General features: G+C 43.6%; 2 protein-coding genes across 5 annotated transcripts; both read left to right on the top strand.

Annotated features, from left to right (window-relative positions):
• The first annotated feature begins 51,809 nt into the window (after positions 1 to 51,809).
• On the top strand, positions 51,810 to 91,681 carry arhgef38 (Rho guanine nucleotide exchange factor (GEF) 38). 2 transcript variants are annotated; one of them, XM_042332219.1, is made up of 14 exons: positions 51,810 to 52,278; positions 69,733 to 69,917; positions 71,241 to 71,364; positions 72,394 to 72,541; positions 77,378 to 77,395; positions 80,222 to 80,421; positions 82,379 to 82,512; positions 83,817 to 83,921; positions 84,942 to 85,064; positions 86,593 to 86,931; positions 87,353 to 87,511; positions 88,444 to 88,642; positions 90,316 to 90,599; positions 91,468 to 91,681. In XM_042332219.1, exons 1-14 carry the CDS (start codon positions 52,062 to 52,064, stop codon positions 91,651 to 91,653), a joined length of 2,421 nt encoding a protein of 806 aa, XP_042188153.1. In that variant the 5' UTR covers positions 51,810 to 52,061; the 3' UTR covers positions 91,654 to 91,681. The 2 variants fall into 2 exon arrangements, with proteins under 2 accessions (XP_042188153.1, XP_042188159.1); XM_042332225.1 differs by lacking the exons at positions 77,378 to 77,395; positions 80,222 to 80,421; positions 82,379 to 82,512; ... (5 more) ...; positions 90,316 to 90,599; positions 91,468 to 91,681 and having other exon boundaries at positions 72,394 to 72,545.
• A 6,723-nt stretch (positions 91,682 to 98,404) lies between these two features.
• Positions 98,405 to 127,937, top strand: LOC103177674 (broad substrate specificity ATP-binding cassette transporter ABCG2). 3 transcript variants are annotated; one of them, XM_007891952.2, is made up of 16 exons: positions 98,405 to 98,569; positions 99,788 to 99,998; positions 101,564 to 101,623; positions 102,281 to 102,395; positions 103,555 to 103,707; positions 105,671 to 105,828; positions 107,157 to 107,308; positions 109,792 to 109,896; positions 111,488 to 111,738; positions 113,575 to 113,657; positions 118,289 to 118,378; positions 120,000 to 120,124; positions 121,912 to 122,066; positions 124,267 to 124,356; positions 125,917 to 126,017; positions 127,519 to 127,937. In XM_007891952.2, the coding sequence occupies exons 2-16, from the start codon at positions 99,808 to 99,810 to the stop codon at positions 127,664 to 127,666; spliced, it is 1,977 nt and encodes a 658-aa protein (XP_007890143.1). In that variant the 5' UTR covers positions 98,405 to 98,569; positions 99,788 to 99,807; the 3' UTR covers positions 127,667 to 127,937. The 3 variants fall into 3 exon arrangements, with proteins under 3 accessions (XP_007890143.1, XP_007890145.1, XP_007890144.1); XM_007891954.2 differs by lacking the exon at positions 103,555 to 103,707; XM_007891953.2 differs by lacking the exon at positions 109,792 to 109,896.
• Positions 127,938 to 141,948: the final 14,011 nt, after the last annotated feature.

The following is a 141,948-nucleotide window of genomic DNA, read 5'->3' as shown; positions in this document are numbered from 1 at the left end:
CACCACATTTGTGAATCAAGGTGAGGGTGGTCAGTGCAAAGGAACGCAGGAACAAGCATGCCCTGCTCAGATTACACCTCACACAGCTTCGGCCGACATTCCTATTCAATCCTGGGGTTGTGCTCGTTTTGAGCATTGCATTGCTGAAGGTGCCATCCTTCGGAAGAGACACTAAACCAAAATCTTGAAAAAATCTTTACTTGTACACGGTTTTTCAATTCCCCATCCTCAGGCCCCTTTCTATCCTCCCACTCCAACCTCAACTCCGATCCCAAAGGCAGCCAATTCCGCAAAGTGTCCCACAAAAGTCATGGATTGAGTGACCAACTTTTTTTAAGGAATTATTACCCCCGGAAAAGCCAATCGACTGACAACCGGGTTCCTACTTATTGCTAGATAAGCAGAGGCATGTGGAGTAAGGAAAATTTTCCACAATTCTGAACGATGTAAAATTTTAAGACAAAAAAAGACAACCACTTTCATGGTAACTGTCCAGGTCTTTGGTGAAAGTGGAACCATATTTGCGGTGACTGCCCATCACACTGCTGGCCAGGGCAGCCTCTGGAAGATCAATTGACCAGCATTTTGTAGTTTTTTTTGTTACTTCACTGCCAGGCCATTGATCAACAAGAGTATGCGGGATTTGGGGCTATTTTTGTTTGATGATTTGATGAACCCAGAAACCTGTTACGAAATACTACAAGTCAGCCTCCACTGTGACCTTCCTGTCTGTTCTCCAGAATGAGTCACTACTTTAAGGAAGGCAGAGAAGATCATTGTTCAATTGAATCATTGTTCACTCATCTTATCAACCAATCAATTTTATACCACAAACAGTACTGTGCATGTAAAGCTGCTTAAGAAGGAAAGTTTGTGCCAGATATGTCTCTTTTTTCATTTTTCATGTGACACTGATATTGATAGTAGCCTGGAGAGTGTTTTTCCCTCTGTTGACTGTGCAGGCTCCAAGTTGAAAATTAATCTATTGTGCTTTCAATCTGGGCACAAAACTACCATTAGTTTTGACATTTGCTTGGCCCAAAGTTAGCAGTGATGCTGTGGAAGATCAAACAAGGATAGGAGTGTGGGAAACAGAAGGAAAGGAACCATTAGCACTCACTATTTCCATGAGATACATCTCATAATTTGTTCACAGAGAGATTTTTTTGTTCAGCCGGGTGTCTGACACACGCGGATATGTATCATCATGCTTAAGAGTGTCCAAAATGGACAGAGTTCCACATATGTATTCTACCTAACATTGAAATTTTCCTATTTTCAAAATGGTACCTGAACAGGGAGGCGGGACCTCGGTTTAACAACTCATCTGAAGGAAAGCATCTCTGACAATGCAGCTCTACCCCCTAATGCTGTATTGGGACGCCAGCATAGACTGCATGAGTTCCAAGTCTCCATGTGAGGCTAGAACCCACAATCTTCTGATACAAAGGCGAGAGTACTACCAACTGAGCCAGTTATTGTCTGTCACTATGGCACTGCTCAGACCCTGCCCAAAATCCATGACAGCTCCAACCAGATGACATGTTTAATCCTTGTTTTATCTTCAGCAAAAAATATTTAACAAATTGTTAATATTAATGATAAAACTGCGATGATAGAATTGATATCTTCAGTCTTTTCAAGGTTAATTTCCTACCATTGGGTTCCTGATTGATGGAATGGACTGCCACCTAGTGGAGAGATTGGTGACTGCCCCAAAATCTTCTTGGTTCCAGGACAGAGAGGGAGAGAAGTGGCAAGTACAGGTTTTGTGTGAGGATCTGAATAGGAAGTTTAAGTGAGTGAGTGAGCTGAATAGCCTATTATCATTCCTAGTTTGTCATGTTCTTATATTATTATGCGGGGATTGTAATGGGAGCAGAGATCCCTTTCAGAGTCTCCTCTCACTGCGGGTACACTGTGCCTCTCAGTGCTCTGACCCTCTGTTGTGCTTGTCCTAGCTGGTAGCACAAAGTGCCATTTCGTGCCAGCAAATTAAAATTCATTCCCTTCATTTGCACCAACTTATGACGACCTATTATTTATCATGCAGCAGTTTGCTGGCGAATGAATAGTCTCACATGATGTACTATGAATGTTGGGAGAAAGGAATTAAAAAAAACAATGAAGAGAGCTCTGAGCCTGACAGTGCAGCCAGCATTGCTTAATGTGATCCGAGGTGTATTTACTAGTGCAGACTCCAGCTCTCCTGTGTAGACAGTCACGTTGCTCTTCCTTCTTCCCTCCAATCCCCTAATCGGTATCTGACCCAACAACAACAAATAACATTTATGATGTCTCATGTCAAGAGGACATCCCAAGGTGCTGGACAATCAAGGGTTTGTACCGAGTTGCTGGAGTCAAGAGTGGTCGAGGGCAAGGGGTGGTGGTGGGGAGGTGATTGTTGAGAAAGGTCAATTTGAGAATAATGTTATCCTCGAATATACTAAAGTATTAAACTGATTATATATACCTTCGTTAGGGACTAGAAACTGTTAGGAGATAATAGAAATTACTCGTTTGTGAATGTCAAGAACGTGATGCAAAAACTGTTTTTACTTTTGAGGCAAAGATAAGTCGGTGGTGATACTTCAGATCAGATAAAGAAGCTTTCAGGGGAAGGAACAAGACATCACGGGGTGGTACAGGACAGGCTCAGCACACTCCTCGAGACATGATAAGATAGAAACATACAATCCTGTCAACAAACTTAACTATTCTTAAGCGCTATTAACCTCGCTTGAGTAAAACCTCATCATATAGATGAAGGGTCTGTATCAGTATGAGATAGGCACCGGCCTCGAGACCTTGAGAGAGAGAAAAACAAGTCGTCATCCAACAGAGAATGATGAGCCGGCTGGTTTAACTCAAGAGGCCTGGGATGTCGGTCAAAGGTAGATAAGAAACTAACACAAAGAAAGTATACAAAGACTTAACCCTGATTGGGCAGACTCAGGGTGGATGGGGCAAAAATGTATAAGTACCCTAATTTTAGAGCAGTTGGGCAGCAGACTCAGGGATAGAGAGACACTTCGAAAAGTCATCTGAAGCCATCACCATCGACTGCTCTGGAACCTGGTAGTATACGTTTTAATATATCTGTATATTATTAGTGCTTCGTTAAAGTTACTTCGATTAATAAAACTACTGTTGCACCAGTATTGGATTGTCAAGCCATATTTCGAACCATGGGATTAGAAATCCCAACAGTGACCAAAAACGCAGTTGAAGAGGAAGTTCTTGAGATGTGCCTTGAAGGAGGCAAGGGAGGGGACAAGCTGGAGGGTCTCCGGGATGGATTATAGAGAGTGCAGAAAGGCTAAAGGCCTGACCTCGATGGTGGAGCGGACAGGGCGGAGGACATGGAGCAGTGTATTGCCCACCAAGACCCCATCACTGTGGAATGCTCTAAGACATTATGCTACATGAGGGGCACTATATAAATGCAAGTTGTTGTGGTTACAGGAGTAACACTTTGTATAGATTTCATTCTACTTCAAAAATACATTTGAGGTAAAATTTCAGCATTATATGCCTTCCCTTGGACAATGCTGATCTTTGGTGAGATTTCCCATTTTTGTCACACATCACCAAAGATGCTGCATGGAGCACTGAATGGATTTTTTAATCTATTCTTTCTCCCTCAGTATTAGAGGTTCGCCATTCTCAATCTCAGGTCTCTGTCTCCTGCCTCCAACTTAGTTTCTTATCCATGTCACAATTCCTAGTGTAGAAATTCCATCTGGGTCTATGTTTACTCATTTAATGTAACATTACAGAATGTACCAATTTGGAAAATTATTGAGTTCAGTCTTAACTTTGAACCTGCATTCTCTTGTTCTTAAAATAACTTACATAAAAACAGCTTTAAAGATTGTATTTAGGAATTTGAGAAACTCTGGGAGTAAATTTAGACCCAGGTGGAATTTTATCCTACATTTACCTTACTTTTTCGCAAACAATCTCTTATGTGACACTCCATTATCTGAAAATCCATACAAACTACTGTACATTCATTGGTCCGCCTTTACTTGACAACACTACCTCGGTAATGTTGTCAAAAAATTGTATTATATTAGCCAGACATGACCTTTCTTTCACACAATCTTTCCTTTCCTTTGGATGAATAAGGTCCCAACAGTACATCTAATCGCATCCCTCTAGAATACGTAGTATTCTCTGCACAGCGCTCCATGTGCGGCCTGACCAGAGCACTGTAGAAGCTTGACTTCACTGGGGATCTAAGCTCAACTGATCTGGCAATATAGCCCAGCATCATGTTTACCTTGTTCATTGCTGACCTTTCTCTTCAACTGCGCTTATGGTTACCTCCTCCCTCCCCCCGACTTAGCGTCAGGCTGCATCACTGTAAAGCACTCTGAGATCCTGCACTGCGTGAAGGGTGCTATACAAATGGAAGTTGTTGTTGTTGCTGACTGTTTTGATATGTTGCGCATGAGTTAACTAAAATCCCAATGTCTCTTTCAGCTACTACCATGGCACCGTGCACGTGCCTTCTATTTTACTTCCTATATATGGTACTTATATTTATTTTTATTGAACTACACCTGTTGGTGATTAGGAAATGCCGACACTCTGTCAAGCTCTCTTTGTAAGACCTTTGCTGCCTTCTCTGATTTCACAGTTCCACCAACTTGGTGTCAACTGCAAATTTAACCAGCTTCCACTGAGTCCGCCTCCACAACATTGCACGGCTCTGCCAATGCCTTTCCCCTCAGGCCGCCAAAACCCTAATCCAAGCATTTATTACATCTAGGTTCGACTACGCCAATTCAATGCCTGTCGACCTTCCCAACTCTTTCCTCCACAATCTGCAGATCTTCCAGAACTCTGCAGCTCGTGTCCTCTCCCGATAAGGCCCCATGATCCTATCAGCCCCATCCTCGCCTGGCTCCATTGGCTCCCCATCCCCAGAAGATAGAGTTCAAAATCCTCGTCCTCACCTTCAAAGCCCTCCACAGCCTTGGTCCTTCCTATCTCTCTGACCTGCTAATGCCATATCACTCTGTATGATCCTGCCCCACGTCCCACCATCGGCAGTCGGGCCTTCAGCCTCTCTGCCCCCACCTTTTGGAACTCCATCCCACAGACCCTTTGCCTTGATATCTCCCTTGGCTCCTTGAAGGCATGTCTCAAGATCCTCCTCTTTGACCGCACCTTTGGCCACTCTCCTGCTCCTACCCTCCCTGCCCTCCACCCCTCCTGATCCCAACCTCCTGCTCAGGTCCAAATCCCTGACTGTCCAGTGCTTGGGATGTCCTTCTGAAGTGAAAGGCACTATATAAACATAATTTGTTGCTGTTGTAAATATATGTCAGTAATATGTACAAGGAGCAGGAAGATTCCAGCGTGGACCCCTGAAGAATCTCATTCAATTTCTCCTCCACTTCAACCTATCTCCTCTATCCTCTGCTTCCTACCTTACTTCTGACCAGTTATTAATCCATGTCCATGTCTTACCCAGTGACATCAGTTTGTAAAGGAATCTTTCATGTGGTATTTTGGCAGATTCCTTTTGGAAGTCTAGATACACAACATCATAAGACTTCCCACAGTCAAATCAGGCTGTCATTTGTTCAAAATAAAATGTATGAAATTGGTCAGACAAAACTGACCCCTTCTGAAGTCATACTCTCTGCCATTTATTAGGTTTGTCCCTTATAGTAAAGCATTCATCCCTGACTTAGCTCATCTGCACAGTTCAGCAGTTAAACCTCAAGGGTTCAGTTGTGAGGCTGGAGGTAAAGAACAACAACAATGTGCATTTACATAGCGCCCTCACACAGGGTAGCATCCCAGAGAGCTTGACAGTGGCGGAGCATGGTGCCGAGCAAGGAGGGAGGGGGAGCTGACCGTAAACACGGTCAAAGAGGAAGGTCTTCAGGCACAACCTAAAGATAGGGAAGGAGGGGGCAAGGCAGAGAAATAGAGGAAGTGTGTTGTAGAGTTTCGGGAGGTAGTTGCTGAAAGCGCGGCCATCGATTGTGGAACGGAGGGCACGAGGGATATGAGAGAGGGTAGAACCAGTCAAGCGGAGGCAGTGGCTAGCGGGTTGGGAAGTAAGCAGGTTGGAGAGGTAGGGCAATGTCAGGGCATGAAGGGATTGATTATTATTATAATAATCTCCCATAAATGGTTAAATGATAGATCAACTGCACCATTAAATATTAATGTGATAGAATTTGGAGAAACATTATAAAAAGAACAACCTAACTGTAAAGCCTCCACAGATATTACTGATGGCTATTGGACTCACTCAAGACATTGCACCATAAAGATGCATGACTTTATATGATTATGGTATCTTAATGCTATCACTTGTGCACAATTTCTTATCTTAACTTGATTCCAGTTCATTCCTTTTGGATACCATCAGTGACCTTTAATGCTCTCTTGACAATAAAACTACATTTAGAAAGCTAACCTCCTCCACTCTCTACTTACACAGGCATTCCAACAACAACAACTTGCACAGTTCTGTCGGATCAAAAATTTATACTTGTCAGGTGAAACTTGTTCTTTTATTCAAATAAGTGATGTCTCCTTTGAGCTGAACTGGCTTCCAAGGTGAAATACCTGGCAACAGAATGTCGGAATCGAGCCAGGCCTGTCATGGCCTCAGCAGTCTGGTTCCTGAGCCAGGCAAGTCTGCAGAATTCCAGGGCACTGCTGATGACAGCACAGCCAGCCTGGCTCATCGGCAGGACCTGGAAGGGCAGACCAGTCATTGGGGGCAGGGAGTCATCCCACTCAGATCCTCTTAACACTACAAATCAAAGCTCTAACGGGTAGGGTGGTCCTAGTTGGATAAGCAGCGAGAAAGCTTGCCAGACAGCAATATCAATGGCAAACTATGGTTTTAGCTGGTTCAAATCCAGCAGTACCCCAATGCATACTCTGATGTCCCAAAGCCTTGGCTCTTGCCAATGTGCACCGAATACTCTCTGGAATTAGGTAAGCAAGGGGTGTCTGTCCAGGGAGAGAGTGCACATTCCATCTATCTCTGTGACTTCCACGTGTAGGTGGGATGCACAGAATTCTCATCTTGGTTTGGATTTTCTTAAACTTGATGGGTTTCCGCAGGTAACAGATACCCGGCTGACCAAAAAATACATATACTTTATTCAAAATAAGATTTTCTTTAAATATGAGAGTTTGGCAAATGACCCACTGAAGATAATTTACAATTTGTACATTCTATTCTTGGGACTTTCATCAGCTCAATTTGCACATGGATCCAGGTTCATCATTTTGGTTAGGCAATATGAACTTGAGAAATTAAATATTGGTCTCTCCTGCAAATTTACTTTGCTGCCATTATTCGAATCAGAGTATGCAAATCCAGGTCATTGAAGTATATAAGGAGCAAGATTTAAAAGATGCTATACAAAAATTACAAAGGATCATTATTATTATTATCTAACAGGTAAATTATCCAGACTTCACCTGAATTGAGAACAAATGGTTCATGTTTAGTGCTGCACAGTACCACATCCCAACCAACCTGTGGAGTCCTGTAGCTCAGTGGTTAGAGCACTCGCTTTGCAAGCGAGAGACCTGAGTTCAATTCCAGGCAGGGCGAAACCTTGGGCAAGTTTCCTTACTCCACACGCCTAATAATAATCCTTCCAAAAACCAAAAACAATAATAAATTGGTCATTTTCAATCTACGACTGTTTGTGGGACATTGCTGTGCGCAATTGGCTGCCGCGTTCGCCCACAAATATACAGTCAATTCACTTTACAGTGTGTTCTGTGAAGCGCTTTGGGACGTCCTCCCAACGTGAAAAGCGCTATATCAAATGCAAGGATTATTATTATTATTATTATTATAACTTTCAAACTTCAGCTCACACCTTGGATTTTCATAAATGTTACACTTCAACATGAGCTGGAACTAGTATTGTGGCAGGTGAGCTGATAGTGGGGGCTAAAAGGACAAGCAGGTGTTTTTCTGTGCTAACTTCTTCTGGGAAATATGTGGTAAACAGCTTGTTAGAGATTTAAGTCTGAGATCAGCTTCAATCTGTGTGATACTCAGACATCCTCAAGGACTGATGCAGGGCAATCAAATATCTTTCCAGCACTGGATCCAAACCAACTAGCTCTGTTCTTGAGAAGGTCACAGTTTTACATTAGACAACTGAGAAGGCCGATTCATTGGATATCATCACATTTGCCATAACCAAGACCTTCGTGGTGGGGTAAGAAATCTACTATGCGATGTAATAATTATCATCAGTGTCCAAATAGACCACTATCTGATGAAGGAGCATGAAAATCCATGTACTCTGCAGGCAGTTTAAAGATTTTCCCGAATACAGTAATCTTGAAATGGGACACAACCCCCTTCCTCCTTTCCCCTTCCATTCTACCCCATTCAACTGCTGAAATAATAATAGTAATCCTTGTATTTGATATAGTGCCATCATGTCTTTGAGACGTCTCAAAGCATTTCACAGGATATACTGTAAAATGAATTGACAGTTTATTTTGTGGCGCTATAACAAAGCATTATTAGTAGTAGTATTATTGTTATTGGACTGCAGTATTCCTGTGTCCCCATCACTCCTGGTTCTCTCTACTTAAATATTATACCCGGAGATGCTGCAACTAATTATATGAATCCAATTGATAAATTCATTAATTTAATTTTTCAAACCATGCAATGCAATAAAAAGCAATAGCAAAAGGTGCAAAGATGTGTCTATATATGTTTTGGTGTGAAGCTGATTCCTAAAAGTGACTCTTTCTTCTCACCCATACATCTCTTTCCGTCACTAAGACAACAATAACAATAAAATGACACTTATAGAGCACCTTTCACATTGGGAAGACGTCCCAAAGTGCTGAATAGTCAGGTGTCGGGGCCCGAGCATGGTGGGGGGGGTAGGGGTGAGGGACAGCAGAGAGGTGGGTGGGAGACCAAAGGCACAGTTGAAGAGAAAGGTGGACCAGCATTGAAGAAGGCAAGAGAGGAAGCGATGCGAAGGGACCATGAGATGGAGTTCCAGAGCGTGGGGGCAGAGAGGTTGAAAGCTCGGCCACCGATGGTTGGGCGGGAGACATGGAGCAGGCTGGAGCCCATGAACGGAGGGAGCAGGCAGGTTGGTAGGGAGTCAGCAGGTCAAAAGGTAGGAGGGGGCAAGGCCATGGAAGGCCTTAAAGGTGAGGATGAAGATCGTTAACTCGATCCTCTGGGGGATGGGGAGCCAGTGGAGTCAGACGAGGGTGGGCGTGATGGGGTCACGGAGCCTGGTGCATGAGAGTACACGACCTACAGAGTTTTGGATGATCTGCAGTTTGTGAAGGGAAAAGTTGGGAAGGCCGTTGAGGAGGGAGTTCCCTTAACCAAGCCTTGATGTGACGAATGCGTGGGTGAGGGTTTCGGCAGCCTGAGGGGTGAGGCAGTGGTGGAGTCTGGCAATATTGCGGAGGTGGTGGTAGGCAGTGCCGTTCATGGCGGGGATGTGGGGGAGAAAGGACAGTTCGGGGTCAAACAAGACACCCAGGTTCCTGACTGGATTAGTGAGGTTGAGCTGACATTGAGTTGGAGAAAGTTGTCCCCCGACCAGGACTTGATGTCGGACAGGCAGTCGGTCAGGACCCCAGTAGTCCTGGAGTTCAGGATAGAGGCAGAGAGATAGAGTTGTTGTCATCTGCATACATGTGGAAATTTACCCCATGTCTGCAGATGATGTCACCAAGGGGGAGTATGTAGCAGAAGGGAACCGAGGATGGTGTCCTGAGGAACACCGCACGAGACAGTGCGGGGGCTGGAGGAAAAGCCGTTTGCCGCAATGAAGTGGAGGCAGTGAGAAGGATAGGACTTGAACCAGTCAAGGACAGAACCTTGAAGGTTGAGGTGGGAGGAGAGGCGGTGGAGGAGGATTGAGTCATCCACGGTGTCAAAGGCGGCGGAGAGGTCAGAGAGGATGTGGAGGCAGAGGGAGCCCTGGTCGCACATGGTCAGGATGTTGTTTGTGACCTTGACAAGAGCAGTTTCCGTGCTGTGGGCAGCATGGAGGGGCTCATGGAGGGAGTGGAGGAGAGGAAAGATACGAAGCTTGGAGGCAACGACTCTCTCAAGGACTTTGGATAGGAAGGGGAGATTTGAGATGGGCCGGTAGCTGGACAGCTGTGATGGGTCGAGGGAAGGTTTCTTCAAGATGGGGATGATAGTAGCTGTTTTGAGGGGGGTAGGAACAGTGCCAGATGACAGGGAGAGGTTAATGATGTCAGCGAGTAGTGGGGCAACGAGGTGGAGCTGGGATTTAAGGAGAGGGTGTAGGTATAGGGTCGAGGGAGCAGTTGATGGGCTTCATGTTGAAGACAGAGGAGGGGGTGACAGGTTCAAAGGTGTGGAAGGAGAGATGGGTAATTGTCGGATGGGTAATTGTGTGGGGTGGGAGTAGGTAGGGGTTGGAAGTTGGGAGAGCAGTGGCAGCTGAGCGGATTCCCTCGATTTTGGACTTGAGGAAGTCCAGCATTTTCTCGCAGTGGGAGTCAGAGGAAAGTACCTGTGAGGCGTATTGCGGAGGGTGGAGGAGCCAGTTGGTGGTGGAGAACAGGAGCCAGGGGTTGCCCTTCACCTCCAGGATTAACCTGGAATAGAAGGATGATTTGGCTGAGGTGAGAGCAGAGCGGTAGTTCTTGATGAGGTCCAACCAGATGTTGCGGTGGACTGTTAGGCCGGATTTGAGGCGAGTGCGTTCGGCAGCCCGCACCCGGCCCTTAGCGAGTGGAGGTGGCTGGTGAATCAGGGTGTGGATCAGGAATAGGAGGCAGTTCGGGAGGTGAGGAGGGCAAGGACGTCGAGTGTGGTGGAGAGGGTGCTCTGGAGAAGAATGTTGCATCTTCACTGTAAATGTTTCTCCCCACTCATGATACCAATGAAGAGTGGGGTCCACATGAAGCATTTAAATGAGTACCTAGAGACACCAATATTGATATGTATAGGGGAAAAATTATTTTGTGTGATGTGAATATTGTCAGCGTTGATAATTAGCTGATAAGCGCAGGGGTAATCCATCCATCCTGGTACTAGGCTTGCTCTAATCACGTAGCATTTCAGAGGGTCCAGAATTTGGCAAACAGTTAAATTCGGTCTTTACTTTGTAGTGATTTTTCAGAAGTTCTTAAAAGAACCTTACAAAAAATCATCTTCAAAAATTAAGTATATGCCAAATTCTGGATGTTCCGCAATTCTAAATAAAACAAGTAAATCTGGACCCAAGTGGAATTTCTCCCCCATCTTATCCCTTTATGTGACAAACAGTTCAGGACAATTCCCTTTTAACTGATCCAGAAGCCACTACAAAATTATCAAAAAATACTGTCCAGTCCAATACAGTTAATTCACTCTACAGTATATTCTGTGAAGTGCTTTGAGACGTCTTGAAGATGTAATAAGGCGCTATATCAAATGCAAGGATTATTATTATTACTGTGTGGGTCTCCCTGGGGTCAAAATTACTTGCAACAATTGAGGAACTTAATGCCTTTTAGGAAGACTGAAAGTTTTGATCCCACAAAGAATAGGTGAAGAGTTAAGGCAACGTACAAAAAGAAAAAGAAGTACCATTCTGCAAATGAAACTTTAAATTGAAGCCTTATAATAATGATAATCCTTGTATTTGCATTGCCTCCCTCTCTTTCAGGTGGATATTAAAGATGATACCATTGGAAAGAAGAGTGAGTTCCTCCCGGTGTCCTGTCCAACAACTCCCCTCCACCCCATCCCCCCATTCCCCAGATGATCTGGTCAATCCCATCAAAGCTGTTTTGTGGGATGCTGCAATGTGCAATTTGGCTGCCATGTTTTCCTACACAAACAGTTACTACACTTGCCAATAATTACTGTAAAGCACTGTGAGACAATTCTCCAATCCAAAAATAGGAGTACTTTCTTTGTAAATTCCACCAAATCTGCCGTGAACTTCAGCTTAAAGAAATGATCAAAAAGCCAACAATGTGCACTTTGCCGTAATTACTCCCTGCCTCTGACGTGATTTATGAAAAGCTCAAATATTGGATGAAATAAATAATCGCACGGTTGATTTGCTTATAGGATAAGTATTCTGAAGAATTTGCTGACCATCATCATTACATTTTTAATGGCAAATGCCATTATATTCTGTTGAGACAAATTACGTTTTCACATTAAGACGAAGCAGCAGGGTAGCAGTTTGGAGACCTCCCGCTGTGTGATTTGTGTGGTGACCTTTTCATTCCTTTTGCAAACTTGCTGAAACCTGATAATTTATGGAACCACAAGATTGCATTAAACCTTTAAAATCCATTCAGAAGAAAAATAGTATTTTTTTAAAAAATAAAGGTTTGATCCCTCCCTTTGATAATAAAGAGAGCTGTAGTAAAAGTTTGCCAAAAGGCTCCGTTTAGCTCTGTGAAATCCCTTTCATTGGCAGGGATTTGTGAGAAAGTATGTCTCTGACATAGAGAGTGCAATGCAGCTGAATGCAGGGCCAACTATCTCAGGAGTTTGGTCATATCATGTTATCATGTAGTTCACAAGTCAACACCCAATTCAAGATCAGCCAACTAATCACTTGACCCTTTGTGAAATTGCACTCTCTCTCTTGTTGTCTCTTCCTGTGTGCATCTCTCTCTCTCTTACATTCACACATTTTCCTTTTCTCTCACACTTACCTTTTTCTCGCTCCAGAGTATTTTTAAGGAATTTTCACTGGTGGGGACTGAACTCAAAGGGGGCACTTTTATTCCACATCCATAAATATTAAAAACAGATTTCCACAGAGGAATCATCCTTGCATTTGATATAGCATCTTATCACATCTTTGAGATGTCTCAAAGCACGTCACAGAATATACTGTGAAGTGAAGTGACTGTATATTTTGTGGACGGAACGCGGCAGCCAATTGCACGCAGCAGCATCCCATAAACAGTCGTGGATTGAGTGACCAATTTTTTTTTAAGGAATTATGAACCCCAGAAAAGCGATCTGCCAATCGACTAACAATCGTGTTCCTATTCACTGCTATGTAAACAGAAGCATATGGAGTAAGGAAACTTGCCCAAGTTTCACCCTGTCGGGAATCGAACGCGGGTCTCTCGCTTGTGAGGCAAGTGCTCTAACCACTAAGGTACAGGACTCATAACTCGATTATATAGAAGCACCTACCCTGGTACAGGATTTAAATACCTGTACACTTGTAATAATAAGCTTTGTATCTGATACAGCTCCTATGACATTGAAACATCTCAAAGAGCTTCAATGTAAAAGTGTAAGCAAATGCAACAGCCAATTTGCACACAACCATGTCCTACAAAAAGCCATGAACAATTTATCTGGCATTTGGCCAGGACAACAGAATAAACTCTCTTCTCTCTTAGAACTCTGCAGTTTGTGTCCTTCTCCATATTATGCTCTGCGAGCCTATCACCCCCAACCTTTTCGCCCACAAAACACAGTCACTCCACTTTACGGTGTATCCTGTGAAGCCCTTTGAGACATCTCGACAACGTAATAAGGCACTATATCAAATGCAAGGATTATTATTATCATTATCCTCACCCGGCCACATTGGCTCTCCAATCCCCAATGGATCAAACTCAAGGTCATTAATTTCACCTTCAAATCTCTCCATGGTCTTGTCCCATTCGACCTCCACAACCTCCTCAAACCGTACCAATTCTACAGGCACCTGTCTTCACCATTGGCAGTCAGGCTTTCAGCCCCACTTTCATCCATCCATCCCTGAATTCCTTGACTCGCTCCCTCCCTCATTTCTTTCAAATTCCGTCTCAAGACCTACCTCTTTAACTCTGCTTTGGTTATCTTTCCTTTCCCCAACCCTGGCTCTCAACCCCAGCTCAACTCCCACCCCAGGATTGTTACATGCATTGGAATGTCCGATAAATATAAATTGATATTTTTTTTGACAGCCTGGTCTGTGACATGTGCGGAAACCCATTTAGAGTATCCAAACCAAGCTGAGATTTCCATGCATCCCACCTTCATATGGAAATCCCAGAGATAGATTGTTGGAATGGAATGTGCACTCTCTCCCTGGAGGGATGGTTCCTGCTTAACTAATTCCAGAAAGAATTAGCTGCCGGTTGGCAAGACCCAGGCTTGGGAACCCCAGAGCATGTGTTGGGGTACTGCTGAAGTCTAATCAGCTAAACTGCATAGCTTGCCATTGATACTTATATTGATTGGGATCTTTAATATGTATCTTGATTGACCTTTGCATTGGAATGACAGCACCACTATTGTATAAGAGCATCAGCCTAGAGCAATGGCCAACCAAAGCGGTTCTCCCTACTTTCGAAGATGCTAAAAAAGTGATCACTGTAAGTTAGATCACTTGTGAAATAAGATATTTAAATTTAGATTCTTGTACAGTCTAAACAATTAAGTAGGGTTATTGTGATCTGAATTGTGATATTCACAAAACGTGGGCAGATAAATTTGAGCCTCTAACCCATCTGACACCATGAACAATTTAAATTTTCAGCAACGAAGATGGGCATTTGGCCCATCGTGTCTGTGCTGACTCCGAACTGGCAATCAATAATTTCCCTGCTTGCTTTGTAACTCTCCTTAGTCAAATTTACACTGTGGCGACATTTATAAAAGATCCCATGACACTATCTGAAAAGAGAAGGGAGTTTCTTCCGTTGTCCTGGCTATCAATCTCCCAGATAAAAATTAATCATTTACATCATAGTTGTTTATGAAACTTTGCTGTCCGCAAATGCGGCTGCTCCATTTTCCTGTAAATTCACACTTGCTACACTTAACAGCAATACCTCTGAAGTTATTTGAGACATTTTGATGTTTTATGTGCTAAATGAGATGCAAAGGTTGTTTATCATTTATTGAAAATATCATTAAATAGAATACTTTTATCATTTGAAACTTTTATTAAAAATGTATGCTGGACATTGCACATAGGACTGTCACACTTCAACAAGAACAGTTTGTATTTTAGAGCTCCCCTTGTGCAGGATAACATCTCGGAGAGCTTCAGCAAGTGTTGTAAATATTACCCGCAATAATAATAAACTACTTTAGTAAATAACAAAATAACAAATTGTAAAAATAACAAAAAGTAAAAGTTCATAACACAAACATATTTCAATTCAGACATGCAAAATATATTCTGAAAAGCTGTGAATACACTGATTCACTTTGTCATTTTAAATTCTGACTCTAATTCTGCTGAAATGTGATTACCAAATTAAGTCGAAGATTCCATGAATCATAGACAGGATTTTCAGTGTGTGGGAAAGATAGATCAACTGTGTTCCCAAAGAAAAGATTAATGGTGATGTGATTGTTTAAAACACGTAAATCTAAAAGGACATGTGAAATATAGTACAGTGTCACCCAAACACTTTTAATGGTGTTAAATGTATAATCCCTTTTCTTAACTCTTTAGTTATTCTGTTCTCTTTCAACTATGTGAATAAGGTCAGGGGAGAAATTCTGTCTTTGTCTGTAGACTTATGTTACTTTCTGAGCATTTCAGAGTATACAAAATGTACCAATTGTCAAATACCGTCTGAACTTTGAAGTTAGCTTTCTGCACATTCTAAACTTTAAAAATTAAGGCCAAATTTAAGAATTTTCCAAATGGAATATTTCCCTACTATAGCTGTTTAACAAATTTAAAAAAAACAAAATATAAAGCTGCCACAATACCTGAGTTAGATTGTACAGTAATAAGCTGAGCTATGCAGGTCCTAGGTTAAACACTTGGTATATGTGGAGTTAACTCATCTTACCCAAGGCAGAACTAGGAGGAAATCCAACTGTGTTTCAGCTCCTGATTGTTATCCAGGGACCTCAGCTGAAGGTCCCTCATGTATAGATATTGGCTGAAGACAAAATCTTGGCTGTGATGTTCCCTACAGTTGTATATCCTGCCAAAGCTTACTGTCAAGGGCCACACATAAACAATGACTTTGTATTGACGACCATGGAGCTGAACCTAGTGGAGGGAAAGGAACGTTAAACTCCTAAAGGAGAGGGAGGAATGGAGAAAAAACAGTGGAGAAAAGTTAGCGTGAGAGGGAAGAAAGAACTAAATAAGTTTAATAATAGGTTTTACACATTCTCCATCACTACTTTACTGTAAAGCATAAAAGCCCTTTCAAAGTAAATTTCCTAGTAAGACAGGTCAATGGAGGAGTCCTGTAGCTCAGTGGCTAGAGCACTCGCCTCACAACCTGGGTTTGATTCCCGGCAGGGCAAAATCTGACTCCTTACTCCGCCCGCCATTGTTTTGCATTATTAACACCTCTATTCCCCTGTTTTGTTGCAATCCCCCCTTTAACACCTCTTTAGCCCATCATGCCCTGTCCTTTACCCCATTTTCTCCTTTGTCTTCCTTGCCCTGCCTCCCCCCTCGCTCTTAGTCCTTAAAAGCTTCTCCCTCCCAACATGCCCCAGTTCTGACGAAGGGTCGTGGACCCAAAATGTTGATTTACTTTCCTTTCTCCATAGATGCTGCCTGACCTGCTGAGTGTTCCCAGCGACTTCTGTTTTTTGTTTTAGATCCAGGACAACCTGATCAAATTAAGTAGTTGCCTTGGGACTTCAGTTGACTTCAGCAGCTTGGGATGTCCTCCCGACGTGAAAGGTGCTATACAAATGTAATTTTGTTGTTGTTGTTGTAGTGCTCTAATTATCACTACTTGTCATGATCAGTGTCAGAGAGAAACGATGGCACTGTGAACGATCTTATTGCTTTATAGATATTTAGAAAAGAAGAAGAATGACAATGTTTTGTTTTGCAGAAGCTTCTTGTGCGTCATCTGTCAAAATAAACCAGACACCATTAAATAATGGAACTGAAAGTGTGGATGGATGTTGTGCAGTTTTCCTGGATTATCTTTGGGAATCGGGAAGAAATTTTGCAGAACTTTCCCTTAGATCACTAAGTACTTTGAACTCACAATCTAGGATGACACTCCAATGTACTACTAGGGGAGCACTGCATTGTTAAAGATGCCGTCCTTCAGAAGACATGTTAAACAGAGATGTCTGCCTGTTAAGGTAGACATTAAAGATCCCATGGGACTATTCTAAAAAAGAAGAGAGTTTCTCCCGCTGTTTTGACCAACAATCACCCAGATAAAATTGGTCACTCACTTTGAGGCAGTTTGTGGGACATTGATGTGCGAAAATTGTATGATTGTCTACAAATACGCAGTCACTACACTTTATGGTAAAATCCTGTGGAGCACTTTCAGATGTTTTGTTGATGTTTCATGACATCAAACGTTATATCAAATGCAAGACGTATTATAGTTTTAATGGGAGTGGAAGATAAGGCAGATAATGGATGGCCTGTGGAATGGGAAGGCTTCATGCACTAAATGGCTTTGCTCATTGCACGCATTTAGTTTAAATGATCTCTCATTTAGGAAGTGGAGAACCAGAGAAAAGAAAAGATGGCAAAAAGCCATTTGGCTTGATCTGCCTGTTCTCACCATAAACCATGTACAATTTTCTTTGTCATGGATCCAACCTGACCACTCAATTTCCTAATGACCAGTCAACAGCAAATATATCACTAGACATTGCATCACAGCAATTGTGTTCCAACTCCAGAAGCCACTCTCTCTCATTTTCCAGCACCTTGGGACATCCTTCCAACGTGAAAGGCACTGTACAAATGTAATTTGTTGTTGTTTCTTCTCCTTGATCTTTCTCCTGGTGTAGTCTCTCTCTCTCTCTCCCTCTCTCTCATATTCCCCAAGTCCTAGATTTCTCCCCTAGTGGAGCCGCTCTCCTGTCTCTCTCACACACGTACTGTCCATCTTCCTGATCTAAGAATAATAATAATAGTCCTTGCATATGATACAGTACCTTATCTTTTGTCGCAAAATTAATGGGATTTTATTGTACAGCATAGTGACTATATATTTTGCAGACAAACATGGCAGCCAATTTGTACACGATGTTCTACAAAGTCATAAAGTGAGTGACCAATTTTATCTGAAGGATTATTGGCCAGGGATCTGAGAGAAACTCCATTCTCTTTTCCAATCATGCCATGGGATCTCTAACATTCACCTGAATAAGCAGATAAGGTCTCAGTTTAATGTCTCATCTAAAGGACGGCACATCCGTTATATTTTTTGTTCAGACGTGATTTTCAAGGAAGGATCACTGAAATATTTTAGTAAAGATCAAATACTTGTAACTGTCAAAAGTCTCAGATGGTTTGTTCACTAAAACGGTCACAATATGGTCACCTCACATGCTTTGTGTTTGTTGTGTTTCTGGGAGAAATGTAATTCAAAATAATCAAATTGCATTTTTTCCTCCTAACTTCAGTGAATGGAGGCTACGGGAAAGATTTATTTTGGTGGGGGAGTGACACCTTAAATTGGCTTGTGACATGTAGGATTTGCATGTACTTGTTACATTAAAATGTGTTCTGATTTTGAGAAGCAGAACAAATAATATGTTTCAGAAACAAGTTAGTGCAAATAAACCATCCATGTTCAGTCCACACACACATACACACACATGGTATAATAAAATACTTGGCTATCATCACTTCACTGGGATTTGGTGTTTTTAGCATATTAAGTACTTGGAGTCAATGTTAATGAGGATAGAATCTCTACAAAGATCTAAGGAAGCCAAGAATTAAATGGGTTCCCATCAGGGGTGTGTAATTCTTAGCTAAGGTTATACTAGCGGGAAAGCAGGAATACTGTTTGCTGCAGTGGAGCATGACCACAGTTGAATTTAATTCCATTACACTGTCTAAATATTCAGAAATGTCAGCCAAAAAAAACTCTATTTGTGAAACAATAAAATCACACCCTGGCAACCAAAAATGTGCAAAGTTGTATTCCATACACAGGTTCATCTCAAAGCTGTCTGTCTCTTACAGCTCTCTCTCTCTCACACACACACAATACATGTGAGTTTCACCTTTTCTGTGTCTTTATTTGAAGACACAATTTGAGATGTGAGAAAAGGGTACAAATGCTGGGAATGTCCACCTTGAAGAAAATCTTCAATATCATACAGTGCATAATGTGAACCAGAATAATATGCTTAGAATAAACTCTACAGCAAAAGAGGCACAGTGTGCAGTGCTGTGGGTGTGCTGCATTGTTGGATGTGTTTTCAGGTAAGAGGTTAAACTGAGGTCCTGTCTCCCTGTTCAGCTGGATGTTAAAGATCTCATGGTGACACTGTTCGAAAAGAGAAGGGAGTTTCTCCCCATATCCTGGCCAACAATTCCAGCCCCCCAACCCCTCAATAAAATAAGTCATACACTTCATGGCTGTTTGTGGGGTATTGCTATGCGTAAATTGCCTGCTGCCTTTGTCCATAAAAAAACAGTCACTGCATTTTTCAGTAAATCTTGTGAAGTGCTTTAGGACGCCCTCCTACAGAGCAAAGGAAATCACATCACTGTGTCTGTGGGAGGGGAGTCCTGCTGTCTCGTTCACCTGTGTCATCGTGAACCTCCTCTTTCACAACACGTCACAATCTATAATAATGCATGAGCTGATATATATACCTTGTGTATATGGTTATTGGAATTCAATTGTTTTACTGCCCATCCAATGTCTCTACTTTCCTGGTCTGATTCTGCTGTCTTCTTTAGTCGGTCAAAAATGCTGTTCCTTTGAAGAGATCAGCCTGGCTCAGTTGAGATCACTCTCACCTCTAGCTCAGAAATCTGGCTGTTTGTGGGAAATGGGGTACAAAAACGCCGGCCATTTTCACCGACACAAACATTGTAACTTCATTTGAAGTTGCTGTGAAGCATTTTCATTGTTAAAGGCATTATACAATACGAAATGCAAATACATTGAACTACATTATAAAAATAGGGCTTGATTCCTTCCTTGTCCATCCTCAGTTGGACTTACACAGCGAATCTGCTGGTGATGGCACTTCACTGCCACCGCCAGCTGGCCAGAAATGAAAAGGAGGTGGTTTGCTTTGCGGCACAAGTGGCTGAATCCTCTGAGACGCTACCCTGGGTGAGGGGCGCTGTATAAATGCGAATTGTTGTTGAACTAGTTCTGGAACTAGGTGTCGCTACTGCAGATGCCACCGCTGAATGGCCAGACCTGGTGCCCTTTGTTCCTCCACACGCACAGTAACAACGATGCTATTGCGCTCTGAGACACTACCCTGCGTGGAGGGCACTATGTAAGTGTAAGTTGTTGTTATTGCCTTTCTTACCATCCAAAAAGGCAACAAAACCTAGACATTTGCTTATCCACCCGCTGCCTAAATGGATGTCAATGCTGGGGCTGGGACAATACTCACAGTACATCAAGAGGCACAATAGAAATACATCATTACCAGAATTGACTTTAATGTCTCTAGTGGATGAGTTTTAATGGGGCAAAACATCAGCATGTTTAAAATCTTCTTTATCATTGCCATAACAACAGTAGAGTTATAAAATGTTTACAGCAGAGAAGGCAGGAATTCAGACCATCACTCTTGTGCTAGTGTAATCTGTTTTCCCTACCCTTTGAGCTCCCTACTCTAATTCCATTCCCCTCATGTATCCCTTTACCCTTCAGTATTATTTTTCCACCACGTGTTTATCCAATTCTATTTCAAATGTTAAATAATAATTCTTGCAATTGATATAGCACCTTACATGTCAAAAAAATGTCCCAAAGTGCTTCACTGCATTTACTGTAAAGTTTAGTGACTGCGTATTTGTAGAATGCCTACAATGTTATTATGGCCTCAACTTCAGCAACTATTTGAGAAACAACAATCCACATTCTTACAGCCCACTGTGTTACAGTTTTTCGGCCCAAGAGCCAAAGCAGCAAGGGCAGAAGTCTCACAATATTGAATTTGCTGGGTACTTAGAAACACAGAAATTGTAGCGGTAATTGTTCTGTTTAGATAGTATAAAGTATCATTGTCCCATACGGGATAAATTTGGAGATACAGTGAGATAGATGGTGGAGCAAAGTCTAAGGATTATTAACTTGCCTTACTTGCCAGGAAGGTTTAAGGTTTGGTGCTATCAGTTCAGGCCTGAAAGAGTCTTACAAGTTTTATAACTTCTCTCAGTGTGGGAGGTCATGTTGTTTAAACCTGAGTTAAAAGAAGGGAGGTGAATCCTGCAGGAGGAAGTGGAGAGGACACAATCAAAGATAAACCCCTAATATGGCTCTACAATGGAATTGATATTAATCCTTATTAAGTGATTGTGCAGCTTGTGGAGTCCTGTAGCTCAGTGGTTAGAGCACTTACCTTGCAAGTGGGTTTGATTCCCGGCAGGGTGAAACCTTGGGCAAGTGTTCTTACTCCACACGCCTGATAATAATCCCTCAAGAAAAGAAACAATAAATTGGTCACTTCAATCCACGATTGTTTGTGCGACATTGCTGTCCCCAATTGGCTCCGCATTTCACCCACAAATATACAGTCAATTCACTTTACAGTAAGCACTTTGAAGCGCTTTGAGACGTCTAGAAGCACTATATCAAGTGTAAGGATTATTATTATTATTATACAAGATGTAACATCTAATGGAAAGCTGTCTGAGCGGTAGCAGGGTACAGCATGGTAAGCAAGTATTAGGAATAAAGAGGCTGCTGTAGATCAGTAAGCTAAGCAGTGACCAGTTTTCTGGCTCTCTGAAAAAGTTATGCACTACTTTCAGATGATTTTATTTTCAATATCAGTCTGGGTTGCCATTGATTCAAGCTTTCAGAACTGGGTGTATGCTGGATCAAAGTAACCTTATGGTAAGAAGTAACGGAGATGAAGAGTATAATAATAATTCTTGCTTTTGACACACAGCACATTATCATGTCCTCGAGACATCTCAAAGCACTTCACAGGATTATATTGTAAAGTGTAATAACTGTGCATTTGCAGGCAAACAACAGCCAATTTACACACACCAATGTCCCACAAACAGCTATGAAGTGAATGACAAATGTTATTTGTGGAATTGTTGGCCAGGACACTGGGAGAAACCCTACTTCTCTTTTTGAATAGGGCCATAGGATCTTTAACATCCACCTGAGCTTGCTGACGGAAACTCGGTTTAATATTTCATCCAAAGTATAGTATCATCTGACAGTGCAACATGGTACACCCCAGTTCTGCTTCGGAGTATCAACATGGACTGTGAATCTGAAGGACCAATGCAATCATTCACGCAATCTATCTCACCAGTTGGGTAATTTGTTTTCTCAGAAAGTTTACTTGGTGAATGTCAAGCAAGTCTTTCTTCTGTTTGGCCTTATACAGCTAATAATTCAGATACATTATTGAGAAGACTTCTAAGAAACTTGCAATTAAGGTAACTAATTGGAACAATGTGACACTTCGCAACAGCATGATTTCACTTGAGAAAAGTCATTCTTAGCGCTCAGCTCCCTGATGGCTCAGCAAGATTCTTTGGTGAGTCAGTAAGCACAGCCCATAGCCAAGTCCTCTGTTTGACCCCTGGTTTATGCTGAGTTGCCTGATCCCAGCCACGGTGCTACTGGAGGAATTACGACTGGTGTCTGAACCTTGCGATTGTGTGTGTGTGTGTGCATGTGTTTGCAGCTTCTGATCACTGTTCACTGATTCCCTCCCCACCCCCCCTTTCCAGGAAGGTGCATGTGTTTGGACATAATAACAGACTCAATCTCTGGGAAGATAATAATAATAATGCTTGCATTTAATATAGCGCCTTAGCACGTTTTCAAGACGTCTCAAAGCGCTTCACTGTTGAATAACCTTACAAAACTCACTGTCCAAGATCACACATCAATAAAGATAGCTGTAGCTACCTCCATTATCAAAGCCCCAGTGTCAAGTATGTCCATCTCCAGCCCTATCACTACAGAGTTCTGACTCATGGGATCAAATATATTAATCCTTACATTTGGTACAGCATCTTTCACCTCAGGAGACATCCCAAAGCGCTTAACGGGATGTACAGTAAAGTCTAGTGACTGTGTATTTTGTAGGCACAAGTGGTAGGGAGGGGAGAGGGAAAAGTATGTTCATTCATCAATTAGTATTCTAGACTAACCCCATACAATGTTGTGCTATTCTGTCAGGGTGAGAGATCATACAATTGATTTTATAAATGCAATTTATTTTTAGGGCCTTTTTCACTAGATCTAACAAGATTATTAATAATAAACATCCTTACATTTGATATAGCACCTTATCACACTGTTGGGACATCTCAAAATGCTTCACAAGATATACTGTGAAGTGGTGTGACTGTATTTTCTGGGTAAAAGTTAACGTTCAGTTGACCTGGTGGAGATATTCAAGATTCTGAAGGTTATTATAAGGTAAATAGTAATAGATTTTTAATAGTCTGCAGTCAGTAATGAGTAATGCCTGTCAGTAATAAGCACCCACAAATTCAAGATAATCACAAAAGCAATTAAAGTGTATGTTAGAAAGATATTCTCTTCATAGAGGATGGTTATTCGACCTTCTTAAACCCTACCAACATGCTCACTCCCACTGCTCGGGAGTTACTGGCCTGCTTCATGTCCCCCACCCTGCCTGCCCCATCATCAGCGGTTGTGCTTTCAGCCTATCAACCTCCACTCTCTGGAACTCCATCCCAGATTCCCTTCACCTCATCCCTTAGCCTCGTCTCCATCAACATCCCCCTCAAGACCCTCATTTTTGACCATACATTCAGTCATCTTCCTCACACCCCCATGGCACGGCTCTCAGCCGCCAGCCTTCCCAAATGCAATCCCCAATTTGGGTGCAAACCCCTGACTGTCCTCCTGATGTGAAATGCTCTATATAAATGCAACTTATTGTTATTATTGTAGTTAGAACGTGGAATTCTCTGTCACAATTTGACAGAGTTGAAGCAGAGTCCATGAATCTTTTAAAAGAGAATTAGTTACAGTGGGTGCTTGACAAAAAAAGGAACATTAAAGGGTGCGGGGAGCGGGCAGGAGAGTGGGATTAGACTAGGAGGCCCATGTGGAGAAAACACCAAGGCAGACCTGGGGGTGTTGAATGGCCTGTATCTGTGCTGTAACGTTTTATGATATTCTATTTTGCATTCTTTGCTGCCCATGTTCCCAAGTGAGGAGGATGGGCTTGGGCCCATAGCTGACCTCAATGTTAATTGAAGGACAAGCGATCTTATTTGAGTTGAGTGCAGTCGACAGGATCAGATTAATCCTCTGCAGTAAGGAACATTGTGATTCTGGGAGGTGAAGTGTCTGGTGACCCACACAAAGTCTAATAAAAGTCACCTGGCAAAGGCAACGACTTTGTAATCCACACTCGAGGACTACCTTCCAACCTTTAACTGCCAATTAAATATTATATGCTTGAGCTAGCAAATCATGACTGAAACTATCAATCAAATTACAAACGCAATGTTTGAATAAATCTCTCTCATAACTTTATGTTACAGCAGAGCTTTAAATCAGTTTAGGTGCTGAACTTGTCGAGGCTGCTATAAAATAAGTAGCTAAATAAGTGTAAGCAATGTGGCAAATTTTGTTTACAACAATTTATATTTATATAGCATGTTTCACATCAATAGGACATCTCAAAGTGCTTTAGACAGATTCAGACTGAGAGCCGAGCTGGGGGTCACGGGGAGCTGAGGGGTGAAAAGGGAAAGATGACTGAGCAGCACAGTTAAAGAGATAGGTCTTAAGGCGGGTGGAAAAGAGAGAGAGAGAGCAAGCAGAGGGACTCTGGGATACAGTTCCGGAAAGATGGAGCACAACATCTGAAAGCTCACCCACTGAGGGGGGATTCAAAAGCATTAAGGAAAATCACAAATTTACACGGAATTACATTGTCTATACAGACTGTCTCTGAGATTACAAGCCACAAGTAGAGACAATTTGCAGTTATTATCTGACTTGACCCTTTTGCAAGGCAAATGCTGTGATACAATTGATTTCCCTAATTGGGCTGAATGGCCTGTTTTAGTCTTTACAGGTAAATTTGTAATATTTCTTAAAGTTTTCTTTATGATAAAGTCAAAGTACCCCACAAATGTTGTCCATGTAATAATAATAATTCTTTCATGTAATCTCACATGGTTGAGACATCTCAAAGCGTTTCACAGCTTTGAAGTGTAAAGTGATGTGGCCGTGTGTGTGTATTTTGCAAGTGAACGCAGCTGCCAATTTGCATACAACAACAACAACTTGGATTTATATAGCGCCCTCCACACCGTACGGCGTCTCAGAGCGTTTCACAGTAACAGATCCCAGGGCCGAGTCAGGGGCATGGGGAGGAAAGTGACCAAAGGCGCGGTTGAAAAGGAAGGTCTTCAGCAGAGACCTGAAAATAGGAAGAGAGGGAGCGAGGTGAAGGGAGTGAGGAAGGGAATTCCAGAGCCTCGGGGCATAGTTGCTGAAGGCACGGCCGCTGAGGGTGGAGCAGAGGACTCGGGGGACAAGGAGAAGGCCAGACCCGGAGGAACGAAGGCAACGGGCACTGTCTTGAGGAGAGAGGAGGTCAGAGAGGTAGGGGGGTGCAGAGGAGTGGAGGGATTTGAATACAAGGGTGAGGATCTTGAAGTCGATCCTCTCTGGGACAGGCAGCCAGTGCAGTCTGGCAAGGACTGGGGTGATCGGGGAGCGGAGTTTGGTGCGGGGCAGCAATGTCCCACAAACAGCCATGGTGTGAATGCCCAATTTAATCTGGAGGAGTGTTGGTCAGGACACCGGTAAAGACTGTCTTCTCTTTTCAAATAATGCCATAGGATATTTAACGCTCACCTGAACAGGTAAACTGGACCTCAGTTTAATGTCTCACCCGAAGGATGAGGCAATACAGTGTGGCCCCAGAAATGAACATTCGGTCCAGCTCAAATATTCAACTTTATTTCCCAACCCTCTCCTTCTCTATTGAAGACATTAAGAGGTGCTCGACTATCACTTCACAAGTACAAGCGTTCTCACCCAAGTGGCCTTTTCTCATGAGAGAGCAGGGTTGCGGGAGGATCACAGTTGAAGCTAACTTCATTCTCATCTGAAAACCTGTGACAGCAGCAGTGACGATCCTGCTGAAGTTAGTAGAATTCCTGCTCCAATCGAACTACAAGGTGTTCACAAAGTCCTGTTATCCCCATGCTTTTTTTCTACAGTGCACTGACAAACAACTGAAACATGTAAAAGAATGATGATAATTGTATTTAGAAGTACTTAATTGTATTCAGTACAAGTGTTTAACTGTATTTAGACATCCAAAGGATCGGGGTGAGCGCTGGCATTTTCATGGCAAATAATGAACCGTACATGGATGGAGTGACGAGGAAGATACTGGTGTCAAACATTGTTACACACGAGTCAAAAATACAAAATCAGTGTATGAAAAAAACGGGGTTAACAGGACTTTGTGAATACCCTGGACAGTGACCTCTGCTGGAAAGCATGTACGTTTCCAACAGGAGCCATAAGAGTGAGGCACTAAGGCTAATTGTAGCCCCGAGTGCTGCCCTGGCTGAGATCAGCTCCCTCAGCACACATCAGGAATTGAACCTGGGCCCTTCCTGGTCTGTTTGCTCAGTTCCACGTTGGGCAGTGAATGTACTGAAGAAGTCAGTAGTTATTTTGTTTCTGACCAGAGTTTTTGGAGTATAGTGAGATTGATTCACAGCTTTTGGAATTATAATATATTATTAATTATATTCTAGATTTATTATCATTCGCAGATTAGCAATTCTTTTGTCAAAAGTGCCAATTAGTGAGTTTCCAAATATGAGCTGTTTGTTTCAGAAAGTGTGATCTGCCTCCTGATCCCCCAATTCCTTTGAATTGAATTTATTGTGTCTCACCTTCAAAGAAAACTGGAGCCAAACCTTGATAAGACTCAGATCTCCATCTGGTGGAAAAACATTGCAACAACATAATTTTTTAAAAGAAAGCTACCTTGTGGTAAACCATTTAATCCATTTTTCTAAACCACTTTACCTTCAACTTTTAGAGATTTTACTTTTCCATATAATTTCATCTCTGAAAATGAATCTATTGCCAATTTGTATTAATAATAATCCTTACATTTGATATACCAACAACAAACTACATTTGTACAGCACCTTTCACGTCAAGGCACTGGACAGTCAGGGAGCCTATCCGATCTAGTATTTGAGATCAGTGGAGGTGGAGGGCAGGGAGGGTAGGGTTAGGAGGGTAACCGAAGGCATGGTTGAAGAGAGGACACGGGCTGCAGAGTTCTGGATGATCTGCAGCTTGTGGAGAGAGGAGTTGGGGAGGCCAACAAACAGGGATTGGATTGAGTCGAGTGACTAACAAATGGACGTGATTGTTCTCGCCAGTGATAACTATCATCTTGTGAGGGCATTCACTGATATAGATGTCCCAGGGGAATCTACCCTCCCCAGACTTTGTTCAAATGGTTTAGCCCAAAAGCCATCCACTGTAGCTATTGAGTGGGTCACACTGGTGTTTTATCACCTTGCACCACACAGATCCAGCATTTCAGTGCTGGTTCGGGAAATACTAGTTTAACTCAATGTTAGAAGTTGAATTATGATAGTGAGATCCATGTGGTGGTGGAATCAAAGGCATCATTGACTGGCTCAGTGGATCCAGTGACCCACTTTTGGACAAAACCATTTTGAATAAAGCACAGGATTGTTCGTCTGTGATATTTATGACTTTTTCTGACACTATTATTTTGTTTTGGTCAACTGGGTATCTGACATCCACAAAAACCCATCACCATACTTAAGAGTCTCCAAACTGGACTTCTGAGTTCCACACATGTATAGTTTCTGTTTGGCTGGTGTGGAGTGAGCGCTCTCTCCAGAGGGACATGCCCTGCTTTTCTAATCCCAGAGAGTTTAGAGCCAAGGCATGGGGATCGCAGAGTATGCATTGGGGTAACTGCCGGGGTTTAAATCAGCTTAGCTTGTCATTGCAAGCATTGATAAGCTTCCTGCTTCTTGCCCAGCTATGACCATCCTATCCTTCAGGAGAGTGATAACCAACCTTTCTGGTCGGCCAACCCAATAAATTTTTCTTGATTGAATACTTCTCGATTCATGGCCACACTATAAATAGCGCTACTCAGTATCTTCCTGAAACAAAATATTGATTTAAAACAGGCTTCCCTAAACTAGTGCGAATGTTCCGTGGTTCTACAGCTTGATGCCTCTAGAAGCCACTTTTGGGACGCAAGCAATAGGTTGCCACCACTGCTTTAGGGTGTTGGTCAGCAGGGTTAACAGGAGCTGTGTAGGAAGAATCCCAGCTACTAGAGATTGGTCTGTTCCTCTATCATCAACAGTGCTTTGGAGTACTGCAGACCTCCTTGGCTCAGGATCCGGAATACCAAGATCACTACAGAGGATAAAACACAAAATACTGCAGATGCTGGAAATCTGAAACAAAAACAGAGAGAGCTGGGAAAACTCAGCAGGTCAGGCAGGATCTATGGAGAAAGGAAAGTGAGTCAATGTTTCAGGTCCACAACCCTTCATCAGAACTGCAGAGGGTTGGCTTGATTCGGATCTTCAGATACATCACCTACATCATTTGAGCTCCAATCATAAATCATAAATAAATAATAATCCTTGCATTTGGCATCTTTCATGTCAGGAGGATGTCTCAAAGTGTAATGGCTGTGTAGACGAACTTGGTAGCCAATTTTCACGCAGCAGTGTCCCACAAACAGGCATGAAGTGGATCACTATTTTTTCACGGATGGCCAGGACAATGAGAGGAACTCTCTTCTCTTTTTGATTTGCACCATGGGATCTTTAACATCTACCTGAACAGGCAGACAGGACCTTGATTTAATTTCTCATCTGAAGGGCAGCACCTCCAACATTGCACCACTTCCCAAGCATTGTATTAGAGTGTCAGTTTATATTATGTGTTCAAAGTCCTGATGTGGGGCTTGAAACCATGTCTTCAAATTTAGAAGCAAGAGTGCCTCCGAATGAGCCAAGCTGACACCTGAAGCTGCAAACTGAACAGAAAAGGAAACAAGGCTGACATGAGATCCATTCAAACAGAGCTGCTCTTTATCTTGGGAAAGGGGTCATGTCCTTCTGTGTGACTTAAGAACACCTGCTATTTACCAATCCTCTGCAGATGGGAACAACAACAACAAGATTCCATTTATAGAGCGCCTTTCACGTCGGGAGGACGTCCCAAGGCGCTGTACAGTTGGATCAGGACCCGAGCAAGGGGGAAATGGTCAGGATGCGGGAAGGGAAGGGAGGGAGCGAGGAGGGGGTAGAGAGTCGAGAGGGGAGCTGAAGGCACGGTCAAAGAGAAAGGTCTTGAGACCGGCCTTGAAGGAGGAAAGGGAGGAGGCGAAGGCACTGGGGGATAGAGTTCCAGAGCCTAGGGGCTGAGAGGCTGAAGGCCCGGCCACCGATAGTAGGGCTGTTGGGGCGGGGGATGTGGAGCAGACCGGAGCCAGAGGAACGGAGGGTACGGGCAGGTAGGTAGGGAGATAGTAGGCCGGAGAGGTAGGAGGGAGCAAGGCCATGAATGGCCTTGTAGGTGAGGATGAGGATCTTGAATTCGATCCTCTGGGGGATGGGGAGCCAGTGGAGGCGAGCAAGGGCGAGGGAAGAAGTAGAGTAGAGCAAAGCAGATTTTTTTTTCTTCACTCGATTATGACGCTGGTGTTCTTTTAAGGTTTGCCATTATTTTTGGCCGTGGTTGAAAGTCCCAGAAATCTGGAAGTTATCCATGTGGTCATGTTGTACCTGAATCTCTGATCACAGTTTATTGCAGTTAATCACAAATCCTTTCGGAAGAGTTGCCAAGTTCCAGAAAGTAATTTCAGTGAGACTTTTGTCCAAGGTGAGCCAAAGGCCAGCCCTGAACTCCTTATCTCATTGCCATGAGGAAAGGCATGCGAATTGCTCTTTATGGACCTTTGTCAGACATTCCCTAAAGTGAAAATCAATGTCTTTAAAAATCATGCTTATAAACAAAAGAGTGTGGAGTAAGGGAACTTGCCCAACATTTCACCCTGCCAGGAATCGAACCCAGGTCTCTTGTTTGCGAGGCGAGTGCTCTAACCACTGAGCTACAGGACTCCACTTAGTAGACAGTAATTAGGGAATGGGGTGCACTTTCCAAAAGCCTGGACCCCTGGTTCAACTTTCACTCTAGACTTCGGGGCTCTGGGACCACAACATAAAACAACATAAAAGCATTAACACCAACCCAGCTGCTCCCTTCGCTCAGTGAGTACCAGCCGGCTTCATGTCTCCCGACCTATCAACAATGAAAGGGCTTTCAGCCATTCTGTCCCTGCTCTCTGGAACTTCATCCCGGAGTCCCTTCACCTCACTCACTCCTTCAGCTTGTTCAAGGCATATCCCAAAATGACTGCACTTTGGTCATATTTCCTTTCCCCACCCCCTCGGCAATCACCCAACTCAGGTGTCCAGTCAGTATTGTGAAGAACTTTGACCTTGCCGACATGAGGATAACTTGAAACACTTCACACAGCTATCAATACCCTTCACTGATTATATAGATAGAGTGAGCTTTTGCAGAATGCATGGCATTTATACACGGCTGTGTCAGCTGGACGTGATGCACAGCTTTGTGGAGCACCAAAAGATGCTCATTCCAACTGAGTGTAACATCACCATCTAGTGGTTATGGGCAGAGAGCACAGAGGCCTAACATCTCACCTTGTCTCAACCCCCAAAACCATTTTGTCTAAAAATGTAAAGGAAACCTGGAATAGACGTACCCCAGACCTGGAGACAGAGAGTGGGAGAGAGAGTGGGGGAGGGAGGGGAACAGAAACACCTTTAAGGCCATCCATAGCCGTGCCCCCTCCTACCTCCCTAACCTACTGATTCCCTACCAACCTGCCCGCTTCCTCCGTTCATCAAGCTCCGGTCTGCTCCATGTCCCCCACCCGACCTGACCTACCATTGGTGGCCAGGCTTTCAGCCTCTCTGCCCCCACACTCTGGAACTCCATCCCACGGTCCCTTCGCCTCTCTTCCTCCCTTGCCTCCTGCAAGGCTGGTCTCAAGACCCTTCTCTTCGATCGTGCTTTTGGTCGCCCTCTCTGCCTTCCCTCACCCCTATACCACCCCTCCCCCATGCTCGGGCCCCGGCATCTGACTGTTCAGCGCTTTGGGACATCCTCCCGATGTGAAAGGCGCTTTATAAATGTCCAGTTAAAAAAGGGAGAGGAAAGGAAAGAAACTGAGAGATAAGGAAGGAGATACTCTGTCACACTTGTCTCTGTCTCCAACTCTCTCTATCTCTTTCCCTCTCTCCTTCCTTCCTTCCTTCTTCCCTCTCTCTATCTAGCTGAGTCCCCATCTCTCTCGCTCTATTTTCCTCCTCACTCTCTCCAAGTTTCTCCCTTTCTCTCTCTGTTTGATTCCCTTTTTCCCACTCTCCCTCTGCCTTCCTCCTCTCACTCCATTTCCCTCCCTCTCTCCCTTCCTCTGCTTTGCTCTCTGTCTATCTTTCACTCTGATATCCTCCCTCTCTCTCTTTGTTTCCTTTTTTCTTTCCCTTGCTTTCATACTTCACCAACAATTAAGATAAGCTAGAGTTCTTCAGTATTAGGATTAGAAAGAAGATGTCTCAGTGGGGATTTTACGGAGATCAGATTGAGCAAGTAAACTCGCAATAATACTTTCAGATTTGACAAAACAGTACTACAAGAGGACATAAATTTCGAGTTGGAAAAGGCAATTTCAGGACAGATCCCAGGATTTTTTTTTTTGCTCAGAGTTGTAATTCACGACTGGAACGGGTTGCTAGCAAAAGTAATTGAGGCCAGGACACTGGACTCGTTTAAAACAAACAGCTTGATGCTGTGATGGGGCAATGGTAGGGTGGGTATTCCACAAGTATATGATCAGATGGACCAAAGGCCCAAATCTTGTGATCTCATGACCAGTCACTGTAATGACATCACTTCCGAGTTTAGACCTAAGAAGGAATTTAGGGGAAAAAAGCATATTTTTAAAAAATGCATTACAATGTACTTTTTGGTGGTTTTTTTTTAAAAAAAGCTACCTTATAATGATGTAAGGATGTCTCACAAATGTATTGTAGCCATTTAAAAAAAAACTTTTTGTACATAGCAATGTCCCACAAACAGCCATGAAGTGAGTGACCAATTTAACTGTCGATTTGTTGGCTCGGATACCGAAAGAGAAACTCTCTTCTCAAGTTGTGCAATGTGAGCTCAAAGTTCTTACGTGGTACTTCAATCCACAATCTTCGGACTCGGAAGAGAGAGTTCTACAACAGGAGCCAGGCTGTGGGAATACTACACAGTGCACAGTGATTTCTTTGATGTGTGACCTGGGAATAGTATTGTTTGGAGGAGAGAGGCCATAGAGTTTATGGGTATGGATCAATATTCTAACACTTCTGGGGATCAGAGAGTTTCTGTCTAATATTTCTCCCAGGAGACAGAGTGTGAGTGGGGCAAATGTGAAGGTACATTTGGTGTGCCTATGGAAATTACAAGCCTGATAAGCTAAATATTCTCTCGCTCCACATTTTCTTCTGTTTTTATGTTGTGTATAAACCAACAGTTTAATAGCACTATTATATGCAATCCCCACAATCAGCCTTCTGTTTGCTAATGTCAATTGTAAGTGTTACAGGTACAATGAAAATGATAGCAATTTTGACCATTTCATTGAATGCAGCATCTATAAAAACATGCTTTAACTACTGCACACACACTTCCTGTCATCAGTTTAACTGGAGTGTTCTGTAAATGCTTTAGAAAGTGCAAGAGAGACATCGAGTGGTAGGACTGATAATAAGCTAAGCTATGGATAATAATTTAAGGGAATGAAGGGCGCTGTATAAATGAAAGTTGTTGTAAGGGGCAAGATAAACACAGGTGCTAATCCAGAGGCTTTGCTGGGTCCTGAATATTGAGGTAAAGGTTGAGATATTTCACACTGGCAATAGTAATGAAATGTAATGTGCCATAATTAGTATTAAAAAAATCTAGCCACAAGGGAGCAGCACCCCTCTCGGAGTGTTATTTCTCCCGACTGCTTCCCTCCGTTCACGCCTGCTAAACAAATATTTTTTAAAAAGTAGTTTGAAAATGCCCAAAGTCTCCAAATTGCAATTAAAAATGGCTTGGCATAATTCACAACAGCAGCTAGTGGATCTGTGAGAACAGCAGTCAAGAGAGACCAATCTCAAGGTGGGGGGAGGGGCCTGACACCTTTGGCCATTCAGTATTTAACATTAAACATTGCAAATGCCTTTCAACAAGAGTTAACATCAGCAACGTTTCTAATATGCAGCAAGCTTAAACTCAGTTTTTGAATATTCAAACATCAGCTTGTTGATCATGATCCACGTAATTTCACCAATGAATTGGTCGTTTGGCCCATCATTGGCTCACCATTTCAATCTGTTCCAGTCATTAATTACCCTCTGAGTAAAGAAAAACCTATACAATTTAACGTGGGAATTTCCTATAAAATGCAAATTCTCTTTTTCTGTTGGATTTATTATTATTCCACTGCTTTGAGCTCAGCCTGAGGAGAGATCCAGGTACTGAGAAATTATTTTGGAAATGAGGGCACTAAGTAACCAATATAGAACATTGCTGCAGTCAGGTGTGGAACTATGAGACTTAATAAAAGTTATCAATGTGATTCAAGGGTAAATTGCGAGTGCCAAAGATCTCATTAGATTAAGCTAAACCAGATGTGGCCAATGTTTTGCCAACAAAATAAATGTTCTTGATTGAATGTTAATATCATCAATCAAGAAATATTCAATCCAGAATAAAATGGAAAACACACTACGGATCAAACACAGGCTTACCTAGACTTGTGCGAATGTTTGAGGTAGGGCTTCTTGATGGTCCTGCAGGCTACAGGTTGGCCACCATTGACTGCTAAACAAACTAAAACCCAGGGGCACAAATCTTATAGGGATTTAGCTCCTGGATTAAAATCCTGTGTCCTGGCCAACAATTTCCCAAATAGAATTGGTCATTTGTTTCATGGCTGTTTGTGGGACATTTTTCTGCTCAAAATTGGATGCCATGTTCGCCCACAAATACACAGTCACTGCACTTTACAATAAATCCTGTGAAGGGTTTTGAGATGTCCTCCTGATATGAAAGGCACTATACCAAATCCAAGGATTATATTATTATTACTATTATTATTATATATGGGAAGATGGTTGACTTAAGATGATTTTCAGGGACTTACACTGGTGTATAACCTCACTGTAACAGTGGCCTGAATGTATTATCTTACGCTTAGGAGAATGAGCCTCTTTGTTGGAGATGCTTTCCTTTGGATGAGATGTTCCCATCCGTCTGTTCAAGTGGACACTAAAGCTAGATACAATTCAAAAAGAAAAGGGAATTTCTCCCCAAATCCTGCCCAACTATCTTCCAGATAAATCTCCCAGATTGGACATCCACTTTACGGCTGATTGCTTGGACATTGCTGTAAGTGAAATGGCTGTTGTGTTCACCCATAAAAGTCCAGTCATAATACAGTACTTCATAAACACTCAATGAAGTGCTTTGAGACATTAAAGGCGCTATGTGAAGCTTATCATTATTGTCTTTTCAGATTCCTTGTTATAGTCAATAAGGAAATAATTTTTTTCCTGTTGTTCCTGTTCACATGCAAAAGATAAGTAATCCTTTGTTTGTAGGGTGTAATTAGACTAAGCTGAGTGGAATTCACCCTTGTAAGTAATGCAATCATTCTTTTCCATATGCGAGATTGCGTCAGAAATTGGTGCAAGTACTAGGTGTCGGGACGACCTTGAATTGCACGGTAAACCATGAATCATACCATGCTAGAGATTAAAACAACAATAATACAATAATATTCCCTGTATTTGATATATGCCTTTCACTTCAGGAAGACATCTTAAAGTGTTTCACAGGATTTACTGTGAAGTGTAGTGACTGTGCATTTTGTAGGCAAACTCAGAAGACAATTTACACACAGCAATGTACCCCAAACAGCCGTGATGTGAATAATCAATTTTATTTGGGGGATTGTGGAGCAGGACAGCAGGAGAAACTCCCTTCTCTTTTCGAATAGTGTCATGGTATCTTAAATATCCACCTGAATAGGCAGACGGGACTTCAGTTTAATTTCTATAAAGTTAGTAAGTATGGCTCAGCTACTGAATGGATCAACTCACGGGGTCAGTATTGCTCATCTGCTCACTGGATTAACTTGCTAAAAGCCATCAGGAAGTTACTACTATTTAGCAATGCAGACACAAAGCTTATATTATGCTTTATCAGATGCTCCACCTATTCTTTATGTAAACAATAGTAAGAAAAATCACTATAATTAACTCGCATTGATACACTATTGTTTCTCCTTATCTCTCAATCGTACCCAGGGGACACATTCTGATATTGCCATGTCATGTGTGTTAAAACTGGTTTTCAATTTAACTAAACTAGTTTTGACACACTAACCTATGATGAGGGATATCATTACACAGTCATTCCAGTCACTGTTTCTACCCTGACGACAGGAATTTACATTTCAGTATGGGACTCAAATGAACTTGTCAGAATGTATCCTGTTTATTTTGAGTTTGAATTTACTTTAGAACTCTTTATTTAACTCATAAACTCAGTATTGACAGCGAATACGGTTCAAGATCCTGGTCCTCACCTTCAAAGCCCTCCATGGCCTTGTTGCCCCCTACCTCTGCGATCTCGTAACCCCCTACCAACCTTCCCACTCCCTCCACTCAGCGGGCTCCGGCCTGCTTCACGTCCCCTGCCTCGCCCACCCCAACATTGCCGGGCGGGCCTTCAACCACTCTGCCCCCACCCTCTGAAATTCCATTCCACAGTCCCTCCATCTCATCCCTCCCTTGCCTCGTTCAAGACCCGTTTCAAGACCCTTATCTTCGACCATGCGTTTGATCACCCTCCTTTCCCCCCTGCCCTCCACGTTCCCCCGGTCCCAACACCCGGCTCGGGTCCAAAATACTGATCGTCCAGCCCCTTGGGACATCTTCCCAATATGAAAGGCGTTTTACAAATGTATTTTTTTAGTTGTTGCATTGTCACAGGAAGTGTTAAGGAGTTAAGTGTTATTGGAATATAGAATGCTTTGTGACAAGTGGCCATTGGCGCTGAGAGCATAGCATGTTTAAAATAGAATTGGATAAGCACTTGAAGCAAAACAGTATAACAGTAATGTTCCTTGCATGTGACATAGTGCCTTTTCACATGTTATAGAGTTCCGTAACATATTGGATAGAGCACTGGCATCGCAAGCGAGAGGACCCAGCTTCAATTCCCGGGATTCTTAGGCAAGTTTCCTTACTCCACACACTTCTGTTTACCTAGCAGTAAGTAGGAAACCAGTTGTTAGTCAATTGGCAGATTGTTTTCTGGGGTTAATAATCCCTTCCAAAATAAATAAATAAAAATAATTTGGTCACTCAATCAATGACTGTTTGTGGGACACGGCGGTGCGCAATTTGCTGCAACGTTTTGCCCACAAAATACAGTCAATTCACTTTACAGTATATTTTGTGAAGTGCGTTGAGAAGTACCAATGATATGATAAGACGCTATATCAAATGCAAGGTTTATTACTGCAGTATTATTTATTATCATGTTGAAAAGTCTCAAAGCACTTTACTGGATTTTTCTTTAAAGTGTAATGACTGTGTATTTTGTAAGTAAACACAGCAGCCAATTTGCACATAGCAGTGTCTAAGAACAACAACAACAAAAAATTACATTTATAGAGCGCTTTTCACATTGGGAGGACATCCCAAGATGCTGGACAGTCAGGGGTCAGGACCCGAGCATGGTGGAAGGATGGGGTGGGGTGAGGGAAGGCAGAGAGGTGGGAGGGAAACCGAAGGCACAATCGAAGAGGAGGGTCTTGAGACCGGCCTTGAAGAAGGCAAGGGAGGAGGCAAGGTGAAGGGACTGTGGGATGGAGTTCCAGAGTGTGGGGGCAGAGAGGCTGAAAGCTCACAAACATGAAGTGAATGACCAATTTTGAACCTGAGAGATTGAAGCCCACAACACTGGAAGAAACTCTCTTCTCTTTTCGAATAGTCCAATGGGACCTTCAACTTCACAGGCAGATTGGACCTTGGCTTAACATCACATCCAGACAGCACCTCTGACAATACAGCACTGTTTCCTCACTGCATTGATTTGTCAACCCTGACTATGATCTTGACGTCCTGACATGGGGACAACCCACAACCTGTGTAATCGACTTCAAGATTCTCACTCTTGTCTTCAAATCCCTCCACTCCTCTGCACCCCCCTACCTCTCTGACCTTCACTCTCCTCACAACAGTGCCCGCTGCCTCTGCTCCACCGGTTCTGGCCTCCTCCTTGTCCACCGAATCCTCTGCTCCACCATCGTGCTTCAGCCACTATGCCCCAAGACTCTGGAACTCCCTTCCTCACTCTCTTTGCTTCACTTCCTCTCTTCCCACTTTCAGGTCTCGGCTGAAGACTTTTCTTTTCAATTGCGCCTTTGGTCACCTTCCTCCCCCTCCCCCTGGCTCGGCCCCGGGATCCGTTACTGTGAAGCTCTCTGAGACACCGTCCGGCGTGGAGGGCGCCATATAAATCCAAGTTGTTGTTTTTGTTGTTGTTGATGTTTCAATACATTGCTGGGGTGCACTACATTATCTGGGTACCATCCTTGGATGCAACATCAGACAGTGGTCATCTGCCTTTTCAGATGGTCGTTAAAGATATTATGGCACTATTGGAAAAGAGAGGGGAGTTTCACCCACTGCTTTGGCCAATATTGCTGCGCGCAAATTGTTTGCCGGGTTTGCCTACAAAATACAGTCACCACACTTTACAATAAATCCTGTGAAGTGCTTTGAAATCTCCTACCAATGTGAAAGGTGTCATAAGAATTATTTATTATTATTTATTTATATTATTTCCTGGACAAAGGAGTCGTCAATTGTTGTTGAGTTGCTTCCAGGTTTGTGTGAGTGCCACATTCCCTGTGGGTGACACCTGGACTGTTCCCAGTTGGTTCAAGGACTGTTGTTTCCATCTCCATATATGAAGCTACCTAGTCCTGATACACCCAATGATATAACCGAGAACAAGAAGCCAGCATACAGGGAATCTCAGTAGACAAAAGCCCACATTGTACTGACTCATGGCACTGTACATTGGAACACCAATATATGCCGGCCTATTCTCTAAGACTGAAACCAATTTTAACCTCTTGGTTCTGGGCAGTTATGGAATCGTGAAATGCAACATGAAAAGAGGAGCTGATGTTTCCACATGACCTCCGCTGCAGGGGCACCTGTGGCAACCACACTCTGCATGTGTGTGTGTGGACATATGAATCGTGATGGCTTCAAGATTTCATGCCTGTAATAACCCTCGTTGGAGTGTTCGAGGGGGAATCTCCACTAAGCAAATAACGATAGTGTGGTAGAAGACGGTATCCATATAAAATGTATGAAAATGGTATCAATAAAAATGTAAGTTAGGATTTTGATAAAACAGATTGTTCTCTTCTATGTTAATCCATATGTTTAATTGTTGATTGTGGAGAATCAGTAGGATGTTGAAGGAAGTACCAATATAGTACTCTCAGATGGTGCATGTTGGAAGTTGTCAGAAATAATAATCCCTGCATTTGATATAGCGCTTTTCACGTCTTCTAGACGTCACAAAGCGCTTCACAGAATAGACTGTAAAGTATTTTACAGAATATGCTGTAAAATGATTCAGACAGAATCTCAAGAGAAGCAAGTAGAAGAAATAGAGAACCACTAGCTGGGGTAACAGACAGATGTGTGCTCAAAACGTATATACGTTGGCAAAAGGAGGGAAAACGGAAGAAAATGAGGCAACTTTGGTCCAGTATGCATGTCATAGTCATATAGTTCATCATAACTAGACCAATTAGTATGAGTTAATGAATAAGAAAGAAAGAAACAAGCTGGAAGAGTAAGGTTAGGAGACAGATGTATCCTTGATGTATCAAGGTTGAAGCTGACCTTATGGGCCTCCTGCACAAACAGGACTTAAGGAGGTAACTGAAAGAAGGACATGTTTTAGAAAAACGTCAGTTATCTTGTCCGCTCAGCCCAAAGGTCAGGGTGGTAATCAGCAGAGATGTGCAGAATTTGGGAAAAACCACCCCAGATACCCTATAAAGATGTATGAGAAAGAGAGAATAGTAGTAGAGGATCGAAGACCAGCTCGATGTCACAAGAAAGATTAAATCGTGAGTTTTCTTCAGGCTGCTCAAGATTCAGAAGGACCAGACAGAGACCAAGACAGAGAGAGAGAGAGAGAGAGCGAGAGACATCCTGCTACTGAAACAAAGCTAAACTGGTAGTATAAGTTTGTTTGTTATTTATGATAATTTAACTGTTGCATGCCTGCATATATATTTAATAGCAAGCATCTGAACATGTATTTTACTTAACTACAATAATCTTGCTTAAGGCAATCGTCGACATTCTATAATCTACTTATCAATTACCTGTTGTACTCTTACCTATAAAGTATCATTTATATATCTTTATCATTTAATCATTGTGAATTAAAAGCAAAGAACTTTACCACGCCATATTTGTTTTTTGTCGAATCCTTATTCTGAACCCTGAGATTTGAATTTCCCAACAATAATGAAGGTGTTCTTGAAAATCAGGTCCTTTGCTCCTTTTTTTGTGATTTTGTGGAGTCCTGTAGCTCAGTGGTTAGAGCACTCGCTTTGCAAGCGAGAGACCTGAGTTCAATTCCAGGCAGGTCAGGGCGAAACCTTGGGCAAGTTTCCTTACTCCACACGCCTAATAATAATCCCTCCAAAACCAAAAACAATAATAAATTGGTCATTTTCAATCTACGACTGTTTGTGGGACATTGCTGTGCGCAATTGGCTGCCGCGTTCGCCCACAAATATACAGTCAATTCACTTTACAGTGTGTTCTGTGAAGCGCTTTGGGACGTCCTCCCGACGTGAAAAGCGCTATATCAAATGCAAGGATTATTATTATTATTATTATTTTGCAACTGGTGCTTGGCTGCCATAGATCACAGAATTGTTTCCAAAGCTGTTTTTTCACATATGCACCAAGGTATCTTCATGTCAGTTGGATACGCAAGCAATCATCTCAAGATGCCCTTGCTGGTGCAGAATAATAATAATAATCCTTGCATTTGGTATAGCACTTTATCACGTCATCAAGATGTCTCAATATGCTTCACATGTTATACTGTAAAATGGATTGATTGTGTATTTATTTTGTGTGGGTGAAATGCAAAATTCCACAAACAGCCATGGAGTGAATGACCAATTTGATTTGGGGAATTTGTTGGCCAGGAGAAACGTTCTTTTCTTTTTGAATAGTGCCATGGGATCTTTAACACCCACCTGACCAGGCAGACAGGACCTCAGTTTAACGTCTCATGTGAAGGACAGTACCTGGGATAATGCAACACACCCCTAGCACTGCATTGGAGTATCAGCTCAGACTATGTGATTCCGAGTCCCAATGTGACTTCTGACTCAGAGGCCAGAGTGCTACCACTGAGCCAGGCTGACACACCCAGGTTGGTATTGCCAGGCTCACTGGCTTTAGTGCTTTTCAAGTCAGAATCCTGCACCTGGATGCAATAGGGGAGCTGATTCGGGTCACATCTTGTATGATCCAGAGATGACAAACACCTCATCGATTTCACAGTCCTAAAAGGTTCAAGAAACAAGCTTTGTCTCTGGAGACTATCTCGTTCCTGCGGTGTAAATAAGCAATGGGCGCCAGGGATTGCCAGATCATCAGAGAATATGTTCTGAATGAGATTCATCCACTTTGAAACAGTTCTGAATGTAATGACTTTTGAACCCTTCACCTCACACAGCAAACATCCGAAGCTTTTCCTATATTGCTATGTAAATATAGTGGCAATAGGATTTGGAGTCAATCCAAAAAAATGGAGTTCATAAACCTGGTGTATTACTTCACTGATGGAAGGGATTCTTTTCTATATTTTAAAGGATCATCAACTCCAAGAAAGAGTACTTGTCCGACCATTTCTACCATTGCAAGCCCAGCACAAGGACATAAATATCATTGTTATCTATGTTCTCCCGTAACAGGAACTTGATGTCGTTGTGAGTGTAAACAAAGAAACATTTACCTGGTACTCTTAGTTAACATAAAGTCCATAAGTTGGACTTTTAAATGATTTTTCAATTTTATATTTGTTTCCTGCTCCAATTTTTTCATTACTCCTCCTTTCCTGAAGACAGTGACTTTTAATAAGGTACAATTCCACAGACACCAGACTTTTACTGGAGAATGGTTCCACAGATACAGACTTTTACTGGGGTACAGTTCAACATTAGAATTGCCATTCTCCTTGATTGAGCCAAGGCAATAGTGTCTGCAGGGAATTCAGCCATCACAGTTATTCCCAATCCTAGCCTCACTCAAAGCTCAGAGACAGGTACTTTAGCCCTACAAACCAAAGTCCTAACGGGTAGGGAGATCCTAACTGAACAAGCAACAACAACAAAATTACATTTATAGAGTGGCTTTCACGTCGGGAGGACGTCCTAAAGCACTGAACAGAGGTGCCATCCTTCAGATGAAACATTAAAATTGAGGTCCTGTGCTGCTGTTCATGTGGTATTTAAAGATCCCAGGGCACTATTCAAAACAAGAATCAAGTTTAGCCAGAGTTCTTTCCAATGATTCCCCAGATATATTAGCCATTTATTTCATGGCTGTTTGTGGGACATTGCTGTGTGCAGATTGACTGTCATGGACAGTATCCAGGCAAGTGTAGGTACCCACCATTACCCTGAGATCCTGCCAAGAATCAACAATTGGGACAGATGCCAAGGAATTCCCCCGATGTCTTCTCTTAAGCCTTGCAGAACCATGATTCCGCACTTGGGGGCCCTCACCATCATGCCCCAATGGTTGCCCCAGTGTTCAAGATGACAGGTGCAGTGCATAAGATCCCCAGGTGAGTCTGCCAGCAGCACAATATCATCTGCAAACTGAAGCACCGCAATCCTGTCAGAAATGCTTGGTTCAGATGCAACAATTCCGACCCCCTCAATGCCACCCAACATGTCATTGACGAAAACATCAAGGTGGGTGGGTGACAATGGGCAGCCTTGCCTTACCCCACTTTCAGGAGGGATAGTCTCAGTAAATCCACTGTCGACCCTTACATGGATTTTATAACTGGAATACACATTCCGGATAAAATCCAAGATTTGGCTATGTATTCCTATGCCTTTCTGTTTTATCATGAGGACTTCATGAGGCACTCTGTCGAACACCCTATGAAAATCAATGAACAAAACATAGGTGGGTTTCCCCATAGCCTTAGTGACTTTCTGCAATCTCATATAAAGCTACAACCTGTCCCATACATTAGTTATGAGAACGGAAGCCAATCTGCTCCTTCCTGATGACACCAATTGTGTGTTGGGCAAAAAAGTATTAATTAATTTATTTAGGGAAATTCCTCTCTTCTGCTTTCCTGAGCGACGTGTGTTGTGGTACATTTCCATTGGCATTGACTGACTGCCTTCCAATATCTTACCTGAACAATAAATCTTCATGTGTGAGCCTTGGAATCAGTAAGTCACTCGTCTGTGGGGTGTACCACAGCCTCCTGTCCATTGTGGAGTCCTGTACAAACAAATAAACAAATAAATAAACAACAAAATTACATTTGTATAATGCCTTTTACGTCGGGAGGATGTCCCAAAGCTTAGTGGTTAGAGCACTCACAAACAAAAGGGCCCGGGTTTGATTCCTGGGCGGGGAGAAATATAAGGCAAGTTTCCTTACTCCCTACCTCTGTTTGCCTAGCAGTAAGTAGGAACCTGGTTGACTGGCGGTTCGCTTAGCCTGGGGTAATAATCCCTTAAAAAAAACATTTGGTCACTCAATCCACAACTGTTTGTGGGACACCTCTGTGTTCGATTGGCTGCCGCGTTTTGCCCACAAAATTCACTTTACAAAAGATTTTGTGAAGCACTTTAAGATGTCTCAACAATGGGATAAGGCGCTATATCAAATGCAAGGATTATTATTATACCCACACTTGTGAACTCTCTAGCAGGGATTACTAGATAGCAATCCAGAGATGGAAACCTGGCCCATTTCTCTTTTCCTTAATTCTGAGCTGTTATTCCCATTTGTGGCAACCCAACTGCCACCTCAGTTGAGCTCAGCTAACTTACTGCAGACCCACAATAGAATTTGTGACCTTCCTGGGCTAGTGCTCAATCCCACATTGGGCAGTTCCTTCACTAATAAGTCTTCAATCTATGTACTGTGCTTATGTCTTCATTGGGTCCATATCTGCCTTGACAGAGCAGTGACCACCTCCTGGTTAGTTAATGCTAAAAACTAGATAAAATGCACCTCTAAAAACTGTTGCCAAATAGGAAAGAGATCAAGAAGTGAGCATGGCTCAAGGTTACTGATATCTGATGTCCTCAGAACATTTTTAGACTTAAAGTAATCCTTAAATTTTCAGCTTGTCTGTGCAAAGCAATAAAATTATTTTAAAAATCAACAGAACAAGCTAACAATTGGTCTGAGTACACCAACCATTGGTGGTCAGGCATTCAGCATCTCTGCCCCCACACTCTGGAACTCTATTCCACAATCCCTCTGCCTCACCTCCTCTCTTGTCTCCTTCAAGTCCCGTCTGAAGACATTCCTCTTCAACCGTGCCTTCGGCCACCCTCCCACCCTCACCCCCCTACCTTCCTCCCCTTCTGACCCCAACCCCTGATTGTCCAGCACCCTGGGATGTCTTTCCGATGTGAAGGACACTATACAAGTTTAATTTGTTGTTGTTGTTGAGCACCCGCAGGGTAAGATGGGAGGCAACAAAATCACTTAGTGTCCTCGCCCCTGTCCAAGACCCTGTGGAAAGTGCATCTGTACAGATACTGGTGAGATCAGGACAGTTTTAGATAAATGTCCGCCAATATTCACTGTCTCAGCTCCACAGTAGGGTTAGGGATACATACATAGGATTAGAGTTACAGCTCAGATAGTGTATGTGGAACATGTACTGGACTGAGTATGAGGTAGCAAATTCAGAAAGTTGAAAATTGGGGAAGGTGTGCTGGTGGGGTGGGGGACAGAAAGGATGGTTAAGTATACCGTGACCTATAGTTTGGGGTTTCTGGGATTCAAAAGTGAACCCCATGTTCACTTTTCAGATGTTTAAAATGCCCGTTTTTGCAGATTTTTTTTACACAGTGAGCAACATTTTGGTTTCCAAATCTAAATCAACTGAAGACTTGACCCAATTTCATGGGTTGGCAACATTGGAGGGTTACTCTCCACTTGTTTGTCTACAAATACACAATCACTACACTTTACATAAAACTCAGTGAAGGAATTTGAGACATATCAATGTAATAAATAAGACCCTATATCAGATGTAAGGATTGTTATTGCTTTTATTATTGTTGGTAAGTTCAATGATCCTGGAGTTGTGGATTTAGAATGTTTTTTCCTTAAAACAGGTTTGCCAATCTGACCATACCTTCTGTTTGAAATAGTAAATTGAATCCCTGATATTGAACACCAATCTGCCCATAATTATTCATTTGAATAAATTTACCAAATACTGTCACATTGCCAAAAAAAAGTGGCAGGTAACATGGATTTTGGTCTGACTACATACCTGGTTCCTCCACCCATTTCCTATCAGTCTCAAATTACATGCCACTGTCTCACTTAACCTATCTCTGTATTTGATCTTTCTGATGTGCCTTTGAATGGAGGTATTTGTATTGTTTGCTTGTTGCAAATTATACTTCACAAAGGAGTCAGGTGCAGTTAGGTGCAGGGCAGAACACCTGACTTTGAAGGATGTTAAAAAGAATGTTGCTAACAGTGTAAAAAAAATGTTCTGGATCTGCAAAAATATACATTTTAAACAAAACGTTGCAATGTAGATTCCATTTGTGGCACAACAGTTCCAAAGTAGTAGTGATAATAATAATAATAACAATACTTGCATTTGGTATAGCACTTTATCAGGTTGGAAGGATGTCTCAAAGCGCTTTACAGGATTTAATGTGAAATAAAATTCACAATATTTGACTACAAATACGCAGCAGCACAATTGCATACAGCAATGTTCCACAAATAGCCATGAAACAGGTGAACAATTTAATATGGGGGATTGTTGTCCAGGACCCCAGCAGAAACTCTCTTCTCTTTTCAAATAGTGCCATGGGATCTTTAATGTCCACCTGAATAGGCAGATGGGTCCTTGAATTAAATGTCTTCTCCAAAGGACAGCACCAACTCCCAGCACTTCATTGAATGTCAGCTTAGACTATAATAATAATAATAATAATCTTTGCATTTGATATAGCGCTTTTCATGTCGGGAGGACGTCCCAAAGCGCTTCACAGAACACACTGTAAAGTGAATTGACTGTATATTTGTGGGCGAACGCGGCAGCCAATTGCGCACAGCAATGTCCCACAAACAGTCGTAGATTGAAAATGACCAATTTATTATTGTATTTTTTTTGTTTTGGAGGGATTATTATTAGGCGTGTGGAGTAAGGAAACTTGCCCAAGGTTTTGCCCTGTGCCTGGAATTGAACTCAGGTCTCTCGCTTGCAAAGCGAGTGCTCTAACCACTGAGCTACAGGACTCGATAATCATAATCATCATCATCATCATAATAATAATAATCCTTTCATTTGATATAGTGCTTTTCACGTCTTCTTGACGTCTCAAAGCGGTTCACAGAATATGCTGTAAAGTGAATTGACTGTATATTTGTGGGCGAACGCGGCAGCCAATTGCGCACAGCAATGTCCCACAAACAATCGTAGATTGAAAATGACCAATTTATTATTGTTTTTGGTTTTTTGCAGGGATTATTATTAGGCGTGTGGAGTAAGGAAACTTGCCCAAGGTTTCGCTCTGCCTGGAATTGAACCCAGGTGTCCCACTTGCAAAGCGAGTGCTCTAACCACTGAGCTACAGGACTCCACTATTTGAGTTTAACAACCTTCTGACTTAGAGGCGAGAGTGCTACCAACTGAGCCAGGCTGACACACTAATGTCAGTGTTACAATTGACATGACATGTTTATCCTATAGTGAGTCACTGTTGCATATAGACTTTACCTGTGAAGAGCACACAGTCAGTCTTGAGGAAGGAGGAGTGCTGTGAATTGTGTGTCTGTTTCTTTCTCACAATTTATTTATGCAAAGTGACCGCAGCATTTCTTCTTTTAAATATACAAGTGTGAACTTACATTTCAAACATAACTTTCATCTCCTTGACTGAAAAAGAAATATCTCATATTTTGTTCAGAATAAAATGGGAGGACCAGGGAGAAGGGGGGAGTGGAATAAATAAAATACTATGCCTCAGCAGGTAGGACGTGACAATGTGACAAGGCGTAACAATTGCCCCCTTGTTTAGACAGGTGGAAACACAGCCATTTAGAAAGAACTTCATTTTTAAAGCATTTTATCAAGATAAAATGGACGAATTTCCTTACTCCACACACCTCTATTTATCTAGCAGTAAATAGAACACGGTTGTTAATCGATTGGTGGATTGCTTTCTTCAAATTAAAAAATAATAATTTGGTCACTCAATCAACGACTGTTTGTGGGACACTGCTGTGCGCAATTGGCTGCTGCGTTTCACCCACAAAATATACAGTATATTCTGTAAAGCGCGTTGAGACATCTCAACGATGAGAGGATTATTGCAAGAATTATTGTTATTAAAAGCTCTTCACAGGTAATTGCTGCTGCTGCTGAATGTAGTAATTGTGTATCTGTAGGACGATCTAACAGTCATTTGTAACAGCAACATTCCACAAATAGCAATGAAGTGAATGACCAATTTGTGTGGAGGATTGTTAGTGACGACACTGGGAGAAACTCTTCCTTTTTTGAAGGGGCCGTTGGCAGTGACGTTGGTAAACCATTGAATAATGGCATCATAGTCAAGTCTGATGCTGTCCTCATCTTATGTCAATGCCCAATCTGGGAGAGAGGAGGTCAGAATAGCGATCAGAAGTGAGAGTTCTAGTTAATTGTCTACCTGTCTAATCCAGAGGTCTTGGAAGTCGGATTATAGTAATATCCTAAATGCTGCCACAGTTCAGCTCATTCAGCTCATAGATATGAACGTGCAACCAGCATGGCATAGGGCTGGGCAGTATCTCATCCAAAGGACAGTATGTACAACATTCCAGTACACCCCCAGCATTGCATTGGAGTGTCAGCATGGACTACGTGAGTTCAAAGTCTCAACATGGGGCTGGAGCCCCTATCTGACTCAGAGGCAAGGGTGCTACCAACTGAGTCAAGCTGAAACGGTACATAAACAAAGTATATCCTTATCCAGGTACAATTTATCCCCAGATGTTTGAACTGAGGTACAGTTGCGTTGTGCTCAGAGCAAGAGCTTGTGGAGCTGACAATGTGACTCAGATCTGCGGGTTGATGTTTCTTCATTACATTGACCATGTTTAAACAGTGTTTACAACAGCACTGCACCATTAGGCAAAATGTTGGGTTGTTTCATATCAAAGCCAAGTTAATTGTGGATAAACACCATCAATCTTCAAAAGAAAATCACTAAATTAATCTTTTATTATCTCTTACAATTTGCCTTGTATCTGTTTCCAGGTAAGAACCACACCTCAGCAAGAGGAGGCCAGATCATGAGCAGAAAGGCAAATAATGGTGGGGAAATTAGAAAAATAATTTTACACACTAAATTAAAATGGAGTGCTGCGCTTTATGATATATCCTGTGAAGCTCTTCGGGACTTCCTCCTGCCATGAAAGGTGCTACATCAAATGTAAGGATTAGTATTATTGTTTTAAGTGCAGCTACAAAGTACACTTTCAGCTGTGTTTTACATTTTTCCACAGAGACCTTGTGAGATTAACTGGGAAGCTCTGAGTAAGGCTAATACTTGATATGCTGTCAAGGTGCATAAATTGAGAAGCACGCCAACTGGAGATAAATATTTGATCGCAGTCTTGAAGATTTCAAACTAGAACAACTTAATATAATAATAATCCTTGCATTTGATATAGCAGTTTATCACATCCTTGTGTAACTGTGTAACTCTATCATGGAAACATTGATAGGTATTGCCCTACATCAATAGGTAACGTTTTGGGTTAATAAAAATTCCCAAATGAAAGTTCTTTTTCCCTCCTCTCCTCCAGGCAGCATCTCCTGCTATGGTACAGTTACACAGGCACTGGCCACCCTCTAGTACCTTGGCATGATTGTTCCTTACGTATGAGCTTAAGCATGTGCATTAGCAAGATATGTGCGCCAGTTTGGTTCAGTTGCCTCTGGGCGGGAAGCTCGTGGGTTTCTCTTGGTTTAAGTTAGACAAAACCAAGGCTCTCCTGCTTGGCTCCAGTCCGCGTCTTTTCGTCTCAGGCACTGACAGCATCAACCTACACTCCACTTTGCGGAGCTGATGCAGAACCTCACCTTGTTTGACCCTCAATTGTCCTTCACTTCCCCACTGCCTGATTCGTTCAGCTTTCCCCCATCTACATAACATTGCCCACCTCTAACTGTGCTGCATTGATGGAGGTGCCGTCCTTGGGATGAGCTGTTCAACTGAGGTCCGGTCTGCCTCTTCAGGTGGATGTTAAAGATACCATGGCACTATTCAACAAGAAAAGGTTGTTTCTCCTGGTATCCTGGCTAACAATCCCCCAAATCATATTGGTCATTCACGCCATGGCTGTTTGCGAGACACTGTTGTGTGCAACACAACAATTTACATTTGTATAGCGCCTTTCGCATCAGGAGGACGTCCCAAGGTGCTGTATTCGCCCACAAAACACAATCACTGCACTTTACATAAATCCTGTGAAGCCATTTGAGGCATCCTCTTGATGTGAGTACGGGACCCCCAGGAATGCAGTGCATCCTCAGATTGCATTGGGGTGTCAGCCTAAACTGTGAGCTCAAAGTCCCAACATGGGGTTGAAACCACAATCTTCTGACTCAAAGGCAAGAGTGCTAGCAACTGAGCTAGGCTGACACCTTAATACGTTAATATCTACAGCTTTATATAAATACAGTAGTAAGTATCAGTGGCACTATCAGGAAGAATCAGGCCTGAAGGAACCTCTGAGTCTGGCTGAGGTGAATTAACAGAGGAAAGTTGAATCATTAACCGAGCAATGTTTCAGTTTCACCTGTGGGTATTACTCCAGGCTGTGAGGAGTCCTGGGGTGCTTGACTCCTCCCATGCATTTCCATGAAACAAATCAATTTCTAAATAAATAGAAAGACAGCAACCTGTGAAGCGCATTCAAGGTAATGCTAATGCTTTTGTAACAGCATGTTGTTTAACAAGGAAACTAGGAGGGCAACGCCCACTCTTCAGTCAATGATGAAAGGGCGATGTCTCCTCAGGCTCTGTTCCACTGTTCCTGAAAACTGCTGTTATCATACCCCTCCTCAAAAAAAACACCCTCGATCCCTCTAATCTCTCACACTACCATCTCATTTCCAAACTTCCCTGCCTTGCCAACGCCCCAGAACACATTGTTGCAGGTCAACTTCAGTCACACCTCTCGCTCCACTCCCTCCTCGAGCCCCTGCAGTCTGGTTTGCACAGAGACAGCGCTTGTCAAAGTCACAAACAACATCCTCTTTTTCTGTGACCAGGGCTCTCTCTGCCTCCTCGTGATCTCTCTGCCACATTCAACACAGTCAACCACGCCATCCTCCTCCACCGCCTCTCCTCCCTCATCTACCTTAGTGGGACCGCACTCACTTGGTTCGAGTCATACTTAACTAATCTCCATTTCATCTCGGCAAATGGTTTCTCCTCCTGCCCCCATCCAGACAGCTGCGGAGTACGTTACCCTACGTGGAGGGCACTATATAAGTGCAAGTTGTTGCTGTTTTTGTTGTTGTCTGCCTTATCACCAGACTCTGCACAAGTCTCCACTGTATATAACCTGTTACACACTGTAACATGTAATATGGCTCAGTGCAATTCACTTCCGTTACATTTTTTGGACTGCCTGACTGTTCAATGCTTTGGGACGTCCTCCTGACGTGAAAGGCGCTCAATAAATGTAATTTTGTTGTTTTTTGGGGGGGAGCATAAATAACCGATGTGAATTCATGGCCACCAATAAATGATCAAGGTGATCCCTCACTTGTTCTTTTGCACACGGATGTACGTGATCTCTTTAAATGCGGGTGGGGTGGGGGGGGGGCAGGAAACCAGGTGCGATCCTGTCAGTTAAGTGCAATCTTATACACCTGTCTGTCTGCATAGCTACATGCAGTGTAGTACAGCACATACCAACTGGAATCGTTGCAACTCTGTCCATTATTAAAAGTGGCAGAGTTGGGGCGTGCAGTAGTCAGAAGGTTCTGGGGTTTGTTTGAGAAGTTGTGATGCAGTAAGGTTGCACAGTGTGTGTGTGTGTGTTGTGATGCAGGAGTGTTGCACAGGTTAAGTGAATGTGTGTGTGTTGTGATGCAGTAAGGTTGCACAGGTTAAGTGAATGTGTGTGTGTTGTGATGCAGGAGTGTTACACAGGTTAAGTGAATGTGTGTGTGTGTTGTGATGCAGTAAGGTTGCACAGGTTAAGTGAGTGTGTGTGTGTTGTGATCCAGTAAGGTTGCACAGGTTAAGTGAGTGTGTGTGTTGTGATCCAGTAAGGTTGCACAGGTTAAGTGTGTGTGTTGTGATGCAGTAAGGTTGCACAGGTTAAGTGTGTGTGTTGTGATGCAGTAAGGTTGCACAGGTTAAGTGTGTGTGTGATGCAGTAAGGTTGCACAGGTTAAGTGTGTGTGTGTTGTGATGCAGTAAGGTTGCACAGGTTAAGTGTGTGTGTGTGTTGTGATGCAGTAAGGTTGCACAGGTTAAGTGTGTGTGTGTGTTGTGATGCAGTAAGGTTGCACAGGTTAAGTGTGTGTGTGTGTGTTGTGATGCAGTAAGGTTGCACAGGTTGAGTGTGTGTGTGTGTGTGTTGTGATGCAGTAAGGTTGCACAGGTTAAGTGTGTGTGTGTGTTGTGATCCAGTAAGGTTGCACAGGTTAAGTGAGTGTGTGTGTGTTGTGATGCAGTAAGGTTGCACAGGTTAAGTGTGTGTGTGTGTTGTGATGCAGTAAGGTTGCACAGGTTAAGTGTGTGTGTTGTGATGCAGTAAGGTTGCACAGGTTGAGTGTGTGTGTGTGTGTGTTGTGATGCAGGAGTGTTGCACAGGTTAAGTGTGTGTGTGTGTTGTGATGCAGTAAGGTTGCACAGGTTAAGTGTGTGTGTGTGTTGTGATGCAGTAAGGTTGCACAGGTTGAGTGTGTGTGTATGTGTGTTGTGATGCAGTAAGGTTGCACAGGTTAAGTGTGTGTGTTGTGATGCAGTAAGGTTGCACAGGTTGAGTGTGTGTGTGTTGTGATGCAGGAGTGTTGCACAGGTTAAGTGTGTGTGTGTGTTGTGATGCAGTAAGGTTGCACAGGTTGAGTGTGTGTGTTGTGATGCAGTAAGGTTGCACAGGTTGAGTGTGTGTGTGTTGTGATGCAGTAAGGTTGCACAGGTTGAGTGTGTGTGTGTGTTGTGATGCAGTAAGGTTGCACAGGTTGAGTGTGTGTGTGTGTGTTGTGATGCAGTAAGGTTGCACAGGTTGAGTGTGTGTGTGTGTGTTGTGATGCAGTAAGGTTGCACAGGTTGAGTGTGTGTGTGTTGTGATGCAGTAAGGTTGCACAGGTTAAGTGTGTGTGTGTTGTGATGCAGGAGTGTTGCACAGGTTGAGTGTGTGTGTGTGTGTTGTGATGCAGGAGTGTTGCACAGGTTAAGTGAGTGTGTGTGTTGCGATGCAGTAAGGTTGCACAGGTTAAGTGAGTGACTGAGTGAGTGACTGAGTGAGTGTGTGTGTGACTGAGTGTCAGGTAGGTGGTAGGTAGGTGTGTGGCTGTTGGGCGGAGTCACAGTAATAACTCAGTAACATCAGTGTCGGGGCGGTGTATCGGGGCAGCCGCAGGGTCAGCGGGAGGCTGGAGCAGGGCAGCCGGACATGGACACCAGCGGCGACAGCGCTGCCCCCTCGGCCAAGGAGGGCTCGGGCTCCAAGAAGAAAAACCTGAGCTTCTTCAGACCCAGACTGTACATCCTGGAGCGGCGGCGGACAGACACCATCATCGCCGAGAGCTCGGCGGCCGCAGAGGAGGAGAAGAGCAGCAACTTGCGGAGGAGCCAATCCGACCGCACGGAGTACAGCCGCAAACTCAAAGGTACACAGACACCGCCGCCAAACACTCACTGACTCACTCAGTCACTCACTCAGTCAGTCACTCACTCACTCATTCACTCACTCACTCAGTCAGTCAGTCAGTCAGTCACTCAGTCACTCACTCTCTCACTCTCTCAGTCACTCACTCAGTCACTCACTCATTCACACACTCACTCACTCTCTCACTCACCCAGTCACACACTCACTCACTCTCTCACTCACTCACTCACCCAGTCACTCACTCACTCTCTCACTCACCCAGTCACACACTCACTCACTCACTCAGTCACTCACTCAGTCACTCACTCAGTCAGTCACTCACTCAGTCACTCACTCAGTCACTCACTCACTCACTCACTCACTCAGTCACTCAGTCACTCACTCAGTCACTCACTCAGTCACTCACTCACTCAGTCACTCACCAGCAACCCCCCAGCTCTCCTTCAGTGCGCACTCCCCGGGTACCTGCGATCGCTACTCAACACCGTTTGGTACTTTGAAAAAGCGATGCCAACATGTTCTCTGTTAGTCCTGACGCCGACATTAAAATATAGTTTTTTTTTGTAAGATGTCTTGAAAGAGTGGCAAGTGCACACCCCAACTAAACCCATCGCCTCGTGTATAACGGTCTGCAATGTGCTCTCTATGGGTTGGGATCATTGCAGGGGAACTTTGGCTGGTGTTTGGGTTGGATCTCCTCTCTTGTTGCCACAGTCATTCAATAAAACTCTCAAACCGATCGTGTAGCGATTTAGTAACTGGATTGAGGTTTGCAGTGTTGGGGTTGAGTGAGTGGGAGTTCACTGGATAACGAACTCCCAGTGAGGGTATTATGCACTGCAGGGAGCTGAATGCAATGTGCCTGACTAGAGACACCTCAACAGATACACTTGCATCCCAGTCAGCCTCTAAATGCACTTTTAAGTTGATAGGTCTGTGCAATAAAACGTTTCCCTTTTTTCAGGGCAGTTTTGCGGTCACTGTGAAATAGAGACTCTATTGCATCGCAGTGGCATTCTTCCTGCGTGTGTGTCGGTGCAGTTACAGGTGGAACATTGCCCTTGAGGGTTAAACATGACCTAATTCCCTGATGAGTCAGAGTGTAATACGAGCCCTGTTCCTGGCTCAGGTACGTCTCAGGTATAACACGGCGATCGGCAGGCAGGTGAGTGATGTAATGTGTTAGCAGTTCCCAGAACCTGGGCAAGCAAACAGGTGATCGCTGTATTCATTTCCTAAAACCCAAACAAAGCTGGGAGGTAGATCAGCCGCCCTACCGAAAAAAAGGCTTTACATTCAGATTGCCCTGGTGATATAGTGCAGTGAATACAACAGGATTCAGAGAATAACATTTGCTTATTATAGATAGTTGATGTCACGAAGCACAAGGTGACGACTTCTGAAAGATTTCTACCAAGAAGCCACATTACAGCTTGAACCTCAACACTGCAATCAGGCCCAGGTATCTCAACCGGTTGAGTACTGGATCCACCAAAGAAAAGAGGAAGAAGTTGCATTTTTATGGTGAATTGCACACAAAATGCACAAACCCCCCCAAAGCTCCTCACAGTAATTATTGTCCAGTGTACCAAAGTGTTTTTTTGTTGGCAAATATAGGACCAGGGATTAAGGATTTGAATTCTAGTGAGTCTCCTATGCCCATTCCATGTTAATTTAAAATACATTACAAGATCTAAATATCCTCCTTGGTTAGTCGGATCTGCTTGGGTTGAACTGATTGTATTGAGTCATGGGTCCCCAAGCCGGATAGGCACACACTAATCTAAAACATTTTGTTGGAAGGGGACCAGCATGTCTGGCTCATCAGTGAGTTTTGGAACACGTCCTGATCACAAAGTCAAACTCTTAACTGCACGACAGTCCTAGCTGAACAACAACAACAAGATTCCATTTATAGAGCGCCTTTCACGTGGGGAGGACGTCCCAAGGGACTGTACAGTTGGGTCAGGGTGAGGGAAGGGAGCGAGGAGGGGCTAGAGAGTCAAGAGGGGAGCTGAAGGCACGGTCAAAGAGAAAGGTCTTGAGACCGGCCTTGAAGGAGGAAAGGGAGGAGGCGGCGAAGGCACTGGGGGATAGAGTTCCAGAGCCTAGGAGCTGAGAGGCTGAAGGCCCGGCCATCGATGGTAGGGCGGTTGGGGCGGGGAATGTGGAGCAGACCGGAGCCAGAGGAACGGAGGGTACAGGTAGGTAGGGTGATAGTAGGTCGGAGAGGTAGGAGGGAGCAAGGCCGTGAATGGCCTTGTAGGTGAGGATGAGGATCATTGATGTACACAAATTGTCTTATGTCTTTGCTTGCAAAGTACAATTACACAACCCTCTACAGTAAATCTACAAACTACTTTAAGACATTTCAGTAGTGTGATAAGGTACTACTATATATCAAATGCAAGGATTATTATTGATTAGATCCATTTTTCTGAGTTTTTTCCCCAGTGTAGTATGATTGTTATGAAAACTTACTTGATCCCTCCCAAACCAAAAGGAGTGATGTTAGCTTGGTCCATGAGTATTTTCAAAATCTCGTCTTCAGTGGATTGTGTGTGCTTTTCTCCAGCTCCCTCTTTCCAATTTGGCTCATCCGATGCCTCAGTGGGTAAACATTTTACTAGGTGTGATTTGGTATATACTGACCAGAAACGCACATTTAATCCCTAGTGAGGCAAATGAGCTGAGCTGGGCAATATTGAGGGCATTGCGTCTGACGTCAATGTTCTTGGAAAAAATCAGCCAGTGTTTGCTTCCTTTAAACCATCCCAGAGACATCGCTTCCCTTTTCTGCGTTTTATTCTGTGTTTGCATGTGTTAGCATCAATCAGAGGTCCAAAATTTCCTCTAGTCTTAGCCTGTAATACTACTATAAGATTGAACAGCGTGTGGACATTTCTTCATTTTGAAGCTGACTTACTGCAGTTTTTAAGAAGAAGTTTCCAAATTAAAACAGACTCATGGGAACTCTGACAGGTTCCCTTAATAAGATTCCCATTTTTGTGTTTAAAACAGTAGATCTCTATTTATTTGGATTGCTTAGCAATATCGTATACCAGTCTCTTTACTTTTACAGGCAGGTAAAGGGGTAAAAATTTCAATCAATATTATGATATTAGGTCAGTGAACCAGAAGTGGCCCCATGGCAATCAGGACCCTTCCCCCTGCCCCCCCCACCCCCAACCACCCAAACATTCGCACTAATTTAGGTAAGTTCGTGTTCGATTGGGTAGTGGGTTTTCAGCTTTTTCTTGATTTGAATATTTCTTGATTTATGGCATAAATATTCATTCAACAAAAAATAATTCCTGTACAAAGTGAAAGTCTGGCGTAGATATAGAAATTAGCCCTGCTAATTTATTGGAGCAACTTACTAGTCTATCACAAACAAATTCCATCTCTGTAACTATCCTCTCTATTTCATTGGAGTGCATTCGGACACAGAAATTCTGTGCTCGCAGCATGAGTCAGTTGGTCTTGGAGCGATGCACGATGTTCTATATTTATAACCTGAATTCATGCAGCTGGGTTGTCATGCCCATCTTATACACTGCAAGGCAGGGATGGATAGAGCCAGGGACACTCCTCACTCTTCCACCTGTGTGCACTGGTGTATAGACACTGTTTTATTAAGTGGTGATCCCTTCCCTTCCAGTTCCCTCTACTTGTTACATTGATATCACTGCTGCACCTGCAGGTGAACACAGAATGCACTTCCCATGACATCCAGTGTATCGAATAACAATTACCCTCGCATTTGTTATAAAGGTAGTGTCTTTCACATCAGAAAGATGTCCCAAAGCATTTCACAGGATATACTGTAAAGTGGAATGACTGTATTTAATGGGTAAACAAATTGGTCCCAATTGCGCAAATGCTCTTAGAAACCTGCTACAGGGTATGATTTATATGCAACAGATTTCGTGGAAGCTTTGAATGGCTACAAAATTGGACAGTGCCTCCTCGTAACTTGTCAAAATACAAATCCTTTAACCAGTTTTACCTGACATGAATTCACCTTCAAGTGGCTCGGGTGTCACGGTTCAGTGGCGTAATATTATTTTGTATCTGAAACCCGCGTTCAAATCGATTGGACTGAGAGTCTCCTCTGTCTGTTGTCTGTAAAGTGTCCGACATGACGTGATTGTGGACAGTCACCACCCAGTTCTTATTGGGCGTGGACCCATAGCACACAAACTCGCACCAATTTGGCACCAAACACAAAGACTCACTGAGAGATCACGAGGAAAGCATGTGTGGGAAGTGGTGACACTTACAAAGTTAGAGTTTGCTCTCTTGGTGTTGGGGCTGAGTCACAATGTTGAGCAGAGCAAAGGGAACGTTACATTCAGCCTATGTTATTCCTGATCTGGAACACAAAGGTGCCCAAAATACAAGAGCATTCTATTCCTTAGCAGTGAAATAGTTCATTTTAAGGAGTCTTCTGTTGAGTAAAAAAAACAAAGGTTTTGGTGCCTGGTGTGGAACTCAGTCACACAAAGAAGAAGGTCGCCAATTCCATTCTTGTTTGTGCTCAGTTAGAAATATCATTAAATCAAGACAGTTTCCTTGTGGGTTTTTTTAAACTAATTACTGGAGAAATGCTACCTGGGTGTAAATTTTATGCAGTATTTCAGGATGTCGAAAATTTAAACAGTTTTTTCTGCTGTTCTTAAAGAACTTACAGAAAAACGAAAAAGTGAAGAATGCATTTAAGAATTTGCCAAATTCTGGCTGTTCTATGGTGATATATCAGTGAATTCCACTCCACAGAATCTGCTTCGATATAGCCCCATGCAGGGAATATATGGGTGTTGGAGGGCCATCGATGGCTTTGGCAAGCAGTGCTGTGGGTATCTGTTGACTGAATTGTAATCTTATGCCAGTGATAATAGGAAGAACTAACAATAATAATAATCCTTGCAATTGATAAAGTGCCTTATCACATCATTGAGACATCTCAAAGCGCTTCACAGAATATATTGTAAAGTGGATTGACTGTTTTGTAGGAGAAACGTGGCAGTTAATTGTGCACAGCAGTGTCCCACAAACAGCCGTGAAGTAATAAAATATAGTATTCTATAAATACAATTTATATTGCTAAATATAATTTATATTATATAAATATATTACATATAATATATAAATTATATATGATATAAAATATAAGCATTATGAGTATAAATATAATAGAAATTATAATTTTTGTATTTATATTTTTGTACTGCTTGTGAAAGCGCATTCCTTGTGATAGCACCAAAGAATATGGGGTAATGAATCCGACATACTTTTTCCTGCAGTAGGCCCGAAATTCCACCCAGTCTCAGTCTGTAAGGTTTTTTCATCTTAAAATGTGGCATTGTGGAAAATTCTTCAATTCAGGTTTAATTTGGAATTCAGTTTTCTACAGTTCTTAAAAAGAAACCAGCTTCTGAATTAAGGCTACATTAAAGAATTTTCCACAATGCCGTGCTTTGTTAAGCAAGAGCATAATGGATACAAGGGATTAAATACAGCAGTAAAATGCAGAAGTGCTTGTAGACTTCAAGAGCAAAGTGTGAGTCATTTATAGCTATCATCAGACCATAAAAGCAAATACTCTACTACTGTGAGATTGTCTCAGATCATCTGCAGATAAGACATTAAACCTAGTTCCCATCTGTCGGTTCAGGTGGATGTTGCAGATCCCATGGCTCTATTCAAAAGAAAAGAGAGTTTCTTCCCAGTGTCCTGGTCAACAATCCCCTAAATAAGCTTGACCAATCATTTCATGGCTGAAATCATTTCAATTTGCTTTCGCATTTGCCTATAAATACACAGTCACTACACTTAACAGGCACTTTGAGATATCTCAATGGCGAATCAAATGCAAGGATTATTATTTTTTTCTCTGCAGTCGAAGAGGGAAGCAGGAGGAGTATTCAAAATTAGTCAACTACCCCATGGCTGTTTGTGGGACATTGCTGTGAATAATTGGGCAGCTGCATTCCCACACAAAATACACAGTAACTGCACTGTACAGTATATCCTGTGAAGTGCTTTGGGACATCCTTCTGACGTGGAAGGTGCTATATCAAATGTAATGATCATAATTTTTATTATCAGTTATTTTCAAAATATAATGTGGTCTTTTATTGAGCCTTTTACAGTGACTTCTGGTGAATTGTGGGCTGTCACAATGGTCAATCCTTCTGTCTCTTGAAACAACTTACTGTCAGTCACCAAGACATTTTACAAGCAGTCAGTGTTAGAAAACTGTCCACTAGAAATGTCAGTCTTTTGCCCTAACTCCATCTGTTATATTATTCCAAGAGCATTCAATACATTTTTGGAGGATGTTAAAAGCTGAAGTGCTGGTATTACTAAAAGCAAGTGTTGGTATTTCTGTAATTCAGGATTCTCATTCTGCCTTTCAAAGCATTCCACTCCCTGTCCCACCCACTCTGTGAAATTTCCTCCAGCCTACTCTGTCAACCCCCTACTCACTCTGCTGTATGTCCCTCACTCCAATCATTGACTGCTGAGTTTTCAGCCACTTTACCCCCATACGCTACAGCTCTTTCCTCCAAATCCATCAATCTCTCTCCCTCTTCCCCCTTCCCCCACCTCCTGTTTTCCAAACCCTTCTAAAAACCTACTTCTTCCACCACACCTTAGATGAATTCCCTCCCACTTACCCTCTATTTCCCAGCTTGCTCGAATTTCTACTCCATCTCTGTACTGCACTTTGAGACGTTACTATATGTGAAAGGCGCTTTCATAAATGCAAATTGTTGAATGTTCACATAGAAGACTTTGGGGTGAAAACATTGTGACATTCCTTAACCGTTAAGAATCTGTAAAAACACATTATAGTATTCACCCATTGTTATGCAGTATCTGTGTCCAGTGAGTGGTACCATATCTGATTCTTGTCTGTACATTGTACGAGTCGAGCTTTGTACAGCCACAGGTGGTAACCAGCTGCACCTTTTTGCTGGTTGCCATCTGCTTGTTACCAACCAAGATACTCTTTATCACTTCCTGCTTTGTTAGTAATGAACTGAGAAAAAAAAAGGCATCGTTATTATAATGCAAACACATGGAATCAGTGTTATTTGATAGGGTTTGTGTCCAACTACAGACTGTTCCGTAACAACAACTTGTATTTATATAGCAGCCTTTACGTAGTGGATAACGTCTCAGAGCACTTTACAGATAGGGAACCTCATGGCTTGCCCATTTTAATGTTTCTTAAATTCCAATTGCTTGACATTCTTTTTAATAATAAACTGACCCAGGTTAGTAATGTTCTGAACATGCCCATAGTGTGCTAACTATGTTATTACAATCAGCACAGTGGAATAAATGAGAGACTGGGTACAATCATTGTGTCAGCAATAACTTACATTTCCACTACTTTTACCACTGTTAGAAACTTTTTTTTCCTTGGCAATGACCTTATAACTGGCAGAAAATGGCACAGCAGATTTCATTCCACTCATAGCTAGGAACATATTTCCTATGGGAAGATAAACAGTGCAGAATTGATGGGCTAAATGGCTTGTTTCTGTGCCTTAACATTCGTCTGATTCTATGATACAGCAAATCCAATAAATCCCATATAGCAGGTAAATTATTACAACTAGAATTTTCCTTCAGTGACATATTGTAGATCATTGATAACTACAAGTGGGAGGCTCTACAATGTTTTGTGTGAATTTAGTTTGCATGTATTTGTTAATGTGACGAAGCTTCTCAGGACTATGAAACAAAATGAGCCCTGGGAGGATATTTGCATAATGCTGGCTTATTTTGACATTATATGGTGACATTCCTCGAGGGTGCAACAAAGGTGCATGATCAATGCTGATAGGTCCTGGAACACCTTTACAAACTGGAAGTCAGCTTGGCATGACAGAAGCGATCAGGCTTCACTGTTCATTGTAAACAAGAAGTATTTATTCTGACGTGGCAACAAGTATGATAACATACTGACAAATTTGTGTTGTGCAGGACTTTTATATTAAAATATAGCCCGGTACAATACAGTTTCTATTTATATAGAAGTGTGGGGTACACTGCCACATGGATGCAGACGACACCCAACTCTATTTTTCCACCTCTCTCTGCGACGCCCAGCCCCCTGATGTTCTGTCAGCCTGCCTGTGAAATCTCAGGGGCTGGATGAGTGCAAATTTCCTTCAGCTGAACGTTGACAAGACGAAAGCCATACTCTTTGGCTCTTGTCAACGTCTAAAATCTCACTCCTCCACCTACCCGACCTCCTCCTAAAACTCTCCGAACCCGTACGCAACCTAGGGTCAGGTTCGACCGCCAATTATCCTTCCTCCCCCACATCCGGTCCCTCACCAGCACTACTTTCTTCCACCTCTGACCCATCGGCCGTCTCCGCCAATACCTCTCCCCAAATGCCGCTGAAACCCTGGTCCATGCCTTTGTCACCTCTCGGCTGGACTACTCTAACGCTCTCCTCACTGGGCTCCCATCCACTACCATGCATAAAATCCAAATCATTCAAAACTCTGCCGCCCGCATTCTCACCCGGACAAAACTCCACTCCCCGTCACCCCAGTCCTTACCAGACTGCACTGGCTGCCTGTCCCAGAGAGGATCGACTTCAAGATCGTGACCCTTGTATTCAAATCCCTCCACTCCTCTGCACCCCCCTACCTCTCTGACCTCCTCTCTCCTCAAAACAGTACCTGTTGCCTTCGTTCCTCTGGGTCTGGTCTCCTCCTTGTCCCCCAAGTCCTCCGCTCCACCCTCGGCGGCCGTGCCTTCAGCCACTATGCCCCGAGGCTCTGGAACTGCCTTCCTCACTCCCTCCACCTCACTCCCTCACTTCCCAATTTCAGGTCTCTGCTGAAGACCTTTCTTTTCCACCGCGCCTTTAGTCACCTTCCTCCCCCTCCCCCTGGCTTGATCCCAGGATCTATTAATGTAAAGTGCTTTGAGACGGCGTCCGGCGTGGAGGGCACTATATAAATCCAAGTTATTGTTGTTGTATACAGCACTTTCATGTTGGGATAATGTCCTCAAGCAGGGTGGCCCAACCTTTTCTGAGGGCTGGATGCCGTATTTGAGAAACGTCTGCAGGCTGCATAAGCAATATTTTTTTGTTTCACTTCCAGAAACATAATGGTTATAGAGGGAGCGTGTGGGCCAGATAAAATGGAGGGAAGTGGGGGGGGGGGGAGGGGGCAGATAAAACAGGCCTGAGCGCCACCAGTGGACCTTCCTATCCTAAAGCACTTGAGATTCCTGTATTGGGCATAGGAGGGATAGGTGAATGGGACTAAACGGATGTCTCTTTCAGAGAGCCAACACAGGCATGATGGACCGAATGGCTTCTTCCTGTGATGTGATGTTCATTTTCCTGGCAGTCATGGCCAATGCACCATTATTCAGTGTGTCTCAGTTATGGTTAAGTACAATGAGAGTAGACATGAGGAAGAGAAAGCTTCAATGGAACAACATTCCAATACAAATATTATCCATTTAGAATGTTCTTGTATAACTAGTTAGATGACTCTTCAGAAGGAAACGGTGGCTGATCTTGAAATACAGTACCAAAGGCAGTATTAGTTATTTACCATCTTCTCTGGGTTCTAACCATGACTCCCTGTACTGTTGGTCTCAATGCTCCAACCTGCTGAGTAATAGGACCTGCATTGTGGAGTCCTGTAGCTCAGTGGTTAGAGCACTCGCTTTGCAAGTCAGAGACCTGGGTTCAGTTCCAGGCACAGGGCGAAACCTTGGGCAAGTGTCCTGACTCCACACGCCTATTAATAATAATCCCTCCAAAACCAAAAACAATAATAAATTGGTCATTTTCAATCTACGACTGTTTGTGGGACATTGCTGTGCGCAATTGGCTGCCGCGTTCGCCCACAAATATACAGTTAATTCACTTTACAGTGTGTTCTGTGAAGCGCTTTGGGACATTCTCCCAACGTGAAAAGCGCTATATCAAATGCAAGGATTATTATTATTATTGATGGCAGAGTCCTGATGCCAGATAAGAGAGATGCAGCTCCCACAAAATTGCAAGATCACAGTCAGATTAGATGGAGAAGGCCCTTAGGCCCATTTGATCTCATTTTTCTACCCACCCTACCATTCTTACATTACAGCTTCAAGCTGCTTTTTAAATGAATCCAGTGTGTTGGTATCAACCATCCTTTCTGTCAACCTGTTCCAGTCAATTACCCTCTGGGTAAACAAATACCTCAAGAAGAGGGTGGAGCTTACAGGACTGATCTCGCTCTGTTTCACTCCGAGACGCTTCCCCATGTGAAGGGTGTTGTATAAATGCAAGTTGCTGTTGTTGATCGTCTATGGAGCTAGGCCCTGTTGTTAATTGAAAGTGTTCAGCTACTGCACAGAGGTTGGCTATCTTTGCCCCTCACATCATTGCCTCTTTTTCTGGAGAGCAGGAAAAGCACAGGTCACGGCACTGTATCCCAACTCTGTCGGAACCAACCACAGGATGGACTGTGGGTTGAGACCAGTAACACAAGTCTGCTAATGACCACAGATGAAGGGTGGGGGAGGAGGGCAGGTGGGAGGGAAAAGGCAAATCATAATTGATTTCAAAGATGTATTATAGGAGAATCACTTTACTGGGAATTTTAATTCATCAGAATATTGTTTTTTGATCAGCTAAGTGTCTGACACACGCAGAAACTCATCACCATGCTTGCAAATATTCAAACCAGATGGAGAATTCTACACATGTATGTCACCTACATTTGTATCTCTGGAATGGAATGCGCACTCTCTGCTTGGAGGGAAGCATCCTAAGATTGTCCAATGTTGCATAACACTACCTTTCATTATGATCACCATAGGTTTGATTCTCTATTACAGTAATGGAACAGTGGGCGTGTGCGAGTTTCCACGTAACAATGGATGATTACTTTTTCTCTAGGCATTTGTTTTCTCTATGTTTTTACTGTGTTATAATAATAATAATAATAATCCTTGCATTTGATTTAGCGCTTTTCACGTCTTCTCGATGTCTCAAAGCGCTTCACAGAATAGACTGTAAAATGAATTGACCGTATATTTGTGGGCAAAACGCGGTAGCCAATTGCACACAGAAGTGTCCCACAAACATTCGTGGATTGAAATGACCAATTTATTATTGTTTTTGTTTTTGGAGGGATTATTATTAGGAGTGTGGAGTAAGGAAACTTGCCCAAGGCTTCGCCCTGCCTGGAATTGAACCCAGGTGTCTCGCTTGCAAGGCACGTGCTCTAACCACTGAGCTACATATTGAGCTATATCTGCATGTGAATGGTAAACAGGCATTAAATGTGATCTGGGGTCTGTATTATTGGGGAATAATGAATTGTTCTAGTTCTGGGCTGCGGGTGCTGTGGAAATACAGCCTGATACATTGCACAGAAATAGCAGACTAAATTACTGTGTGTGTATGTGTGCGTATTTGGGCAGATGTTTTGGATTCAATTAATGTGGCCAGACCATGCAACACTCTTCAATTGAGGAAGGCTGCAAATTAAGTGGTTAGCAAGAACGTAAGAAATGCTAGACAAAAAAAAACAAGGTCCATCTAGTTTGCCTTCCACCTTCCTGGCAATCGCATGCACATATGTCCCAAAATACCTCCCTAACAGTGACTGCGACTCATTTCCGTGAGCTCTCAGCCTTTTCCCAGGCTATGGAGCCGGAGCAGTCTTCACAATACTATCTGTGCACCACTGTCCTACAAACAGCCATAAAGTGAATTATTTGTGGGCAAGATTGTTATTATGCCAGTTGGCTGAAGATGAGTCATAATAATGGCCTTGGAAGGTGATGGAATGGGCCAAAGTTGGGGAGAAGACTGGGTGGAAGGCCAATTTGAGAAGACTGTGACTGGGACCAAGATAAATGAAGGAGTAACAACAAATAATTCCAAGAGAGCACAGTGTCACAGTCTAGTGATGTCTATGTCCAGCCTGCTTAGAGATCTTGGGGAATAATATCATCTCAGTAGCACAAACACCTCCAGTTACAATTTTAGTGGCACAAACACCTCCAGGGTTACTGCAATGATTAGCCCATGCAATGTTTGGCTTGTCCAGCTGTTCTGCCCATCATTTCAGAGTACTGTAGATCGTGTCTCAGTGGTTAGAGCACTCGCCTCACAAGCGAAAGACCTGGGTTCAATACCCAGCAGGGCGAAACGTTAGGTAAGTTTCCTTACTCCAAACGCCTCTGTTTACCGAGCAGTAAGTAGGAACCTGGTTGTTAGTCAATTGGCGGATCGCTTTTCCGGGGGTAATAATTCCTTCAAGAAAAAATAACAATAAATTGGTCATTTCAATCTATGACTGTTTGCGCAATTGGCCACCAAATTTCGCCCAGAAAATATACAGTCAATTCACTGTACAGCATATTCTATGAAGCGCTTTGAGACCTCTCGAAGACGTGTTAATGCACTATATCAAATGCAAAGATTAATATTATTATCATCTCTAAATAAAATCACCACCCTACACACCATAGAATCGCAGACTCTACCCACTGTCAATTTACTGCAGACCATGGGGCAGTTTCGGGTTTGCTTTTAAAATTAGGTACTCTTGTTCAGGGTGTTTAATACAACGGAGAAGTGGGTGTAAGCACTAATATTTTGAACTCCTTATTTTTCACCTTGTAATACATGAGTCGATGTGACTTGCACAAGGTGGATTCAGCTTGTTAATGGATCAGTTGTCAGCAGCTGCTTTTCCATTTGCTGCTCTTCCCCAGTGGCGTATTTCAGTCTATTTAAAGTGTCAGTGCTTGGGTGTTTTTCTGCTGTGTTATAGACAAGCTGCTTGCACTGACGTTTGCAGTAGTTTGTTGGAGAATTACTGTGCAACACTCCGCTCTGCATCGGAGTGAGCACAGGTTACAGGGATCCTGAACCCTGATGAATTGGCAGGGGGTGGTGGGTTGGGGGGATTCTAACCATCCACTAATCCATAGCAGTTGAATAAATCTAGCCATTACAGGATCCTTGATTACAAGCCCCGAATCAGCCCACTACAACTAGTATAGTAACTCTTCTGCTTCCACCTACTTTCGTCAGTAGCATGTGGAATTAATAATAATCCTTGCATTTGATATAGCGCTTTTCACATCTTCTCAAAGCGCTTCACAGAATATACTGTAAAGTGAATTGACTGTATATTTATGGGCGAAACGCAGCAGCCATTACATACAGCAGTGTCCCACAAACAGTCGTGGATTGAAGTGACCAAATTATTATTGTTCTTTTTCTTGAGGGATTATTATCAGGCGTGTGGAGTAAGGAAACTTGCCCAAGATTTCACCCTGCTGGGAATCAAACCCAGGTCTTGTTGTGAGGCGAAAGCTCTAACCACTCAGCTACAGAAGCTACAGGACTCCAATTAGGATGGTATTGCAGATGTCCCCACATGCTCGAAGCCTATGACTATGGGATCAGACCTGGTAGATTTGTACCCCTCAGCTCCACTCATTGACACTGCCTGATTCATAAAAACAACACAAATTGCATTTATTTAGCACCCTGCACACAAGCATCGCTCAGAGCACTTAACAGCAGTGTGGTTTGGTCCTGTTAAATCTCTTGCCTACACAGTTCTCCTGTTGTAGACCCTGGACCTATTTTAGCTACACCCAGTTCCTTCAGAATACCGAATGTATTCACACATGTCCAAAAGCATGGCGAACGTGTTAGCCAATTTGCACTCAGCAATGTCCCATAAACAGCCATGAAGTGAGTGACCAATTTTATTTGGGGGATTTGTTGGCCAGGACACCAGGAGAAATGCCTCTTTTTGAATAGTGCCATGGGATCTTTAACATCCACCTGAACAGACAGACGAGACTTCGGGTTAATGTCTCCTCTGAAGACACTCCTCCAAAAATGCAGTATACCCCGAGCACTGCATTAGAATGTCAGCCTAGACAAAATGATTCGAAATCATGATGTGGGGCTTGAACAACAAAAGCAACAACAAAAATTACATTTGTATAGTGCCTTTTACATCGGTGGAACGTCCCAAGGTGCTGGACAATCAGGGTTTCGGACCCAAGTTGGGGGTACCACAACCCACAACCTTCTGACTCAGTGACAAGAGTGATACCACTTGAGCCAATCTGACACACGGTTAAACAAATAACAAGTTTTTGCTAAAACACGAACACAAAAAGATGGTGTCTTGTTAACCTGCAGTCAGTGGCTTCAATCTGCAAGTCCAACACTGTAGACCCAGTTAATCATTAAGAACAATGTTGGAGGGAGGAGGTGGGGTGAGTGAGGTTCTCCTTTGGCTCATTCACACACAAAATGCAAATTTCACTCCAAAATGACTTATTGTAAAGTCTCTGCGTGTTTTATTGAGTGTTGTCCCAGTGAGAATTTCTCCACCAATTAAAGCACTGAGCAACCAGCCTGCACAGAGCCCACCACTGCACACGTCTGTATTCCCTGTTCTCTCTTGTGGCCTCTATGATGAGTTTATCAATTATGGGTGGTTCTGCACTGCTTTCGCACCCACTAGAAACCGAGTTCCAACATTAAATCTTCCACAAAACAGGCAGGAGAGATGCGAGGCTTTCATCCTATCGGATTAGTCTGTAGTTGAATTAAATCCCCCCACTACCCTTCTTGCATGTGCTGTCATGGTTACATGGAATCCCTGCTGTATATCATTGTCACAGAGTAAAGTGCCTTGTCATTGCGCCCCCACTGAGTGTAATCTCTCTCAAGCAACTGAGTGACTTTCCTCCTTCAATTATTTTGGTGATAGAATAAATTCTACCAAGTTTGGAGAACAGTGGGGGAGAACAACTGACTCCCTTTTTCTAACAATGTCAGTGTGTATATGCTGTGAAAGGTTCGTAGAATCATAGAAATTTACAGTGCAGAAGGAGCTCATTCAGCCCATCAAGTCTGCAATGGCTCTCAGAGCAAGTTTGGTCTATTCAATACCCCTTCCCTACCTTATTCCCATATCCCATGAACCCCTTCAAGAACTTTAATGAGTTCTTACTCAATCTTAATTTTGAAGAAAATTGAATAACAAAATTGGCTTCAAAATTAAGATTAATTTGAAGGATTTTCCAAAATTTGCATGTTCTACAATACCCCTAAAAATCTAGCCCCAAGTGGAATTTCAGCCTCAATATCTACAAATCATGCTAATAATAATAAAAATCCTTGGATTTTATATAATATAATAATCCTTGCATTTGATATAGTGCCTTATCACGTCTTCGAGATGGCTCAAAGCACTTTACCGAATATACTGTAAAGTGAATTGATTGTATATTTTGTGGGCGAAACACGGCAGCCAGTTGCACACAGCAGTGTCCCACAAATAGTCGTGGATTGAGTGACCAATTTATTTTTTAAGGAATTATTACCTCCGGAAAAGCGATCCACTAATCGACTAACCACCGGGTTCCTACTTACTGTTAGGTAAACAGAGGTGTGGTGAGTAAGGAAACTTGCCCAATGTTTCGTCCTGCCGGGAATCGAACCCAGGTATCTTGCTTGTGAGGCTAGTGCTCTAACCACTGAGCTACAAGACTCCACTTATCACGTCTTGGAGACATCTCAAAGCGCTTCACAGAATGTACTATAAAGTGAATTGGCTGTATACTTAGTGAGCAAAAATTCACCGACCAATACAACAACAACAAATTACATTTGTACAGAGCCTTTCATGTGAGGAGGATGTCCCCAAGGTGCTGGACAGTCAGGGATCCACAACCGAGCTGGTGGTTGGGATCAGGAGGGGTGGAGTGTGGGAAGAGTGACCGAAGGCACAGTCGAAGAGGAGGGTCTTAAAGGAGGCACGGGTGGGGGCGAGGAGGAGGGTCTGTGGATCCTACACTTCACAGTAACATCCTATGAAGCACTTTGAGATGCCTCAATAATATAAGGTGATATCAAAGGAATATTATGTTGTCATTGTTTGGCCTTACTACAGTAACTGCAACATTATCAGAATTACAGTCTTAATGCTGTGGCTATCTCAGAGAGAGAGATTTTATTATGACTTTCTGCAGACTATACAGAACTTTGCAGCCTGGGCCAGGCTCTGCAAGCCTATCACAACCCCCATCCTCGCTTCCCATCCCCCATGGATCGAACTGAAGATCTGTGAACAAAAACAGAGAGAGCTGGGAAAACTCAGCAGGTCAGGCAGAATCTATGGAGAAAGGAAAGTGAGTCAACGTTTCAGGTCCATGACCCTTCGTCAGAACTGGGGCATGTTGGGAGGGAGAGATTTTTAAGGACAAATTGAGAGGGAGAGGCAGGACAAGGAAGACAAAGAAGACAACGAAGATCTGTGAATCCTGTTGCACTTTGTAGAATCACAGTTGTCTGTACTGGGAGCCTTCAGAACCAGTTTGTAACCAGTTGAGGGGATGGTAATACCGGTGACACTGATGGTTGGCCCTCTATATGTTTCTCGCATTACAAAGCAAGACAGATAATTGTAAATGGTTTCCAGCTTGGCAGGTCACACCCTGACACAAATTAAAATGAAAATGTCTCAGGTTTTAAACTGCATGCAATTGAGAACAATAAGCAGCTTTTACAACTAATGCTGTCTGACAAGGATACGTTAATCACTGACCTGACTAGGGCCATCACGGATATTAGTGACCTATTGTAATGAAAGCCATCCCAATTGAGGTATTCTCAAAGGACAGTCTATGGTCCTGTTCAAAGCCAGTGGTTACCATGTGAAGAAGAGGGTGTTTGATCATTCATATCATCATAGAATTATACAGCACAGAAGGAGGCCATTCGGCCCATCATGTCTGTGCCGGCTCTTTGAAAAGAGCTATTCAATTCAGTCCCGCTCTCCCCATAGCCCTGCAAACTTATCCTCCCCAATTGTGGCCAGAGCTCACACAACAACAACATAAAATTACATTTATAGAGCGCCTTTCACGTCGGGAGGATGTCCCAAAGCGCTGAACAGTCAGGTGTCAGGGTCCGAGTAGGGGGGAGGGATGGTGTAGGGGTGAGGGAAGGCAGAGAGGTGGGAGGGCGACCAAAGGCACAGTCGAAGAGAAGGGTCTTGAGACCAGCCTTGAAGGAGGCAAGGGAGTAAGCGAGGCAAAGGGACCGTGGAATGGACTTCCAGAGTGTGGGGCAGAGAGGCTGAAAGCCTGGCCACCGATGGTAAGATGGGTTGGACGGGAGACATGGAGCAGACCAGAGCCCGCTGAACGGAGGGAGCAGGCAGGTTGGTAGGGAGTCAGCAGGTCAGAGCGGTGGGACGGGGCAAGGCCATGGATAGCCTTAAAGGTGAGGGCGAGGATCTTGAATTCAATCCTCTGGGGGATGGGGAGCCAGTGGAGTCGGGCGAGGGTGGGAGTGATGGAGTCACGGAGCGTGAGAGTACACGAGCTGCAGAGTTTACTTTTCTCCCCTTGCCCCCTCCAGAAAAGATGACGCCACATGCAATTCCCGAGACTGTGACCTCAGCCCTGGATCTTGAAGAGCAGAGACAAAGGAAGATGGCCAGGAGGTCAAAGATCATCAAAGAGCTTGTGCAGACTGAAAGAGATTATTTGAGTGATTTAGAGCTGTGCATCTCCGAAGTTGTACAGCCCTTGAGAAAGAAACAGGTAATGTTCAACATAATTATTTTTCAACCTTTCAAGATCAAGGATCATTTTGATGTTTGTCAGACAGATTTAACAGTGCATTATTTTTGGTTACAATTTTGCTATTTAATACACCTGTCAAGAGTGGCTCAATTGGTAGTTCTCTCACCTCTGAGTCAGAAGGTTTTGGGTTCAAGCCCTATATCGAGACTTGAACTCACATCGTCTAAACTGCAATGAGGTGCTGGGGGCGTGCATTGTCAGAGGTGCGGTTTTGGATGAGATGTTATATCAAGGTCTTGTAGCTCAGTGGTTGAGCACTCGCTTTGCAAGCTAGAGACCTGAGTTCAATTCCAGGCAAGGCGAAACCTTGGGCAAGTTTCCTTACTCCACACGCCTAATAATAATCCCTCCAAAACCAAAAACAATAATAAATTGGTAATTTTCAATCCACGACTGTTTGTGGGACATTGCTGTGCGCAATTGGCTGCCGCGTTCGCCCACAAATATACAGTCAATTCACTTTACAGTGTGTTCTGTGAAGCGCTTTGGGACGTCCTCCCGACGTGAAAAGCGCTATATCAAATGCAAGGATTATTATTATTATTATTATTATTGTCTGCCTGTTCAAGTGGACGTTAAAGATCCTATTGGAAAAGGGAAGGGAGTTTCTCCTGCTGTCCTGACAACAATCCCCAATAAAATTGATCACTTGTTTCGTGGCTGTTTATGGGACATTGCTGTGAGCAATTGTGCTGCAGTGTTTGCCTACAAATATACAGAATATATATTGTAGTATATTATGGTATATCCTGTGAACCGGTTTGAGACGTCTCAATGTCATGATAAGGCGCTATATCAAATGCATGGATTATTATTATTTTTCAACAGAACCCAAAGTGAATTTGCATTGTTAAAGAGGAATATAATAATTATTGGGGAATGGGAGGAAAGCACTTCCTCAGCAGCACAGTCGCTGCAGATGAACTAGTTTATGGCAGTCATATAATCTGTAATCCTGGGTGGTTATGGGGTCAGATCGTGCCATTGGAATCTTTAATGTCCACCTGAACAGACAGATGGGACATCAGTTTACCATTTCATCCGAAGGACAATATAGCCTCCCTCAACACTTCATTGGAATATCAGCCTGGGCTGACCAGAGGCTCTAAATCCTGTAGTGGGCTTGAAATGCAATGTAACCAAAGCCAAAGTTGGACGCTTTGTCCACAACTAGGATCCATCTAAACTCTTAAAACCAATAGACCTTTTTCTTTAGTTAGAAGAAAACTGGATTGTCTTTCTTAATGTGTTTTTTAAACTAATGTACATCTGTGTCTACAGGTGGAAAGCCTAGATGTGGATGGACTGTTCAGTAACATTGAGTCAGTCTGTCAGATATCTGCTACGCTGCTGTCATTGCTGGAAGAAGCTACAGCCGACGATGAACCAGAAATGCAAGTAATAGGTGAGTCATCAACTCCTGTGATGAACTGGCCTGTTTATTATTCAGACCTCTCTCGTCAACACAAATCTAATAAACCAACCCTGTACATAAACACTGGATCTTTAGCTTTCGATCTTCGATCTTCGAACAGTTGTTAAATAACATGTATATGCAGGCATCAGACAATGACAATTGAGAGAGGGACCAAGTAATGTGTTAGCAAAACACAATGTTTCTGACTCTGACAGAGTTGGTATCGTACAACAGCTGAACACTCTTCACATCCACAATCTCCTATTTCTAGAATTGGGCTGCTTGTGAAAGATAGTTAAGATAGTTAATACAGTAATGAATCTTTAGATCTTACCCACCTCTGATATTTGGGGCTAAACTGCAGTGATTTTAAATTGGATTTCTAAAGAATTCAAGTCACAAATGAGGACTCTTACCAGATGAGCCAGTTTTAGTACAGAACAATTTTTAATTTAGTAGGTCTGTGTATAATGCAGGTGCCCTGTGGACCCCAGTTGCTTCTCACATACCAAAAATGGTTGATTTCTGCATTCCACATTCTCACAACCCTCTGTGGAAAGAAATGTTTGCCGATCTTCTGTTCTATTGGTATCCACCTGGCTAAGTTGTTCGCCTGAGTCGGACGGTTGTGGGTTCAAGTCCCGTGTTGATAACATTCATCTCATAATCTAAACTCAGACTCCAATGAAGTGTTGTGTGAGGTGCTGAATTATTGGAGATGCCTTTGGATGAAACGTTAATCCAAGGTCTGCAGAGGTTAGCATGCCAATGTGCAACCACTTCCTGCACATGTCCACATGCACAGGAAATACAACCCAGAAGTCAGCCATTTTCAGTATGTGGGAAGCTGGCTGGTTCATACACCAAAAACAACTGTGGGTCCACAGAGAGCCTGCTTATAAAGCCATCTTATAAAGGGATGCCTTATAACCAGGTTATTCTGTAATAAGTGATTGTCAAACTTAATCTAGCCAAAACCTATCATGCTGACTTCCAAGACATCTGTTTTTAAAACAGGTGAGGTGTTCTTACAAATTAAGACTCCATTAGAAGAGGTCTATAAAATCTACTGTTATCACCACAATGATGCCAACACTTTGCTTGAAATGTACGAAAAAGAAGAAGATCTTCAACAGCATTTAAGGAACCAAGTCAACGAGTTGAAGTAAGTAGTGGGTGTTTTGTTTGAAAGCTCGCAGGATAGGTTGCATACTAACATTATGCAGCATCACAATCCACTGGAGGTGAATCTACCTCACAACTTAAAAAGAATCTGAATACCTGCATGAGTTCCAGGCATATACAGTATAGTAACTGTACTGTATGGATGCAGACCTCTGCCAGCCATACATGTAGGAACAGGAGGAGGCCATTCAGTCCATTGAATCTCTTATACCATGTAATTAGATCCTTAATAGCCCCAATCCCTACAATCTAGCTTTCTCCCTTTTAAACACTTTTTAAACAGATGGCTTTATGGGGCAGTGCATTCCACATTTTTACAACCCTCTGTGGAAAGAAATGTTTTCTGATCTCACCATTAAATGGTTTATCCCTAATTCTAAGACCAGGCCCTCTTGCTTTGAATCCCATTTCCAGAAGGAAGAGCAGCCACCCCCTCCCTCATCTAGCTCAATTCCCTTCATTATTTTGACCAACTGGGTAATATCACTCCTCAACCCCTCAGCTCTGATAGTTCTTCATTGATAGCCTCCTGTTCTCAAACATTAGAAGGAGAGATGCCAAGTGAGATGTCCTCTCTTTATTTAGTTATCATCTGCTCATTTTGTTTGACCTTCTTGTTACATTTCCAAACAAAATATGTGGGATATGCTCACTGAAAGCTGGGCTAAGACCATCTGGTCTATTTTTATTGTGGGGCACTTACAACAACAACAACTTGCATTTATATAGTGCCCTCATGCAGGGTAGTGTCTCAGAGGAGTACAAAGGAGACTCTTTTCTAGGTGTAAACAGGACTTAAGTCCAGCCCGAAGTTGTGGGGGAGTGCTCTCGGTTGCTTTGGTAACAGTATTACTACTGTGAACTTCATATCTCTAAATAGCAGCTGAGAGCTCCAGATAGTTTATAATAATTATTATTACATTTGGTAAAGTGTTTTTCATTTGTCTGAATAAAATACTGTGGATATTTAAGGTGTTTGCTCATTGGAAGCTCTCTTACAATCAGTACTCATTCACATTTGCCTACAAAAACAGATTTACAGTAAATCCCATGAAGTTCTTTGAAACACCTTGATGTGAAAGGCACAATATCAAATGCAAGGATTATTATTTTGTTATTATTAATTAAGGACTTGGACCTGGAGTGAATCTGTATTAGGGAGGCTGGTTATACATGGTAGCTTGATATAGATTATGCTTTGAGTCTACATTAGATATTATAATACAATGCAATTTACATTTATATAGCGCCTTTCACATTTCGGTCACAAAATATACAGTCAATTCACTTTACAGTATATTCTGTGAAGTGCTTTGAGACATCTGGAAGACATAATAAAGCTCTATATCAAATGCAAGAATTTATTATTATTTTTTATTATTTTTGCCCACCTCTATTAGTATACAAAAATGGAACACCATTCCTAAGAATGAATTACTTGTAGTTTGGCTAGAGAATTTGTAATCCTTTGAGGTTCACTCCTGCTTATCTCTAGTAAATAGGCCTCAGATTTGCTATCACGTCTCGCACACTCACAGTTCAATCTACAAATCTCACTGAAAAGCCAGGTGCGGGTTGCTGAACGCACCTGTGTCAAATCTGGCCTAACGGTCCACCAACAAATCTGGCTGGACCTCCTCAAAATTTACCGCTCCACTCTAGCCTCGGCCAAGTCGTCCTTCTACTCCAGGATAATCCTGGAGGCGAAGAACAACCCCAGGCTACTGTTTTCCACCACAACCCGACTCCTCCGTCCCCCCCGCCACCCCGCGCAGGTCATCTCCTCCAACCTTCACTGCGAGGAGATGCTGGATTTCCTTGAATCCAAGATCAAGGGAATCCGCTCCGCGGTCACTTCCCCTCCAACTTCCACCCACCACCCACCCCTTCCCTCCCACACTCCGACTCCTACCCATCCTCCCCTACACACCTTCGTACCCGTTTCCCCACCCTCTGTCACTGAACTCATCCTATCCCTAAAACCAACCACCTGCTCCCTTGACCCCATCCCCACTCCACTCCTTATCTCCCAGCTCCACTTTCTTGCCCCACATATCACTGACATCATCAACCTGTCCCTCTCCTCTGGCTCTGTCCCCATTCCATTAAAAACTGCCATCATCACGCCCACCCTGAAAAAACCCTCCCTTGATGCGTCGCAGCTATCAAGCTACCGGCCCATCTCCAACCTCCCCTTTCTCTCCAAGGTCTTGGAAAGAGTTGTCGCCTCCCAACTGCGCTCTTTCCTTTCCACCCATTCTCTTTTTGAACCCCTTCAGTCAGGTTTCCGTGCTGCCCATAGCACAGAAACTGCCCTGGTCAAGGTCACCAATGATATCCTGACCATCTGTGACCAGGGCTCCCTCTGTCTCCTCGTCCTCCTCGACCTATCGGCAGCATTCGATACGGTCGACCACGCTATCCTACTCCACCGCTTGTCCTCCCACCTCAACCTTCAAGGCACTGTCCTTGAATGGTTTAGGTCGTACCTTTCCACCGTCTTCACTTTGTCTCAACGAATGGCTTCTCCTCCACCCCCCGTACTGTCTCATGTGGTGTCCCTCAGGGCTCTGTCCTCGGTCCCCTCCTCTTCACCCTCTATATGCTCCCCCTCGGTGACATCATCCGCAGACATGGAGTTAACTTCCACATGTATGCGGATGACACCCAACTCTACCTTTCCTCCTCTACTCTCAACTCCACGACCACCGATGTCCTGACAGCTGCCTGTCCGACATCGAGTCCTGGACGAGAGACAACTTTCTTCAGCTCAACGTGCGAAAAACCGAGGCCCTCCTGATTGGCTCACGTCAGCGCCTCCGCACCTCAGGCGCTGACACCATCAGCATCCAAGGCTGCACTCTCCACCTCTCAAAGCCAGTCAGGAACCTCGGCGTTTTGTTCGACCCTGAGCTGTCCTTTCTCCCTCACATCCGCACTACAACTGGCACCGCCTTCCATCACCTTCGGAACATCGCCAGACTACGGCACTACCTCACCCCTCACGCTGCTGAAACCCTGGTCCACGCCTTTGTCACCTCAAGGCTGGACTATGGGAACTCTCTCCTCGCCGGCCTTCCCGCCACCTCCCTCCACAAGCTGCAGGTCATTCAGAACTCTGCAGCTCGTGTACTGTCCCGCACCAGGCTTCGGGACCACATCACTCCCACCCTCGCTCGCCTCCACTGGCTCCCCATCCCCCAGAGGATTGATTTCAAGATCCTCATCCTCACCTACAAGGCCATTCACGGCCTTGCTCCCTCCTACCTCTCCAACCTACTATCCCCCTACCTACCTGCCCGTACCCTCCGTTCCTCTGGCTCTGGTCTGCTCCACGTCCCCCGCCCCAACCGCCCTACCATCGGTGGTCGGGCCTTCAGCCTCTCAGCCCCCAGGCTCTGGAACTCCATCCCCCAGTGCCTTCGCCGCTTCCTCCCTTTCCTCCTTCAAGGCCGGTCTCAAAACCTTTCTCTTTGACCGTGCCTTCAGCTCCCCTCTCGACTCTCTTCCCCCTCCTCGCTCCCTCCCTTCCCTCCCCTCACCCTGACCATTTCCCCCCTCCTTGCTCCCTCCCTTCCCTCACCCTGACCATTTCCCCCCTGCTCGGGTCATGACCCAACTGTGCAGCGCCTTGGGACGTCCTCCTGACGTGAAAGGCGCTTTATAAATGGAATCTTGTTGTTGTTGTTGTACAAAGATAAGACGTGCAAGAAATTCAATATCCTCCTTAGTGGGGAGGTAAGCAAGGTCTCCTTGGAGCTGAACTGGCTCCAAGGTGACATGCCGGGCAATGGAATGTCAAAATCAAGTCAGCCCTCTCTGGTGGTCTCGGTAGTCCAGTTCCTGAGCCAGGTGGGTCCACAGTATTCGAGGCACTGCTGATGACCGCACAGCCAGCCTGGCTCATCGGCAAGACCTGGATGAGCAGACTAGTCACTGACACATGCGGAAACCCACTCAGCTCCTGTTAACTGTGCAAGCTAAAGCCTTAAAGGGTAGGGTGGTACTAGCTGGACAAGCAGCTGGAAAAGCTTGCCAGACAGCGATATCAATGGCAAGCTATGCAGTTTTAGCTGGTTATATTCCAACAGTTACCCCAAGACACACTCTGGGGTCCCCAAGCCTTGGATCTTGCCAATCCGCACCTCATACTTTCCAGAATTAGGTAAGCAGGATGCATCCCTCCAGGAAGAGAGTGTGCATTCCATTCCAAAATCTACCTCTGTGATTTCCATGTGTAGTGGGATGCATGGAAATCTCAGTTTGGTTTGGATAATCTTAAACATGGTGATGGGTTTCTGCATGTGTCAGACATCCAGCTGATCAAAAAAAANTTCAAAATAGGAATATTGGAGTAAAATAGATTTTTTTCAAGAGTTCCTTGTTTTAATTCATTAAATAATAGCATAAATTAATAACGTTTGATTAATACTGGCAAATGAAGCACTCCTCCCCTTTCTCAGTGTCCAACCTCACCACTGTACAGCATGTGAAGGGAGCTGTATAAATTCAAGTTGTTGTTCTTGAAATCACATGGCACTGCACCCTAATATAAAAGTAATCTAACAGCAGCAAAAAAGGTCACTGTAGTTGAGATGTAGGGCTATGGTTAGGCAAAATGTTGGTGAGACGACAGACCTGTGTGGACTTGTGTTTTGCATAACCTTGAAGTGCTTATCACGTCCAAAACATTGCATCTTAATAGTTATTACTGTCACATAGCGTTTCAGGAGTTCTGATTTTGTACTGAGTTAGTTTTTAAGAAAAACACTTTTAACCTTTTTTTAATTACAGTTTGTTTATTTTTTTAAATTAGGAAAATATATCACGAGCAGTAAGTATTCATTTTTAATTAATTTAATTTGCTTGCTCCTTTTCTCTTCCCTTGACTAGCTTGTGCTTGCTTTCTGCAATGCGCAGTGTGGCTTGTATGCATTCTGCCTTTCACCAGCAGTGATCCCTATTTATTCCACAGCCGACAACCACCCTTCAGGTACTTACCAATATGGTGATTCACTCAATGGTGCCACTGAACTTCAACAAAACTGAATTGATTTTAACATTTGCTCATTTCAAAGCTTTGGGGTCTAATTTGTGTTTCTCAGCAGGATTCTCGGTTATAAAGACTCCAAATTGCTATTGCTAAAAAGTTGCTATTGAGGATTTCTTCCAGGAACTACAATTACCTCAATATGACCTGCGGAAATGTAGAACCAATATAGTCTACCTCCAGACGTCCATCCAAAGGTGTTCTGGAATTTCCATTTGCAACTCGGAGTCATTATTAAGGAATCCTGCCATGTGAATCGTAGTAATTTTGTATTTTCATATTAAAAAATCTTATCTGGAATAAGAGCACCAGAGTGAAATCTTCCTGAAGGAAAATGAGTGAAGGGTCTCACTGCCAAGACAAATATTTAATGGGTATTCCTGACGGTGTAGTACCTAGAGCGATGTATAAACTGCTGGTTCAAATCGTAGCCTATGCTAAGGATGCTGGTGTCAGTCAGGGCTTCTCAGGGAGGCTAAATTGGTACTGGTCATCAGAGGTGGCTGGTGATAATATTGGATAATATTGATGGGCAGGGACCGCTGATGAGTTGGGAGAGAGCCAAGAGGGAGTCCACGAGTGCCATGGGTTGGGGCTGCTCAGTGGATTGGCTGTGGTCTGGCTCAGGGCATTCTACTTCCAACCCCCTTGCTGGTCTACATATGTGTAGCAGCCAGAAGAGCGTCACGCTGGGCTGTAATACTCTCTACACTCAAGTGGCCAGCTTACACTCAATGCCAAGACTCGCATGTGAACAATGGCCACTTGTCAGGACTCACTGCACAGCAAAGCCAGGTCTCTGACACAGGCAGGATATTGCTCAGCAAGACAACAACCAACAACTTTCACTTATATAGCGCCCTCCACAAAGAGTAGCTTCTCAGAGCGCTTGAAGACAATCCCCGTGGCTGAATAGACCACTAATAGGAACTGTCAAGGCTCAGACTGAACGAATGGCCATTTGTTGGAAATACCAAAGGGTGACTGTTGACCATGAGACCCAGGAATTTTGACTTGTGGGGACTGAAATCAAAAGGGCACTTTTATCCCATATCCAGAGACATTAAAAACAGATTTCTACAGATGAAGCAATGCTTCATGTGGTTGATGAGGACTTGCTACAGATACAACACCGCCACTGCCTAAACTGTGACTGCTTGGCAACTGCCAAATAAATTGCCATTACCTTTATTATTAGTAGTAGTATCAAAGGGCAACTTACTGGTGGGGAATTTTGAAATTACTGCTGGGGATTCCTTGGGCCTGGTGGGGATTTTCCCCAACACTTTATGTTAAAATATCGGATCATTTGCGTCATTTGGGTGAGATATTAAACTGAGGTCCTGTCTTCCTTTTGGTGAACATTAAAGATTCAGTGGCACTATTCTCACTTTTATCCCTGTGTCCTGGTCGCCAATCCTCCAGATTAATTGTTCATTCAACTCTTGGTTGTTTGTGGAACTTTGCTGGTGTAAACGGATGCTGTACTAGCCAACAAAGAGTCACTACATTTCGCAGTAACTATTTTGATGGCTTTGATATGCTCTGATGTGATACAAATGCAAATTCTTTTGACTAGTTTTGCAGCTAGTTAACAGAATGTGATACTTTATGTTTTCCAGGTTTATCTCTGCTTAATGTGCTTAAACTGAGGGGTATATGCAGTTGTTCTCCAGGTGTTCTTTCAGTCATGGCAAAAGATCTTTCATCTCAATTGGCAACTTCTGGGGCTGCAACATCTGCTCTTGCACAACCTTACCTGCTAACGTGGCCATTTTTTTCAAATGGGTTTTAAAACTCTTTCTTTCTTTGTGCTATACTTTGCATGTTCTGCAAATTAAACCGATGTCTTGCAATAGAAAAAAGTGTTGTAGTTGTTTAGGTTTCTGATTTAAATTGCAGTATCAGCCTGTCTTAGTTGGTAGCACTTTCACCTCTGAATTAGGGGTTATGGGCTCAAGCCCCAAATCAGAACTTTGAACTCACAGCCTGTGCTGACACTCCAGTTCAGTGCTGGGGGTGTACAGCATTGTCAGAGGTGCCGTCCTTTGAATGAGACGTTTAACGAAGATGCTGTCTGCCTGTTCAGGTGGAAATTAAAGATCCCATGGCACAATTCAAACGAGAAGGGAGTTTCTCTCAGTGTTCTGGCCAACAATCCCCTAAATAAAATTGATCATTCATTCCATGGCTGTTTGTGGGATATTGCTGCGCCCAAATTGACTGCCGTGTTCCCTTACAAATATACAGACACTATACTTTACAGTAAAATCCTGTGAAGCGCTTTGAGACATCTCAATGATGGGATAAGCCGCTGGAAGTATTATTGTACATTTGCTGAATGCTGTGTACAGCAGTATAAAATGCACCTCAGGCTGGATATTATGTACATCAGTATTAAATCTTATTCTGGATCCTGCTGGGAATGGAGAATTGGTTTATGATATTTGAGATATGTTCCTCATAAGTGTATTAGTATTGAATATGTGTTGAACAAATTGCTCCGATGTTATCAATATTCTGCTCTAATTTTATTTTTGAATCGTAAATGTTTTTTGGTCTCTGTGTGTAATGGTTTATTTCCGGATCCTATCCTCTTCCTGTTTCCAGAAGGAGCAGCACTTTATTAGACATGGGCTCAATCCTCATTAAACCAGTGCAGCGAGTCATGAAATACCCGCTGCTTCTGAGTGAGCTGCTGAATTCCACCCCGGATCTGCACGCAGATTATAAACCTGTTAAGGAAGCACTGGCAGCAGTAAAAGAAATCAACATGAACATTAATGAACTGAAAAGGAGAAAAGACCTGGGTAAGTTTATTTTTGTGGTCAGCCAGGTGTCTGACACATGTCTGGGACTATGCCCTCCCTGACCCAGAAATAATCTTTACCTGTACACCTTATCTTAGCCTTCCATCATCTTATATGCCTCCACCATATCCCCCTCAGTCTTCTGAGCTCCAAAGATAAAAGCCCCAGTTCATCAAGTCATTCCCTATAACTGCAGTTCCTCATTCCAGGCAAAATCCTGTTGATCTTCACCGTACCACCCTCCCACGCCTTAATGTCTTTCCTATCCCAGTTTGAGATGTGTTCGCAGGGTTGTAAGATGCCAGTAGGTGTGTCTCTATCTGAGATGGAACTCTTAGTGAAAGTCAGGCACTGGTTTGGATGAGATCATAAACAAGTTTGAAAAATTACACTGAGGAAAAAATGAACAATAATTTAGGATACACCAAGACAATAGAACAAGAGGACAGGTTTAGAGTTGCAAAGGGCAATTTCAGGCAAGAAGTTTTTCCTTACCCAGAGGGTAATTAACAACTGGAACAGGTTACCAGAAATGTCTCTATCAGGACACTGGACTCATTTAAATAACAGCTTGACAGGGGGACAGTAGGGAGGATGAAATCAAAGGACTGATTGTGATCTTCAGTGTTCTGTCCTTGACTGGTTCAGGTCCTACGTTTCACACCTCCTCCACTTCATCTCTGCAAACGGCTTCTCCTCCAGCCCCTGCACCGTCTTGTGCGGTGTTCCTCAGGGCTCTGTCCTTGGTCCCCTCCTCTTCACCTTCTACATGCTCCCCCTTGGTGACGTCATCCGCAGACATGGGATAAATTTCCACATGTAGACGGATGACACCCAACTCTTACCTCTCTGCCTCTACCCTCAACTCCAGAACTACTGTCGTCCTGACCGACTGCATAAAGTACTGGATGAGGGACAACTTTCTCCAATTGAACGTCAGCAAGACTGAGGCCCTCCTGATTGGCTCGCGCCAGCGCCTCCGCACCTCGGGCGCTGGCAGCATCAGCATCCACGGTTGCACACTCAACCTCACTAAGCCAGTCAGGAACCTGGGTGTCTTGTTTGACCCTGAACTGTCCTTTCTCCCCCACATCCGCGCCACGACCAACACTGCCTACCACCACCTCCGCACCATCACCAGAGTGCCACTGCCTCACTCCTCAGGCTGCTGAAACCCACGCACGCACTGGTCACATCAAGGCTTGATTATGGAAACTCTCTCCTCATCGGCCTTCCCAACTCTTCCCTTCACAAGCTGCAGATCATCCAAAACTCTGCAGCTCATCTACTCTCGCGCACCAGGCTCTGTGACCCCATCACTCCCACCCTCGCCTGGCTCCCCATCCTTCAGAGGATCAAATTCGAGATCCTCGTCCCTCACTTTCAAGGCCATCCATGGCCTTGGCGCATCCTATCTCTCTGACCTGCTGACTCCCTACAACCTGCCCGTTCCCTCCGTTCAGCAGGCTCCAGCCTGCTCCATGTCTCCTACCTTGATGTGACCACTGTACCATCGGTGACCAGGCTCAGCCTCTCTGCCCCCACACTTTGGAACTCCATCCCACAGTCCCTTCACCTTGTTTCCTCACTTGCCTCCTTCAAGGCCGATCTCAAGACCCTCCTCTTCGATCGTGCCTTCAGCTGCCCTCCCACCTCTCTGCCTTCCCTCACCCTTACCCCACTCCTCCCCCATGCTTGGGCCCTGACCCCTGACTCTCCAGCGCCTTGGGACATCCTCCTGATGTGAAAGGTGCTCTGCAAATGTAATTTTTTTGTTGTTTTTGTTGATGTGAGATGAAACCTGAGCCTGGTAGATGTTGTTTTAGTTAGCCATAAGACTGCATCTCCCTCTGCAGGACAGCAGAAGCTCCACCACTGGTGCAAAGCTACCAAACCACAAACCCAATGAAAAATTCTCTTTGTACAATTGACGATTTGTTCTTCGCACATTCTTTAGTGATGAAGTACAAGAATTGTGATGAAGACGAGTCACTAAGACACAGGCTGTCTAAGCTGAACATCCGCTCTATCGTGAAAAAATCCAACCGAGTCACAAGTCATCTCAAGATCCTGACTGGAGGGGAGCATCAGGTATGTACAGTTATTTTGAATGGGTATTTTACTCTTTGTATTTTATTTAATTGTAGCTTTGCACTCACTCTTTACGCATTGCTGAACAATGGTGACCCAACCCACCATACCCACCCATCTCAGCTCCCACCCCTTGTTCGGGTGCCAAGTCTTTATTGTTTGGCACCTTAGGGCATCCTCCCTAAATGAAAGGCACGATCTTATGTAAATTGTGTTGTTTTGTATGACGGCCTGCAGTCAAATGCAGCACAAGCAATGACAGATTTTTAATGTTTTTACCAAATCTGCCTGCGTTTTTTGCATCAATTTTTCCTCCCCCTACCCGCAATTTTTTTCTTTCCTTTTTTTTAGTAAAAAGCATCCCTGAAAAATACCCATGTTTTTATTTTGTTGATTTGGAAAAAAAAAGCTTGAATGGCTCTCAGTTGTGTGACATTAAATGAAAAGCCTTTCATTGGATACTGTGCTTTCTGATATCAAAAGACCTCAAACCCTTCCTCACACTGCGTTACTTGAGAGGGCAGTAAATTCTAGGAGCGATCCTCTGACTTATTTAAATAACTGGGAGGAGAGGATAGTTCGAAAAGGTGGAAAGGGAAAACGGCTTTAAGAATCCATGCCCTGCTCAAATTACTTACAGTACAAAGCTCTCAAGCCTGGCTCTGTTGGTAGCAGTTGTGACTCAGGGTCAGAAAATTGCGGTTTCAAGTTTCATACTGGGGACTTGGAGCTCAAAGTCCAGGTTGACACTCCAGGTTGACATTTTAATGCAGCATTGGGCAGCTTATCAGGGCTGCTGATGGTGGAGTGGAGGGTCGGAGCTGTGTAAAAGGCCCAAGCCAGCCAAATGAAGAGGGTTAATAAAGGATTGAGGTGTGAGTGGTTGAGAGAGCTGTTCAAGCATGAAATGACTTGTGAGTGTGAGGATCTTGAAATCGATCTGTTCTGCAATGGAGAGCCAATGGAGCCTGGCAGGGATTTGGTTGATGGGGGTGTGGAGTTTGATATGGGTGGCATTGTTCATGGGACTTTGATGTGTGCCAAACTGATTATTGCATTTGCTCACAAATACAGTCTCTACACTTAATAGTAATTACTGTGAATCACTTTGAGATGTTTTGCCATGGTAAGGCACTATATTAAATAGAAAAATTACCGTTATTAAAGGATTGTAGAATAAAATTGAGATACAGAACTTATTTGGAGAGATAATCCATGCTGAAGCTGGTGGAAAGTGATGGCACTGTTTTGAATGCGTGCATTTGCATAAAAAGTGAGTTTGTTATTACTGTACTTTGTTTCAGGTCAAAGATGAGATTTTTGATAGAGAAGAAAAAATGTTTCGAAACTTAGAAAAGGCTGTGAGACTTTGTGCAAAGAACACATCCTGCTATCTTCAAAACATTCAGGTGAATGTTTGTTTTTATCCAAATTAAACAATAAAATGCTTTGTATAATTGTATGCATGTCGTTGCATAATCAGACAGCCCATTTTACTTACATATAGGTGTGAAATGAACAAATTTTACACCAGTGAACATTTCTGTGATATACATGTTGGGATTTAAAAATCTCAAATATCAGAACCCGTTGAAAAGGCATCCACAACAACCCCGAAACCCCATCTTATATCTCTTTTACACAGCGAGTTTACCTTGAGCAGCAAGTCTACCTCAGGAGGCAACTAATATCGTAAAATGGAGCAGAGTGTAAAGGAGTCACTCTAGAGAAAATACTTATGTCAGGAGTGTTTTTCTGGTGGTTATGGCCATTCGAGTACTTTTTCAACTGTTATGGGAATACTCGTAAAGTGGCTCATCCGAGGTTGGACAATAGAGAGGAGAGCTTACCTGGGAATAAAACTTTTTAGGAGGAAGCTGTCCGTAGTCACATGAACTATATTTTGTTTGGTAATAAGTCTTTTGACTTCCAACTGTCTCTGCAAGTCTTCCTGCCTTGCTCTTTCTCAAGCCCTGAATCTGTCCCGCTCTCTATGCCTATGTCATCCGCTGTGGGTTTGTTCTGGCCTTGTGTCTCAGGGTCTTTGTATCTGTCACTCTCTGTCTCTGTGTGTCTCTCTCTCTTTCTCTTCAATCTTTCTCATTGAGAGCAGAGACTGGAAAGAGTGGAGGCCAGTGTCCTGGTAGCATCACCTGGGAAAATAAACTTCCAAAGTTTTCCACCAATGAGTTGACGTAATAATTTTGGAACATCGCTGTCAACTTTCACACTATTCCCAATCATTTTCACTTTCTCTGTGGAGACGGAGGGAACTGCTCACACGATTCAACTCCACAACATCAGAGAAGCAGTAATTTGGAGGATAAGTCATTCAAATTTCTCCATCTCACACATTGGTGTTGACCTGGTTAGTGACCTTCACTCAAAGGGATAATTTGTAGCTTGATCAATTGTATTTTTTTGCTCAGGAAGGTATATTACTAGCTGTTCAGAATGTCCATGATCTTCAGAAGATTTTACGAGATTCCAATCACGTCAATGGCACTTATCTTCAGGAGCTGAAAAACTCTCAGAGTTCATTTGAACATTTTGTAAGTATCTGCTATCGTGATCCCCACAACCCTTGTATTACCTGGGTAACCAGTTTCCACACAGCAGTGCCCCTCAAACAGCCATGAAGTGAATGACCAATTGTGTTTGAAGTATTGTTGGACAGGACACCAGAGGAATCTCCCTACTCTCTGCGAGTAATTCGATAGGATCTTTTACGTCCATCTGAACAGGCAGACGGGATTGCGGTTTAACGTCTCATCCAAAGGATGGCACCACCATCAATGCAGTGCACCTCCAGCATTGCGCTGGAGTGTTAGCCTAGACCTCTGGTGGCCTATCTTTTTGTTCAGCCAACAAAATATATTTGCTTGATTGAATATCTTTTGATTTATGTCATAAATCAAGAAATATTCAATTAAGAAAAACCTGGAAACACACTACTGATCGAACATGGATTTACCTAGTCTGGTGCGAATGTTTGGGGTGGCTGAAGCTCTTCTCAGGCCTTAGTTTGGCTGGCACATGCCTCGACTGTGAGCTCAATGATTGAGCCCACAACAAGATTAATTAATAAGACTTCATGTAATGAGCTATTTGAAGTGTAATGAGTTGTTAAACTGACAGAGGGCACAACTAATCTGTGCCACAAATCTCTCAAAAACAGTGATCAATTCACCAATTTTGGTGAAAAATGGCCAAAACAATGGATGAATTCCCTGTGTCACCTGAAGCACACCATCTCCGACAATGCAGCTCACCTAATACTGCACCAGAACATCAGCAATGATCATGAATTCTGTTGTGGGGCTTGAGCCCGCAACTCTCTGATTCAGAGGCAAGACTGCTACCAGTGGTGACAAACTAGGCTGACCTTTCAATGTATTCTTGGGGTATACTGCATTGTCAAGACGTGATGTCCTTCATGTGAGGCATTAAAGTGAGGTTTTGTCTGCTTGTTCAGGTGGAGATTGAAGATCCCATGGTACTATTTGGTAAAAGGAAAGAAAATTCTCTCAGTGTACTGGTTAGTAATTGTTCAGTCACTTCATAGCTATTTATGGTACATTGCTGTATGTAGAATGGCTACCACATTCATCTGCAAAACACATGGTCATATACTTTACTGTGAAGCGCTTTGAGATGTCCTTTTGACATAAAATGTGCTATATCAAATGCAAGGATTATTATTATTATAATTCAGCAAACTAAAGCATCAGAAAGTTCACAGGGAGTTCTTACCATCCACCTAGTGAGCACTCAAACCCGCACTTGGTGGCTGTCAAATGACCAACTAGTGACTATCCTCCTTGGTGGGGGGAGGTAAGTGGGGTTTCCTTGGAGCTGAACCTGCTCCAAGATGACATGTTTAGCAACGGAATATCAGAATCGAGCCCAGCCCAACCTCTGAGGCTGTCTTGGAGGTCCAGTTCCTGAGCCAGGTGGATACGCAGTATTCCATTTTCAAGCATACCATCACCCGGCAAATTCAGTCAAAGGAGAGATAAAAATAATTTACCTTCTTTCAAGTCTGCTTTCTCATTGTGTGTTTATTTATTTTTATCCTAGAAAGACAATTTGGAAAGACAAGTTGTGATGCCGCTCGCTGCTCTACAGACTCTGTTTAGCGGTCCTCAGAAACTAATACAAAAGCGTTACGACAAGATGCTTGACTATATCAGCCGCCTCGAGCGCTCTGAAAGTGTGAAGGAGAGAAAAGCTGCAGAAGAACTGAATCTGGCTAAAAAAGACTATGAAGCACTAAACGCGCAGCTAGTGGAGGAGCTGCAGAAGTTTAATAAGGCAGCCAGGACAGTCTTAAATAACTGTATTTATTGTTTTACGGCTGCATTCAGGGATCATATGACTTCAGCTTTACTGGCCTCTCCAGCAGTCAAACATCTACCGGTAGGTTGTGGTCTCAATACAAATAGCCATTATAGAAGTAGTGAAATCATTCATATTGGGGCAAACGGTGCAGGATTTGTAACCAGGATTAGTGCAGAATTCCTAAGTATTGAATCCTGCCCACAGATATGTGTGTGTCACGTCAACTCATGGGCACTTTGCTTCAACGCCATTTCCTTCCTGGCCCGTCAGAGCGGCGTTCCCACAGGTCGCAGCCATCCATGACTCAGGGCTCAGTAGTCATAAAACTTGACTATTAATGTCCATGTGGGTAGTTTATGACCTATTCTTGAGTGAAACCTCCCCAATCCAATTTCCAATACCCTTGTTCCACTCCAGAGTACTAAGAAAATTAAATGAAGTACTTATACTTTAAAGAGCATCTTTTGTGACGCTACAGGTTTCACATTTTCTACTTTAGGCTTCTCTTTCAATGAGCATTGGGAACAGACAGAGTCAAGTCTTTGAAGAAATTCACCATTTGTGGTTTGTTAAGGAGTTCAGTACTGGAACTCAGAGGTTGGTTGAACGGAGGCTCAGCTCAGATGAACGGTTGAAGAAAAGATTGTCGACTTCTATTGTAAGTAAAAGGTCTGAAATTCCTCATAGTTTTCGGAACTGTAGAAAACCTACTTCCAATTGAACAATTTAATGATTTTTCAAATGCTGAAATTGCAAAATGATCAAAGAACATGAGGAGGTTTCAGGCTTCTAGATCCTGAAACTATGATAAACTTTTCAATTGTACAAAAAGGGGTTTAAAATGGGATGTTCAAAAGATTCCCAGTCACTGAACTGAACCGCAGCCTTGCCTACAAATAACAAAATCCTGTGAAACGCTTTGAGACGAGAAAGGCGCCATATTAAATGCAAGGATATTAATATTAATTAGTATTATATTTTATATTAATAAGAATAATTGCAACCCTGTTTTTCACCTAAAATTATACAATTTGCTGAAAATTTGCTTAAGAAATCGCAATCTCAAACACTGGCAAAGGTGGTACTGTAGTCGCCATTTTGCTTGACGACATTCTGAGAAACAGCAGTGATGGTGCTGCATTTTAAACCTCATTGTCTTTTGAATTGCATTGGTGGGAGTAAGGTTGTTTTTAAGTAAATATTTATTTTAAGTGTGCTTTCTAAATTGTTCTGTACTGGAGATTTTCCGATTCTTGGAAGTTTTGTGGAGAAGGTGGTTGAGTGTCTTAATAAACATCTAATTGCAAGTAATACAATACAATGTGCTTTACGTTTATACTGCCCCTTTACTGGGACATGCAGCAACCAGTGTTTGCTGAGCAAAGGGAGCGGCCAGGCCGGGTTGGTAGGATAAATCTAAAATCTAGGAAGCATGTGCCTTGCATTGTCCCATGGGTTTAGTTTCTGTCATCTGAACGTTTGTAGCTTTGACTGTACTATAAATATAATATCGAGCAATGAGTCATCCGATAATGTTGTTGAGGGAGACACCTATTGGTACTTAAGGCTATGCTTCTGTTGTCTCTCAAGCCTGATGCCCCCCATCAGACAGAAGATCACAGGTCAAAGTTATTGTCCGAGCACAGCCCTGAGAAACTATTTCAAGCAAAGAGGAAGTTCAATGCTGCACAAGAGCAAGATGTGTGTCTTTACGAAGGTGAGATTGTGGCCATCCTTGAGCAGCAGGACCCAATGGGGAGCACCAGCAGATGGCTTGTTGACACAGGAAGTGAGTGCTTTCAACATTCAATTCACTTTTACCAGCCTTCACTGTGCTGAGCCCGGCCCACTTGTTAAACATTAGGCCTTAACGTCTTCAGATTTGACCTCTTTCCTAGTGACTTTATGTTTGTAAATGTTTTTGCTTCTAAAGAGAAATTTGCCAAGTTTTTTATAGACAATATGCCTAATTATAAACTTATACTGTACTATATTTAACCAAGTTTTGACAAATAAATTAGCAGTTATGGGGGCCAGGGCCACTTTGTCATACTGTCAGCTGTTTGCTCTGCACAGGAAGTATGTGCTGGTATCTGGCCCCAGAGGACTCATGCCTACATTGTCACTCAGAATATAGAGTCACTGAGCTCTTTTCCTTTGGAATGATGATAGATCAGAAGTTTACCGTGTTCCCTTGAGCTTTTACAAACCCAGCTCCTAACTACTACCTAACTATCCTCCACATCTCATACAAGCCAACATCATCAACCTCTTCTTTACTTCAGGGGCTTTTCAAAACTCTTCTTCGACAATCTTCGAACATCTTCAACCTCTTTACCCTCTCAAGCTACTCTGCCTCTAAATGGACATTTCATTCTAAAGTACAAGAATATATTGTCACTATTGGCAGTGCCAGTCTCCTGTCACGTGAACTGTGGGCCTTTCAATGTATCCTTATTGGGCAATAGAACCACGTGAATGCACAAGTGAATATAAAAGCCAAGTAGCTTTTTAATGAATTGCAAAAGTAATCAAATGGGACATGATCCTGATCTCTCCCGGCATCCTGACCAACAGTCCCCCAGATAAAATTAATCAACAACAAATTACATTTGTATAGTGCCTTCACGTCGGGAGGATGTCCTAAGATGCTGGACAATGAAAGATTTGCACCCGAGCTGGGGTTTGGGATCAGGAGGGGAGGGGAGGAGGGCAGGGAGAGTGGGAGTAGGAGGGTGACTGAAGACCCAGTCGAAGAGGAAAGTCTTGAGATGGGCCTTGTAGTGCGTGGGCGAGATGAAGGGATGGAATTCCAAAGGGGCAGGGAGGCTTGAAGTCTGATCGCTGATGGTTCGGCAGACATAGAGCAGGCCAGAGTACGCCAAATGGAGGGAGCGGACAGGTCGATGTGGCATTAGCAGACCACAGAGGTAGGGAAGAGCAAGCCTGTGGATGGCTTTGAAAGCGAGGTCGAGATTTTGAATTCTATCCTCTGGGGATGGGGAGCAAGTCGAACTGGGTGAGGGAGGGGGTGGTAGGATCACAGAGCTTGGAAGCTTGTGGAGGGAGGAATTGGGAATACTGACAAGCAGGGAGTTCATTTCATATTTGTGGGACATTTGCTCTGCCCAGATTAGCTGCTGTGTTCACCCATAAATACACAGTCACTACACTTTGCAGTAAATCCTGTGAAGTGCTTTGAGAGATTTCAACAATGTGTTATGAGGCTATATCAAATTACAAGGCTTCTTACAGTTTTCTTAATAATAAATAAGGAGCATAAATCGAGAAAGTAGATTGGGAACGAAAAAAATCAAAAATTCTAGGATGTTTGTATTTGGGATCATCCATACAAATAGTTATTTATAAAGACAATCCTGGTTAAGAAATAACTGCTTAGTATGTGTATCATTCAAAGGTAATCTATGAGTTGTCATATTGTAATGCTTTGTTCCTTTGCAGTGACGCAAGGCTACGTGTATTCCTCATTTTTGAGACCATACAATCTTGCGTGTGGACAGAATGTGACATCAGCAGTGCGCTACACTCCTAATGGAGATTTCGATGACTTTAACCTATTTGTGTCGCCTCATTCTGGTGATACAAACAGTGTAAAGAGTCTGCTCTTCAGAGGCAGCAATGGTAACAGTAGTGTGAATGGCTGTCAGGAAGGGATCCCACCCATCCCTGAGCCAGTGCCAAAAGAAAGAAGTGACGACAGTTCAAGTGACCTTGGAGAACATGAGGTGAGAGCAGTTTGCTTGCTTCCTTCTTTAATCATTGAGGTTGAAAAGTTCCCTCAAATTAGAGTGATGCATATCAGGTTACCTACAGGAGGCTCACATTGCTTCCTCAGACTTTTTTTATGCTATGAGAAGTCATTTTCGCTTCAATTTTGCCTTTCGAGCACTTTTTCAAAACCCCCAGTAATCACAGATCATTTTAGCTTTTCCCTAATAAGCACGCAGGGGAGTGGGAGAAGAGTAAGGCCAGGCACTTATAATTGTATCCCTAATATTTTATCTAAAAACATAGACCATAATCTATAGCTGCCGGCAACTGTTACCACAAACCTACTTGTTGCCCAGAGTGACCCGGGTTTATGCTGAGTTGGATGCTATCAGCTGTAGTGCTAAAGTTGACCCAGGTCAGGGAAGGAATAGACCCATCGCATTTCGCCCACAAAATATACAGTCAATTGACTTTACAGTATGTTCTGTGAAGTGCTTTGAAACATCCCAAAGACGTGATAAGGTGCTATATCAAATGCAATTATTAATATTAAGTCAACAAGCATTTCTGCAAATGATTGCTATCCAGTGATTCCTGATGGAAGGTATACAGTGGGTGAGGTCAGGACCTCATTGCAAGTGCAGAGCATATCAATAAACAGCAAGTTTTAGACCTTACAGTCCAACAACAACAACAACAGCAGAAACAAATTGCATTTCTATAGGGCCTTTCACATCAGGAGGATGTTCCGAGTCCAGGCTCATACATGAAAGAATGTCGATCTTGGCAACATATCAGATGGTACTGTGGAAATGGACTACACCAACTTTCCACTACAGTTTGATTTTATTTGTAATATCACTATTTATTTTATTTCTCCAGATTTTTTATGCTGTTTATTCCTTTCAAGCACGGAATGAACATGAACTCAGCCTTCAGGAGCAGGAGCGAGTGAGAATACTGAAGTTCAGTGACCTGAGTGGCAACAAAGATTGGTGGCTGGCAGAGGCTAAAGGGCAAAAGGGATACGTTCCTGCCAACCACCTGGGAAGGATGTCCTATGCTTGACAGCTCATGAGCAATAAGTGTATTAATAGATGAAAGGTGAAAGAGGTATATTTCCTGTAGTAACATTGGATTCACAGCTGTATTCACTGTGGTGTAGCGCGCTGTAGCATTGAAGCCAAGCCCCTCTGTCCAGAATGGTTACTACAAGAGAACAGCTATTTGAGCCAGGTTGTAATATAGCCCTGTACTTGCACTGATTCATTCATCAAACTCAGCTCCATGAATCTAACCTCCCCAAGGCTGTCTCAAAGCTCCCCTTGTCTCAAATATCCCCCTCCCCCACCACCCCCCACCCAAAAAAAATCCTCTGTGTTTATATTTCTCTTCCAATTGAAGACTTTTAAACTTTTTTCATGAAGGACTGATGGCAAGCTTGATAAGAGTAGTATTCAATGTATACATTCAATATAACATTCGTTGCTGAGAGGTCTCAAAGCATTTCACAGGAGTGGAGTTCAGTGTATATTACTAGACAAATTGACCATGTATTTTTATAATGTAAAAATCTTAGAAGTATGAATGTGTGTGTGTGCGCGCATGTGAGAGGGAAAAGTGGCAATATTCTATCTGATCCTAGTAGAACAAGTTGTAGGAAAGTTGACCCACATCCAAAATACTGGCATTGTTATTAAATGCTACTCCTGTGGAGTAATTCTTTGTAAAATGTTAATATACAATGCCGTCTCATACATTAAGCAGAATGTTTAAAAACATTTTTCTCCATTCTAACCTTGTAACTCTTGTTAGTATTTCAAAAGTACATTTAATTGTGGTAGCTGAATTATGTCCTGTGACAATGTGACCCTTGCAACCCTTTTCGGCCAAATGGTGTAATGTATCGCAAACAGTCAGTCATACAGAATGAAGTTCCTCATTCTCGTTCTTCTGAGGAAAGAACGCAGCACAATTTATTTATTGTGTACAACACTGAATGTGGGGAAAACCCTTAACTGGATTTTCTTGTGTCATGACCGAAAAGGGAGTGTTTGGGGTGGTTTTCTGTGACACAATGAGATGGTTAACTAGAAGGGAAAACAGAAGCACAAACACTGAGGAACCTGTTATTGTAATAATCTATAGGTAATCAGTAATGCCACTTACATGATAGTATCAATGCAGATACTGTAACCAGACAATCTGGAACGATAATGTTGTCTAATTTTATGATTCTGTTTGATTGTTAATTGTTCTGTTTAATTGTTGCCTTATATTATTGTGTGTTTTATTTTATTATATTGGAATGTGTTGTCAACCTAATACTCCACTGTAGACTGGTTGCAATATTTTCAGCACAGCAGTAAAAAATATGAAGGAATTTCTGGCATAACTTGGCTTAGGAGAAGGGACAGTAAGAGCAAATCCAAAGATTGTAACTTTATTTTCTGACATGTGCTTCTGTCTCCTCATTGAAGCATTGAGCACTGGCATCAAGTGGTCTATCCCTTTAATGTCCCAGTTTTCGTGTCCAGTTCGCTTTTCATGTAGGATGATTTTTGCACACTAGGCGCTAGAGCCAAAAGGTTGGGATATAAAGCAGCTGGATTCAAACCTGACAATGGTTTAAACTCATGAAGTCCTGTGTGATCCCAGCCACTGTTTAACTAGTTCTGGAGAATATTTGGCGCAGGTTGGCAAGAGCCAAGGCTTGAGGACCCCAAAGTGTATGTTGGCGTACTGCTGGAATTTAACCAGCATAGCTTGCCATTGAGAGTACTGTCAACTTGTCCACCCATCCTGACAGGGCTTTGGATTGCACGGTTTATCGGAGCTGAATGGGAAGAATCCCTTCCCCCTCCCAAGTCCTGATGATGAGCCAGAGGAGGCAGTGGTTGCAGGTATTTCCATGAGTAGGCAGCGTGAATATTTGGAACTCTCATTCTGGTTTAGATATTCTAAAGCATGGTGATAGATTTTCATATCAAATAAAGTTTTCAGTGCCTCTCAGCCCTCGGTAGATACTTTCAGTGTTTCATTCAGTACAAAGCTCTTTGCCTTAACGTCAAATTTATAAAACATAGGTTTTGTGCATTTTAAATTCAGCAACAATGATATCCAGCTGTTCTTGTGAAAATTTCACATTTTATGTGTTTAGTATTTTAAACAATGACCTAATGGTTGTGTGTTCCCATGGGGAAATAATATGGTATCTGTAAACCTCAGTGGATAGATCGATTTACTTGTTGTATAAAGTGATTTATACATGGCTGTTGAATTTAAATTGCAGAATAAAGCCCTTATATTTTTTAATTTACAATGTTGTTTGTAGATTTTGTTCTACACTGAGAAAACTCTTGATACAGATAATCAGCTCAGGCAGGAAGAATAAATAACAATAATAATCTTTGCATTTGATAGAGGCCTTATCATTACCATCAAATATTTCGAAGCACTTCACAGGATTAATAATAATAATAATAATCCTTGGATTTGATATAGAGCCTTATCATATCATTGAGCTGTCTCAAAGTGCTTCACAGGATATACTGTAAAGAAGATTGACAATATTTTGTGGGTGTGATGGGGCAGCCAATTGTGCACAACAGTGTTCCCTCATCAGCCATGGAGTGGGTGACCAATTTTATTTGGAGGAATTGTTAGGCAGGACACTGGGAGAAACTTCCTTCTCTTTTCAATCAGTGCCAAGGGATCTTTAACATCCAACGACTGGAACAACAAAATTACATGTGTATACATGTTAGGAGGACAACCCAAGGTGCTAGACAATCAGTGTTTTGGACCCGAGCTGGGGGTCGGGATCAGGGAGGGTGCAGGGCAGGGCGGGGAAGGAGGGAGACCAAAGGCAAGGTCAAAGAAAAGGGTCTTGAGATGGGTCTTGAAGGAGGCAAGGGAGAGGTAAGGCGGAGGGACTGCAGGATGGAGTTCCAGAGGGTGGGGGCAGAGTGGCTGAAGGCCCGCCCGCCATTGGTGGGGCAGGCAAGGCGGGGGACATGAAGCAGGCTGGAGGCCGGTGAACAGGCAGACAAGATATCGGTTTAACAACAATGAAACACACCCTCAGCACTGCATTGGAGTGTCAGCTTAGACAATGTGATCCCAAGTATTGACATGGGGCTTGAACCCACAACCTTCTAACTCAGAGGCAAGAGTGCCATCACTGGGCCAGGTTGACACACATTTACTGTAAAGTGCAGTGATTACATATTTGTAGGGAAACGGGTAGCCAATTTACCCGACGACAACAAATTACATTTGTATAGCGCCTTCATGTCAGGAGTACACACAACAATCCTCCACAAACAAGTCATGAAGTGAATGACCAATTTGGAGGATTGTTCTACAGGACAGCACTAGAAACTCTGTTCTTATTTTTGAACAGTGCAATGAGATGTTTCCCATTAGCCTGGACGGCCAGATGGAACCTTATTTTAAAGTCTCATCTGAAGAAAACCACCTCTGACAATGCAGCAGTCCCTCAGCCCTGCACGGGAGTGTGAGCCTTTGCCGTGCACTCAAAGTCCTGATGTGGGGTTTAAACCCACAGCCTTCCGATTCAGAGGTGAGAGTGCTATCAACTGAGCTAGGCTGACACATCAAGATGTTGCTTTAAATTGAATTTACGCAAACTCCCTGCTTGTCGGTTTCCCGTACTCCTCTCTCCACAGGCTGCAGATCATCCAGAACTCTGCAGCCAATGTCCTTTCCCACACCAGTCTCAGCGACCCCATCATCCCCATCCTCGCCCGGTTCCACTGGCTCCCCATCACTCAGTGGATACAGTTCAAGATACTTTCAAAGCCCTCCACGGCCTTATTCTTCCCTACCTGTGGGACCTCCTAACCCCCTACCAGCCTGTCCACTCCCTCCGCTCAGTAAGCTCCAGCCTGCTTCACATCCCCCACCTTGTCCACCCCACCATTAGTGGGCAGGCTTTCAGCCACTCTGCCCCCACCCTCTGACACTCCATCCCACAGTCCCTCCCCTCCCCCTCGGCCCCTCCCTTGCCTCCTTCAAGACCCGTCTCAAGATCCTCTATTTCGACTGTGCCTTTGGTCACCCTCCTACCCTTACCCTCCCTGACCTCCACCCTTTCTAATCCCAACCACCAGCTCGGGTGCAGATCCCTGACTGTCCAGCGCCTTGGGACGTTCTCCTGATATAAAAGACGGTATACAAATGTAATTTGTTATCATTGTTCTTCTTGTTATGTTCGATCGCAAGTTACCAGGAAATTTCAGCCACAGACCGCGTACCTCAAAGCTCTCAATAGCACTGCTGTTCAAATGCAGTAGAAACCACAGCTCATTGTAGTTATTCCATGTTTAGTAAAAGGCACGTTGAATGGTGTGCCAGATTTAAACAGGTGTCAATCTCAGTCAGATGGCAGTACTCTTGCCTCTGAAGCAAAGGTTGTGGGTTTAAGCCCCATTGTGGACCTCAGTTCTCGCCTATGCTGACAGTCCAATGTAATACTGGATCAGTGCTACATTGTCGGAGGTGCCATTCTTTGGTGAAGTCTCTGCCCTTCTCTTTTCGAACAATGTTATTGGTGGCCATTAAATATTCCATGACACTCCTGGGAAAAAGGTAGTTTCTCCCAGTGTCCTAATTCAAGACCCTTTTAACAACACTGATGTCAGGATAGCTGACAATCTTCCAGATACATTGGTCAACAACAACAACTCGTATTTATTTAGTGTGAATCCTCTGTGTGTGTCAGACAGGTGTTTAGTGTGATCCTGTGTGTGTGTGTGTGTGTGACAGGTGTTTAGTGTGATCCTGTGTGTGTGTGACAGGAGGGGGGGAGGTGCAGTAGGAGGTGGGGGGAGGTGCAGTGGGTGGGGGAGGTGCAGTGGGGGGGGGAGGTGCAGTGGGGGGGGGAGGTGCAGTAGGAGGGGGGAGGTACAGTGGGGGGGGGTGCAGTAGGAGGGGAGGAGGTACAGTGGGGGGGGGAGGTGCAGTAGGAGGGGGGGAGGTGCAGTAGGAGGGGAGGAGGTACAGTGGGGGGGGGGAGGTGCAGTGGGGGGGGAGGTGCAGTAGGAGGGGGGGGCGGTGCAGTAGGAGGGGGGGAGGTACAGTGGGGGGGGGAGGTGCAGTAGGAGGGAGGGAGGTGCAGTAGGAGGGGAGGAGGTACAGTGGGGGGGGGAGGTGCAGTGGGGGGGGAGGTGCAGTAGGAGGTGGGGGGGAGGTGCAGTGGGTGGGGGGAGGTGCAGTGGGGGGGGAGGTGCAGTAGGAGGTGGGGGGGAGGTGCAGTGGGGGGGGGAGGTGCAGTAGGAGGTGGGGGGAGGTGCAGTGGGTGGGGGGAGGTGCAGTGGGGGGGGAGGTGCAGTGGGGGGGGGAGGTGCAGTAGGAGGGGGGAGGTACAGTGGGGGGGGTGCAGTAGGAGGGGAGGAGGTACAGTGGGGGGGGGGAGGTGCAGTAGGAGGGGGGGAGGTGCAGTAGGAGGGGAGGAGGTACAGTGGGGGGGGGAGGTGCAGTGGGGGGGGGAGGTGCAGTAGGAGGGGGGCGGTGCAGTAGGAGGGGGGAGGTACAGTGGGGGGGGGAGGTGCAGTAGGAGGGAGGGGAGGTGCAGTAGGAGGGGAGGAGGTACAGTGGGGGGGGGGAGGTGCAGTGGGGGGGGAGGTGCAGTAGGAGGGGGGCGGTGCAGTAGGAGGGGGAGGTACAGTGGGGGGGGGGAGGTGCAGTAGGAGGGAGGGGAGGTGCAGTAGGAGGGGGGGAGGTACAGTGGGGGGGGGCGGTGCAGCAGGAGGTGGGGGGGAGGTGCAGCAGGAGGTGGGGGGAGGTACAGTGGGGGGGGGAGGTGCAGTAGGAGGGGGGGAGGTACAGTGGGGGGGGGTACAGTGGGGGGGGAGGTGCAGTAGGAGGGGGGAGGTACAGTGGGGGGGAGGTGCAGCAGGAGGGGGGGGGAGGTGCAGCAGGAGGTGGGGGGTACAGTGGGGGGGGAGGTGCAGTAGGAGGGGGAGGTACAGTGGGGGGAGGTACAGTGGGGGGGGGAGGTACAGTGGGGGGGGGGAGGTGCAGTGGGGGGGGGAGGTGCAGCAGGAGGGGGGGGGGAGGTGCAGCAGGAGGTGGGGGGGGTACAGTGGGGGGGGAGGTGCAGTAGGAGGGGGGAGGTACAGTGGGGGGAGGTACAGTGGGGGGGGAGGTGCAGCAGGAGGGGGGGGGGAGGTGCAGCAGGAGGTGGGGGGGGTACAGTGGGGGGGGAGGTGCAGTAGGAGGGGGGGAGGTACAGTGGGGGGAGGTACAGTGGGGGGGGAGGTGCAGTAGGAGGGGGGAGGTACAGTGGGGGGGGGAGGTGCAGTGGGGGGCGGTGCAGCAGGAGGTGGGGGGGAGGTGCAGTAGGAGGGAGGGGAGGAGGTGCAGTAGGAGGGAGGGGGGGAGGTACAGTAGGAGGGGGGTAGTGAGCAGTGCAGTGAGCTGAGGCCTCAGTGTGTGTGTGAGTGAGTGTGAGTGTTGGCAGTGGCTGAGGTTCAGGGCAGAGTGAGTGAGTGAGTGAGTGAGTGTTGGCAGTGGCTCAGGGCAGTGTGTGTGTGAGTGTGTAGGTTGTGAGTGGCAGTGGCTCAGGGCAGTGTGTGTGTGAGTGTGTAGGTTGGTGTGAGTGGCAGTGGCTCAGGGCAGTGTGTGTGTGAGTGTGTAGGTTGGTGTGAGTGGCAGTGGCTCAGGGCAGTGTGTGTGAGTGTGTAGGTTGGTGTGAGTGGCAGTGGCTCAGGGCAGTGTGTGTGTGAGTGTGTAGGTTGGTGTGAGTGGCAGTGGCTCAGGGCAGTGTGTGTGAGTGTGTAGGTTGGTGTGAGTGGCAGTGACTCAGGGCAGTGTGTGTGTGAGTGGCAGAGGCCAGGCTGCTGGGCACTTACAGCAGTTGCCCAGGGAGTGTGTTTGCTTTTGAAGAAGAGTCACGTTGCTGCAGATTTAAATGTCAAAATCGTATTAGTTTTGACACTCAGTTTAGTTTTCACTTCAGGTGAGTGTGATAAGGCGGTGCTGTTGTCTATTTTTTGTGTGTGGGAGGGTTCAAGACAACTAGTAAGTTAAAACACTATTAATATTTTTTTAAATATATACACACAATAAAGGGACTCATCACCTGCAAAACAGTCGCTACACTTTACAGTAAATCCTGTTTCGGACAATGTGAAAGGCGCTATACCAAATGCAAGGCTCATTATTGTTATATTTTAATATCTTGGAGTGACTGATCGACATTACACGAAACAAAGTCTCTTGGTTTTGAGATTTTTAAAACATTGTTCAAGGTTTTCCGTTTTAGGTGTGGCGTTCAGTTTTCCACACTCCCATTTGTGCTGTCAATCACTGGGATTCAAAATGTTCAAGACCTGCTGTCTTTATTTTTATGTAATAAATACATTTTGGATGTGAGCTACAACTTGCATCTATACAGCATCTTTCACGTAGGAAAATGCCTCAATGTGGTGCAAAGAGAATGGAGCCCGAGTTGGATGGGACTGGTGTAGGAGAGAGATTGTCTATAATACGCAGGCATTATTATTAATATTCAAGGTTGCAGAAAACAGGACTGGGCCAGGGACTGGATGAAAGAGTTAATGGAGAGCTAAGGGTTGAAGAAAATGCTGATATTTTGCACGCGTTCTGTAATCTGAATATATATTCCAATCTATATCATTTATTTTTTCGAAACCACTTTTTTAAAAAAGAAAATAGATAAGAATTGGTATGTTTGTACACTCTCTCTGGCTGACATCGGAGTCCTGTAGCTCAGTGGTTAGAGCACTCGCTTTGCAAGTGAGAGACCTGAGTTCAATTCCAGGCACAGGGCGAAACCTTGGGCAAGTTTCCTTACTCCACACAGAGCCTAATAATAATCCCTCCAAAACCCAAACCAATAATTAAATTGGTCATTTTCAATCTACGACTGTTTGTGGGACATTGCTGTGCACAATTGGCTGCCGCGTTCGCCCACAAATACACAGTCAATTCACTTTACAGTTTGTTCTGTGAAGCGCTTTGGGACGTCCTCCCGACGTGAACAGCGCTATATCAAACGCAAGGATTATTATTATTATCATCATCGGTTTTATGATGTACTGTATAGATGAAATAACAATATCATGGATTATGGTGGAAAAGGAAATTGAAATTTACCTTAAAAAATACTAGACTGTGAAATGTGGTCTGAACGGACTTTTTATCTATTTTATAGAGAACAGATAACCAGCTGATATGTTCAAATCTAAAGCTGCCAATGCTGTAGCCACGGCTGATAAATATGGCGCTGTGCCTCAGTCAGACAAGTCTGAGCTACCTGCTGGATGTACAGTCACTTTTTACAGCATTTACTACAGAGTGAAAACCAGAAGTGGTCCACCCTACTTCAATAAGGTCAAAATGAAGGAAATTCTAACTGATATCAAGTAAGTACTTTTATCTAGTTGATTATTTTATTTGGTGGGAAACCTGTTGTAGGTCGATTGGCAGATCGCTTTCTGGAGGTAATAATTGCTTAAAAAAAATTAGAATAATAATTTGGTCACTTAATCCACAACGGTTTGTGGGACGCTGCTGTGCACAATTGTCTGCCGCGTTCCACTCACAAAATCTACAATATATTCTGTTAAGCGCTTTGAGACATCTCAACGACGTGATAAGGCACTACATCAAATGCAAGGTTCATTATTATTATTATTTAAATAGGATTTAATAAAAGTAAAAAGATTTTAGAAACCCATAACAATACTTTAGGATGCACCAATACAGGAGATCGAGAGGACGTAGATTTAGATTTGCAAAGGGCAATTTCAGGGCGAACACCAGGAAGTGTTTTTTTTAATTATCCAGAGGGTATTTAATGATAAGAACGGGTTATCAGGAAGGTGGTGAGGTCAGGATATGGTGCTCACTTGAGAAACAACTTGATCCGGTGATTGAGGGAATGGTAGGGTAGGTGTTCTGGAGGTGGGGCGTAAAGCCTTCTTCACTGAACTAATCTTGTGATCCGAAGTATAAAAATATTGAGAAATGGGACATGTTTGAACCGAAGAAACCAACCACAGTATAAAATTGTCTTTCAAGTTGAGTGAAGTGGAGAGGCAGTAACCTGCCAAAATATCTGACACATTGGCTCAGAATGTTACATTACAAAAAATGTCAATTAATCCTTACTTCTGCCATTGGAAAGCTAAAGATCCGGTGACTCCGTTCGAAAAGAGAAGGGCGTTTCTCTTGGTGTTCTGGTCAACAATCCATCAGATAAAATTGGTCGTTCATTTCATGGATCTTTGTGCTTTGAGACAGCTTCTCAAAGTGAAAGATATTATACCAAATGTAAGGATTATTATTATAATTTTCTCTAATATCGTCTCTGGCTGTTTCTCCTTATTACAATAATCCTTATATTTGCAATCCTTTTATAGCTGCATTCAGTGAGTTTTACATTTCTTAAACATGTATATCTCACATATATGACATATCTTTTAAATATCTTCAAATAACTAAGGAGTGTTTCATAAATTAGTGACTAACATGAAGTAGTTGAACTCAGTTTATAATCTTGTGCTCTTTTGTCTGTATCTTTATTTTCACAAAAAAGCACTGTATATATACACCTGTCAGGCGCTCTTTAAATGTAATTTTGTTACTGTTATTAAGTGTGACTACTAAATTGAATTATAGAATGAAAATTATTATTCACTGGCTGAGCATTTATTAATACTGTATACACCTACTGTTGCACAAGAGATATGTGTGTTATAAGAAGTGAAACACCACATTTGTTTTTTCAAATGTCCATTTATTATCAATATATCTCTTAAGCGTTGCACTTTGTCTGTCTTAACTTGAACTCACCTTGAGTTAGCTTTACTTTCTTTGTTCTTTTTGTATGGCAACAAGGATTGTGTAGGATCTGTCAAGTAACGTGAATGGATTTTGCTGGTGTAATACAAGACATTGTTTGGACTATTTCCTTCCTGTTTTATAGTGGCATTATGAGCCCTGGAATGAATGCTATCCTAGGTCCTACAGGCAGTGGAAAGTCCTCGTAAGTGTTTATGATCTTTTTCCCTGGAAAATACTTAGGAAGTTTGTGGCTTATTGTACTTTATGTACCCAACCCTGGTTCATATTATCCTGTTAGCAATCTTTGCTTTTGATATTGTTCCTATAATGTTATAACATCTGAAAGAATATCACAGGTAATTGCTGGCAAGTGTAGTAATTCTGTGTGTTATAAAACAGAATTAGTTGGAGTTGAGCATTGAGCATTATTCGCTGTGTGTCGGTAATCTTTTATTGCATGTTTGTAACAGGAGATCTACGGTTAAAAACACACAGTGAAAGATTTGCAGCTATTTCACTCTTAACATTTTAGACTTATGAAAGGGTAAGGAGTAGCCACACAACATAGCACACATCTTGGTACACTGGACTCACAGACATGAGAACATGTGAAATCTTTCAATACAAAAATCAATACTTTTGAATCTGCTTCAGGTTGTGAGTACAGATCTGCTAGGCTCTGCCAGTTGTGTCTTCCCCGTAGCAAGTTCAACCTCAGGAGACTTCGCCTTTTCCTGGCTTAGAAAATCTTTTTCTTTCTGTTGACAGCTTTCAGGTGTATAATTTAAGGTTGCACTGAACACTCCAGAGATTTTTCTCCAGCAAATATAAACTGCTGTTTGTTTTGGTTACTTTCCAGGTTGTTAGATATTTTGGCTGCCAGGAAAGCTGAGGCTGGTCTGACAGGGGAGCTGCTGTTAGATGGTGCTCCCCAGCCTCCAAACTTCAAATGTATCTCTGGATATGTTATACAGGTGAGAACTCTTGTTTATGGAACTGGACTAGCTGAGATCTTACAGGTCAGCTCTGCAGGAGCCCTAACACCTGTCTGTCTTGAAGCATTTTGTCTGGTTTAGATATATAGAGAGAAATTCAAGTTACAGAAAGCCACTCATGTTAGTCACTTACGTCCATTAGAAAGTCTCTGAGCTCTGTTGGAGAGGCTTGTAGTGGTTTGTGATAGAATTCACCATCAAAATGGACATTAAAGATCCCATGCCACTATTCAAAAAAGGAGAAGAGGGAGTTTTTCCTGGTGTCCTGACCAACAATTATTCACTTCATGATTGTCTGTCGGACATTGCTATGAACAAATTGGCTGCCATGTTTACAAACAAAATACACGCTATATATATTAAAGCTTTCCAACCCAAGTCCTTTCTTGCACCAGGCCTATCTGCAAGTGTATCACCCGCATTCTTGTTTGTCTCAATTTGCTCTCGATTCCCCCCGTGGCTTGTGTTCAACATCCTTGTTCTCACCTTTAAATACCTGTCACCTCAACCCACCTCTGACCTCCACAAACCCTACGGCGTGGCCACTTCCTTCCCTCAACGGGATAGTCTACTTCATGTCCCCCGTCCTCCTCACATCCCCATCGGTGGGTGTGGGGGAGCTCTCTGCCCCAACCCTCTGGAACTCCATCCCTCACATTTTTCAAGGTCCATCTGAAGACCAGTCTCTGACCGCACATTCGATCATCTTTCCTGGTCATCTTTTCCTTTCTCACCCACTTTTGGTGCCCAGCCAGTATCCAGCCAATACTTAAGCACTTTGGGACGTTCTCCCGACGTGAAAGATGCTATATAAATGTCAATTTGTATTGTATTGTGTCAGTAATGCAAACTTTTACAGTAATGACAGACGATCCAATTTGGACACTTTGGGGTTATTCTTTGCCTCTCAGGAAATTTGATGTGAATGAAAATTTTTTTTTAGAGAATCCCACTGTTATAATTGCATAGTCCTGAAGGTGGATATCTTTATTGACAAGTGTAGAATAACCTCCTCTCTGAAACTTTCTACTGGATTCTTTGAGTGTATTTGTTGTAGATCCAACAATAATGTTACTCTTGCATGATTAGTGCAATCACTGTCTCTCTGACTCGTGCTATTAATTCTATTATTTCGAAGGATGATGTGGTGATGGGGACACTGACTGTGAGAGAGAATCTCCAGTTCTCTGCTGCCTTGCGTTTGCCGAGGCATATCGGTCGAATAGAACAGAATAAAAGAATTGACAAGGTCATCAAAGAGCTTGGGCTGACTGAAGTGGCAAACTCCAAGGTACAGGAGCAAGCTTGTCTACGTCTGCCTGTAATTACAGCATGGCATTGCAGCCAATGATATTAAATAAAGCTCCCACCAGAGGCTATTTTCAATAAAGGGTATGAGGAGCAACTGGGATTAGACCAGCTGTATCTCCTGTAGAGAAAAACACCACTGCAGCACAGATCTAATTCTGAAAGCAGTGACTAGTATCATAATAAATAATTATCCTTGCATTTGGTACAGCGCCTTTCATGTTGGGAAGATATCTCAAAACGTTTTACAGGATTCATTGTAAAATGTAGTGAATGTATTTTTGTAAGCAAATTACATCTGTGCAAACATGAGAAAAGACTAGCGCTGATTCATCAAAACTTAAATTATCCCCTGCATCTGCATCTCTGACTCCCTTACACACAATCTACAGAGTGGAGTGGAAGTGTCCTTGATAAACTTACAGATAGTAATTAATCCTTGCTCAGGCTTTATAACATTTTACTCAATACAAAATAATTTTTCACAATTTCAAAATCTGTGTGAGATAACTGTGCCATTGGATCAACCCCCTCCCCTTTAGCTTGCCTCCACCTCTGACTCTTTTCTCCCAATCTCAGGCACTCGTGCTACCAGCCTCTGACATATCTCTGTCTTGAACACATAGCACTCCACACCATGTCTGACTTCAATTTTCAACTCCTCTTTCTCATTTCATCCAATTGCGTGTCAGCCTGGCTCAGTTGGTAGCACTCTCTTCTACGAGTCCAAAGGATTGCGGGTCGAAGCTCCACATTTCGGAACTTATTTGATCTAGGCTGACCCTCCAGTGCAGTGCTGGAGGTGTGCTGCATTGTTGGATGAGATGTTAAACCGAGGTCCGTCTGCCTGTTCAGGTGGATGTTAAAGATACCTTGGTACTATTCAAAAAGGAAAGGGAGTTACTCTCGGTGTCGTGGCCAATAATTCACAAATAAAGTTGGTCACTCACTTCATGGTTGTTTGTGGAACATTGCTGTGTGCAACTTGGCAGCCGGATTTCACCCACAAACTATACAGCCAATCCACTTTACATTATATCCTGTGAATCGCTTTGAGACATCTTAACAATGTGATAGGCGCATATCAAATACAAGGATTATTATTTTATAGTATATCCCATGAAGCGCATTTGAGACCTCCTGACGTGAAAGCCACTATACCAAACGCAAGGATGAATATTACGGTTATAAGTTTCTACCTCTCATTTACCCTCCTCCCACAACCACTCAGACCTTGCTGCTTCCTGTCCTAACTTTCCTTCCCCAACTCAATTGTCTCTCCACTGGCACTGCTCTGTCCATCTGTTGATAGCAATGCAGGTCTCCATGTTTGGGTCAATAATACTTATACTGTACATAAACTATTTCAAAGTGAGAACATAAACAACAGTTACCTAAATCGGCTGGCGATGTCAGTCTGGTGGTAGATACAAATGGAGGAGAACTGGCTGACTAAATACAAATAGGAATAGGATACAGATTTGGGCTGATAAAGTGGCAATGTTACTGAATGAGGATGAATCCAGAGTGAAAATATTGGGCAAGAATATAAACCAAATAGTATTAGTTTGCAGGACACTATGTGGGAGAGGAATTTGGGCTGCTAGTGGGTAGTCTGCTGTTTCAAAAGCATCACCGCAGTAATGGAACAACACTAAAGAAAATGAATGGGATCTGCTGCTTCTGCAGGTATGGAGGCAACTGTTTGCATATAAAATAACTCTGTGTGTGACCTAATCATAAAGGGGGGAGGGGGGGGGCGGGGGACGTGAAGCAGGCTGGAGCTTGAGTACAATTTGAACTTACTACAGTGCTCATCTGCTGCTATTGAGTACATACTACTGATGTAATATTACTGAACATCAGCACTGCACCTCTCTAATGTGTTCAACATGCCCTGGGAGGAGAGAAATCCTTCTCATTGTTCTCTTCTAATATTTAATTAGGTTGGCACTCAACTGATTCGAGGCGTGTCTGGTGGAGAAAGAAAGAGGACAAACATTGGAATGGAACTGATCATTAATCCCACTGTCTTGTTCCTGGATGAACCGACCACTGGACTGGATGCCAGCACCGCTCATGCTGTCTTGCTCTTACTGAAAAGGTAGTTTATTAGATGAAAAATCACTCGATCAGATGCAGTCTACACCACAGTATCCTTCATTGTATCACCCAAATGTTTTCCCTTCTCTGCTAATCTCTACACCTTTATTGTGTGCACATACATTAAAGTCCATCAGTCATTCCTTAGCACAGATGCAGAATTGGTTCAGATCTTCTTAACTGCTATATTTCTTTTGTCAATCACATGGTCATATCATTACAATCTGTGCATTTGATATAGCGCTTTCACGTCAGGAAGCCATCGAAAAGTACTTCACAGAATATACTGTAAAGGGCAGTGACTGTGTATCTTGCTGAATGTTGCAACCAGTTTGCATGCAAAAACAGCCCACAAACAACCCTGAAGTGAATTCCCAATTTTATATGGAGAATTATTGCTCTGGATCTCAGTTTAACGGCTCGCCTTGTTCAAGATCCATCTTAAAACATACCTCATTTTGACCTACTTTTTGTCATTTTTTCGCTCCCCACCCCCTTGATTCGCACCCCAAACTCAGATGCCCAGCCAGCAATATCAAACACTTTGGGGTGTCCTCCCAATGTGAAAAGCACAATCTAATTGTAAATTTGTATTGTTGTGTTGCATTTATAAACGAGGTGGCCAGCATCCATAACAGACACCATTGTTAGATGCTGCCTGTCAACAAAGCCTTTCCATATTATGATTTTCCTCTTGCTGAGCCATTTTTCAATTTCCCTTTCATTTTATGGGCTTTAAGCTTCATTCAAATTTTGTTTGAGGGAATCTTTCTGAAAATGATCCCAACTTTATTTGAAATTTCAAGTACGTTATAACTATTAGATACTCCTCACCCACTGGTTTAATTAACACCACAAATTGTGCTAGATTTACGAGGAATATTGCCTCTGAATCCATGCTGACTGGTTGTTGATAGATTTTTCTCTTTAGATAAACATATCCTGCACAATTTGCTCAAAACTTTCCCTGCTTCAGAATTTCAGCTATGTTATAGTTTCCAGCTCATTCATGTCTCATTTCTTTCCTTGTATTTTTTGTTCTGGGTTATGCTTACTATCTACCAGGCCTCAGCACAGTTCCGGTGTTTATGTAACTCTTACAAATGCCTTAATTGGGGTTATTCGCACGACAAAAAGATTGCCTGAATACATAAGACTTGATTAATAATAATAATCCTTGCATTTGATACGCGCCTTATCACATCTTCGAGATGTCTCAAAGCGCTTCACAGAATGTACTGTGAAGTGAATTGACTGTATATTTTGTGGACGAAACCTTTCTTATGGACAATTATAATGAAAATGCATCAATTTCCCTCTTTTTCTTAGGATGTCAAAGCAAGGTAAAACGATCATCTTCTCAATCCATCAGCCCAGATACTCTATCTTTAAGCTCTTTGATAGCTTGACACTCCTGGCAAATGGAAGAATGATTTTCCAAGGCCCAGCTTTCAAAGCACTGGATTACTTTGCCACAATTGGTGAGTGCTGACCCTCCGCCTCCACTTTGTCTCCTCCAATGGTTTCTCTTCCCACCTTCCAAGATCATGTCCGGTGCACCTCAGGGCTCTATTTTCTACCCCTTCCTTTTCTATAATAATAATAATAATAATCCTTGCATTTGATAAAGCTCCTTATGTCGTTGAGACTCCTCAAATAACTTGACAGAATTTACTGTAAAGTGAATTGACTGTATATTTTGTGAAGGAATGGCCTCGCAAACGAGATGACCTGGGCTGGATTGCTGAAATCTTGGGCAAGTTTCCTTATTCCACATGCCTCTGTTTACCTAGCAGTAAGTGGGAACCCAGTTGTTCGTCATTTGGCGATTGTTTTTCGGGGGTAATAATCCCTTCAATAAATAAATAATTTAGTCAATCAATTAACGATTGTTTGCGGAGAACTGCTGTGCAATTGGCTGCCGTGTTTCGCCCACAAAATATACAGTTAATTCACTTTACAGTATATTCAGTTAAACGCTTTGAGACGTTTCCACGGCATGATAAGGTGCTATATCCAAGGCCTGTGGAGTCCTGTAGCTCAGTGGTTAGAGCACTCGCTTTGCAAGTGAGACACCTGGGTTCAATTCCAGACAGGGCAAAACCTTGGACAAGTTTCCTTACTCCACACGCCTAATAATAATCCCTCCAAAAAACAAAAAACAATAATAAATTGATCATTTTCAATCCATGATTGTTTGTGGGACGCTGCTGTGCGCAATTGGCTGCCGCGTTTGCCCACAAATATACAGTCAATTCACTTTACAGTATATTCTGTGAAGCGCTTTGGGACGTCTAGAAGACGTGAAAAGCGCTATATCAAATGCAAGGATTATTATATTATTATCTTTAGATCTCACTTAAAGACTTCCCTCTTCAACTGGGCCTGTGAACACCTCTCCCTCCCCCTTCTCCATTCCTTCTCCAACCCTCTTACTGCACAGCGCTCTGTGGCGCTATCCTGCAGAAAGGGCACTATATAAATACAAGTTGTTGTTGTTCCTTTTGTTTGAGCCATTTTCTTAGTACGAAGACAGAAACCTAAAAGGGACAGTGGCTTTTAATGAATAGTATTAATAAGATCTGATTACATTACTTCTTGTTCAAAGTATGAACTGTAAATCAATTCAGGCAGAGATGACGTTAGATCTGACCTGCAAAAATGTTGATGTGCTTTACGTAAAGTTTAAACTACTAAACAACAATGAAACATAATTTTATTGCAGTGAAACTGCACGTACCATAGTTCTTTTCCCCAGATTGTTTATATTGCAGGTTTGGTATGACAATGAAAAGGGAGCCCGGAGTAATGTTTATGATGTATTGTATAAATGAGGTGTTAAATAATACAGTATCTTGGCTAACAAAACCTACTGTTGTCAGCCATCTGTGACAATCCCCATGCAGCAAAACACTAATGTCTGTCCAGCCACCCACGCAGGACAGCTCCCATGTCGTCTGAATTAAACCCAAAATCACAGGCTCCAAATGAGTCCTTGTTGGTTGCATTTGTGGTCAGGGCAGCTGGACATCTTTCACAACAGTCACAGAAATTACTTGAGTTCAGGAGACTTGCCCCCCCCCTCTACATAAAATAATGATTGAGACATGAATTGATGGCTTTCCTTACTGTCACTTTGAGCATTGTAGACTGTAGACTTATTCATTGAGGCGTTGTCTAGTCACTTGGGCCACCAGTATCTGCTTCCCGGATTTGATATGATTTCCACTCTCAAGCAATGACCTTCTATCACTGTGGTACACTAATCACAAGAGTCTGGGCTTTTCGTTGGCACCAAAACTGGCTTTTAAAATCAACAACAACTTGCATTTATAATAATAATAATAATCCTTGCATTTGATATAGGCTTTTCACGTCGGGAGGACGTCCCAGAGCGCTTCACAGAACACACTGTAAAGTGATTTGATTGTATATATTTGTGGGCGAACACGGCAGCCAATTGCGCACAGCAATGTCCCACAAACCGTCGTAGATTGAAAATGACCAATTTATTATTGTTTTTGGTTTTGGAGGGATTATTATTAGGCTCTGTGTGGAGTAAGGAAACTTGCCCAAGGTTTATATTGTGCTCTTCACATGGCAGTGTCTCGGCAGTGTCACTTAATATAATATATTATAATAATCCTTGCATTTGATATAGAGCCTTATCACATCTTCGAGAGGCCTCAAAGCTCTTCTGTAACTGTAAAGTGAATTGACTGTATAATTGGGGGACAAAACACGGCAGCCAATTGCGCACAGCAGTGCCCCTCAAACAGTTAGGGATTGAGTGATTTATTATTTTTTTTTAAGAAATTATTACCCCCGGAAAAGCAATCCGCCAATCGACTATGAACCGGGTTACTACTTACTACTAGGGCTCACTTCAGTTAGCATTTCACTCTTACTGATCTTTTATTAATAAGAAGAATAATCCTTGCATTTTAAAATAACATTTAAACAGGATACAATTGTGAACCATATAACAACCCTGCAGATTTTTTTCTTGATATCATCAATGGAGATTCAACTGCAGTGGAAGCAAGGCAAAATGAATATTTTGACACAGGTGTGTATAGTGATATAGATAAGTATCATGATATAGCTATGTATAGAGTCATAGGTACGTATAGTGATATAAGTAAGTATAATGAGGATTCTTTTGATCATATTGTAATTTTATGGACCTCAAAAGTTGATTTTTGCCACGCTATCTCAGTGATGGATAAAGTTGCATTTTTAATTATTAAATCTCATAAAACACTGTTTCCTATATATATAAAGATATTGTACGGCAGTGTCAGCCCGGTTCAGTTGGTAGCACTCTTGCCTCTGAGTCAGATGGTTGCAGGTTCAAGTCCCACGACAAATGTTTGAATTTATATCGTCTATGCCAAAACTCCAAAGCAGTACTGGGGATCCATTGGATGAGATGTTAAGCCGAAGTCCAGTCTGTCTTTTCAGGTGGACACTAAAGGTCCACGGGCACATTCGAAAAGAGATGGGAGTTTCTCCCATTGTCTTAACTAGTAATTCCTGTGAAGTGTTTGAGATGTTCACAGGAGTTACTTGTTAGAATGCCTTTCATGTAAAGATGAACATCTCAAAGTGCTTCATAAAATATATTTAATTAAAAATGGCATGAATTTTGCCAACAAAAAAAACAGTCACTCCACTTTACAATATATTCTGTGAAGCACTTTGAGACGTCTCAACAACAGACAAACGCGGCAGCTAATTGCAACAGCAACGCCCATAAACAATGAAATGAGCAGCCAATGAATTTGAATTAGTAGGGGAATGTAAGCCTCCATAATCAGCAAAAAGACTCCAAATTTCTTTCAAATAGCAATGGAATCTCCATTATAATGCAGTTTTGTTAGACTGTGGGTTCGCCTAGAACATGCTTGTGCCTCGCTCGCCTCCACTGGCTCCCCATCCCCCAGAGGATCGATTTCAAGATCCTCATCCTCACCTACAAGGCCATTCACGGCCTTGCTCCCTCCTGCCTCTCTGACCTACTATCCCCCTACCTACCTGCCCGTACCCTCCGTTCCTCTAGCTCCGGTCTGCTCCACATCCCCCGCCCCAACCGCCCTACCATCGGTGGCCGGGCCTTCCGCCTCTCAGCTCCTAGACTTTGGAACTCTATCCCCCAGTGCCTTCGCCGCCTCCTCCCTTTCCTCCTTCAAGGCCGGTCTCAAGACCTTTCTCTTTGACCGTGCCTTCAGCTCCCCTCTCGACTCTCTACCCCCTCCTCGCTCCCTCCCCTCTACCTGACCATTTCCCCCCTGCTCGGGTCCTGACCCAACTTTACAGCGCCTTGGGACATCCTCCCGACGTGAAAAGCGCTCTATAAATGCAATCTTGTTGTTGTTGTGATATGGACTCCGTATTTATTTACCGCAAAATGGACTCAGAAAGTCAACCTGCTCACTGCAAAATGCCGGCCAGCTTCCTGTGCTGTAAAAATTACTGATTTCCTGGTTATCAGCTTGCCATAGATGTCACTTACCACGCATTGTGACAACCTGCTGGCCTGGAAATGGGTCATTTTATAGCACTAGAAGCTGCTTAGTTGATGTGAACCCTATTGGATGCAACTTAGTTGTATCTGCTAATAACCAATAATACTTTGGTTTTTTTCCCCTCCACTAAAGATATGGATTTTGAAGCTCTTTTTGGAAAAACGGAAACTACACTAGCAGAGAAACTTGCAATTATGTTTTCCAAATCCACCTATTCCAGTGAAATGATGGCCAAATTAAAACAATTGTCGGAAGCAAAAAAAGGATCAGAATCATTTCATAGACAAATCATGTACTCAACATCATTCAGTCACCAGCTAAAGTGGTTGACCAAACGATCATTCAAAAATCTGCTGAGGAGTCCTCAAACCTCTGTTGCTCAGGTAGGATGCACCTCTGTAGTCTTTAGTTTGTAAACATTTATAGTAACTAATTTAATGATAAGAGCAATGTCATGATTTTATTATGTGGTTGTTATGAATAATGGCAGATTTGATCCTCACTTAATAATAAAAACCTTCTATTTGATACAGCACCTATAACGCTGAAACGTTTCAAAGTGCTTGAACAGCAATAACTATTAAGTGTAGTAGCTGTAGCACATCTATTCATATCTACCTAAATCGCAAAGACCAGGGATCTAAATCTCCAAGTTACGGGGCACCGAGGTCTCGGGGCAATGGGCACCCAAATTAATGACTCAATTTAAAAAAGGATGTTGACCCTCATGCTAGAAAAAACACTGCAGGATATAAAGTGAATCTTACCATTGTAGGGTTACTTAAAATCTATGAGCCTGCAGTGAAGTACAAATTGGCACAACTCTCAATTTGCTTCAATTAGTAAATGTTAATAAAAGATGAGTAAATAAATGCATATCAAGGTGATATGTTTCATATAATCAAATTAATGCTTATGACTGGTTAGTACAGTTCACCTCAATGAGTTGATCGGACCAATACAACAGCTTCAATTGATGAATTGGCTTGTTAACTTGGTATAGTGATCAATGTTGATTGCAGTATATCCCTCTTTCCTCAAGATTGTTTGCAGTTAGCTCTTCTGATTAACCCCTAAATCTCTGGTTCTTTATACCTTGTTGGTCACGTACCCCAGTCTGTTCAATGTGTCGTTCCAGACATCAGCTGCAATGCGACAAAAGAATTTTATCTTCCAGGTTGAAGAAATCCTTTGATCCTTGTTCTTCCGTTTGTCCTTGGCCTTGATCCATTTATGTATACAGTTAGCCTTTAGGAAATAAAGTCCATGAGTCTTCGCAAAAGTCTTTGGTCAAGTTAAGACAATCCAGAATTCTGGGATTGCTTACACCATTGTGTCATGTCATCCTGCAAGAACTTTGATTCCATCTGAGATTTCTTCAGAGCCAAGTTTTCATAGGTCCGCACAAAGTATGTGAAATTACCTGGAGGAGATAGACTATATCTTGAAGCTATTTTCTGACATGAGGTACCATTTACATCATCCCTTTCTTAACAAGAGAGGAGAAAATACAATACAATTTACATTTACAATGGCATTGAGTTGGTAGGATGTCCCAAAACGCTTAACACTACTGGGCACCTGATCCAGGAGGACAGTTGCTGAAGAGAGTCGAGAGGAGAAAGATGTCAAAGGTCAAAGAGTTACATCTTGAGACAGATTTTGAACGGAGGGAGGAGAGAGTCCACCCTCCTTTAGATTTACTCTTTTTATGTAGTACTATTTGGAACATCCATAATTTGGCAAATTCTTAAATGCAGTCTTAATTTTCAAGTTTTTTTAAGTTTATTTTAAGAATTGCAGAAAATCCATCTCAAACTTAATACTGAATTCAACATTTTTCCAAGTTCTGGAGTAAATCTATAGCCAGGTGTAATTTCTCCCCTGAGCTCGGTTTTTAACTTCACTGTCTTGGTTATTTTGTAGGGAGAAGCTGCACAGTATTTTCCTTCCAATACCATTTGCTTGAATAAATAAGCTTCTAACTCTGGTTAGTGATATATTGTGACAGCTTGCATTATTGCCTTCAGCAAACTTAGGTAAAATATTTGGCAAACTGCTTTGAGGCAAACTGTTTCTTTATTGCAGAATCTCTGTGATCCCTTTTTAATATACTTCACCCTGTTATAAAATTTTCACACTAATTTGTTCCTCTTCCCAATAAATATACTGTTTTGGAAAGATTTTATTGTACTAATTGCATTTTCTCTCTCCATTAGATATTGGTTTCGCTTTCCATGGGTCTGGTTGTGGGAGCCTTATCTTTTGGAGTGAAAAATGATTTGAATGGAATTCAGAACAGGTTAGTGTAGTTGCACGGGATGGGGCTCATTTCATCACTTGGTAGAGAAAAATAGGAGTGTCAATTTTGTCCCAATTGGAAACATCATTAGACTTGGTAGGATATGCTTAGATTGAAATTCACCCTGACGTTTCTAAGAAGAATATGGATAGATGGACTGGTTGGTGTAGTATAGTATATCACAGCTTAGGCTATGTGATTCCAAGTCCCAATGCGGGGCTTGAACTCGCAACCTTCTGACACAGAGACAATAGTGCTACCAACTGAGCCAGGCTGACACACCCAATCAGCTTCTCCTCTGGGGGTGGGTTGGGGGAGGGAGGAGGGGGTTTCGCATCGCTCCTCTGCCCTACCACCCCCCTTGCACTGCTCTGTGCAGCTCTTTCCAAGTTTCCAAAACCTTGAAGTGACCGGCATCGGCTTTGCCCCACTTCCACGCCTGCTTGTACTCCATCTGCCTGCGCTTCACCACCTGCTCCGACCACTCCCCGAGTGCCCTCAGCCAGGTCTGGGTCAAACGCTTGGCTTCGATCAGGCTCCGCATCTGCTTCAAAGTGTGGATGTAGCCGCTGGACTTCCAGACCTGGTGCCAGTCCACGTCTCCTACGTGCTTGGCATTTTGCACTTCACTCTGCCAGCGGCTCAGGACCCCGTGGAAAGGGGGAGTATAGTCTATCGCAGAGAAGAAGTAGGAAAAGAATTGGTTCTCATCCAAGTGCCAGTCCAGTTCCTCCTCGGGTTCTTCCTCATCCCGGTACAACAGAATGTCTCTGGATGAAGGAACCTCCGGAGCCTCATACACCAGGATCTTCTCCAGAGACAAATGATCACCGACCTTCTTACTGCCGCAGCACCCCATCCTGACAGGCCGGCCAGGCTCCCCACCCTTGGCTCACACACACACTCCTCTACCAGGGAAGCGTCACAGTCTCCTCTTGGGATGTCCTCCTGACGTGAAAGGCTCTATATAAATGTCATTTATTGTTGTCTCCCAGGGGCACGACACATCGCTCAGGCTCTGTCCTTGTCGATCCGTGGCCGAGGGAGGCTCCGATTGTCTGTCCTGACAGTGAACCAACCACGAAACACTGCCCTCACTTCTCTCTCTACCTCCTTCTCTCTCACTCCATTTCTCTGGCTCTCCTCTCTCTCACACACACACACACCGTCTCTGTCCCTTGTCTCATTTCTCTCTCTCTCACTCACATTCTCCCTCTCTTTCACATTCCCTCTTTTTCTTTCCTCCCTCTCCTCTCAGACATCCACACACACACTCTCTCTCTCTCTCTCTCTCTCACACTTAGTGTCCCTCTCGCTTTGATACACTCTCTTCTCTGTTTTTCTTTCCTTCCTCTCCTCTCTCCTTTCACTTTCTATCTCTAGCTCCCACTGATCAACACCAGGGCATATGGAGTAATAGTTTCGATTCTGGTAAATGATGTTGAGAAACCAACCCCTTTTCTCTGATTCCCTCTCTCTCACTCAATCACTGATGAACAACAAAATCTCAAGAAACACTTTGGATTCCGGGCAGCTGATGATGAGAAACTGTCTGTATCTCTCTCCCCTCCCAAAGACTAGTATGAGTGTGAGAGAGAGTGAGAGGGAGGGAGTGAGAAAGAAAGAGTGAGAGTGTGTGAGAGAAAGAGGGTGGGGAGGGGGGAGGATGAGAGAGTGATTCAGAGAGAGGGGGAGAGTGTGTGTGTGAGAGAGAGGATGAGGGGAAGGGGAGAGAGGGGGGAGAGTGTGAGTGACAGAAAGAGGGGAGAGAGTGATTGAGAGAGAGAAAGGAGAGAGAGAGTAATTGAGAAAGAGTGGGAGAGAGTGGTTGAGAGAAAGAGAGAGGGAGTGAATGGGAGCAGGGAGGGAGAGCAATTCAGAGAGTGCGGGAAAGAGAGAGTGTTTGAGAGCGAGGAGAGCGAAAGAGTATGAGAGAAAGGGGGAGTAAGAGAATCAGAGAGGAAAGGAGAGAGAAGTGAGAGCAGGGTTTTGTGGTTCACTGTCAGGGCAGATGATCGAACCATCGAGGGTGATGATGAGGTGCTTATTGCTTACGTGGCCCGCAGACGTTTCCCAAATCCGGCCCTCAGTAGCCAAAAGGTTGGGCCACCCCAGTCTAGGCTGACATTCTAGTACAATGTTGGTGGAGCAATTGTCACAGATGGTGTCTTCCAGAATTTGGGGGGAAATTTACAGCACAGAAGAACATTTGGCCCATTTTTTTCAATCATGTCGAGGTGAGATGTTAAAGTGGATGTTAAAGATCCGATGGTATTATTGAAAAGAGAAGGGAATTTCTCCCGGTGTCCTGGCCATATCTCCCCATTTATTTCATGGCTGTTTGTGAGACGTTGCTGAGCACAAATTGGTTGCCTTGTTGGCTTACAAACTGACGCTGTCACTACTTTACAGTAAACCCTGTGAAGGATATTGTGATGTTTCGACGTGATACACTGTAAACTCCTGATAACAAGATCCTGGCTTAACTTGTCACTACCACTTAAGTGTCAATATCCCAACTGTTTTCTATGCAAAATGTTAATAAGGCATTGCCCTTTACTTTTTACTCCGCTAACATGTAACTAGTCACGTTCTAGATATTCTTATAAGTACTTACTATGGATAGCTTGTTCTATAAGATGGAGTCTTGCTTCGCAGAGACCCCCCGCCCTATGCCATGACTGGTACAGGCACTTGGCAAAGGTTGGGGCACACATGCTCAGATGCATCGCAGAGGCCTTTGGTCTATTGGAGGGCTACCCCGTGAGCCCCACCTTCATCCTAACCTATGCAGGATAGAGCAAGAGGCCATGACGTGGCCTGCCAATAAGACCAAAGGCCTCAGCAATGCATTTCTCCCACAAAATATGGATAGATGGACGAGTTGGTGTAGTATAGTATCCTTCACCTCTGGGACCAATGGTTCAATTCCATTTTACTGAGAATTTGGAAGTCTTCCTGCTATGTCACCTCTAATGATCCTATAAAAGCAGTATAACAGTGTGTATTAATATGGCACCCTTCATTCATTGTAAGATAATAGCTTGATGAGCTTTATAAAGATAGGGTCAGACACCAAGGAAAGGATGAGGTGGAAAGGGCTGTGACTCTCGGGTCAAAGGTAGGTTTTTAGACAACATTTAAGGACAGACAGATGGGTGGGGGCAAAACGGAGAGGTAGAAGGAAGAAGTTCCAGACATTATGGGGCATAGTGGTTGAAAAGTCAGCCACCAATGGTGGAGTGGAGGGGACAGAGTACACACAGCAAGTCCAAGATAGTCACAAGGAAGAGATGAGCAGAAAAATGGAGCATTGCTGGCCAGAACTCTGGGAAAACACCCACCTCTTTTCAAGGAGTGCCATGGGATTTTTTACGTCCACCTCAACAGGACCTTGGTTTAAATGTCTCATCTGAAAGCACCTCTGACAATGCAGGGCTTCCCAATACTGCACTGAAGTGTCAGCCGAGACTATGAGCTCAAAGCCTTAAACCCACAGCCTTCTGACTCAGGCAAGAATGCTACCAACTAAGCTACCAGCCAAGTTTAGTCAGCAGTACTGAGCTACCGACAGCTTTTCAGCTATTTTTTGGTCAGCCAATTTCTCATACTTTCTCATCCCTGTAAAAGTCCGGCCCAAAGACCTTCCTTTTTGATCATGCTTACGGTCATCTCCCCCGCTCCCTCTCTGCCTGGCTCATTGACGGACTCCGCCACTGTAAAGCACATAGCTTGCCATTGAAAGCATTATTTGGCAAACTTTCCCACTGCTTGTCCAGCTAGAGATATACAAAAAATAACAGCAACAACAAATTACATTTGTGCAGCACCTTTCAATTCGAGAGGAGGTAGAAGTCACTGGAAATCATGAGGGTTTTTGTTAGGGCAGATAGAGAGAAGTTATTTCCACTGAGAGGGGAGTCAGTAACTGGGCCATAGTTATAAGATAGCCACAAGAGGAGTGAAAGGAGAACTTAGGAGGAGGAATTTTGTACCCAGAGAGTGGTTGAAATGTGGAATGCCCTCCCAAATAGGAGGTGAAGGCGGACTCCATTGTAGCTTGCAAGAAGGAGGTGGCTGGACATTTGAAAGAGAGGGGCTTGAAGGGGTTTTGAGGATAAAGTGGGATGATAGTGTGGACTTTATGGGCCAAATGGCCTAGTGAGTTGTAGATTTCTGTTTCTAGTATCACCCTACGCATTAGGGCTTTGGCTTGTAGGATTAACAGGACCTGAATGGGAAAAATCCCAATGACTGGTCTGCCCCTCCCAAGTTCTGCCAGGCTGGCTGGGCTGTAATTCAGCAGTGCCCTGGAATGCTGCGGACCCATCCGGCTCAGGAACCGGACTACTGAGACTACCACCGGCTGGTTCGTTTCTGACATTCCATTGTCAGTTCAGCTCCAAGGAGACCTCGCTTACACCCCCACAGTATAGTCAACTAGTTGGTCATAAGTGCGAGTTTGAGCCCTTTATACAGCTTACAGTATAAAAATGTCAGTGCTTACATTGCTTGAAGTGTGTCTGTCCTTCATTCTTTTCCATCTTTTATGGAAGTTATTGAAATATGCTAAATTGGGAATGAAGTATTTAAAAGTGGAATATTTTAACATTCTTATTTTCTTTTCACAGAGTCGGGGCGTTGTTTTTTATGACCACCAACCTGTGTTTTAGCAGTCTATCTGCTATTGAACTGTTCGTCATAGAAAAGAAGATTTTCATGTAAGGGCTTTTTATTTTACAATTCACTAAAGGCTCAAAATCCAAGCTTTTCATTAGTGATTGCAGATGTTCGCCCTCTTGGCGCTAAAACATACTGGTTACTTGAATGGTGTTGTAAAGACAACACCAGCTGGAGATGACAGCTGACAGATGATAAGTTATTGTTGACTGGGAAGTGTTTACCTGGCTTCTCAGCATTAATTAGAACACAGAATCAGTCAGTGCATGGTTACAAGAACTCAGTAATCTAAAAACTAGTGTGAAATGCGTGAGAGCACTGCCATCAACTTCCTGTCCGCAGCTCGGGCACACGTTGAGAGATGGTTCCGCAAGTTGGAGGTGCAGAGTATAAGTTGGAGGTGCGGAGTTTAAGCAGCTGCTGCTTACCTCTGCAAGCCAATCCAGGTGGATTCCAGGCGCTGGATGTACTAACATGTATTAAAAAGCAGATGAACAGTCTAGCAGCATGTACGTAGCAATTAAACTAAAAATGATAGAACAAAATCTGCATGTCTGGAGTCTTTGCTCCCACTCAGACTAAACCCCCTATGCCATAACAGCAAGTGAAAAAGTCCCAACAGAAAACCTGTTTGTTCCCTCTTCTTTCAAGATCTGTCAAAAAAAACCTCTTTATTTAACTAGACCTTTGGCCACGTTCCCCCTGTCTCACACCCACTCAGGCTCCCACTCTGTCTTTGTGAAGCATTTTAGCATGTATTCCCTATATAAAAGGCACAACATAAGCACGAAGAATTATTACAGCACATTTTGATCCAACACAGCACTGACTTCCTATTACAGAAGTAAAGACATGGGCTAGTTAGTTCAGAATCATTCTACGGCAACTACAGTAGTACTTGTACATTAGCTTCTTTCATATATCGTATTTACCAGCTGCATCATTCAAATCAAGATAGTTTCCGCTGTCATTAATCACGCGACAGCCTAATCCGTTTTTGCTCAACAATTTACCTTTGTGTAGCGCCTTCATGTGGCGTAACATCTCAGAGAGCTTCACAGGGACGAGGGGGAGAGGGAGGAGGCCATAAGGATGTTAAAAGAGGTAGGAGGAACTTAATGACAGATCGAGAGGGGGTGGGGCAGAGTGTTAGAGGGAGGGAGTTCCATATGTTACCACTATCAGCAGCATATTCTTTGAAGAAATAGATACTTGTAAATAGTTTTTACTCATGAAACATTGCTGCACTGGTAAAATATGGATTAGATTAGCATGTACTAATTTCTGTATCAGACATAAAATCCAGTAATGTAATGTACCAGCACCCACAACGTCTTGGCTTTGTTGTTGCACCACGTCATTTTATTTTAGTGAAGTGATCACAGTTTGTTCAGGCAACCTGCAGATGGCATAGTGTCAATCATTGACGCATATTAGTAAAACAAAAAAACTCCTTGCTTTACATACAGTATTGTGGTGTTTTGTCTCCCAAGAAAAGGGCAGGGGATTGTGCAATATATTTGGTATGTTTTACTAAGTATTATATAGGGGGGATGGGGGAGGGCATGTTATATGCAGAAAAGTTTGGTTGTGATATACAGTAATTCCTTTGCCAGTTTTGCTAAAAGTAATTTTTATACCTCTTTCTTATTTTACCCACAGCCATGAATATATCAGTGGATACTACAGAATATTTGCTTATTTCTTGTCAAAGTTACTGGTTGATCTAATCCCAATGAGGGCTTTGCCAGCCACAGTGCTTGCAACTGTAACCTATTTCATGATAGGTGAGCAATTTCAATCTCGAGCTACCAAGAGCATGATTATGCTATTATTATAACCAATAATAATATATTGCTTTTTACATCAGGAGGACATCTCAAAGCTCTTCGCAGGATGTATTGTAAAGTGTAATGACTGTGTTTTGTACAAAAACAAGGCAGCCAATTTGCGCACACCAATGTTCCCACTATCCTCATGAAGTGAGTGACCAATTTTAACAGGGGGAATTGTCAGTCAAGGTACACGAGGAACTCTGTTTTCTTTTTGAGTAATGTCTTGAAATCTTTAACATCCACCTGACTGGGGGACGGGACATTGGTTTAACATTTCATATAAAGGACGGTATGTCTGACAATGCAGCACACATCCCCCATCTAATAATAATAATCCTTGCATTTGATATAGCGCTTTTCACGTCTTCTAGACGTCCCAAAGCGCTTCTCTCTCTCTCACACACACACACACACACAGGAGAGTCAGCCCAAAGTATGAGTCCAATGGCATGAAACAATAACCTTCTGACTCAGAGGCGAGAGTGCTACCAACTGAGCCAGACTGACATCATTGCCAATTACCTGGGCCAATAGAAAAGTGCAGACATTATCCCCAAAATTGCAGAGCGCTTTGCTAAATTCCACAGGAAAATTGCTGGGTTTGCTTGGTGCTATTGAGGTACATTGTACTACTAGTTTTTTTAATTTATTGATTAAAAACTAAACATAAGGAAATAACATATTATTGTTGCAAAACAAATATTAATTGCTTCTTGACAAAAACTGGGTGGCCAATTTTACTTTGGGTGGACCACACCAGCGAGGCTACAGGAGCTCACCATCTCCTGCGTCTCAGGCCTGGCACCGCGCACAGACACAGAGATCCAGAGAGAGAGACACAGAGATACACAACAACAACAAAATTACATTTCTAGAGCGCCTTTCATGTCAGGAGGATGTCCCAAGTCGCTGGACAGTCAGGGGTCAGGACCTGACCATAGGGTAGGGGTGGGGTAGGAGTGAGGGAAGGCAGAGAGGTGGGAGAACGACTGAAGGCACGATTGGAGAGGAGGGTCTTGAGACCAGCCTTGAAGGAGGCAAGGGAGGAAGTGAGGGGAAGGGCTGTGGGATGGAGTTCCAGAGTGTGGGGGCAAAGAGGTTGAAAGCCCGGCCACCGATGGTAGGGAGGGTCGGGTGGGAGACATGGAGCAGGCCGGAGTCCACTGAACGGAGGGAGCGGGCAGATTGGTAGGGACAGACATGGAGACAGACACTCACAGACACAGAGAGAGAGAGACACACACTCACCGACACACACAGAGACACACACTCACCGACAGAGAGAGACACACTCACCGACACAGAGAGAGACACACACTCACCGACACAGAGACACACACTCACCGACACAGAGAGACACACACAGACAGACTCAACCACAAACAGACAATCACAACATCGGGGCCTCCGAGCGAAGCCCACACGTGCAAGTCCAGAGCCGCTCCGCCCACAGGGACGTCAGGGAAACAGCGCAAGCGCCCGCGGGCCAGAAATTACAATTATGGCGGATTTGTAGGTGCGCCCGCACTTTTCTATTGGCCCAGCTAATTACCAATGATATCAATTAAAATAACACTCTGTGTTAATGCAGAATGGTGCTTTGTCATAAACTGGTACTCTGATGTATTGCTATCAGCTGTTATCTTGATGCAGTGTTATCAGCTGGTATCCCGATGTACTGCTGGACAGAGCAGAGATTCCCATCCGGTTAACCAATCTTGCTTGTTTTTCGTTTGCAGGTCTCAAGCAAACAGTAAGTGCCTTCCTCACCCTAGTGCTTACGTTAATACAGGTGTCCACCACAGCCACCTCTATGGCCTTGGCTATTTCAACAGGATACAATGTTGTGGCTGTTGCTAACCTCCTGGTTACCTTGTGCTTCATCTTCATGGTTGTAAGTGTCACACTTTATTAAGTGATTTATTTACCTTCTTGGTCACTTGCTGTGCAATTGTTTCTGCTTAGATTAATAATAATACTAATCCTTGCATTTGATATAGCCTTATCACGTTGTTGAGAAGTCCCATAGCTCTTCATACTGTAAAGTCTACTCCAAGACAATCTTGGAGGCCAAGGACAACCCCAGGCTCTTCTCCATCACCAACCGGCTCCTCTGCCCATCCTCACTTCCAATGCCAACTGCGAGGCAATGCTGGACTTAAGCGAATCTAAAGTTGAGGGGATCCGCTCAGCTGCCTCTGCCCTTCTGTCTACTACCCCTTCCCCATCTGCCCCTCCCACCCCAGCCACTACCCAGCCCTCCTTCCACACCTTTGAACCTGTCTCCCACTCCTCTCTCACCACCACCATAACCTGCATGAAACCTACACCTGCTCCCTCAACCCCATCCCTACCCCACTCCTTACCACCAGGCTCCACCTCCTTGCCCCTCTACTCACTGACATCATAAACCTCTCCCTGTCCACTGGTACTAATTCCACCCCTTTAAAAACCGCCATCATCACTCCTATCCTTAAAAAAGCCCTCCCTGGACCCATCGTTGCTCTCAAACTACCGCCCCATCACCAACCTCCTTTTCCTCTCCAAGGTCATGCAATGATTTGTTGCTTCCCAGCTTCGCTCCTTCCTCTCCCGCCACTCCCTTCACAAACCCCTACAATCAGCTTTCCATGCCCCCCACAGCACAGAAACAGCCCTGGTCAAAGTGACAAATGACATTCTATCCATCTGCGACCAGGGCTCCCTCTGCCTCCTCATCCTCCTTGACCTATCTGCTGCCTTCGACACCGTCGACCAATATATCCGCAACCATCACCTCTCCTTTCTCCTCAACCTTCACGGCGCTGTCCTTGACTTGTTCAGATCGTACCTCTCACACCACCTCCACTTCATCTCCACCATCTCGCGTGGCGTTCCTCAGGACTCTGTCCTTGGTCGCTTCCTCTTCAATATCTATATACTCCCTCTTGGTGACATCATCGGCAGACAAGGGGTCAACTTCCACATGTATGCGATGACACCCAACTGTAGCTCGACTCCACAACCACTGCTGTACTGACAGAATGTCTGTCAGACATCAAGTCCTGGATGAGAGCTAACTTTCTTCAATTGAATGTCAACAAGACTGAGGCTCTCCTGATTGGCCCCCGTCAGCGCCTCCTCACCTCAGGTGCTGACAGCATCACCATCCATGGTTGCACACTCAACCTTGCTAAGCCAGTCCGGAACCTTGGGGTCTTGTTTGACTCTCAACTATCCTTTCTACCCCACATCTGCACCATGACCCGCTCTGCCTTCCCCCACCTCCGCAACATCGCCTGTCTCTGCCATTGTCTCACACTGCAGGCCACCAAAACCCTCATACACGCTTTCATTACATCGAGGCTCGACCATGCAAACTCACTGCTTGCTGGCCTCCACAACTCCTCCCTCCATAGGCTGCAGATCATCCAGAACTCTGAAGCCCATGTCATCTTGTGCACTAGGCTCCGTGATCCTATCACCCCCATCTTCGCCCAACTCCACTGTCTTCCCATCACACAGAGGATGCACTTCAAGATCCTGGTCCTCACCTGCAGTGCCCTCCATGGCCTTGCTCCTCCCTACCTCTGCAACCTCCTAACCCCCTACCTAACCGCTTCACGTCCCCCGCCTCGCCCGCCCCACCATTGGCGGACAGGCCTTCTGCCACTCTGCCCCTACCCTCTGGAACTCCATACCGCAGTCCCTCCGCCTCACCCTCTCCCTTGCCTCCTTCAAGACCCACGTTCACCCACAAAACACACAGTACTACTATGTATCCCATGAAGCTCTTTGGGATGTTCCCCTAATTTGAAAACCACTATACCAAATGCACAGATTAATATTATTATTGTAGATCTTTAACCAGAACAGGCTCATATATTTCATTGAAAGTGACAATGAGGTGCTCCACTTTACTGCATTTAAGTATTAATCTGAATTATGATGAGCTCCTGGCCAGGTATGGAGCTTGAACCCAACCCACAACCTTGTGAGACAGTGGCAAGAATGCTTTTGACTGAGTCATTGTACTGTTGAACAGGAACGATGGTGAAAGCAGGCGAATGTCTTCATTTATGTGCAAATTTTTAACTATTTGTGATTTTCTCCAGATCCTTTCAGGTCTTCTGGTGAACCTGGTCAGTATCGTGTCCTGGTTGTCGTGGCTGCAGTATTTGAGTATCCCTCGATATGGTCTCAGAGTAAGTACAGTAAAATTATAGGTATTACAGCAAAATATGGTTGTGGCTGCATTTCAGTATTGCTGATCAATCATGAGCATTTGTTTTTTGTCTTGACACATGTGGAAACCTATCCCCATGCATAGGAGTATCCAAACCAAACTGAGATTTCCATGCATCCCACCTATACGTGGAAATCTCAGAGATAGATTGTTGGAATGGAATGCACTCTCTCCTGGAGGGATACATCCTGTTTACCTGATTCCAGAAAGTATGAGTAGCAGGTTGGCAAGAGACCAGGCTTGAGGACCCCAGAGCGTGTGTTGGGTATTGCTGGAGTCTAACCAGCTAAAACCACATAATTTGCCATTGATATTACTGTCCGACCAGCTTTCCCACTGTTTGTCCAGCTAGGACCACCCTACTCATTCGGGCTTTGGCTTACAGAGTTAACAGGAGCTGAGTGGAATGATTCCCAGCCCCCAGTGACTGGTCTGCCCTTCTAGGTCCTGCCGATGTGCTGTCATCAGTAGTGTCCTGGAATACTGGAAACCCGTCTGGCTCAGGAATCGGACTAGAGAGCGTCACAGAGGGTTGGCTCGATTCCGACATTCCATTGCCAAACATGTCATCTTGGGGCCAGTTCAGCTTCAAGGAGACCCCACTTACCTCTCCCCTCCCCCCAGGAGGATAGTCACTAGTTGGTGATTTGACATCTGGCAAACACCCTGGATTGAACCCTCACTATGTGGATGGTGAGCATTGCTGTACAATCAATCAATAAGTACAGTAAGTTGGTTGGACTAGAATTGGACTAATGACAATTGTTTCTTTGCTAATTCTATGTTCATCGGTTTTGCTTTGTTTCATTGAACTTCTGACTTCTTTTGTGCTGAGAGTAAGATACCCAACTGGAACCGTTGCAAGAGATTGAAATTTTATTATTTGAGATCTCTGTCCGATCAAAATTGCAACCCTTTGAATTTTCCTGTGGTATCATTTTTCTAGAAATACCTAGAAAGAGTGGGAAAACCTGCCAGCGGCAGTGACGAATTACCGCTGGCACATTTACCGGCTGCATTAAATTACGCATGTGCAGTGTAGATTATTAATTAAATCGGATTTTATACAATTGATACAGTTTGCCTGTATCTCGAATTTCAGATAAGTCATATTAAATGTTATGGTCCCAACTATTACAACTTACAATTTGTATGAGTTTTACTGTACCTTGTATTTCAGTGTACTAAACTTAATTCGCCAGTTATCAGCCCATGGGCCTATCAGGCTCTCTTTGTAGGACCTTTGCTGCCTCTTCTGATTCCATTAGTACTCTCACCTCTCAGTCAGTAGATTGTGGGTTCAAGTCTCACATCGGGACTTTGAATTCGCAGTCTGGCTGGCAATCCAGTAGAGTGCTGGGGGTGCAGTACTGCATTGGTGTTCAAATGTTAAATCGAGGAAATCATCTGTCTGCTCAACTGGGTCCTAAAAGTTCCCATTGGCACAATTCGAAAAGAGAAGTGCTTACTCAGCTATAAACCACTGCAGTAACATAATCTTCCTCCTTGTTTCATAAAGGCTCTGCAGATAAATGAATTTACTGGTCTAAAGTTTTGTAACAATTCTCACCAGTTACATACTATTGGAAGCAAGTGTCACCCGGGTCCCGAATTTATTATGTAAGTTGGTCTTATTTTTGATAAGGTAATACAGAGTTGTTAATATAACTTACAATCCGAGTATCCCACCAGTCTGTATTAACATCTGCAAAGATAGTGATAGTATATACAGATTGTATGCAGCTAGTGTGTTATTTGGCGCAGTATCACTCTCGCCTCTGAGGCAGAAGATTGTGGGTTCAAGTCCCACATCAAGATTTGAACTCACCTGGTGGCTGGTGACTGTGGCTCTGTGGCATCTTGCATCCTGCGTCACAGAGCATGCACGTAACCAAGCGGCGGAAACAAAATAAAGAACACAGACGAAGCTAAGTCGCGGCAACAACAACAAAATTACATTTTTAAAGCTCCAAGTCCTCTCATTGAGTCCTCCCAAAAGGAGTCCTCCCACTTGAGTCTTCCCAAATGACTATAGATAAAGATGAAATGTCTGTCGGTGTGTCTGTCTCTGTGTCAATCTACATTCCATATTGGATCCTTTGGTTGCAAGCAAAACTGCAACGGGTACAGCTAGTATATTTATATAGGCTTTCCGCCTATCTGCCCTCAATCTCAATCCTAGAGCCCTCCAATTCGCTCCCTTCCTCACTTCCTTCAAGATCCATCTCAAGAACTATCTCTGACTGCACCCTTTGGTCACCTTTTCCCTCCCCACCCACTTGTGTTTAAAGGCAATATATAAATTTATATTGTTGTATAGTTTGCTCGAGTTCAAAGCATTCTATGAGCCTACACCGTGTGGTTTTATGGTGATGTTTGAACATGTAGATTTAGTTTATTGCCTCAAACTTTACTCTGCCTCTAACTTTGTCAGCTGAGGAGCTTTGGGGAGGTTTTATCTTGCATCATTTTCCTCAGGAAGAACATGCAAAAAAATGTTACAAATACCACTTGTTATTGCTGATTCTGCCTCTCTGAGGCAAAGCACTGTCAGAAACTGAGCAGAATTGTCTCCCAGAGTAAGATTAGGTGTAATTTCAGGCCTCTGATCATCTTCCAGTGTATGAGATGAACACTCCTCCTCCTCACCCCCATACACAGCACTCCTCACCCCCATACACAGCACTCCTCACCCCCATACACAGCACTCCTCACCCCCATACACAGCACTCCTCACCCCCATACACAGCACTCCTCACCCCCATACACAGCACTCCTCCTCCTCACCCCCATACACAGCACTCCTCCTCCTCACCCCCATACACAGCAAAAGCAAATGGAAGCCCTCTGGTGGGTTCACATTACTGGACCAGCCTAGTGGATAAGAGGGGAGTCTAAAGCAACATCAGTACCACAGGCTTTCCTTCCCCTTTGATCTTTACACACACTTTTTCCACTATTACCTATGAAAAGGTAGAAATGATCATTGGGTATGCAAAGACAAACAATACAGTCAATCAAATCAAAATGTTAGGAGGGTAATAGAATAGTAAAAATGCATCTATGCACCCACAAATAATTATATTTTATGACCAAGTATTATGACTTCTGTCTCTTATAGATGCACTGGAGAACAATACCTTCACAGTCAAGGAATTGATGCAACTGCTTGGGGCTTGTGGCAGAATCACGTGGCATTAATATTAATGATGGTTATTTTCCTGATGATTTCATATGCAAAACTTTGCTTCATGAAGAAATTTTCATAGAACTATTGGAAGATACTTACACAAACTTGTGTTTTTCATTTTATGTTTTGAATGTTTGGGGATTTGTGTTAGGTTGTTAAGAGCGGGCGAGGACTCTGTATATTTTACTGCTTGAATGCAGGCTCTATAACTTTATAACTGCTAATGAATATACATTCAGCAGTCTCAGTCCAATTCTCAGGTGTAAAATTGCCTTCAATTCCCCAGTCCAGTTGTGGGCAGTCTTAATTGTATTTGTTGAGAATAAACTAATATTACTTGGTGCCATAAAGAAAGGCCAGATCCTTCTCTTTGGGCTGCATGGTTCATGGACTTCACGACTGTTGCTACTTCTGCAGATGAACCTACAGCTACACAGTCATTAAACATTGCAATAAATCCTGTGAAGTGCTTTGAGATGTCTTTCAGATATGAAAGGCACTATACCAAGTGCAGGATTATTATTACACTACTTCAAAATCTACATTTCTTTCTCATTTTATGAAATCTGTGGTTCATTCTCTTCTGGTGCTATATCAAATGCAAGGATTATTATTATCTCACCCAATGTTACAAAGCAAACAATTAAGTAATAAATAAGCATTGTTATTCTACTGGGAGTTCTGTAGCTCAGTGGTTAGAGCACTCGTCTCGCAAGCGAGTTTCCTTACTCCACATGCCTTGATAATAATCCTCAAGAAAAAAAACAATGATAAATTGATCACTTCAATCCACGACTGTTTGTGGGACACTGCTGTGCACAATTGGCTGTTGGGTTTCACCCACAAATATACAGTCAATTCACTTTACAGTATATTCTGTGAAGCACTTTGAGATGTCATGAAAAGCACTATATCAAATGCAAGGATTACTATTATATGTATTATTACTTCCTTTTTATTTAAATTTCAATCCCACGCGACTGTTTGTGGGACATCGCTGTGCGCAATTTGCTACCACATTTACAAAATACACAGTTCACTTACAGTGTACATTCTGTGAAGCGCATTGAGACATTTCAATGACATGGTAAAGTGCTATATCAAATGCAAGGATATTATTAAATGCTTTTGTATTTCTAATCATCACCTGGAAGGAAAGTTGGAATACTATTTCTGTCTGATTGAAAATCCTTTTCCGTATAAATATTGAGACATTCTACTGGGAAGATGCTTTGATTGCCATTATCACTGGAATTGGCCTGAGCCCGCGAGGGAGGTATACAAAGTTACTGTCACATTCACTGTAGTTGAGTTGACTGCTCGTATTAATACTGGAGCACGATAAATTACAATCTGGTCCAACAAAACAAGTTCTACAGTGCATCAGCTGGCACCACTGCTCCCTGCAAATCAAATGAGAAGCATTAGTTATTTTAATTAACCAAACTGCAATAAAAATCTTTTTTTGAATGGTCCATTTATCCCTTTCCATCAAAGGAAAAGTTGAGGTAGATGGGTAGTACTTCAAACATGAAGTACTTTTGGAATCACCTGCTATAGAAGCTATTGTTAAAAGGCCCATTTTCAGGTGTTCTCCTGGCTAATTTAAGGTCAGAGTGTAGTAAATGCCTGAAAAGAGAACAACAACAACAACAACAAGATTACATTTATAAAGCGCCTTTCACGTCAGGAGGACGTCCCAAGGCGCTGCACAGTTGGGTCGGGAGCGGAGTAGGGGGGAAATGGTCAGGGTGAGGGGAGGGAAGGGAGGGAGCGAGGAGGGGGGAAATGGTCAGGGTGAGGGGAGGGAAGGGAGGGAGCGAGGAGGGGGAAGAGAGTCGAGAGGGGAGCTGAAGGCTCGGTCAAAGAGAAAGGTTTTGAGACCGGCCTTGAAGGAGGAGAGGGAGGAAGCGGCGAAGGCACTGGGGATGGAGTTCCAGAGCCTGGGGGCTGAGAGGCTGAAGGCCCGACCACCGATGGTAGGGCGATTGGGGCGGGGGACGTGGAGCAGACCGGAGCCGGAGGAACGGAGGGTACAGGCAGATAGGTAGGGGGATAGTAGGTTGGAGAGGTAGGAGGGAGCAAGGCCGTGGATGGCCTTATAGGTGAGGATGAGGATCTTGAAATCAATCCACTGGGGGATGGGGAGCCAGTGGAGGCGAGCGAGGGTGGGAGTGATGTGGTCGCGAAGCCTGGTGCGGGACAGTACACGAGCTGCAGAGTTCTGAATGACCTGCAGCTTGTGGAGGGAGGTGCCGGGAAGGCCGGTGAGGAGAGAGTTCCCATAGTCCAGGCTTGAGGTGACAAAGGCGTGGACCAGGGTTTTAGCAGCGTAAGGGGTGAGGTAGAGAAGTGCACGTGAAGGACTAGGTTCAGATGATCTCATATCAGAACTGAATAATAATAATCTTGGATTTGATATCGCACCTTATCATGTCTTTGAGACTTCTCATAGATTGTTATCATTCTTTGAGAATGGTATCAGCTGACACTATTTTTCTGACCCACTGCATAAATTGGATTTCAAAGACTGATCTTTCCAAAGAGCACTCTAATAATAAAGATTGCCATGGTTGCTGGATGTCCACAATCGGTGGTTAATGTCAAACCTTGATCTTGCAGACAGAGAACCTTGGCACTGACTAATTACTGCCATTTCAGCACGAGAAGGTGCTATGAAAATGCTATTGATAAGATCTTACTTGATGCTGAGTTCAGTTTAATTATGCACTTTTAATGGGCAGTTTTTAAAATTCTATTAATGAGTTGGTCATGCCACGAGCTCATTAATAACTCTGGCATTATCTTCTGTGAATGCCCCAAACTCTGCATGGAGGCATTACATTTCAGACACTCACCCAAACCCCATCTCCCCCCCCACCCTCACACACATTGATGTGATGCAATGAGGAAAGGTTAGTATAACCCAATATCCCAACACATTGTTTTGTTCCTGTTTCCATCACGAGCCCATCAAAATGCTTTGGAAGCAGTACAGACTGTTCACATCAGATGAACAATAGCGTTACAAAACTGCATTATATAACAGTAGGGCTCAATAGTGGATCCACACTCCACGCTGAACAACAATCCTCAACATTGCTGGTTTCAGAGACACCAATACTGAATATTGGAAGGCACTGCATTTGCATCGATTAAGTGACACAATAAAGTGTAACACAAATGAAGCATTACATAAGAATTAGGAGTAGGAGTAGGCCATTCGACCCCTCGAGCCTGCCCCACTATTCGATAAGATCATGGCTGATCTTCAGACCTAACTCTCGTTACCTGCTCTATCCCCAAATCCCCTAATCCCTCTATTTTTTAAAAATCTATCAGTCTCAGCCTTAAAAAATGTTCAAGGACTGAGCATCTACAGCCTTCTGGGGTAGTGAATTCCATAAACCAGGGGAAACAGTCCCTCAGTGTCTACTTTATCGAGCCTTTTAAGAATCTTATATGTTTCAATAAGATCTCCCCTAATTCTTCTGTACTGTAGAGAATACAGCCCTAGTTTATTCAGCCTATCTTCATAGGTCAGTCCCCTCACCCCAGGAACTAACCGAGTGAATCTACGCTGCACCCCCTCGAGGGCAAGTATGTCCTTTTTTAAATAAGGAGACCAAAACTGCACACAATACTCTAGGTGCGGACTCACCAAGGCCCTATACAGTTGCAGCAGGACTTCCCTACTCTTGTATTCTAAACCTTTTGCAATGAACACTAACATGCCGTTCGCCTTCTTAGTTGCTTGCTGCACCTGCAAACTAACTTTTTGAGACTGGTGTACAAGGACACCCAAATCCCTCTGAACACTAACACTATCTAATCTCTCCCCCTCTAGAAAATAATCTGTTTTTCTATTTTTGCTACCTAGGTGAATAACTTCACACTTCCCCACATTAAATTCCATCTGCCACCTACTCGCCCACTCCCCGAGCCTATCTATATCCCGTTGCAAGCTTTTTGCATCATCCTCAGAACTTACTCTCCCACCTAGTTTAGTGTCGCGAATTTAGATACGTTACATTCAATGTCCTCGTCTGGATCATTGATGTAAATTGTAAATAGCTGAGGCCCAACCACTGATCCTTGTGGCACTCCACTAGTCACATCCTGCCAATTCGAGAATGACCCGTTTATCCCTACTCTCTGTTTTCTACCCGTTAGCCACTCTTCAATCCATGCTAATATGTTCCCATTAATCCCGTGGGCCTTAACCTTGTGCAATAGCCTTTTGTGTGGCACTTTGTCAAATGCCTTTTTAAAATCTAAATATACTACATCTACTGGTTCCCCCTATCTAACCTGCTGGATACATCTTCAAAAAACTCTAAAAGATTAGTTAAGCATGACTTCCCTTTTGTAAAGCCATGTTGACTCTGCCTAATCTTGTTATGGTCTTCCAGGAATCCCATAACGACATCCTTAATTAAGGACTCAAGAATTTTCCCTACCACTGATGTCAGACTAACTGGTCTATAGTTCCCCATCTTTTCTCTCCCACCCTTCTTAAATAGTGGTGTTACGTTTGCAATCTTCCAATCAATGGGAACCGTTCCAGAATCCAGAGAATTTTGGAAGATCAAAGACAAGCCATCCACTATCTCAGTAGCCACCTCTTTTAAAACCCTAGGATGTAGGCCATCAGGTCCAGGGATTTATCAGTTTTAAGACCTGACAATTTACCTAAAACCATTTCTTTACTAATATTAATTCCCCAAGTTGCTCCCTAACATTGTCTTCTTGGTTCCCCTCTATTCTTGGTAGGTTTTCAGTGTCTTCTAAGGTGAAGACAGTAGCAAAGTACTTGTTTAATGACTCTGCCATGTCTTTGTCCCCTACTATAATTCCCCCGTCTCTGCCTGTAACGGACCCACATTTACCTTTGACAGCCTCTTCCTCTTTATATATTTATAAAAACTCTTGCAGTCTGTCTTTATGTTCTTGCTAGTTTGCCCTCATATTCCATTTTCTCCCTCTTAATCACTTTTTTGGTTCTCCTTTGTTGATCCCTAAAGTTCTCCCAATCCTCGGGTTTACTACTCATCTTAGCTGTTTTATAGGCTTCTTCCTTTAACTTTATACTTTCCCTAACTGCTCTAGTTAGCCACGGTTGGGCCACCTTTCCCGTGGCATTCTTATTCCTCAAAGGAATACGTGCTCGCTGGGAATTTTGCACTATCTCCTTAAATTTCTGCTATTGCTGGTCTACTGTCAAATCCTTAAGTCTAATTTTCCAGCATTTTTTAGCTAAATCCTCTCTCATACCAGCAAAGTTGGCTCTACTTAAATTTAAGACCTTTGCTTCGGAATTAACTATTTCGCTCTCTAACTTAATGCTAAATTCCATCGTATTTTGATCACTTTGCCCCAGAGGAGCCTTAATTTCCAGTTTGCTGATCAGCCCTGCTTCATTGCACAAAACAAGGTCTAATATGGCCTGTTCCCTGGTTGGCTCCTTGGCATACTGATCTAGATAATTATCCCTAATACATTCTATAAACTCTTCCTCTATCTTACTTTTCCCAATTTGGTTGTCCCAATCTATATGCAGATTAAAATCACCCACAATTAATGTTTTTCCTTTGCTACATGCTCTGCTAATTTCCTGATTTATACCTTGAGAGATACTGTGACTGCTGTTCGGGGGTCTATAAACTACTCCCACTAGAGTTTTCTGCCCCTTGCTGTTACTTACTTCTACCCATACTGACTCTACTTCCTGCTTTTCTGATTTAAAATCTTTCCTCTCTACTGTTTTTATCCCATCCTTTATTAGCAGGGCCACCCCCCCGCTTGTTTACCACATTGCCTATCTTTTCTATGAACCACGTACTCTGGAATATTTAGCTCCCACCCTTGATCTCCCTGTAACCATGCCTCGGTATGGCTACCAGATCATACCCATTTGTTTCTATTTGTGCAGTTAGTTCATCTATCTTGTTTCGAATGCTTCGCACATTCAGATACAGTGCCCTTAATTCTGACTTCAGGCTATTAGTCCTATTCACCAATACCCTATCCCTGGGCTTCTTTTCCCCGCTTGACACACTTTGCTCATCTCCCTCGTTAATCTGCTCTCCCACTTTCATCGGTCCTATTTTTACTTGTGACAGGTTACATTGTGATAGATTTTAGCCCCCCACCCCCTCCATTAGTAGTTTAAAGCCCTGTCTACCTCCCTATTTATTCGTGTCGCCAGGACATTTATCCCAGCCCTGTTTAGGTGGAGTCCATTCCCAATACTGGTGCCAGTGGTCCATAAAGTGAAACCCCTGCCTTCCGCACCACTCTTTTAGCCAGGTATTCAGTTCTTTAATTTTTTTTTGCCTGTACCAATTTGCCCCTGGCTCAGGTAGTAATCCCGATATTAATATCTTCCAAGTTCTACTATTTAGCTTAACTCCCAATTCTTGGAACTTGCTCCTCAACTCATCCCTACCGGTCCTACCTACATCATTGGTCCCTGTGTGAATCATAACAATTGGATCCACTCCCTCCTGCTTCAAATTTTTCTCCAGCCCGGAAGTGACATCCTTCACCCTGGCCCCAGGAAGGCAGCAGAGTCTTCCTGTCTCCCTGCTTCGGCTGCAGAAAAGCGCATCAGTCTTCCTGACTGTCTCATCCCCAATTACCACTGTATTCCTTCTGACTATTCCCCTTTGTGTGGCCTCTTGTATAGAGGTGTTGGGGTAAGTTTGTCCATCTTCCTTGTCCACACAGGTTGCAAGTATTTCATACCTTATGGACAAGGTTAAAGCCTGGGGTTCCTCTGCCCGTCTCTTTTGGGTCCCCTTACCCGTCTGTCTGACCGTCACCCAGTCCTGTCCGTGACTAGGAACGGCTCAGCTATTCTAAGCTGGAGCTTCCTCAGTTGCAGCATTAGTCTGGAAGCACTCTGGCTCAATAGATTATGGGTTTATGCCTCACATCAGAAGAGCTTTGGAATATTCTGATGTAAAAGGCACTATATAAATGTAAATTTATATTGTATCAGAACTTCAGAAATGGATGTGAAGACAAGGTCAGAAATAGGTTTTAGTGGGTTTGGAATCTTGGATGACATATGGGAATATAATGGATTATATCCCAACGATTTAAACTAGAGTCCTTTAACCTTCATCCTCAATCTTTATCTCATTAAAGTAAGACTAATTGTGAAGAAAGTCACACAATGACTAAAAGCATTTGTCACTTACCTGCCAGTGATAGGGGTTTTTTGTACAAATTGCATGTCCCGACAAGCAGTTCACTGCAGTAGGAGCACACATAGCCATAAATACAGATGTGTTTAGCAGAATAAATTATGGTTTATGTGACAGCAAAGGACTATAGTATTTCTAATGTCAGTCTGGCTTGGTTGGTAACATGATTGGTAACACTTGGAACTTTGAACTCAATAGTCTAGGCCAGAGTGGTCCAATTGGTGCCCCACACATTTGACCCAGGAGATGACATCATCCGGCCACCAAATCATTCCCAACTTCGGGGCACCCGTTCCCTCCCTCCGCCCGTTTCCTCCCTCTTCCCCCCACCAATGAACCGTTCCTTCATGACAGTAATGCTTGGGGAGTGGAAAGAAAATCGCCCATTGCTGCAATCTATCAGGAAGCCCCTCTGGAGATGAGGGGACAGTAAGCAGGGCTCCTTAACAACCATGTCCTCCAATGTCCGGAAAAGTAGTTGTTCCCGCTGCCACACAGTGAGCCTCACGTCTGATTGAAAGAGAGAGATTCAGACAGAGAGGGTGAGAGAGAGGAGTGAGAGAGAACAATTGAGAGTGTGTGTGGGAAAGTTTCAAAATGAAACTTCCAACATGAAAAAAATGCTGTGTAAATGTTTCTGGAAGGGAAACACTAAAGTATTGCTTATGGGGCCCTCAGACATTTCTCAAATAGGGAATCCAGACAGCCAAAAGGTACTTATAGGTATTTGCTGACTATGTTCCTGACCTATCCACAGCCACACAATCATTTGGTTATCACAACCTCAGAGCCGTTTCCTTGCCTTATTTCTGCATGCACAGAGTATCTGGTTACACCTTGTCTCTCTGTGCAGCTGGAACAGAAAGCACGTTTAGAAAACTACCAGGGCGTAAGATGATTGCAAAACGCACTTTGCTCTTCCGGAGGAACACCATGACTCGCTTTTCATAGCAGCGACAGTGAGAGAGGTAGAAATGTCCAGTTGTTTCCTGTGGTGCGGCAGAGCAGATGCACATTGGCACAGCCCCTCATTCTTACGACAAGAACAAGGCGCCCATAATTCTGGAGTATTTGGGCTCAGGCTGACAAGAGCTGAGGCTTGGGCTGGGGAGACCCCAGAGTGTGAGTGAGGGCAGTGCTCCCCAATAGACACCGTTTAGCCACAAGCACTGATTTTAGCAGCAAACGCCTGACAAGCACTCACACAATACAGGTAAATGCACTTCACATGGAGATTTGCACGTATTATTTATTGAACAAACATCTGCTTTTATTTCGCGAACCGGCATTTTTTCACGCGTGTTACACATCAGATAATCCGTAAGCAGTTACTGAGGAAGTAAAGCACACGCATATCGATCATAAAAAAAGCTTACGCATGATTCTTTTCATCTCAACATTTTACTGACGAGTGCACAGAGGTCAAAGTTCACACACATGGGTCGTGCAATCACGAAGATTGAGATTATACACGTGACGATGGGGTCTATTAAACCCGTCCACTCCCTCTGCTTGATGGGCACTGGCCTGCTCCACGTCACCCACTTGCCTGCTCTACCATTGGTGGTCGGGCCTTCAGCCTTTCTGCCCCCACCCTCTGGAACTCCATCCTAGAGTCCCTCCGCTTCATCCCCTCCCTTGCCTCCTTCAAGGCCCATCTCAAGACCTTCCTTTTCGACCGTGCATTTGGTCATCTTCCCATTCTGATCCATATCCACAGCTTATGTGCAAACTCCTCATTGTCTAGTGCCTCGGGACATCCGCCCAACATGAAAGGTGCTAAATAAATGCAATTTGTTATTGTTATTATTTTCTATTACTTTTTTTTCCTGACTAATCAAAAATGCAATTTCACCACATCTGGATTCCCGATTCGACACATGTGGTCAGTGGCTAACGTATTGGCCAATCCTGCATTAAGGTAACTGCTGGCCTCTAACCAGCTAAAACTGTGAAGCCGCCATCACCAAATTCCCCTTCCTCCTGGGGGTGAGTTGGAGGTGGGGGAATCAGTCTCACCCTGGGGTGGGTCGGGGGTGTTTAATAATAATAATAATCCTTGCATTTGATATAGTGCTTTATCATTCGGTCGACACATCTCAAAGTGCTTCACAGGATACGCTGTAAAGTGGATTGACTGTATTTTGTGGGCGAAAACCGGCAGCCTATTTGCACACAGCAGTGTCCCGCAAACAGCTATGGAATGACTGACCAATTTTATCTGAGGGATAATTGTTGGCCACAGCACCGGGAGAGAGAGAAATTCCCTTCTCATTTTGAACAGCGACGAGGGATCTTTAATGTCAGGCAAACGGGGCCTCATCTTAACGTACCATCCGAACACAGCGCCTCCGACAATGCAGCGCTCCCCCAGCACTACTTTGGAGTGTCAGCTTAGGCTATGTGATTCCAAGTCCCAATGTGGGGCTTGAACTCGCAACCTTCTGACTCAGAGACAAGAGTGCTACCAACTGAGCCAGGCTGACACACCCAATCAGCTTCTCCTCTGGGGGTGGGTTGGGGGAGGGAGGAGGGGGTTTCGCATCGCTCCTCTGCCCTACCACCGCCCTTGCACTGCTCTGTGCAGCTCTTTCCAAGTTTCCAAAACCTTGAAGTGACCGGCATCGGCTTTGCCCCACTTCCACGCCTGCGTGTACTCCATCTGCCTGCGCTTCACCACCTGCTCCGACCACGCCCCGAGTGCCCTCAGCTAGGTCTGGGTCAAACGCTTGGCTTCGATCAGGCTCCGCATCTGCTTCAAAGTGTGGATGTAGCCGCTGGACTTCCAGACCTGGTGCCAGTCCACGTCTCCTACGTGCTTGGCATTTTGCACTTCACTCTGCCAGCGGCTCAGGACCCCCTGGAAAGGGGGAGTATAGTCTATCGCAGAGAAGAAGTAGGAAAAGAACTGGTTCTCATCCAAGTGCCGGTCCAGTTCCTCCTCGGGTTCCTCCTCATCCCGGTACAACAGAATGTCTCTGGATGAAGGAACCTCCGGAGCCTCATACACCAGGATCTTCTCCAGAGACAAATGATCACCGACCTTCTTACTGCCGCAGCACCCCATCCTGACAGGCCGGCCAGGCTCCCCACCCTTGGCTCACACACACACTCCTCTACCAGGGAAGCGTCACAGTCTCCTCTTGGGATGTCCTCCTGACGTGAAAGGCTCTATATAAATGTCATTTATTGTTGTCTCCCAGGGGCACGACACATCGCTCAGGCTCTGTCCTTGTCGATCCGTGGCCGAGGGAGGCTCCGATTGTCTGTCCTGACAGTGAACCAACCACGAAACACTGCCCTCACTTCTCTCTCTACCTCCTTCTCTCTCACTCCATTTCTCTGGCTCTCCTCTCTCTCACACACACACACACCGTCTCTGTCCCTTGTCTCATTTCTCTCTCTCTCACTCACATTCTCCCTCTCTTTCACATTCCCTCTTTTTCTTTCCTCCCTCTCCTCTCAGACATCCACATACACACACTCTCTCTCTCTCTCTCTCTCACACTTAGTGTCCTTCTCGCTTTGATACACTCTCTTCTCTGTTTTTCTTTCCTTCCTCTCCTCTCTCCTTTCACTTTCTATCTCTAGCTCCCACTGATCAACACCAGGGCATATGGAGTAATAGTTTCGATTCTGGTAAATGATGTTGAGAAACCAACCCCTTTTCTCTGATTCCCTCTCTCTCACTCAATCACTGATGAACAACAAAATCTCAAGAAACACTTTGGATTCCGGGCAGCTGATGATGAGAAACTGTCTGTATCTCTCTCCCCTCCCAAAGACTAGTATGAGTGTGAGAGAGAGTGAGAGGGAGGGAGTGAGAAAGAAAGAGTGAGAGTGTGTGAGAGAAAGAGGGTGGGGAGGGGGGAGGATGAGAGAGTGATTCAGAGAGAGGGGGAGAGTGTGTGTGTGAGAGAGAGGATGAGGGGAAGGGGAGAGAGGGGGGAGAGTGTGAGTGACAGAAAGAGGGGAGAGAGTGATTGAGAGAGAGAAAGGAGAGAGAGAGTAATTGAGAAAGAGTGGGAGAGAGTGGTTGTGAGAAAGAGAGAGGGAGTGAATGGGAGCAGGGAGGGAGAGCAATTCAGAGAGTGCGGGAAAGAGAGAGTGTTTGAGAGCGAGAAGAGCGAAAGAGTATGAGAGAAAGGGGGAGTAAGAGAATCAGAGAGGAAAGGAGAGAGAAGTGAGAGCAGGGTTTTGTGGTTCACTGTCAGGGCAGATGATCGAACCATCGAGGGTGATGATGAGGTGCTTATTGCTTACGTGGCCCGCAGACGTTTCCCAAATCCGGCCCTCAGTAGCCAAAAGGTTGGGCCACCCCAGTCTAGGCTGACATTCTAGTACAATGTTGGTGGAGTAATTGTCACAGATGGTGTCTTCCAGAATTTGGGGGGAAATTTACAGCACAGAAGAACATTTGGCCCATTTTTTTCAATCATGTCGAGGTGAGATGTTAAAGTGGATGTTAAAGATCCGATGGTATTATTGAAAAGAGAAGGGAATTTCTCCCGGTGTCCTGGCCATATCTCCCCATTTATTTCATGGCTGTTTGTGAGACGTTGCTGAGCACAAATTGGTTGCCTTGTTGGCTTACAAACTGACGCCGTCACTACTTTACAGTAAACCCTGTGAAGGATATTGTGATGTTTCGACGTGATACACTGTAAACTCCTGATAACAAGATCCTGGCTTAACTTGTCACTACCACTTAAGTGTCAATATCCCAACTGTTTTCTATGCAAAATGTTAATAAGGCATTGCCCTTTACTTTTTACTCCGCTAACATGTAACTAGTCACGTTCTAGATATTCTTATAAGTACTTACTATGGATAGCTTGTTCTATAAGATGGAGTCTTGCTTCGCATAGACCCCCCGCCCTATGCCATGACTGGTACAGGCACTTGGCAAAGGTTGGGGCACACATGCTCAGATGCATCGCAGAGGCCTTTGGTCTATTGGAGGACTACCCCGTGAGCCCCACCTTCACCCTAACCTATGCAGGATAGAGCAAGGGGCCATGACGTGGCCCGCCACTAAGACCAAAGGCCTCAGCAATGCATTTCTCCCACAAAACACACATTCACTACACTTTACAGTATATTCTGTGAAGCGCATTGAGATGTCTTGATGATGTGATGAGGCGATATATAAAATGCAAGGATTAATATTATTATCTGAGCCTGCAACCTCTGCTGAGTGCCCACACCAATCATAGCATCCCATTGTGGCCCAGGAGGATCTATGCCACGCCACATAACTTGTCATTGAACCTTTTCACCTTGGAGATATCAAGAGTTTACTGTACATGTACAGTGGTTGGTATCCATTCATTGAACATAGAGGTTCCCGCTTACATCCAGAAACAGACCATTTGGCCCAATTCGTATGAGCCAGTGTTTAGACTCAGCATGAGTCTCCATCCACTTCTATACCATAACATGCTCCTCCTCCTCATATGATCATTTATGTCCAAAATGTTCACATGTTGATCAGCATTATGCGGTTCTGGCTGCTGGAAATTAAGCCACAGTGAAACACAGGATATTAACACTTAAGTGGTCAGTCCCAGCTTTTAAAATCAGTTACCTGAAGTTATCAGTGGGGAAGGATATGTCACACCTCTTTTTGAATATCTCATCACTTTCAACATGATCAGTAAGATCCAACATGTTGTCTGGAAACAGATTATCATTCTCCACAATTAGATCTGCATGCATTTCAACATCATCATCAACAAATTACATTTGTAAAGCACCTTTCACGTCGGGAGGACGTCCCAAGGAGCTGGACAGTCAGGGATTTGGACCCGAGCTGGGGGTTGGGATCAAGAGGGATGGAGGGCAGGGAGGGTCGGGGTAGGAGGTTAACCAAAGGCGCAGTCGAAGAAGAGAGCCTTGAGACATGTCTTGAAGGAGGCAAGGAGGTGAAGGGATTGTGGGATGGCGTTCCAGAGGACGGGGGCAGAGAAGCTGAAGACCCGACTGACGATGGTGGGGCGGGCCAGGCAGAGAACATGGAGCAGGCCGGAGCCTGCTGAAGAGAGGGAACGGACAGGTTGATATGACGTTAGCAGGTCACAGAGGTAGGAAGGAGCCAGGCCATGGAGGGCTTTTCAGTCAGCTGCTAGCATTTCCCGAGCCCTTAACCAAACGTGTTATACATGGATGCAGTCGTCTAATCTATCAACGTTAACTGCATCTGAATTGCATAGAACTATGTTTGCAAAATAATTTATAGGGAGAGTAAATATCGCCTTCAGGGAACATATCTGCCTCGGAGCAGTCCAAACCACCATCGATTTTCTGTACTCTTGCCTCATTGCTCCCAAGAGCACTGTGCTTCATTTGGTACAATTTCAAAGAGTGAACCATAGATTCATTGTTAAATTCCAAGAGAAAACTGCCCACTAGGTATGTTGGGATTTTGAACATGATGATAAAATTAAGGGCAGCAATGCAAACATCTATCCTAATGATTAAAGTTATTAGGATAGTAAGAGTGGGCACTTTAAGGAGTTTGACCACTTGTCTATTGCACATGAATGAGTGAAGCTATCGTTTTTATTTTGGCAGCTGGGTGTCAGACACAGGTGGAAACCCATCCCTATGCTTAAGAGTATCCAAACCAAGCTGAGAATTCCATGCATCCCACCTACACATGGAAATCCCAGAGATAGATTGTTGGTATGGAATGTGCCCTCTCTCCCCGGAGGGATGCATCCTGCTTACCTAATTCCAGACAAGTATCAAGTGCAGGTTGGTAAGAACTGGAGTGCAGCTATCATAAAGGCTGAGGTAACATATCACACACCTAATCAGGTTTGCATGTATGTGTGGCGTTATTTACACCCAGGCAGCTCCACTAACTGTACTAACTCCAACTATATAATACAAGCTTGTTTGAACTAGCACAGTTTGAAAGCCCACTGTTGAATGAGTTTGCACAAAAAACCTCCCCTTTTCATCAGTTCTACTATTGTGGGAATGTAAGAATGACAGAAAGTACTGTATTCCTCTGTTTAGTGTTTGTAACTAAGCAGATAACGTTATTAGCTTCACATTTCAATCTCATCGTTAAAGGCAGTCAACAGTTTCTCTATGGGTGAGTGTGACAGTGAGTGTCAGCTCGGGGTGGGCGGGGCTGTGCTGG

Source organism: Callorhinchus milii, unplaced genomic scaffold (assembly GCF_018977255.1).
Source record: "Callorhinchus milii isolate IMCB2004 unplaced genomic scaffold, IMCB_Cmil_1.0 Scaffold1, whole genome shotgun sequence".
Taxonomy (NCBI): domain Eukaryota; kingdom Metazoa; phylum Chordata; class Chondrichthyes; order Chimaeriformes; family Callorhinchidae; genus Callorhinchus; species Callorhinchus milii.
Note: the sequence above shows the minus strand (reverse complement) of the source record. Positions and strands in the feature narration are given on the sequence as shown.

Coding starts and splice junctions, on each gene's coding strand:
- LOC103177674 (XM_007891952.2), top strand. CDS start 99,808: ATGTTCAAATCTAAAGCTGCCAATGCTGTAGCCACGGCTGATAAATAT. Junction 124,357..125,916: donor TCCCTCGATATGGTCTCAGA/GTAAGTACAGTA, acceptor TGTTTCATAAAG/GCTCTGCAGATAAATGAATT. Junction 126,018..127,518: donor CCGGGTCCCGAATTTATTAT/GTAAGTTGGTCT, acceptor TGTCTCTTATAG/ATGCACTGGAGAACAATACC.
- arhgef38 (XM_042332219.1), top strand. CDS start 52,062: ATGGACACCAGCGGCGACAGCGCTGCCCCCTCGGCCAAGGAGGGCTCG. Junction 71,365..72,393: donor ACCAGAAATGCAAGTAATAG/GTGAGTCATCAA, acceptor TTTTTAAAACAG/GTGAGGTGTTCTTACAAATT. Junction 85,065..86,592: donor AGAGTTCATTTGAACATTTT/GTAAGTATCTGC, acceptor TTTTTATCCTAG/AAAGACAATTTGGAAAGACA.